General features: G+C 48.1%; 2 protein-coding genes and 2 long non-coding RNA genes across 7 annotated transcripts; 3 read left to right on the plus strand and 1 right to left on the minus strand.

Annotated features, from left to right (window-relative positions):
• Nucleotides 1-324: 324 nt before the first annotated feature.
• CHST1 (carbohydrate sulfotransferase 1) lies at nucleotides 325-16,757 on the minus strand. 4 transcript variants are annotated; one of them, XM_004050991.5, is made up of 4 exons: nucleotides 16,635-16,757; nucleotides 3,970-4,055; nucleotides 3,442-3,539; nucleotides 325-2,414 (listed from the first exon to the last, which is right to left on the minus strand). In XM_004050991.5, exon 4 carries the CDS (start codon nucleotides 2,370-2,372, stop codon nucleotides 1,137-1,139), a length of 1,236 nt encoding a protein of 411 aa, XP_004051039.1. In that variant the 5' UTR covers nucleotides 2,373-2,414; nucleotides 3,442-3,539; nucleotides 3,970-4,055; nucleotides 16,635-16,757; the 3' UTR covers nucleotides 325-1,136. The 4 variants fall into 4 exon arrangements, with proteins under 4 accessions (XP_004051039.1, XP_018893100.1, XP_018893099.1 ...); XM_019037555.4 differs by having other exon boundaries at nucleotides 3,970-4,061; nucleotides 16,635-16,724; XM_019037554.4 differs by having other exon boundaries at nucleotides 3,970-4,116; nucleotides 16,635-16,711.
• Nucleotides 16,758-73,917: 57,160 nt separating this feature from the next.
• On the plus strand, nucleotides 73,918-76,150 carry LOC101137161 (uncharacterized). The gene is made up of 3 exons (XR_175776.4): nucleotides 73,918-74,051; nucleotides 74,914-75,166; nucleotides 75,759-76,150. It is a non-coding gene; the product is annotated as an uncharacterized lncRNA (long non-coding RNA).
• Nucleotides 76,151-83,912: 7,762 nt separating this feature from the next.
• LOC129525287 (uncharacterized) lies at nucleotides 83,913-94,423 on the plus strand. The gene is made up of 3 exons (XR_008669462.2): nucleotides 83,913-86,428; nucleotides 89,273-89,405; nucleotides 93,910-94,423. It is a non-coding gene; the product is annotated as an uncharacterized lncRNA (long non-coding RNA).
• Nucleotides 94,424-121,382: 26,959 nt separating this feature from the next.
• On the plus strand, nucleotides 121,383-122,324 carry LOC101137509 (uncharacterized). Its single transcript, XM_004050992.5, has 2 exons — nucleotides 121,383-121,665; nucleotides 121,944-122,324. Exons 1-2 carry the CDS (start codon nucleotides 121,536-121,538, stop codon nucleotides 122,174-122,176), a joined length of 363 nt encoding a protein of 120 aa, XP_004051040.5. The 5' UTR covers nucleotides 121,383-121,535; the 3' UTR covers nucleotides 122,177-122,324.
• Nucleotides 122,325-143,594: the final 21,270 nt, after the last annotated feature.

Here is a 143,594-nt window from a genome sequence, read left to right on the forward strand (position 1 = left end):
TGTGGCAGTGTGCACCTGTAGTCCCAGCCACTCGGGAGGCTGAGGCAGGAGAACTGCTTGAACCTGGGAGGCAGAGGTTGCAGTGAGCAGAGATGGCACCATTGCACTCCAGCCTGGGTGACAGAGCGAGACTCCACCTCAAAACAAAACAAAAAAAAAACCTAAACTAAACTCAGTGTTGAGGGTGACAAGAGTTCTGAAAGGCAGACTTGTCATTTAATTCCCACCTCCACCTCTCTCTCGCTGTCCTCCCCAAAGCTAGGAACACCCAGACCCTGCTGAGGCCCTCTCGTACCCATTCAGAATGTCCTACAATCACACAGAGACTATTGCACTCTTTTATTTACAGAAAACACAGATAAAGCATTTCAATTTCAATGTTCATTTAGCAAACTGATCCACTCTTTTTTTTTCTTTTTGGCACAAAGAAATATCACAGATGGACCCCGAGATCAATCAGAAGCTCATAAGATTCATCAGTCATCACTGGTCCAGGGGCGGCCACGAGACTCAGACAGACAGACAGCATCACCACAGACTGGAAACAGAAACAGGTCCACGTTCACCTCACAGTAAAAACCTGCCTCACCGACAGGCAAGGGCGGGCAGGAGGGGGCAGTTTCGCTGCTCTAAGGGGGAAAATGGGCGTCAGGGGCAGGAGGCAGGGATGGGGAAAGGATGGACACCATTCATAAATTAGAGACAAGTGGTCCTCTTGTTTGTATCCTCTTACCTTGAATAGTAAGACAGTGCAAAAACTAGATACCCGACCACTCACCCATTCAAAAGCTTGAGAAGTCGCCTCGCGGGTGCCCGTGTGCGTGTGTGGATGTGTAAATGTGGTGCTTGTAAACATTGTCACCGTCCACACAGAGACCCAACATCCGTGTGTCTGAATGGGGTGGGGTGGGGGCGGGACCCCACTTCACGCGCCCTCTGCCCCAGTGATTCCCGTCCAAGACGTAGTGCAAATTTCAGAGACAAAAAAGGGGCAGAAGGGAGTGGGGTGAGCTGGGGGCAGGAAGGACACGAAGATGAGGTGGGAGAGGGAGGGGGAAATAAGGCAACAGTTAAAAACGGTCCATTTTATCAAAACCGACACCGTGCGCCTCCCGCCCCCACCCGCGCCGCCCGGGTCACGAGAAGGGGCGGAAGTCCCGCTCCTCCACCAGGCTGACCGAGGGGTTCTTCAGCTCCTCCTCGGAGGCGGCGATCTTGTAGCCCAGCTGGGCCAGCACCTGCTGGCAGGCGTTCTGGGCAAAGGCCACGATGTCGTAGGAGAGGCGGAAGCGCCACTTCTCAGCCGTGGCCGCCGAGTTTCGCACGGTGCCGTATTTGTGCTTGCCCAGGGTGGGGTCGCCCCGCGTGTTGTTCTGGATCCAGCGGGCCACGTGGCTGTCCAGCGGGATGCCCAGGAACCCGTAGATCTCCTCGGTCTTCTTCATAGGGTTCCGGGCCAGGTCCTCGTAGCGCACCAACATGTACTTGCCCTTGAGCCACGGGGGCCGCATGAGGCCGGTGGACACGGAGTTGGAGAAGTCCTCGCACACCGTGGTCAGCTGCGTCACGTCCAGGTTGTAGGGTTTCCTCCCGGTGCCGTACCAGAGCCGCCAGAGCCGGTACGTGTCGCGGAAGGTCTCGCTGCGCGAAGCCAGAATGCCGCGGGGGTCTCGGACCAGCTGGATGACCTTGAGGTTTAATCGCGGGTCTTCCACCAGGGCGCGCAGGTCGTTCACCTCGGGCACGCGCACCGTCTTGATGGCCACGTGGCTGCGCTCGCGGCACGCCTCGGCCGCTACGGTCAGGTTGAGTAGCCCGCACTTGCGCACACAGTCCCCCTCCTCCAGGACCAGGTCGGCTGGCCCCGGAGGGTCGCACACAGGCCGGGAGCAGAGGACCCGGCTGGCCCCGCGGCGGAAGATCCTGTCGGTGGTGTGGTTGACCGGCGGCGGCTTGATGTAGTTCTCCAGGAAGTAGAGGTCGCAGTCGTAGAGGCTCCGCAGGAGGTCGCGGCTGGCGCCCAGCATGACCCGCCGGTCGGCCGGGCTCTTGCCCTGGGTGAAGCGGGGGATGAGCGTGTTCTGGACGTGGTAGAGGGGCTCAAACAGGTAGAAGACGTCCAGGTGCTGGTTGAAGAGCTGGCCCACGAAGGAGGAGCCGCTGCGCGTGGTGGCCAGGATGAGGATGTGGGTCTTGCGGGAGAGGTTGTAGGCGAAGGTGGGGCTCTCCTCGCACAGTCGCTCGGCCAGCCCGGCCTCTGCCAGCCCGGGGCAGGTGTGAAAGGACTTGGCGGTGAAGGTGCGGATGGCCGTGTACTGGATGGCAATGGAGGCCAGGGCAAGGAGGAGGACGGCCTTCCAGGAACATTGCATGGCTGGGCACCTTCATGGGGCTGCTTCTCCACGGGGCGAGGTCTGTGGGCAAAGGCGGCCAGCGGTCAGGTGCCTCCACGGCGGGGGCACTGGCTTGTCCCTTGGAAGAGCCGGTCTCCAGGGGGCCCAGGGAAAGGCCCGGCTCCTGTCCAGTGCTCACCACACACCCTGAAGACCTAAGCAGCTTCTACACTAGACTACCGTTCTCTGGGGGACTCCTGGGAGCTTTGGGGAGCTGAACAAACATTCCTTGCACCCCAGGATTTAACCTGCGGACAGCTGCGGAAGCCTCTTATCCTGAGCTCTGAGTTCCTTAGAGGGGCCTCACGGGGCAAGAGCCTGACTCCCCCTACTCCCACACTGAGGAAATGACCAGGGCCTGCCTCAAACACTGCCCCTCCTCACTGCCAGCATCTCCCACCCCCACGAGCTGGCGCCCAGTTCTCCAAGTGGTCCTCTTTCCTCTGTCCTCTGCCCATCCCTAGGGGAAAGAAGAGTCCCTGTCAGATGCCTCCATCTGACCCCAATCCCCTGAGCATGAAGGACCCCTGCAGACAATGGTCGGTGAGCTGCCAGCACGGCCAGGCAAGATGGACAACTGTGTCAAGCCCCTTGCAACTCATGGATGCAGGTGACCACTTACTCCAGATGTAGACTTCTGGGGCTCGTGGAGTCTCTAAGAGTCTCTGGAGCAGAGACAGATGTCCAGGGTCTGCTGAGAGGCAACCCTTCCCAGCACCCAGGGTCTGTTCCTGGTCTCTAGGGACAAGGGTCCAGACCATGGAGGTGACATAATCCCCACTGACACAGAGTGAACTGGCCTGCAAAGAAGATCTTAGGGAGTCAGGGGCCTCCACTCTTGCCTTCTGTGTCCCCTCTGCCCACAGAAGGGGGACTGGGGAGGGACCATGGAGAAGCAGAAAGAGCGAATGGGGCTGCTGAGAGTCCGGGACCAGGAGCCCACCTGAGCATCCTGCAGGCACCCTCTCTGGAGGCTGGCTCAGCTACCAGACCTGAGTGGGGGCTGGGGCTGCTCCTGGGGAGAACATAGGAGGGCTCAACCACTTACCAAAGAGGGACTGCTCCAAGCTGGGGAGTCCACAGCCACCAGCGTCTCCAGGCCCAGCTGGCAGTCCCAGCCAGTGCGGCAGCCCTGTGGCCAGCAGACTGCAAAAGACAGGGAGGGGAAGGGCTCACAAGGTGGAGCTGGGGTCTCAGTGCCCCCTCCCCACTCCTTCCCTTCTGTGTCCTGTGCCTCACAGTCTGCCCCGAGGGCCAGGCAATAAGGGCTCTGCCTGCTCTCCAGATCCATCCCTGACTCAGCGCCCCAACCAACCCAGTGCCATCTCTGATCCCCTGAGTGTGGCCCTCTGAGTCCTGGACTGTATCCCACTCCTGTCACCTTCCTCGCCCACCCCACCACATTCTTCTAATAAACCGCAGTCCCTCTGCTCACACCAGAACCCAGCAGGCAGGGAGACTGGCAGGGTTCTGCAATTTAAATCCATGAAATAATCCTAACCCTTTAAAATTCAACTTGTGCAGCAATTCCCCAGGAAGTGGGTTAGCAGAAGTCAGCAAGGGCAGGGGGGCTTACCCCAGACTCCAGGTCGAAAGGGCACCTCCGGGAATGCAGCTGGGGAGAGAGTCTTCTTCCAACCACACCAAAGTGACACCAGCTACCTGAAACTCAAAGTGAAAGTGGACCAGGGAGCATTCCTGACCTTGATGCATCTCACAGAGTCTGAATTAAAACACCAAGATCGCCACATTATCTCAGTTAACATTTTTGCGCCAAGCCCCTTCCCTGCATCAGCTCGTGTCCTTCTAGCAAGAACCAGATGTGGAAGCCAATATCTGCCCACTTCACAGGCGAGAAAGCCAAGGCACAGAGGTAGAGGAACCGGCCTGAGCTCACAGGCCTGCTTTAACCCCCATCTGGTAGGTTCCCCAGAGTCCAGCTCTTTCCCTCTAAGGAGATTTGGCTTCCTGTTCCTCCAGCTTAAACATATTTGGCCTGCAAACATGCATGCCATTACTGGCCCCAGCCCATTTGTGAATCAGCATGACGGGGACTGGGCAGGCAGATGCTTCTGAGACTTAGAGCATGTTCCTCCCCTTTGCTGTCTGGTCCTGTGGATCTGTTGGTTCACAGCTGATAGGGTGAACTCACCTGCTTTGTGAAGATTCTTCCCACACCCCACTATTTGACATGACTCCTTTGGGAGCGGGTGAGTGGATCCTCTTTTCCCAAACCTGCAGTTCTGCCTGGCTCAGCTCACCCAACTTCTAGCACTGTGTTATTCCCTATAAGCACTCTCGGAGGTCAGGGTCCTCACTCCCACTGTTCAGATGGAGAAATCAAGTCGTGTTTTAAATATGAAATGTCACTTCTTTAGGAATCAGTACCAGATCACCAAGTAGCAGTCAAGAGGGAAAGGGGCAGTTTAGAGTCTTAGGAACTTCTCAACGTGGTCAGAGAAAAACCACAACCCCAACCACACTGCATCCCACCCCGACCTCATCCCATAGTGGCAGAGGATGCTGGCCTCCATCATGGGGCTGGGCCAGGTATCCAGGGAGAAAGGCCCCTCTACTTTAAACCTGACTCCCCTGCAAGTGCAGGCCTGCTCTGCCCCAGTGCCCCATGGTGAATGTGAATGGCTTTCAAGAAACAGACAGGGAATGTCATCAATAATAATGCCAGGTCATATTTTTAAGTTATTTAGGAGTCTGTTCTTTGGCTGCAGCATCATTTCATTTGGATACGCTTCCTTTGTATTTATTCACAGACATCTATCAGAACTCCTGTATGTGCCAGGCACTGTTCTAGATGCTATGGGTCAAATAATACCAAGGAAGGCAAGCACTTGCTGGGCATTCACAATGTTCCTCCCAGGCACATGCTTCTTTCACAGCCATCAGCTCATCGCACCCTCATGCCAGCTCTATGAAGTTGATACTGTCACAACCCCGTTTTACAGATAAGGAAGCTGAGGCCCCTCAAGGTTAGATAACTTCCCCAAGCTCACACCCATAATAAGGAGCCAGGATTCCAGCCCAGGCAACGTGCTAGGAAGTCCACGTTCAAATCCTTTTCCCTAATTCCACTCATATTACGCCCTCCTTGGTCCTCATCAAGACAGGAAACAGAATCCTTAAGGAGTCTTCACCTAATTCTGGGGTTCCAGTTCCAAAAGCAGAACTCACCCTAGGGTTTTATTTAAAGAGGAACATCTTGCCATCTTGCTGGGGAGGGGGTCATTTAAGTTTCTTCCCCCAACTCTTCATCCACCCAGAGAAACTTAAGGCCAGGACTGGAAGCTGCTGCTTTGCTAATAAATCAGAAGTCACCGAAGCAGCTGGATGTTATAAATCCCTAAGACGGCGAGACTCGGCCTCACAAGGTGCGGCCTGGACACCGAGGAGGGGCATGTGTTTGAAGGCCCAGCCACAGGCCATTCCCTTGTACCCCCGGGGAGGGCAAAGCCAGGGAATAGGAACGGGAAGATGGGGGAAGTCCAGCCCTCCTGGAAATGCCCCCGCTCTCCCAGCCTGGCAGAGCTGGCCTGGGGCTGGCCAAGTGTCCTTGGTATGCTAAAGGCATCTGCCCTGGAAACCAGAGGCCCTGGGGCCAGGTCCTGTTGTTCCCAAGGAAGCCTTAGCCACTACAAAAGACTCCTCAATGCCCTCATCCTCCAAGCCAGACTGTGGCCCCCAGAGCCCATCCCTAGGCTTCTAGCAACCTCTGGCCTGGCCTCCCTCTACCTCTGCTTAGTAAAAATCCAAGCAAACCTTGGACACAGGAGACCACGATCTATCATTTCTGTTAGAAAGCAGGCAAGTTGGTGAGCTTTCACTCCCAGGAGAAAGCTCAGATTTCATTATCAGCGAACTTGAGATGAGGGCACAGACTGGGAGCAGTGAACAGCTCTATATTGGAAAACTGTAATTCACAGTAAGAGCTCACCCCCTGAACCATGCCTACCTGGATCTGTCACTCAGCAGGTGTGTGGGCCTGGGTGATTCGCCAGCTGTCCCTGAGCCTCAGTTTCCCCATCCATAAAGTGGGCATAGCTACAGTAGTGCTGGTAAGAATTGAAGGTCTTAAAGCATTTAGTCAATGCCAGGCATATAGACCCAACCCAGCCTCTGACACCAGCCCTGCTGATCCCAGCTCAGCCACTTACTGGCTGAGAGATCTTGGCTAGCTTTCTTCACCCCTCTGGGCCTCTATGTTCGCACATGCAAAAATGGGGATAATTATAACAAGGCTGTTGTGAGGACTAATTAGTGAGTACAGTGCCTGGCGCAGCGTAAGCACTCACTAAATGTCAATTAATATCATCATCGCTAAATGTCTGGTTTGCTTTTTGTCTCAGGAAAGGGCCTAGAACAAATCATCCTGCAGCCCACGGGGTCTGGCTCTGCCCACCGCCCCTTCTTCCTGCAGCTCCTCTCCCGGCCTGGGAACTTCTTCCTGCTGAGCCACTGCAGTGGCTTTCCTGCTGCCCTCTAGTGACCACATCCTGCGGTGCAGCCTCGTAGTCCCGTCGTCGCTGCTGTATTCAGAATTCTGGGGCTGTTGGCTACAACCTGATGTGAGGATGCAGCCAGCGGGAGGTGATGTTGCAAGATGCAGTGAGGTGTGAGGATGGCACGCCCACGCGGGCTGCGGCCTCTGCTCCGTGCACCCCTACCCTAGCCGCACCGGGAGAGCCCAGCAGCAACAGGCTGCCTCGCCTTCTCCCAGGGCCTCTCCAGCTCATCTCATGGTGCTCTGGCAGGGAAGGAGCACAGACCTGAATGTCACAGGCAGGACTGGCCCACAGGGCCTCTGGATGGGTGACCTTGGACTCACCCCCTGGCCTCTCTGTGCCTCGGTTACACCATAGATCCAGTGATGACTGAAGGGCCTCCCAGTTCTAACCCTGGTGTTCTCTATAATCCCAGGAAGGCCCCAGACTTCATTCTCAGGGACAGTTGGGGCCACCCACACAGCAGACAGGGGGACCCTCCATTGGGAGTGGGAAAAACCCAGTCATCTTCCAGGAAGATTCTAGGGCTGGGCATTTCTGTCCCCCACCTCGGCCTGATCTGTGGCAGCGCCAGGGAGTGGGGGCCCTAGAACCTAGGGGTGCTGCCTTCTGCCAAGTTAGCCCCCACCTCTTGCTGTACAGAAATCCCATGAAACCCAGGGCTGAGGCCTTGTTTCACCTTTTCTGGGCCACAGACCCTTCGAACCACAATCCCTCCCCTTAGAAATGCCATTAGTGCCCACAATTTTACACACACAATTGAGAAGTTTCCCGAACCTCTGAAAGCCCACGCTTGGGCACCCCATCCTTTCCTAGAAGCTTAACCCCTTCATTATTAACATGTCCAGGGAATTGTCTTTCCAACCGACTATATCAGAGAAGCCTCCTCAGACATGAACATACTGATAGAAACAGTCACCCAGCATATATAAGTTTCAAAAGCTAGAGCCAGAAAACATGTGTGTAATAGTACACCACCTTTTCAGATTTGTTTAAGGAGGTGGACATGTATATTTGTATATATGCATAAACAATCACTGAAAGAGCTTGCTCTGAGCTAGTAATGGGAGATGTCCCAGAGGGAGGGGGCCTCAAGGAGACTAGGGTGGGAGGAGACACCGTTTACACTGAGCTTTTTGATTCAGTTTGAGTTTATTAATTTTGGGGGACACAGTGAAGCCACTCCATGTAGGAAGTAGAGGGGTGATTGATGACAGGGTGCGGTACTGAAAATCAGCCCTGGCATCTCATTGTGCCTCCCACCCTCCCTCCCCCCCACCGGGCACTGCCAGCCAGCTCTCCCCACCCTCATTTCCAAGGCACTGCTTTTCCGCCAGAAATGGGCTTTGTCTGCTCAGGTGGGCCACTAAGGACAGTAGGCAGCTGGGGACTGCTGAGATACAGGGACGGAGCTGAAATAAAGCTGGATTTCAGAGGGGCCTGTGGCTATGGGAGCAGCTGAGCCCTGGGATGGGGAAATGACTCTTCTCCCAGACATTTCTCCCTAAAAAACTACCGTGAAGCCCTGGGGGATGAAGAAGCAGCACAGTGAGGGCAGGGCAAGAACCTGAACATCGTCTTTCCGGACAAACTCAGGAGCCATGATGAATGGGGTCCCAAGGCTCTGGGGTCCCAAGAACTGGAGCAAGGGACAAGGGAATGGGATAGGGAGGGAGGAGCTGGCAAACAGGCCTCTAGGATGGAGACTGCAGAGGGGAAATGCTTACTCCCTGGCTCTGACATAGCCAGCACTAATCCCCCATGAATGTTTGTTTAGTTAAGGCTAAAATGCATAAAACAGCAAGGTGTTTTTCTTCCTAAGGAAAATGAGGTGATGAAAATGAGGCAAGGCAAGGGGAAAACAAGGGTATAAGAGTCTGAAACAACCAGAGGCCAAGTCAGTGTACAAGAGTCACACCATGTGTGGGCTACTGAGCTAGGTCAGAGCTTCCTGGAAGCCAATAGGAAAAGGGAAATATTTCATTTACTTGTTTCACAGGACCCATGGAATAAAGATTAAATCATCCACTCAAGAGATGTCCAGCTATTCCTGACACTGAATCCAGTGCAAGATTTCTCCCAAGGGAGCTCTTACAGAGCTCTGTGCGTGTGCCACCATGAACCCGTCCTCAAGACTTTGTACCTAAGAAATCCAAAGACGAGTTTCATGGGACAGTGTCCTAGAGCATCCTTCCATGTGGGCAGTATGCCAACACACAATCCAACCAGTGCAACCTTCCAGGGGGGTGAGCTGCTGGGGTCCAGACTCGGCCTCTGTGGTCTAGGTCAGCCCAGGGGACCCCTTCTCTTTGGGGTCATGCCCACCTCAACTTGAAATACTGTGAGATCTATGGACCCTCTCTCCAGAACCTGGACCACCACAAACATGGTACTTGCGAACAATCCCTAGAATCCCTGGGCCCCACAGGCAGAACCACTACATTTTCTGAGTACCTCCAGTAGGGACAAGCTCTCACAGTCGTGGTTTCCAAGACAAGCACCTGGAGAGCAATTGGTCTACCGATTTTTCACCATCAGCAGGGCTGCCCAGCTGCCTCTTATGAGCTCTGGTGTCTCCAGGGCAGAGCACTCCAATGTCCACATGATACCCATGGATGTCTCAAGCCTCCTGGAGAAGGTACCCACAAGCATTCAGGGAGGCAGTCAGAGGGGTAGTTAGGCACCCCAGCTGTGGGGCCACAAAGGCCTGGATTTGAATCCAACTGCTGTTGCCTTATAGCTATGAGGCCTTGCGTGAGGCTCTTAACCTCTATAGGCCTCACTTGTCCTTATGTAGGAAATGGGAGAAACAATCACAGAATCTTTCTAATATTTGGGCAGTGAGACAGAAGGCCGATGGATGCCCACAGCTTAACACAGTGCTAGGCACAGAGCAAATGCTTATTAAGAGCCATGACCATGATTTTTATGGACTACTAAATGCACAAAGGGGCACCATTGGCCTGGAAATGTTTTTAAAAGTTAAAACAGATGCCACAGCCTGCTCCACTGAAGCGCCAGCAGCCTGCGTGGTTGGAGACCCTGACTGTTGTGGCTGCAGAGACCTTGTCTGGGGTAAGGAAGGCACCTCACATCCTGCCGTGGAGGGTGGGGTGGGAGGGGGGTGGTCCCAGGCCCGACCTGAGGGGAAAGTCTTCCCCAGCAGTGGGGAGAGTGACTGACCTCCTGGCCACAACACAAGGCCCCAGTGTGCCCAGCTCCTCTGGGGGAGGGATGAGTCAGAAGGTCCCGGTTCCCTGTCTCAGGCCAGTCCTGGTACAGCCTGGCCTGCGGTAGGCGGGACTCTACAGCCCCGACACTGGGCGGAAAAGCCCCGGTTTCCTGTCCCCCGCCCCACCGAGAAGCCACAGCCAGAGTTGGAATAGTACCGAGGCCCCACCCCCTGGACACCGGGGCTCCGGCCCATCCTCCCAGCTTCAAGGATGGGAAACATCAACAGGAGCTGGAACTCAGGCAGCTGCTGCTGGCCAGGCTGGGAGAGGGGCCCGCCTGTCTCTGGATCCAGGAGTCTCCAGCCTGGGCCACCTGCACATTAAGCCGGGCTGGCCCCGTGGGGACGAGGACTGCGGGTGGAGAATGAATAGGATCCAGAGCCTTGAGACTGTCACATGGGATGGAGGAGGCTGCCGACGTGGATACTCAGAGATGGTCACAGACCTGGCTTCTATCAGGGGATGCATCCCACAGGCCAGGGGCCACTGCCACCTTTCACAGACGAGGAGCAGCGAGGCTCAGCAAGTGTGGGAACTTGTTCAAGCACGCACAGCTAGTCTGTGGTGGCGCTAGGATTCAGACTCGGCTCTAAAGAATCCCAAGCCCTGGCCCTAATCACAGAGCTAAAACCCCCAGGCCACACCCAAGAGCATCACCCAGCTAGAGGGAGGGAGAGGGAGCACCGGGGCCAAGGTTGCCACCAGGGTCCCAGGACACATTGGTGCCGATCTCGATCACAGCATTCACCCCCGACCCAGATATTGGTGCATCTGATACCTACTGGCCATCCCCCAGGGTCAGGTCCCTGGGGCATCCACTGGTGGGGCTTGAGGGCTGCCAATGCTGCCCTTCCTGGTTGGTTCCCCTGGCATACCAATAGGTGTGTACCATCTCACCGCTTCCCAGAGGGTTTTCCCTCCCCAGATGAACGACAAGAATGAAAATGATCCCAAGTGGGTGTGGACATGGGACTGCAGCACCTGATGGACAGAAGTCCAAACACACTGTGCTCCCCACGCAGTGACTCCGGGTCTGGGCTAGCCAAACAGTGAGAACTTTGAGTGGTTTTATGACCAGGGAGCCCAGGAATGCCCAAATCCTATGCCACCAAAAAGACACCAAAGAATGTCTTTATTACCATCTGGCCTGAAACAGTGTGGAATGGGGCATCGGGTTTGGGCTCTCTGCCCAATTGAGGCTTCCCTGCTCTAAGCCCAAAGCTTATCACCAGCCCACAGCTGGTCCCAAGGATGCCCCTGGGCCAGGATGCCAGTGAGGCTCACCCTGTCACCCCTCTTCTGCTGGGTGAAGAGCATTAGGAGGGGCCACAGCTCCATCCACTGGGCATATGGCCAACCAGATGAGTGTCTCTGCCTGCCATCAACAGGGACCTCCATTGTAGAACACAATGGCGGCTGCTCATATACAGTGGCGGCCTAGCACCATGGTATGACCCTTTCACGCCTCACCTCATTGAATCCTCTCCACATGCCTAGGGGTAAGAACTACAGCTGAATCAATTTCACAGGTGAGGGACTGAGGCTCAGAGAGGTTAAGAGATTTGTTCATGCAACTCAGAAGTGGCAGGAAGAGAACGAACGGATTTCAGGCTGTGGGGGTTGTATGTGAGGTTCATATGCGAGTGAGGTCCTCACCTCTCCAAAGCTTTCCCTACAGGCTTCCCTTCCATCCCCACTCTGACCTCCTAAAATGTCCAAATCACTCCATTCAGCTTTGTTGACCCTTTTTGTGTGTCTTAAATGGCTAGGAGCAGCATAACAGCATAAACAGAGGGTGAAACCCAGACCTTGATTCCTGGGCAGCCTTAACACTTTCTGATTCTCAGGTACTCAGGTGAAGGGAGGTCACACTCCTCCCCCAGGGCAGGAGAGGGGCTTAAATGGCATCTGGCATATAAAGCTGTTAGCACAGTGACTGGCACACAGTAATCTCTCAGTCAATGGTACCTTCAGAATGTCTGCAGCAGGCTCATCTGTCTGTTTCACCTGCCCTGCAGAATCCTTGAAGGACAGCACCAGCTCCCCCCATCTCCTCCCCTAGCTCTATCCTATCCCTCCTCCCCAAGTGCCCAGCTTGGGGCCCCCCACACACTGCAGGGACTCAGTGAGTCCTAAAAAACTCACTGACACTGGCAGAAACTTGGGAGAAAAGAAGCCACGCCTTCTTCCCCATCCCTGAGAAGGAGACAGCATTCCTGACAATTCCCAGCCCACCGCCTTCCAGCTCTAATCAAGGAGCAAACACAAAGAGGGAATCTCTAAACATTTAGAAAACGCGGGAACTCTGTGCCCCCATGCGGCACCATGGGGATTTATAAAGAACAAATCATGCCTGACAAACTTGATAGCTTTCTTGATAGAATTACAAGACGGGTAGATGAAGGAAACGCAGGCAGGGTAATATATCTTGATTTTTAGCAAAGCATTTGATACAGCGCCTCGAGTAATCTTACAAAATTAATTCAAACAGACTTGGCCCTAAGCACTTGTCATGGGGCATAATAGCAGGAGGGGGCAGGTCCCAAGGGCCCCGGGTGGAGAAGGCAAGCCCAGAGGAAGGGGCTGGAGGGCCGCAAGTCTGGGAGTGGGGGCAGGGCTGCCAAGCCTCAGCATTGGGTCAGATCTTATCTAACATCTTCATTAATGATCCTGAGAGAGGGAGTAAACAGTCCGTTAATGAAATTTGCAGAGGATATTAAATTGGAAGGTGTTGTGAACACCAATGAGGACAGCAAAACAGTCCAGAGAGATCTGCCGGGGGTAGAACCTTGGCAGGAACCGGAAAGCTGGCAAGAGGTGTCCATGGGGGTGCCGGCAGCAGCTGGGGCTGCTTGGAGAGCCAGCGAGAAGGGAAGGGCATCCCCAGGGCTGGTGTGTAGCTGAGAGAGGCTACAACTAGCTTGGGCTCTGGCCATACAAGCAAACCCCAGAAATCTGTTTTCCCATCTGTGAAATAGAAGGGTCGGCAGCTAAAGAGCAGGCTTTGCAGCTCTGACAGCGGGTTGTGATGGGCATGGGATGTCTTTAAGGAGCCTGGAGCTGAAGCCCATCTTACAGGTGGGGAGGAGGGAGCCCTGCCAAGGAGCAGGGAACCTGAGGGCCATGGAGGGGAGGGCTGCAGTGAGAGAGAAGGGCCGGTAAGGGAGACCGGCTAAGGCATCAGTGGCACTCAGAATCTCCCCTAGCTGCACTCCTCAATGCTGCTGAGGCAGGCACTGGGGCGGGGAGCCCCTCACCCTGCCCCAGCAGGCAGGACAATAACAGATCAGCAGCTGCTCAGGCTGGAGCCCCAAGCCTGTCCAGACTCTCAGGGCATGCTGGGAACAATTGAGCGCTAGAGGTTCTAACTTGGGGTTAGGAGAGTGTGCAGGATCTGTTACCTTTCTGAAGAGCTCCCTGTCCCTCTCTGGCTGATCAAGAGGGAGATAGATGCTTCTGCAGCCAGATGAACCAGCCTCCCTAGGATCAGGGACAGTGGCCTGCCCCACCCCAACGCCTTCACTCTGTCACAGAGGGCCACCATCTCTGCCTGGACCTCTTCTGCTCCTCTCCATCTGCCTGAACCCCTAGGGGCTCCAGGGCTGACCCCTCCCCTTAGCGGGAAGGCTGAGGCAGGAAGCTGCCTGTCCATCTGGATTTACTCCCACAAGGCTCCTAGACAGGTAGGGTCTGAACAAAACCCAGGGCTGCCTAGCACTGTGCCAGGCCCTCAGGAACCTGAAACAAATGCTCCGTAGAAAAAAATGGCTGGCTGCTTCCCAGCGGGGGGTGTGCCGGGGCCGCTGGGGAGAGGCTGTTTCAAAGCAGGAGGCCAGCCCAGCAAGATGTCAGGACCACCTGCTGGGACCTAGGGTAAGGATCTAGGTGAGCATGCTTGGGGAGTTTCTTCCAATGTCCTGACTTAATTCCTAGGAATGATGCTTTGGAACACTTACTATGGCACCATTCTAAGTGTGTCTCATATATTACTGCATTTGACCTTCACAACAATGCTATCAGGTCGGTGTTATTTTCTCCATTTACAGAGGGGAAAACTGAGGCAGGGAGAGGTAGCCATGAGCCCGGGCACCTAGCCAGAAGGTCCGTGGGAGAAGCAGCAGCCTGCCAAGAGTCACAGCAGCAGCTGAGCGGCATCCAATGGCAGGACCCCAATGGGTGGGGAGAGACAGCCCCTCCGACAGGGAGGCCAGAGACTTGCCCACCCCTCACAGTCCCCACCGAAGGGAGTTGGTCCAAGTCCCGCCACACTTGTGGAGACTGGTTTTACTATATGTTTCCCTTCTCCCCCACCACAGCCGCTACACCGAGTCCTCTGAACAAGTCTGTTTCCACGGAAACCATACAGTGACTCAGGGCTTCGGGACCTTCTCTGAACCAGATTATGAATATCAAATGCTCCCTCCCCGCACCAATGCAGAGTGGAGTTGGGAAAGTAAAGAGAGATCCACAGCGGGCAAGGGAGGGAGACAGAGGGGTAGGCAAGGGGAATCCAGTAGGGCATGAACCTGGCCCCCAGGGAGGGCCTGGCACTTGGGCCCCTCCTGCAGACTCAATGGAACACAGAGGTACTCCTCCTCCGATGCGGCCTGACACACACCCCTCTATCAGTGCCATCAGCACCACCCTTGCCCAGGAGCTAGGGCCCTGTTGGCAAGGGTTGGGGGGAGAGTGGTCAGGGGGATACATCCCTCTCCCAGCAGGGGCCTATGCCTCACAGAGATGGCTCAGGGGCCAGGACAGAGGGAAGCTTGACTTTAGATGTTGGGGAGGAAACCCCTGGCCAAAAGCTTTGCAACTACTCAGCAAAGAGGGAGATTTGGATTTTAGGGAAAATGCGTTTCTGCTTTGAGATGGGGAAGCCGGGTGTTGAGTGAAGGGGGCTGGGTTGGCACCTGGCCATGATTTTGAAGACCCAGCAGAGTTTGGGGGATGATTAGCAGAGACTTGCTCTCCCTGGTGCCCCTCCCCTCCCCACCCCATCACTGTGAAGCATCCTGGCCTAGGGCTGCTCACCGCCAGGATGAGGGACTGGCAACAGGAAAATCAAAGGTGCCATGCCAGGCTCCTGGCCTCCTGCAGGGGTTCAAGGCTCAAGGGCAAATCCACCCATTCCTTTCCCCAGCAGCTCCCTAAAGACCCGGTAGGGAGGGGAATAGAATAGGTTGGAAGCCTGATACCTCCCTGGTGAATGTGATGTGTGAGTCATGACGGTGAAAGCACTTTGAAAAAGAAACAGGGTCATCATGATGCCTGGAAGTGTCCCCACTGCTGAGGACAGGAGCCTGGGAACTGCCTGCCCAGGTAAGGTCTCTGCCTGAGACAGCAGGCCCCACCGCAAGGGGCTGAGGAACCTCTGGAGGTAGACACCTGGCCCACTCGTTCCCACCTGCTTGCCTCTGACGTCCCTGTGCTGGTCAAAGCAGCTTCCTCCCAGCCAAGGTGCCTGACTCCTGCGCCCAAGCCTGCCCCCAGCTCCTCCCACCCCTCCAGAAGATGCTGGACTGAATTTCTGTCCTTGACTGGACAGCCACCTCCCCTGCCCCAGCCTCCAGCTCCCTGTCAATGGCCCAAGCCCGTCTTCGGGCACCTGGACCCTAGGAGTGGCCCTTCCTAGGGAGTCCGCTGCCGAAGAGCAGTTTTAAGTCCACCAAGAGGAAGCCGGCCCCAGAGCTGAGGAAGGCAGTCCTGTGAAAGGGCAGGCCCGGGGTGGGGGAGGGGGCACACCTGAAATCAGGCCAAGGTGCCACTCCAGGACGACCCCCGGGTCTTACCTTCCTCAGGCAGCCTGGCCTTTTAACGCCCAGCATCCCAGCTAGGGTTACTCTGGGCTGTTACCGCGAAAGCCAGCACTGGGTCCCTGGAGCCTGGGAGGGGCTGATCCCCGGGTCCTACCCAGAGAAGAGTGGGAGGGTTGTTCCGGCTTTCAGTGGTGGGCTCTGCACCATCCGGCGGCTCCGGCCCCAGAGGGGCCCAGCTCATCGCAGCGGTCTGGGTGCGGAGGCCGGGCCAGGGCTGGGAGCAGGAAGCAGGGAGCGGCGCCCCCGCCTCCGGGTGCAGCTGGGTTTGGAAAGTTGGTGCGGGCGCGGGGACCTCAGGGTCTCAAGGCGCCTCCGCAGACCCGAGCCAGGCGGGTCGTGGGACGGTGAGCCAGGAGCAGCCCCCGAGTGCGCTCCGCAGCGGAGGGGAGCCAAGCGCCTCGGGGGCCACCGCGCGTCTCAAGTTTGCTGCCCTCCTCGAATGGGGGCAGGAAGGCCTGAGGTGATCGCGGCGCTCACCGGCCACCAGCCCCGGCAGCCCCTTCCTGCGCCCAACACGCCGCCGTTCCTCGCCGCCGCCACCCCTCCGCTCACCGCCGGTAGCTGCTGTCCCCGAGCGGAGGGGCGTCTCCCACCGCGCCCGCGCCCCTCCCGGCTGCTGCGGCGGAGTGTCCGCTCCCTCCCGCCCCGGAGCCCGCGGGGCCCGGCCAATACCTGCTCGGGGGCGCGCCGGGAGCAGCTGCAGCACCCAGCGCCGGCTCCATCCTCGGGTCTGGAGTCAGGGTCGCCGGGGGCCCGCGGGTGGCGGCGGCGGCAGCAGCCGCGGCGGCATCCTCCGCCTCCCGCGCCCTCCTCCTCGGCCTCCCTCCTCCCTCCTCTTCCTCCGACTCCGCGCGCGCCTCACGGGCCCCTCTTCATGGCCCGGGGGCGCGAGCCCGGGGCGGCTCGAGCAGCTGAGTGCGTTCTCTCCGGCCGGACGCGGGACCCGGGGCCGGGGCTCAGGGACCCGAGCGATGCCGGGACAGGGGCCGGGACCCGGAGCGCCGCAGCCCCGGGCGCCGGAGGAGAGCAGCAGCCGCAGGCACCAGAGCCTCTCGGAGCGCCCGCCCGCGTCGCCGAGGCAAGAGCAGCGGCGGCAGCGGCGGCTACAGCGCCGAGCGAGCGGCAGGCGCTGCGGTCCCGGCTCCACCCCCGAGCCGCCCGCCCCTTCTCCTCCCCACCCCTTCGGCGCGCGCCTTCCCGCCCCCCGCGCCGCCCCAGCCGCGAGCGCCCTGGACACCCACTCCGCAGCCAGGTTCCGGAGCCCGCCCCCACCCACCCGCCGGGGGCAGCCACGCCCACCACCCGGACTTCGGGCGGCCGGCGGGCAAGGGCACCGGCTGTCTCTGGCACCTCTCCGCGTAGCCTCCCTTCCCCTTACCCCCGAGGGCGCTGCTGGCCGGGCCGCCAAAGCCTTTCGCCCCCCCAGCGCCCCTCGCCGCGGAAGTCCTGCTGGAGTCCCAGCCTGGCCCCTGGCCCAGCTGTCCTTTACCTCTTCCCCAGCCAGCGGCACAGAGGGACTTCAGAACCCAGAACTGAAGCCAACCATCTCTGTGTGCAATACCCTGACACACACCCCTAGCCCTTCCTCCTTCCCCGCCCCTCTGCTTCTCAAGTGTGGGGATGAATCATTTGTCCCCGCTGCAGTTGTCCCTCTTGGGCAGGGTCAGGGTGTGTCTTAATGGGACCTTAGAGTGAGTTTGCTGGCTGACCGTCTTCCAGGCCGCTCCTCCACACTGCCCACCTTCTTCCTACCAGACTGCCCCTGGCTTTCTAGGTGGCAATCTGGAGCCACCACTGCTTTTATGGGTGTGGGATGGGGACAGAGCTGGCCAGCCGAGCACCTTGGTCCTTTATCCTCTGCACAAATATTGACTGAGCATCTTCCACAGGCCTGGCCTTCATGGGCACCAGGGACTGGTTGATGGACCTCTCAGAGTGGAGTGGAGTGGAGGAGAAGCAGGGTGCATGAGCAGAGCAATATCATGTGATCAGTGGCCCCTGGGCTTGAGAGGACGGCCAGGAGTCCCAGCTCTGCCACCACATCTGACATGACTGAGGCTTCCCACCCCAGTGGCCTGTTTCCTCATCTGGAGACTAAGAAGGTACTTCGTCTGGCTGAACCTCTGATGCTCCTCAGTTCTGACCAAATGGTTATTTCTGAAGCAGAGGAACAGTCAGCCTTCATCTCCACCCAGAATCTCTGATTCCCGACTATAGCTCTCCATCACTCCTGGACTGGGGCGCAGAGAGCAGTGGATGGCTTGAAAACTCCAGGCATTCTGGGAAAGCCTCGTCCCCGATGTATGGGCAAGCAGCTGCTGCCTCCATCCCACACAGTGAAGCACAGCAGAATGGTTAGCACAGCAGTTTCCTGGGTCAGAGGAACCTGCTGTGTGTTTGCTGGGTGACTTTGCGTGAGTGATCAGCCTCTCTGCGGCTCAGTTTCCTCATCCAGAAGACAGAGGTACTGATCCTCACCCTGTAGGGGTGCTGTGAACACTGGATGGTAATGTGTATAGAGCACTCAGCAGTGTCTGGCAAGGGGGTGAGTACTTAATAATTGCACATTGTTGCGTTCAGGGTAGCCAGGAACAAACATTCACTCACTCGCCAAGAGGAGAACATGACAGCTGCACTTCCCTGGAGGACTGGGCTCTTGGGTCATCAAGAAAGTCTCCCTCTCTCCACCCAGAGCAGATGGTATGAAGGCCCTTGCCCCAAGGGTCCCACTAGACCAAATGGTCATTTATCTTGGTCACAATTGCAAACTCATAACTATAAACTCCTCTCCCCCATCTCCACCCCCATCAAGCTGGAGGGGCTAACAGCACCTTCCAGTGCGCATTCCTGTAGCCACAGCACCTGGGATGGCAGAGTCAGTCCTCAGTCCTGACTCCAAGGCTACCAAGTCTGTTTCTCCACCTGCCTTCGCCCTCCCCACCCCCGCCCAGGGAGTGGCAGCGTACTGAGATGCCTAATAAGAGTGGTGCTGACCTTCCAAAAGCTAAGACTTTATGTTTCCAAATCGTGACTGTCCCTCTATAAAAAACCAAGCTCTAATAGCCTTGGGCTGAGCCATCAGAACCTTCCTTTTCACCCAGGGCTAATCTCTCCCCAAGTTTTCAGGCTGACGAGAATAGTCAGGGTTTAGAGAAAGCTTTCTCTATCTTGCACTACCAGATCCAGCGCCTCATTTTTCAAATTCTGGTGTATTTTGGGTAGAGAGGAGGGAAAAGTACATCTGGCTGACATGAAAAGATTGGTGTGGTTGTAATGTAAAGACAGAGTAGAATTTGGGAAATTTTTGAAGAACATTTAAACTCTAAAAATAGACAAAAGACCCGCTCTCAGAAACACTAGGATTCTGTCTCCAGTTTCCTGGAACCCCCCACTTGACAAACATGGGTGTTTTAGGAGCGCCTATGGTGTGGATTGCACTGTGACAGGTGCCGTGGGAAACAGAAGCAAAGGGCTTGTGCTCAAGGAGTTTGGATCCTACACAATGAAGCAGCAAAGAAAAGTCACTACAAATACAATCAAATACAAAAAAATTTAGCCTTGGAAGTCAGAGGGAGGTGGACCCTTGGAGGGCCATTCAGGGAGGGCTTCCTGGAGGAGGAGAGAGTTGAACTGAGGCTTAAGAGATGGTTGGAATGTAAAAAGGCAGAAGAGCAGGAGAGCCTGTGAAAGGAAACAGCAGCTGGGTGGGCTCATTTATGGGACAGGAGGGAGATTAATATTAGTGGCTAATGTTTGAGGTCTCAAGATGGGCCAGGCACTGTGCTGTTGGCTTTGTGTGAATTATTTTATTTAACTCTCAAAATAACCCCTTGAAGTAACCAATGTCATTCCCGTTTTACAGATGAGGAAACTGAGAGCCAAAAAGGTTAAGCAACTTTCCCAAATTTACAGAGCTGGTGAGCAACAGCGCGCCACAGCAGTCTGGCTTCCACGTACCTGGGCACTCTGCTCTGCCACTCTGGCCAGGCTGACTCTAGTGGGGACACCCGCAGGGAGGAGCTGGAGGTCAGGCAGTCTAGGGAGGCCAATGGCAGGTGGCAGGGCCCTCAGAAGCCCTCAGACAGAGGCGTTTCCTGAAATGCAGCCCTCTGGCCTTCCTAGGGAACTCTAAAATGAGATATTCCCTCTTCTCTCGTCCGCATGCAGGTCCCTGAGTTACTTGGAAATTTGTTAAGGGATTTGGGGGCTCAAGATTCTGGCTTTTTAATATCTTTCAACTGTCCATGTGGCGACGATCTGTGCCACCCACCTTGTTATTTCAGTCTGTTCTGGGAGATGGATGGCCCAGGCTCTGATTTAAGATCTGCCACGGCAATCCTCAATTTCCCATGTCTCACGGGGGACAGTGACAAGGCAGCAAGCACACGGAAGACGGCTTAGCTGTGCCCAGACTCCAGGCCCAAGAGCCCACAGCACCTGCAGAAAAAGTTCCAACCAGAAAAACCTGGGCAAAAATAGACAGGCCCAGCAGACCTTTCCCGCAGGTGATGTGGAAACCCATTCATAATAGAGCCGGAGGGGCCCCAGAGGTGAGCTGAACCAACTCCCGTATCTCACAGCTGGGCAAACTGAGGCCCAGAGAAGTTGCGTGACTTACCCAAGGCCATGCAGAAGTGAATTGAGCCTCCAACTGCGTCTCCTTTTTCAGGAAAAGCCCTCTTACTTGCCTCCTATCCCCCACTTCTGCCCTGTTCTGGATGAATTCCTCTTCTGGATGAATCAACCTCTTTGTTGTTGAAATAAAACAAAAAGGTGGGAGCCTTACTTCTGCCAGCCACTGTGCATATGATCCCATTTCCTCCTCTTACCATCCCCATGGGTCAATGGGTCCGAGGTTGCCAGGCTTTGCCAGCTCATGGATTCGGAACACCGCATCTCACTGAAACCCCTTTCCTGCCCCACCAGGTCCTCCAGCCAAAGCCCCTTGAAAAGCTACTTCACCTAGAAGGGTTTCTGTAAATCCCTCAAAGGGACATTAAGTTACTCCCAGACCAACCTGTCACCTGCATTCACCTCTAGCATGTTCTCCGTTCCTGCTCTAAGAAACTGCCAGAGGCAAAGCAGCTACTTGAAGGAGTGCCTCATCCTAGTCTCACCAGGCTTCCCTCATTATGTCCCTTGTTGGGGAGCTAATGTTCAGGCCAAGGGACAAGCCCTGATGCTCCCATAGCTCCAGGCTGAGGCCACCAGAAGCAGGGAGAATGGCATCTTCCCCAACACAGAGGCCCTTGGGCTCCAGGGCCCCCAGAAGCATTGCCACAGTGTCCCAAGGCCTCTCTGCAAACAGCCTATCTGGCTTTGGCTGCAACTTCTAACCCCAGCCTCAAATCCAGGCTGAGAGGCCAGGGAGAAGGGCACCCTTCCCTGTTTATTCTTGGAGCCACAGAAAGTGCTCCTCCTTTCCCAGTTACAGGACCAAATCCCCCAGATAAATTAGAGGATGCCAGCAAATCCTGGCGAGGGAAAACAGAAACTAAGGGCTTGGAAGTAGCCACGCCAGGATTTGAACCCCTATCTTGTGACCCCGTCCCCTGCACAATACACCTGCTGCCCAAACTGCCCCAGCCACCCCAGGGTTCTTGGCCCTCCTGGGACTGGTAGGTGGGAAGGCAGGGAGTGGTCTGTGCTGGGGGAGATTTGATCCTCAGCTCATCAAAGGAGGCTCCACACTCTGGGAGTTTCGTCTTCCTTCCTCTGGCCTCATGGGTCCAGTCCAGAGCTTGCCAAGGTGAGTCTCTTCCAAGACCAAAGGTCTTGGGAGGAAGAAAAGATCGGAGGAAGCCAGATGTCCCTTCCTTCTGAGGAAGGAGCCTGCTCCATCTAGCCTTTGAGGAAGGGATCCAGCACAGACGCTGACCTTCCTTAACCTACTCTGCTGGCCATTGCCATACTCTCCCCTGTGGCCCGAGAGCCACAGTGAGTGCTCTCATCACCCAGTGCTTCCCCCGGTTCCCCACTAGAGCCTTCCTGCAGTGGAAGTGCAGTGCTGGCCATAGGCCCATGTTCATCTTAGGAAGGTCCCCACCTCCCACTGCCCACCCCAACACACCTGGCACCAGGCTACATCCTGAGACACCCAGCCACAGGGCCATGAGGAGACAGACTGACCAAAAGCAAACAAGGCCAAAGACAGTCCCCCGACCCTGAATCTGATCTAAAAATATGACACAGTGAATATCTCACAGGGCCTGGGGTTGGGGAGGTGATGGGAGTTGGGGGCGGACTGCAGAACAGGATCGTGGGCTGCAATTAAAATTCCCATCCCGGGTAATTCCCGGGCCTCCGTGGGGCTGTTTCCATGGCAAGGGAGGCTGGCCCAGGGAAGGCAGGCTCCGTGCAGGGCTGAGCTCCCTCCTCTGCCCCTGCCCACAAAAGCCTCAGCCATGGGCCAGGCAGTTCCAAGCCAGATCTGTGATCCAGCTCAGAATGTGGCAAGGTGCAGGCAGAGGCCCAGGAGACAGCCCCTGCTCCCAAACACTGTGGGCAGGTGCCCAAACTGGCAGGGAAGGAAAGGAGGGACAGTGTCTGTGCCCAGGGAGCCACTCCGTGACATGTCCTGAAACAATATGAAGCCTCTAGGGCCCTGGCCCTCGAGCAGCCAGGTAGCAGGAAGGAAAAGTCAGGAAGCAACCTTCCACCCTCAGGAAGCGTGCTCCTTGTCTGATAAACCCTTCCCATCACCAGGGTCCTTCGGTACCCCCACTGGCCTCCAGGCAAGGCTCCCCCTATCCTGCCTCCCGCCCACTCACCTCTCACACATCGTCACCCCTAGTCCTTACTCCCTCTTGCCCACACGGGCTCACCACCTGCTGGACCCCAAGGCAGCCCTTTCTGCAGCCCTGGCTACTGCCAAGAAGGCTGGGGGCCCTTCTGGCGTGTTCCCTGCTGGCAGGTGGGGATGAGCAGGCCAGAGTGGGTACACAACTCCACAGGCAGACATCGGAGGTGGTAAGGTCAGGAGAGAGACGCCAGGGCTGTCCCTGAGGCCTCACCTCTGAGGAATCCTGCAGAAGCTCAGTGGGCTGGACAGATAATGTGTAATACCAGTACACAGAACTCCCGCATCTGGAGAGTCTGGCCTGCAGAGGCCACCACAGGTCCTGCCTCCTGGGGGGTGGTTCTGGAGCCTGGGTTCCCTGGGAGGGGAGGCCTGCTTCTAGGTGGTTCCCCTGCAGGCTGCTTCCACGGGGCCCTCAGGCTGCCCATACTCATTCATCCCAGGAGGGGAGAGAAGGGGAGACAAGTGAATCTGATTTCACTTCCTTTCTCTCACCTAGTCCCCATTCCTGATCTGCCCCCAGCCTCTCTGCTCCAAGTGCACCATCTGCAGGCGGTCCCAGCCCCTGGCATTCAGGAGCCAGTGGACAGCTTGGAGAATGGGAGGTGTCCTCAGGCACCCTGCCCAGCCCCAGCCTCGACTGGTGCTCTTTCCCTCCTCCCTCTGCGGGAGGAGGGGGAGTGGGTGTCCCCACCAGGTGTGGTCAGCCCTTGGTCAGGAGCCCATGGGCACCTCCCACTAGACAGCCCAGCCCTGGTCAATGCCACACCGGTGGCTCTGGGAACTCAGCCCAGGAACAATGGGGCCATTCACTCAGCCTGGGCTTCACACAATGACCCTCTTGGTCTATCTCCGTGGCTAGACGGTGTGTGAGAGTGAGTGTGTGTGTGTGTGTGTGTGTGTGTGTGTGTGTGTGTGTGTAAGAGACAGAGGGGAACTGGAGGTAACTAGAGAGCCCAAACAGAGGCAGGAGAAAGAGTAGCAACCAGGGATTTCATGATATTCATGCCGGTATCTATCCTATGTGCCAGGCACTGTACTGGGTACTTGCATTATCTTCACAACAGCCCTGTGAGTCAGTCCCAATAGAAGCCCCATTTTCAAGCTAAGGAAAGCGAGGTAGGGTCATAGAAGTCAGAATAATAGGAACATCTTGGCGGTGGTATCCTCTAGTTTTATTTGGGTGGTGGTCCCATGGGTGCATACTTATGCAAACATTCATTGTGCTGTCCACTGAAGAGTTGTCCATTTTGTTGTCTGTAAATTGCATTTCAGTAAAAAATAAAATAAAAATGATGTTGCATCAATTGAATTAAATATTACCCAGCCCTGATTAAAGAATGAGGAAGCTCTTTGTATGCTAATATGCATCTCCAAGATACACTATTTAATGAAAAAGAGCAATGTGCAAAACATTGTTTTGCAGGTAGTATGCAAACACATATTTTATGTTTGTTATTTAGTTATTTATTTATTTATTTATTTTGAGACAGGGTCTCTCTCTGTCACCCAGGCTGGAATGCAGTCATGAGATCATGGCTCACTGAAGCCTCAACATCCCGGGCTCAAGTTATTCACGTTATTCCTCCCATTCCTCCCATTTCAGCCTCCCGAATAGCTGAGCTTTTTTGTTTGTTTGTTTTTCTTTTTTGTTTTTGGTGAGATGTGGTTTCGCCATGTTGCCCAGGCTGGTCTCAAACTCTTGAGCTCAAGCAATCCTCCTACCTCAGCTGCCCAAAATGCTGTGATTACAGGCATGAACCACCATGCCCAGCCCTGCAAATGCATATTTTAAAATACCATCTATACAAATCTGCTTGTGCATGTAGATTATCTCCAGACAGACACAGAGAAACGATGCTTCCTCTGGAAGAGCAGCCACGTGGCTGAGACAGAGGCAGGAGGAAGACTTTCCACGATATACCCTTTTTCTTAACCCATGGGAGTGTATTACTTATTCAAAAATTAAGTGAAATTAAAACAAACAATAAAACAGTGCCTGAGTTGCTGATTCCAAGGCCATTATATCAATTGCTTCAATGCACTTAATTCCAAAGCAAATGGCCTCTCCACTCCTCCCACTTCTTTCCAGCCCGTCTCCCTTCCTCAAACCCAACAAAACTGCACCTGGTTGTGGCTGTCCAGCTGGGGAAAGTTCATGGCTGGTCTCCACCATGGACCCTCCAGAACCCACTGCTGTCTGAGAGCCAGGCAGCTGGGCCAGAGCCAGAGCCCTCAAGAAGCTGCTAACCTCGAGAGCCAAGTGCCCCACTGGCTCCTGAATGCAATGAGTGCCACAGGGTGGCTGACAACTCACTGGGACCTTCCAGCTCAGGGTGACTCCCCAGGTCCCCATGCAGCCCAGTGGTCTCCACCTTACTGTCACTGCCTCCCAGGCTCCCTCCATGGGTCAGCAGGCAAACCCAGCCCAGGCCTGGTCATGAGGAAGATCCCAGGTCCAGAGGCATACCGAAAGTCAACTGTCAGGCAATGAGTGCAGCGAGAGGCAGCCTACTAGAGGAATCCAAGGCTTTAGCTGACCACAGCTGAGCCTGTGGCTTCTCAAAAAGAGCCAGCTTGGTTTACAGTCCTGGGTTCAAATCCCAGTTCTGCCATTTCCTGGCCACCAGACCTCAGACAAGTAACTTCGTCTCATTGTGCCTCCATTTTCTCATCTACAAAATGAAAACAGTGACACCCACCTGTTGGGATTATTGTACCAGGGAATGAGATGCTGATGACCCTAAGTCCTGAGCCTGTAGCAGAGTAGGTGAATCTGAAAGAGAAACACTCACCACCACTGAGAACCATGATCTAAGCAGAGCTTTAGAGCCGTTTACAAAGTGCTGCTTGGGCGCAGCCTTCCAGAAGGAGGTGATCGAGAGGAAGGCCCTGCCCCAGCTGGGGCCCCAGGTCCCTCCTGGGCTCCTCCCTGACTGTGGGTTGTCAAGAAGGGTGTTGACAGGCCAAGGGGGGCCCAGGATGTTGAAGGATTTGGGAATTCGATTGCGGGTCTTAGGGCTGAGAGGCTGTAAAGCTCATGGGGCCAAGGGGCCATCTCCAGGTATCCAAGAGTTACCATGAAAATAATAATAATAATAATAACGGGAGTTTGGGAGGGCCAGGGTTCAGTGCAGCATATCACCGTCACCTACCTGGCTTTCCTTATCACACCAGATTCCCTGGGGTGAAACTGAGTTGCTTTGAGCAAATCACTGAACCTCTGAGCCGTATCTGTGCAGATCCCATGGACATCCACGCCTGCACTCTCTGTGGACTCTCTGTGGACTCTGGTGGTGGCAGCAGTACCTGCCTCCCTCGCTCCCTGGGGTGGTGTCTCATTGCCCTCTGCAGCCCCCACTCGGCCAACATGAAGGGTCACCTCTGTGTCTGGGTCTTATGGTGGATGTGGGAGAGGTGACGATACACAAGCAGCTGCCCCTGCGGTGAAGGAGCTCCCAGGCCAGTGCAGTGGGGGTGGGCAGGGGTGGGGCAGACAGGCCAGAAAGTAAGGAACCAGGCCACACGACAAATGCCAGAACCAAGGAAGAATCAAATACCCTGGGACCTAGAGGAAGGGATTTGTTCTACTCATAAAGGGAATCCCCTGCAGACCCCAAGTCCCCTGGCACTGGTCCACTTTGAGTGTCACATCAACTGCTCCTGTCAGCCACAGGGCAGCCAGGGAGGAGGCAGGGAGGTGAGATAGACAGTAACATCTCTGTTCTGCAGGTGAGCACACCGAGGCTCAGAGAAGACAGCTGGCTCAGAGCTAGAATGGAAGCCCAGAGTCCCAATGCCTGGGACCGGCTGCTCTTCAGCAGTCCTTTGGCCACTTAATATGTCCCCACCCCACAGGACACCTTTCCAGGTCACTGGCTGCACCTGGCCAGGCCCAGCTCCTTTTGTGTAGGTAAGAAACTCTTCACCACCCAGGGTCCTTCCATGGCAGGTGCAAACTATAAACAGGCCCTTCTCTGGGATGACTAGAGTCTCCGCATACCCTAAAATAGCCCTGTCCCTCACCCCTACCCATGCCCCCACTCAAATCTGAACCAGAAATGCTGCCTCCAAAAGGCCCCTGTAATGATTCATCCATCCAACAAGCACCACTGAGTGCCCCACCTCTGCCAGGTTCTCACTGGACCTAAGCATCCTGCAGAGCCTGCGAAGAAAATGAGGACTCTGGAAGGTTGGGGACACCAACCAGCCCATCTCCTAGGCATTCCAGAAAAGTCTTCCCTGGGGGCAAGTTATCTCTGCCTATCTCCAAAATCATTCAACTATTATTACTCAACTATTTTCCAAGCGGTCCCAGAACACATCTGTCCTACGGGGTCTCTTCACATTAATGATAAACTCTTTTTCACCCTCTAACAGAAAGACATCTTCTTAAAGGGCAAAGCCTTCCAATCGCAGCCTGAAGAGTCCTGGGCCAGGCTGTGGAAACAGCAAAGAGGCACATTCCAGGGTGGCTGGGTGCCTCACTGGCTTCCTGCCCCACTTCTCTGGCAATAGTGGTAAGGACAGTCAAAGAGCGGGGACTGCTGGCCAGCAAGTGAGGGTGGAGGGAGGGATGGAGAGCCCCTGGCCTGGGGTCTAGCTCCTGGGGCAGAGGGAGAATGTCAGGGGCCTAAGACCCAAAGGAAGAGTATTTAAATAAGAGAGATCTTTGTGTTGCAGATACCTTCTTCAACCCACTGAACAGGTGGGGACCTAAGTCAATGACCCAATAACAGAGAAAATGCTGCCCCCTACCCCCGCCTCCACTGCCCAAGTTTAGGAGAGCAGGCATGGCTGACATTCCCTCTAATCCAGGGATATGTTGGGGGTAGGAAGGTGTGATGGTTAATATTGAGTGTCAACTTGATTGGATTGAAGGATGCAAAGTATTGTTCCTGGGTGTGTCTGTGAGGGTGTTGCCAAACACCCTTTAACATTTGAGTCACTGGGAGAGGCAGACCCACCCTCAATCTGGGTGGGCACAATCTAATCAGCTGCCAGCGAGTCCAGAATAAGAGCAGACAGAACAACATGGAAAGACTAGACTGGCTAAGTCTTCCGGCCTCCATCTTTCTCCTGTGCTGAATGCTTCCTGCCCTCAAACATTAGACTCCAAGCTCTTCAGCTCTTGGACTCTTGGACTTACACCAGTGATTTGCCAGGGCCTCTCAGGCCTTCGGCCACAGACTGAAGGCTGCACCATCGGCTTCCCTACTTTTGAGGGTTTGGGACTTGGACTGGCTTCCTTGCTCCTCAGCTTGCAGATGGCCTATTGTGGGACTTCACCCTGTGGTTGTGTAAGTCAACTCTCCTAATAAACTCCTCTTGATATTTGCATCTGTCCTATTAGTTCTGTCCCTCTAGAGAACCCTAATACAGAAGGGTTTCAGTTAGACCACAAGAGCAACCTTCTGACTGTGACCTGGAAAAAGGCACCCAGGGCCTTCTGAAGGAGGAGCAGCTTTTACCCAAGGCCCCTGGGACTGCTCCATGGATTTCCAAGTCAATCTGGTTGGAGGCAGAGGGCCGCCCTAGCTCACCTTTAGAGTCCCTCCCCTTGGGGAGAAGAGCCCCTAACAAGGAAGTGGGAAGCAACTGGCTCTTCTCACCCCCGCTCTGGGCCTGGTTTAAATGAGGTGGTATGGGGGAGGTAATAGCACATACTTCACAGGAGCAAGGGACATAAATGTGTAAATAAATCCTCTAACAAAGTAACACGCACATGGCAGATACTAAATAAACACTAGCTATTATTTTATTTTATTTATGTTTTATTTATTTTTTAATTTTTTTTAGATGGAGTTTTGCTCTGTTGCCCAGGCTGGAGTGCAATGGCACCATCTCGGCTCACTGCAACCTCCGCCTCCCAGGTTCAAGCGATTCTCCTTCCTCTGCCTCCTGAGTAGCTGGGATTACAGGTGTGCACCACCACACCCGGCTAACTTTTGTATTTTTAGTAGAGACAGGGTTTCACCATGTGGCCAGGCTGGTCTCGAACTTCTGACTTCAAACGATCCACCCATCTCGGCCTCCCAAAGTGCTGGGATTACAGGCGTGAGCCACCTCGCCTGGCCACTAGCTATTATTTTATTATTATGGTTTCAAGACCACCTGTGAAGGGTCCGTCTGCCAGCTCCTGCCCATGTTCCCACAATTATTGACTCCCTCTGCCAACCAATGATACCTCTGCTCAAACTCGAAAAAAAAAAAAAAAAAAAAAAACAGAAAAATCCTGGGTTCCTGCAAGGGCACTCCAGGTCTTGTTTGTAGATGTGCAAAGCCTTTGGAGCCAGAGGTGGAGAGTGGAGGACAATGGCGGAGAGAGGAGACTTTGGCCCCCAGGGAGAGCTGCAGGCAGCAGACGAGGGATAGGGTTGGCCTCAGCAGGAGTGAGCAGACAGACGGGGTGCTCAGACAGGCTGGAAAGAGATTAGAGGGCTCATTAAAGCCAGGGGTGGACACAAAAGCATCCTACAGCCCCACAAGTACAGGCCCTTGTTTCGAATGTGTCTTACAAAAAGGAATAAATGAAAATAAGTGAACTCTGACAAGTGGGAAAATGTTAAGGGCATGCAGAGGGAATTGTCAGCACCTCCGCATGGTGCCAGAGAACAGGACCCGCTCCAAGCTGGAGGGAACTTCCCAGAGCCTTTCAGCTAATGCCAGCTCTCACCACTCCCTCAACAACCCCCTGGCCCCTTCACTCTAGGCCCCCTTCCTGCAGGGAGGAGGGGGAGCTCTCGGGGCACACGCCTTTGAGGCAGGGCACGGTGATCTCCTTTCTGATCTGCCCCCATCCCCACGCCCTGGGACAGCACAGTGACCTCAGTGGCTGCTGATGGGTCAACAATTTCCCAGAAGACCAAACTCAGGCAAAGTGCCATTTAACATGCTAAGCAGCCCTAGAGTCTGCACAAACCCTTTGTAAGCCCCACCCTCCACCTGCCGTTTTGACACTGACTCAATGCCTGTGGCTTCCAGAGGTGGCCCTGGCACCATTCCTTCTGCTAGGCTAATGCTGACACCACCACAGGACTCCCCCTTGGTCATTGCTGTGGGGCTGTTGGGCCACCGCTTTTCTCAAGATGGCCTGGGCTACCCTGCCTGATGTCACCCCAGGTACCACAGTCTGGGCTGTTGCCATCCATTTTAGAGGAGCCACTGAAGCCTGCTCTCCCCATCTCAAGCTCCTCTGTTAGCAGCTACTCAGCTTTGGCGTCTCATTCCAGTTGTGCCTTTCCAGCTTTGCCTCCAGTGAAAGTGGAATCCATCCCCTCGCTTTTTACACCCCGCCCACCTCCGTTTTGTGTCTTTATATGTTTATACACCTGCCTCTCCCACTAGACTGAGAGCTCCTTGAAATCAGAGTTCTAGTTCACTCATCTCTTAAGCCCGGGGCCTAGTTCAGGCCGGACTCCTCATAGTAGGTGGTCACTAAGCAGCCACCAAGCGAATCGCAGAGGTGACCATGCAGTGCAAGGTCAATGTGACCCAGCAAGAAAATTCTTCCAATGGACCCTGAAGCCGGGCACCAGGAACTTGAGCTCTGGCCTCATCCCACCAACCCTCCCATGCATGATGGGAAGGCAAACGCCAGCCTTTGTCCTTTGTATAGAGGACCTCAACCTGAGCCTTGGATGGGGAGAGACTCTCCCTGTCCTAGGGACAAAACCTTGTACACAGGGCTGCAAAAAAAGCCTGTCTGGTTACTCACCATGCCGCCCGCCAGCCCCTTCTCTTCAGGGACAGAGAAAAGGTGCAGATCCAAATGCCAACGTGAGTGGCCCTACCCCACTGAGGCCCCAACTTACAGTGAGTCTACTGCCTCGCCTTTACCCCCAAGGGCTGCCTGCAGAGGGGGCTGGCTGCCCTGTGCTGACCTCGAGCCACACCCTTTGCACAGAAACAGACTCTAGCAGGAGGCGGCGGGGAGGGAGGGAGGACAGGGCCCAGACAGCGAGACTTGGCTGTGAGGCAGGAAGAAGGCTCAAGAAAAACCCCACTGGGCCTGCAGGTCCGCAGACTGCCTCCTTGAGAAGAGCCTCAGGTATGGCTCTGAGAGTCCCACGAGTGACAAATTGAGAAGGTGTCCAGGTAGAAAACTGTTAATTAAAAATATATAATAATATAAAAATATGTAATAATAACAAGAGCTGTAAATTTGGAAAAGGAGAAGGTGACTTTATTTCTTGTAAAGGATTACAACTGCAAGGTGGCCATCCCACGGGCTCAGAAGCACAGCCTCCAGCCAAGACCAGAGACAGGTATTTCAAAGAAGGAGAGGTTGGGGTAGGAGCTTTATGCTGAAAGGGTTGGCTGAACATAAACATTCATCAGTTTACAGGAAGAGAAAGAGCTGTGAGTATTCATGAAGGTGGCCCTGACACATGTATATTGAACAAACATGTATATTACAAATGACCTCTGTTTACATTGGGGTGGAGATTTAATATGGAAGTGTATTACCATTAGGCCCTATAGGTCAAAGGGGCTTTTCAGGACACAAAGGTGCATGAATGCACAATCTCTGTAAACTGACCAGAGTCGGTCCATGGTCGGTGGCCAACTTATCAGGAGAACGCTAGCAAAATCAGCCTCTTGTCCAATCAAAGCTGTAGCTATGGCTGGTGGAACAGGGGCTCAGGCAGTCAACATCTGTGAACTGTGATGAGCTGTAATTGTCGTAATATTGCTTATCTTGAGGCCAGTGCTTGTTTAGCTGCTAGAGAAAAAAACCTCGTGGCCATTAGAACATAGTTTATTCTTTAAGTATAGATAGTGTGTGACTTACCCTTGCCTGGGGTCCTGTTTATAATTTGGTATCTTATTTCCAAAATGATTCTGTCAGTCTTACGATCTCTATTTTCACATTAATGCTTGTCAATTGTTGTGTCTAAAGTTTGAAAAGGAGGGGGATACAACCAGATGTATCTGACCTCCTGTCCTGTCATGGTGAGGAACAAAGTTGTAAGGTTTTTCTAGGGACCCCCTTGGCCAAGGCAGGGGTCCATTCAATCAGTGGGGGAGCTTAGGATTTTACTTTTAGTTTACAAAGCAGACACTGGTTTTTTCACTGGATCACTCATTCACTCAACACACAGGAAGCACTCAGCAAAGAGTCCCAATCCCTCCTCCATGGAGGCCATTGTCCAAGGGGGCAGGGAAGCATACGAATCACTGATTATGTGGCAGGCACCATGCTAGAGGTAATGTAATCATTTCTTGCTTTGGAAGGACAGAAACAGGGAGGGAATCTTATTATGCTTTTAAGCAGAGATGCACAGAAGCTTGAGGTTGACTCAGGTCAGAGGCCAATGTGCCTGAGACCCAGGTTTTCTAGTAACTGACATCAAGTGGGAGGAAGATTTTGTAACCACGATGGAAAGAAGTTCTCTTTTACCAAGCACCTATTATGGGCTAAGTGCCATCATTTCATTTGCATTGACACCCTGGAAGGTGAGTTCCTCCACTCTCAGGTGGGGGAATTGACAAGTTGCATGCATTTTATTAAAGTTTATAAAGTATTTTTGGATCTATGACTGCATTTCACCCTCACTAGATCCCTATGAGGAAGGCACTGGTCTCCCTTATTTGGAGGATTCATAAACTGGGGCTCAGAGAGACAAAACATGACTTCCCCAAGGCCAAACTGTCTGACCTCACATCTAGAACACTTCGCTGCCCCCTTACACATTGTAATGAATGGCCAGGCCGAGGGTTTAGAAGACAGGCTACGGGGCTGTGAAGGCACTAGGCTGGGAGGAAACAGACCATCATAAGTCATCAGGGGAAAGGAAACTCCTGCCCTTGGCTTCAAAAAGCCAACTGTGGGCCACCAGGGAAGGGCCCAGGCAGACGTTGCCTTAAGAAGCCTTCGGTGCCCTGGTTGACTTTAAGGGCTGACAGGTCAATGAGGGGTTACAGCAGAGGGCTCTTTGGCCTTTAGAAGGCACATAAAGAGTGCGTGGAAAAAGATGGGCAACCCATCCTGTCCTCCACTCTAAGGACAGATGGCATTGTCAGTACTGGGGGCACTTCTGAGGGCTACACTGTGAGAGGGCACAAAGTGAGCATTGCCCCCTTCATCCAATAGGTGCCTGGAAGGCCCTACTCTGAGTAAGGTACCATCGCCATCAACCCTGAACTGAGCCTCGAAGAACCCAACACGATAGATGGGCCCCACCCCAGGTGGAGGGTGCAGACAGTACACTCGAAAGGAAAGGAGGTGATGGGAAGGCCTGGCTTCTCACAGAACCTCAGCCAGGTTCCTTCAAGATAGAAGTGAAAGACAAAAATCCAGGCAGTCAGAAGAATGGTAGTGGTATGAGGGGACATCCCCTGAAACATGAATAATGGCTCCAAAGAGAATGATGGCGGACACTGGGAGGGTGTGCAGGAGCAAGGGGGCCATGGGGGTGCTGGGATCCATGGGTGGAACCAGAGACCCCAAACAGACACCTAGGGCCAGTTGACTTGACCTGGGCCTCTCCTCCATGTATGTACAAGCTCCACTTCCTCCTCCATGCTCCAGCATCGCTTGGTCTTGTGTTGCTTAGCCTACTAAGCTTGTCCAGGTCACTCTGCCCGACCTCACCATGAGCCCTCCCTACTCTTGTCCCTTCTGCTTAAGGAGCCAGAGAAAACAACTACAGATTCTTGTGCCCTGGGGTGTAAGGGAAACTGTGGATGCCCAGGGGAGAGAAGGGGAGAAGCCTGGGGGTGGCAGGAAGGTGGGTGTTAGTAGCCCCCACTTCAACATAAGAGGGCAAAAATCCAGACTAACACAGAAAACAAACTAGATCAATGTTTCCCACTGAGATCAATGTTTCCTGCTGAGATCAATATTTCCCACTGTGTGTTCCACAGAACAAGTCACCAGGAATAAAGGGTTCTGTGGTCCAATAAGTTTGGGAAAAGCAGAGGTAAGCAGATTTCCAAGCAGACTTCCCAGGGCCTTTAATGTGCTAATACACATGGCGAATCTCCAAGAGGGAGGCAGAGCATGCGGCGCAGCCCAGCCTTATGTGACCAAGGAACCCTTTCATCACAGTGGATTTCTCAGGACCAAAGTGCTAGGGAACATGCTTTGGAAAACAGAGAACTAGACCAAGGTGATCCAGATTCCAAACTGAGTTTTTAGTCTCATGTGGGATTCGGTGATCGAGTGGGGTAGACAGGGCTAAGACTTAGTTCTTCTGCTCTCTCAGGAGGCACTTTGTCTCTCTGGGCCTCCATGTCCTCATCTCAATAATGAAACCTGCGCTGCCCAACTGCCGTCTCCCAGGATTCTTTTGAGGATCAAAGCAAATACGTAGACCCCTTTTAAACTACAGCTCTGTAAACCAAGGGGCATAAAAGGCAACCTCCCCTTGAAAAGACAACGTATACCACAACATGATTTGATGTACAAAAGCTCTCTTTACAAATAACTTTTAAAAGAACTTATCCATTGTATAAAGCAAGATCCACCTATGAAAGATAAAGATGAAGCAATGGCAAAAAAGCAAAGGCATTGGCAGAGAAAGCCCTATGATGTGTGGAGCATAGTGACAGAAAGAAGATGCTGATGGTGCCCAGGGCCCTGGGTCTGAGTCTGGTCTGCCCTGGACCTGCTGTGTGGCATCAGCCAAGTCTCTCCTTTTCTTCCGTGCATGAGGGGGTTGGGCAAGATGACCCCCAAGGCCCACCCAGCCCTAAAGTCAGAACTGAAGGCCCCCACACTGCTTTGGGCAGCCCATCCCCCCAGGGGATCTGTCCAGGTGAATATCTGAAAGGTGTCAAAGGGAAAGGACAAAACTGCTCCAGGAGAAGATCCATGGGGCTAGCCAAAGTAGCCAAATCTGTCCACAGGCATGAATTTGGCTATGAAACTAGAGATGAGCCAAAAATCAGAAACGAGGTCCACGCAGAAAGAGAATTGAAAAGCTTCCTTCCCCACAAGAGTTTCTGCCCCATCTACTTAGGCCTCAGCCCCTTCCTACAGGATGCAGAGGTGACCAAGGGTAAAGAGGGAGAGGCCAGGTTTCAGCCTGGGTTGCTATAGGATCTCTTTGAGGGAAACAGGTCCTCAAAGTACAGGATGTCATAAAGTCTAGTTTGATGGATGAGCGAGCAAGCAGCCCCCTCTCAAGAGTCCCACGGATTAGAGGGACATCCTGCACCTGCTTCCGCTGAGGGCTTCCCTCTGACACCATGCATGTCACTTTCGCTATTTTTCACAAGAGTAAGAAAGTTCATTGTAGACTTGGTGCAATCTACAATTACTGCTTGGGATGCTGAGGGACAGTCATAAAGAGTGCTATATCCTTTCTGTACAACAAAAGAGCAGTCTGGACTTGAGTACTTGAGCCCTGTGCTGTGTGTGTGTGTGTGCGTGTGTGTGTGTGTGTGTGTGTGTGTGTACATGTGCACATTCATGTTCAGCAGAGATATTGCTTCCCAGCCCTAGGCTTATGTGAGGAGGGTAAGCATGTGGCAATGAGGTCAGGAGACAACCTGAGATCGTCTGGCACTTAGTGATTCTGTCTGGGGACATAGCAGGTGGTGACAGAATCTATCACTCTGCAAGTGTACAGACTCTGTGTGACAACAACGTATGCAACAGGGTCTCCAGGGTGTGGAGAAGCTCTTGCCTTATGGGTGAGCATGAACAAGGAACAGAGAGTCAGGTTGTGATGCAGTGGGTGCGTCTCTCCCCACAGGAGCATATGGGGGCTGTTGGATTGGAGATGTATGTGTTTGTACACACATGCACATTTGAGTGTGTTGGTGGCAGCAGCCTAGAATTCTGGCCCCATCTCTGAACCAACTCACTCTAGGACCTTGGCCATGTTGCTTTCCCCCTTTAGGATCTTGGCCTCCTCAGCTATAAACAGGAGGGGCAGACCACATTGTTCAGGTTCTGCAGTCTGATCTCCTGAAGTGTGTGTGGGTTGGGGGGTGGAAGAAAAAGAGGAGGGAATACAGCCCCAACAGGGCAGAGCCTTCTCCCCCTACCCCTTGCCACAGCAGCCTCTCCTGGCAGCAGGGCCCCAGCCTTCCCAGTGGAGGGCAGAGGAAGAGAAAAATCTCTCCCAAGGGAAGGTAAATTTCATTGACTGCCCATGAAATGCTCAGGATACACAAGCCAAGAAGCCCTCACCTGCTCAGCCCCAGCAAAGGGGGCTGAGTTTGGGGATAGAAGCACTTGGAATGGGGGTTGGAATTTCAGAGCCACGAGCCTGGCCTGAGGCTGGCATCATCTCCCCAGAACCACATCCCACTCCCAGCAGCTCCGGACTAGTTTCCAAGCTACAGGGGTGAGAGGCGGAAAGCGTTAACCCCTTGCCAGCCAGAAAAGCTGCCCTGGCTCATCACAGTCAGTATCCTGCACCTCCCGCTAACTTGAACTGCCTGATTCAGAGACTGGGGGATGCTCCAAACAAAAAGGGAAGGAAAAGCTAAACTACAGCACCCTGAGCTCCCCTCCAGCCAGCCCTAGTTAAAGGTCATAATGAAGGGACACTTTCCCCAATGGACCTCCTTCTTCGACCACCTTTTCCTTTTCCTTTTTTTGTCAGGAAGACTTTAATTGAGTCTCCTTGGGGAAAAGCGGCTTCTTCTAATTCAGCTCTTAATTAACCCAGCACACCCCAAAGAGGCTGCAGAACTACTCGTAAATTAAATATGAAAAGCATTATTTATCTAGGCACAGCCTTCCAAGGGCTCTGATTCTGACATTTATAGTAAATAATGAAGATGGATTTGGAGGGAGAGAAGTCGGAGAGGAGAGAGACTATTGCCTGGGGAGAGAATGGAGCCCGCGGGCCTGGTGAGTGTCTTCCAGGGTTGGGGGAATGTAGTCCTCTCAGGCCAAGGGACTGCTTGCCTGGATCTTTGGAAGGTGGGGGAGGATCAGTACAGGTTCAGGGATCTTGCAGGGTTATTGGCCGAGGCCCTCTCCCACTAGCCCGAGACCCCTCTCCCTGCCCCATGCCTCATTCCCCTGCCTAACCATTCTCCTCCTTGCTCCCACCCTGTCTCCAGCCCACCCCTAATGGAAGAAAAGGAAGATGGGGGGAGGGGGGAGCAAGAAACACAGGTGAGAGAACTGTAATGATTCTTTTTATAACATCAATTGCTCAGGAAAAGGCAGCACTATGACTCTCCTTCCTTTTCAGGACCTTCACTGCATCTCTAGGAGCTCCCACCCCATGTAGTTGCATGTTCCCAACTCAGTCCAGGTATAGGAGTTCAACTTCCCATTCTTAGAAAACCACAGGAAGGAGGGTTCTAGTTTGGGATTTGCTCTCTCTGGAGTCCTCAGCCTCATTTTTCCTATAGACGAGTCTGTGTTCATGTCTTCCTATGCCTTTTTCCTTCGGCCTCTTTGGCCTCTAGAGAAAGGAGTGACATGTGCCTTGGCTCTCCTAGGAAACCAGCGCCAGTTTAAAAGGTTACTATCCGTCCAGGCCTTGTCCAGCTGATCATTTCAAGGGCACTCACTGAGTTCCTCCGCCACCCACTCTAAATTAGGTGCAACACTAAACTCCACGAGGAGCACTAGACATAGGCTCAGCCCCCACAGAGCTTCCAATGCAGTCAAGGAGGACCTATGAGAAAGAAAAAGCATGTCAAGATGCCCCACATTTCCCAGGAAGTGTGTCTCTTTCATAGCAATGAGTCAACAATCCCAACTTTGTTCCACTACAGGCATGTAGGGAACAGGGCGTTAACAGAGACAGAAGTTTTAGCAAGGTACAGCTAAAGCCCTTGCTGCCTGGAAGCGGGACCCTGGACTCAGTAACAGTACAGACATCTGAGACTATTGTGTCATCGCCTCTGCTAGGCTCCACTTAAGCAGCTTCTGTGCCACCTGAAAGCCTGGAGGTTGGGTGTTCTGGTGTTTTGATATCTAGACAAAGACAGCCTTCGACACCCAAAAGCCCTTACCAGGCACTGTCAACAACTAACACAGCAGAAAAACACCAAGGTGCTGAGCCTTGGGTTCGGGCTTCCCACTGCAGACAGACATCACCTAACTACCAGACATTCCATTCCACTGGAAAACTTCAAACACGATTTTTACAAATTCTCAACAACAAAACAAAAAAGCTGGCTGCAGACAAGGACAGCTTCTGCTTAGCTAAGACAACAGACAAGCCGCCAACTACGGAACTGGACAATCTCTACCCAAAACTACGCAATGAGATTAATTTTGATGCTTCAGCACCCTTTTTCTCTTTGCCACCAATCCTATCTATTGTTGTACTTTGACACTCTCTATCATCTAACTAGAGGATTTCTTACCCTACCTCCCTCATCTTGATCCTGTTATTTTTGACCTCCTGAGGTCTTCTGCCCCTGAAGAAAAAATAATTCTCCAATGTGTTTGTCTCAGCCCATAGCCACTGCTCTGTGTTTGACTGACAGCAAACATTTAATAACTGTTCTTTTAAATATTTTAGACAGGAGCTTTCCTTCTAAAAGTCCTCTGTTTCCCTCCTATAATTAATCCCAAACTTAAATTTTTTTAAAAAATTGGACTTTGGCCCCATGTCAAGAATATACTTCTGTTTAGGTTATTTACAACCCTATCAGTAAAACTTAGCCCATCAGAAATGGAAACTCATATTGGAAATAGTCTTGCTGTAATGTCAATTTCTTCCCTTCTGACTGCTTCGCCGAAAGTGTTTAACTCCACTCAGGAAAGCTTCCCACCATGAAGGGATAATAAAAACTGGATCCCTCATGTTGCAATAAATGACATTCCCAATATAGTCATATAGTCTGTGCCCCACTGGGGATCTACTTCTTTTGTGGCCATCAGGCTTATACCCACCTACCATATACTAACTTTTCCTGTTTTCAGGACAATTTTTAGAGACTTTCAGATATTTAAAATTACCACCCCTCTAGTAGATCATGTTCCCTGAAAAGAATGTCCAGAAACTTTCAAAAAGAGGTGAGCAGAGGCTACCTGAGAACTGTCAAAGGGGACAACCAACTCTTTCTTTGTGCACAGTGTACAAACTGCAATTCCCACAGTAGGGATCCTTCAGCCAGAAGAGATGGTCCAAAACTTCTCCCTGTCCCTACTAAGACAACATCGATTATGCAACTTCTGGCTCTGGAAGCCAAACCAACCAGTTTAAATGTATATGCATAAGCCACAGTTGTCAGGGGTGATCATATGGTCCTTAATTTGGTCTTAGTTAGCTGAGGGGAATTTACACAACAGCAAACCTTTCTTGCTGCAGCCATGTAGACACTACAGACTCAAGTAGAACAGTCTGTAAGTAGGCTAAAAGAAAAAGCCACCTGGATCTCTAGAAAAGGATCAGCTGGATTTGGGACACATTTTCATTGTCTGGAGTTGATAATCCAGGCTCCTATCTTCAGGGCCTATTATAAGAACCAATAGCAATCTTTGTTTCTGGTCACTGCCTGTGTTGCAGCTGGCTGGTGTCTTCTATTCAGAGTCTTTAACGCTACTGTGCAGCTTTTGTCACATCAGAAGATTAAAAAACTCACCCTGCCACAAAAGGAGCAGGAGAGACTAACTCATCCAACGACAGACTTCAGTCTCTGAACAACCTCCTAATCAGCAAAATGCTGGCAATGGTGAAGACCCGAATATCACAGATTCATGTTTTGCAGCTTGGCTTTGCCCTTGGCCAAAAGGGATCACTGGGGAAGAGAAAAGCAGCCCCTGCCAGGGACTGACTTGGCACTCTCAGTTAGTCCTTAGTGTTCTCCAAGTCACAAAAATGACCAGACATCCTCTGATCCTGGCTAATACAAGTGACTGCAACTTCTTTACCAATTATGGCCTTCGCCTCGCTCCATTCCTCCTGCCTTCCGGATAAAACATATTAAGACACATTTCTTCCCTTTTCCCAACAGCATGCAATTCACAGCAAAGGCCTGCTTCCTTGAGTCCTTGAGTCCCAAAATCACCTAACCAAACTCAAATCCTATAAGAGGTCCTTTCTAACACCCTTTTGCCAACACTCTCCATGTTCCTCGTGAGGTGCGTTTACCCTTTGTTGCAATGGCCAATAAACCAACTTTGTTCAGCTCAAGTGTGTTTCTGGTGGCCTTTAGCTGGAGGGCTAAATGCAATGACAGATACAGAAGCAACTTGACAAAAGGCAGACGCCGGAGTGTGCTATGAGATGTGGCTCTGTTCAAGTGGGAAATTATATTAATATAGAGAGGAATTATTAGGCTAGCACTGAAAGTGAAAAAGGTATCTTGCAAGCATTTCTGGATATGACCACGTTTAGGGCTGGAGGAAAGTGTTTTCTGCCTTTTTGCCAGACAGGAAAACAACTATTTTGATCAACAAGATAACCAGGGACCCGAATATGAGAAAGAGAAAGACATTAAGAGTGCTGATGTTGTTGACTCACCAGAGTGAGAGTGCCTGGGGCAGCGGGCAGGGGTTTGTGCAGAAGACAATGGCTGGGATCCCATGGGGAAGGGCTTGAGGGTAGATAAATAATGTGTTCCGCCTGGGAGCTCAGGGATGGCTGGCACCCCAAGCAACACTGCCTGCTGCCCTCCTGCAGGTCTGACCAGTCTCCTGGTGGTACCTGCTAGCTGGCACGCCTTACAAATGACTGTGGCAGCCAGCCTGCCAGAAGGGAAATACTCCCCCATCCCATGCTCCAACCCCCTACCCCACCTCACTCCCAGGGGTGGCAGGAGACTAAGAGTGAGGCAGGAGGGCTACCCACTCACTAAGCAGGAAACAGTTACCACCAAAACCATGCAGGAGCACAGAGAGGAGAGTCCATTTAAAAAGAAAGAAACCCATGATGACGACAAAAAAAATAGTTAAGACACTTGAGAGTATAATGCCCTCCACAGCATCAAAAGAACATATTCAGATGAATTAGACAAAAATCTCCCCTCTTGGCAAAGAGATAAACACCACAATTGGGCAAATACAGGAGGATACACGGGGACTTCCCCAGCCAGACTCATTTCCTGAGCCCTCCCTATCTAACGTGTCTTCTGAGTCTTCGTGTTCACCCTATCAAACACCATACCAATCTCAGACTGAAGGGCCTTTGCATTTCGTTATAAAACGACCATGAAGCAGAAGTAGCTCTTGTTTCAAAAATGTCTTGTTTGACAAATGAGAAAACTGAAGGCTAGCAATATAACCCAGCTGATGATGACTGGAGTGTCCAATCCAGGTTCTTTAACCCCAAATCTATTATCTGCTTCTTTTTCCCACCAATGTCAACTCAAACACAGCTTCTGAAATCTGCATGGTCTAGACTGGGACCAGCTTCCCTTCTCTTTGACATGTTCTAGCATGGTGGGAACACCTGGGGTAAAACAGGTTAAAGCAGAAGTAAGCAGTCTACAGCGTGTCCAAGGCCTTTGCTATTAAGAAACATGTCAGATGCTGAACACGCATCTAGAGTATTATAGTCCAGGGCCTGATTACCTCTTTTCCTTTCCTATAACATGCATTATGGATACATAATTACGGTAGTCAAGAAACTAAACCATTGGGTGGGCCAGCACCCTTCTCCAGGGATTCTAAGAGTTATGTTTGCACATGCCTTATACCTTGTGAGGTATTTGGAATCCTCACTATAAAAAGTAAAATAGAGGTTTCTCTTCAAAGACTTTCCTCCTCATCTAATTAGGAATAAATAGTAACTTCTTTTAGAAACAAAATTTATTCAAAGACCTGGCTAATGTTCTTAAATATCTGCTAGCCATAATAAAAAAAATCAATATAATTTATGTTCTTAGCTCCCACAGTTTAGCCTAAATATTTGCTCTGACACACTTATACTAATCCAAACAAATATTAGATCATAGCCTGTTTCTCTTCCTTATTTAAAGATGCTTTTACCCTTCTGGACATTCTACAAGTTACTTCCTCCTTCTTTTGTTCTCCTCTGTCTTTGCCTCTTTTAAAAAGTTCTAAGTTACTAACCAATCAAAACAAATATAAAATATAAAGTCCTGTTCCAGCCAATAAAAACCAGACACAGCAGTAAGGTGGACACGTCAGGTTATAAATGACCCTGTCTCCTTTGTTCAGTATACTCTCATGACAAAACTACTGACAAATATACCATTTCCACAAAAAATAAAAATGGCCTTACTAAAAAATTAAATGTATTTTCAAGTACTATTTCTTTACAACACCGAAAAACAAGTATTTCTAACATCACAAACCACACACTAGCCTGGATTTGTTTTTGCATCCCAAGCACTATTTCAGGTACCTTCAATTGCCATTGGTCACCTAGCTTTCAGAATTTATTTTCCAAAGCTAAGTCTGCCATGACAGGTGCTAAGGTATCCCTTTGAAATTCTTGGCTTTTCTAGCTTGGGGCAGTTAGACAGCCATCATGTTTCAATTCCTAGACTGCTTTTCAGGAAGTTTCTAACAGATCTCAGTTTGCATTTCTAGGTGGTCATTTTACAAGTTCAGACTCATATTTTTCATTGCTATTCCTTATACAGAGCTAAAATGCTATGGGGGCTTTCTAGAAAAGTGACCTTTTAAAATGGAGTCTGGATCTCATTCTTAGCAGAAGCATCAAGGGGACACCTTCATAGCATTGCAAGGTTAGTGACTTAGGTCAGCATCAAACTCCCCACTTCCCATGCCCAGGCCTAACTTGGACTCACTCCCACCTATGGGACCCTTACTCTTTTTCAGGAACTGGAAAGGAGGTACCCCTCAGATACAGGGCCACAGGCAGATAGATTTAACCTCTAGATTCATCCTATGCCTCATGAGGCTGAGGCATGTCCCTCCACTGGGCCTCAGTTTTCCCTAAATGTGTAACAGAATGGGGTTTGGGCCACATGATCTCTAGGTCCTCTTCCGGCTCTGTGCTTCTATGACTTGGATTAAGAGAGGCAGATGAACAGCTCAATAGAAGAAGACAGCGCAATTTTTAAAAATCAGATTGACTTTTGCCATTCAGGTCCATTACCCCCTCCCTTTCCTATAGCTGCCAGCTGTTCAAACCCCCTAAACCCTAACCTCTTTAGGCAAACCAAATCTTGCCTAGATGGCTGCAGGGTCCTCTAAGACACCTAAACCCTGTGAACCTTGACCAACCCTACCCCACCCTGCCACCTAATTGAAAGAGCCTCAGGAGCTCCACTGCCTTCAGAACCTAATTTCTCAGGACAAAGACGTGCCCTTGAGGATGTGGCCTCTCCTCACCTTGTTGGGTGCCAGATACCAGCCTCCAAATATTCGCAATTCTCTTTTTGATCCCTCTCTCTCTCTCTCTCTCTCTCTCTATTGTCCTAACCCATGTTCCAGGTAAGAAAAAATTCTTCTCTATCCTAATGAGGGTGTTGCAGACACTCCACCTGTGACCCAGCCCCATCCCACAACTTGTCCTCCTATCTCCTCAGCTTGCTTCCCTACCAAGGCTCCAAGCTAGACCCAGTTCATGAAGGCAGAGAGGGTAGGTATCAGGCCGAAGTTGGTGGGCTCTTGCTCAAGGTTGGTGTGTCAGAACTAAAATCTGCAAGTACATTTTTCCTTTTCTTTTTCTTCTTCAGACCCCTGATCAGGAGGTGAGATTCCTTACACTTGGCCATATAACAGGATGAAATCCTGCCATTTATGGTAACATAGATGATCCTGGAGGTCATTATGCTAAGTGATACAAGCAAGGCACAGAAAGACAAATACCGCATGATCTCATTCCTATGTGGAATCTAAAAAACTTGACTTCATAGAAATGGGGAGTAGAATGATGGTTACCAGAGTAACCCTTAGGGGAAGTGGGAGAGAGGTATACGAAGAGAGATTGATCAACAAAGTATAAAGTTACAGTTAGGAAAAATAAGTTCTGGTGTTCTATTACACAGTATGGTGACTATAGCTAACAATAATGCATTGTATATTTCATGATAACTAGAAGAGAGGATTTTGAATATTCTCATCACAAATAAATTATAAATGTTTACAGTGATGGATATGCTAATTACCCAATTTGATCATTATACTATGTATACATGCATTGAAACATCACACTGTACCCTATAAGCATGTACAATTATTATATGTCAATCATAAATAAAACTTTTTAAAAAGAAGAAGTTAAGATTCCTAGAGGAAACTTCACCTCACCCTTTCTACCCCTACCCAAGCCAGTAGCCAGAGCACCTCACAACCAAGTTCCCAAAACCCATCTCCAGAATGACATGTGGGGCCTTATCCTCTTCAGGAAGAACAAAATGAGCCCAGGCTTCCCCCTTAGGACCGCTATAATGTGTTCAAATGTTTTCCGTCGAAGAAACTAAGCTGCACAGAGGTCGAGACTTGCCAAGGTTATACTGCTAGTTAGCAGCCAAGACCAGACTTCAAACCCAAATCATCTGACTGTGAGGGTTCTTTCTTGGCATCCAACCCAAATTAGAGGAAGAGCTTATTTCTCTGGTTGCTGTGGGGTGTACCCCACACTCAGGCTCCTGCCGGGATTGCCACAACTGTCCCTGCCGAGTCTGGCTGCCTCCAGGGATCTAAAACCAGGGACTTTGTTACCTTTTGTCCCTTGCTGTCCTCATAAGGTACTGATTGACTGATGGAGGCATGACTGGAAGACTGGCAGAAGCAGAAAGCAAAACTATGTCGCCCCCTGCCATGCGCCTGTACCTCTGTCTAGACTTCACAGAGGAAGGAGGAAGTCATCAACCCAGGCTACTCACCACTGCCTCTCACCCTTCCTCCCTCACATATATTCCATTCAAAGACTGTGGATTTCCCCTAGGTAGACTTGAGAATTTTCTAGAGTTCCCAGTAAGCTGCTGAGGATGAATTGGGGGTTGGTGGAAAGGTCAGAGACAGACCTGAACAGCTCTCTTCCTAAGAGGCACAGGCAATCACTGGGCCTCGCCCGCCCCGGGTTGCCTGTTCTCTTCACCACCAATAAACTAGAGGGACCACGATCTCACAGAGTCTGTGAATAAAGTCATTCAGCAAAGGTCTGGTGGGCAGTCATCCTATACCAAGTATCAAGAAGATGCAGAGAAGTCTAATGCCTCCTGAACCCGCCCATCTCCTGTTTTGGCTATTGTCTGTTCACCCCAGTGCATGGGTATTGACAATCATTTCTTAAAGGAGTCTTCCTTCATCCAGTACTGTCCATGCTTTACAATATAAAACCCAAATCACCCCTCACACCTGATCCATCTTCACACAAGACCAAGGTCCCCAGGCACTTGAGATCACGCCACATGCCTGGAGTGACTTCTCTTGAGCAGGTTTGGAGTATGCTCTTACTGCTAACTAGCTTTGTGATTTGGGGCAAGTCTTTGACCTCACGGGCCCAAGGTTTGCTTATCTGAGGCTCCTAGAAAAGAAAGTCCAAACTCCTCAGCATGGCTGGCCAGGCCTTCCCCAAGCCAGCACCACCATCCGCTCCAGCCTGTTCTCTACTCAAAGGCCACAGCTTTTGCCTGTTTGTGTCTGACAGCACTTATTTCACTCCGAGTTACATCCAAGGGATCCGTTGCTAGGCCATCTCCCAGCTTATGTGTAAGCTCCTTGCGGGCAGAGCTCCTCTGAAGCACCTATAGAGCCCTGCACTGGGCATGAGCTGGGCTCACTCAGCAGGGCCCACTCAGCAAGTGCTAGGTCGTCAACGACCTGTGGAATAAATAGCCAGCCCTCCCAAGCAGCTGCCTGCCTCCCTCCTCAAAAAAGTCTGTTGACTCCACAGATGCCAGAATCAGGCTTCTCAAATGTGCTGCATGGATAACCGGCAGCTGAAATACCTAGTGAGCTTGTTAAAGATTCAGGTTCCTCAGCTCCACCCCACACCTATGAAATAAGAATCTCTGGGGTGTGCTGACTCCAAGAGCCTCCCCAGGTCTGGCCCAGAGCTCCAGTGGACTCAAGCTAGGCCCTTCTGCAGGAAGGGGATAGACAATGTCCCATAAGCAGCCCAGGGTATAGATGGCAGGGGATTGAGGCAGGGGACAGGACTGAGATTCTGCATCTGCTAACCATCGTTGCAAGTCCCTGATACTTGCCTTTCTCTAACCAAGTTATGACAGCAAAGGCACCACCTTCCTGCCCATCACCAGCAGCTAGCAGTTCTCTTATTGCTGCCTTCCTTCCCCTTCCCATCAACCCAACAGGGCTGGAACTGACTCTCATCTTCAGTCAGCCTCTCCCTCCACCTAAGGCCTCATAGCTCTTCTTCCACTGAATTTAAACAGCTTCTTCTTCCCCAAGGCAAAGAAAAAAAGGGATTCTTTTCCTCCTACTCTTTCCACTGCCCACCAGCCTACTAGGGTGTTTTCTAAAACCAATGTGAGAAGCGTTTTCAGTCACACACTTTATATCCCACCTAACTAAACCTCTGCTGGCTGTCCAGACAGAATTTCCTCCCATCCCCTGGGGCTTCAGACCCACAGGGCCCTCACAGACCTCTCAAGTCAAGTGTCAGTAGTGTGCTGGGCACCATCACAGGACTGGAAATACAAGTGCCCAGGTGAGGACCAGCTCCAGGTGGACCACGTGGCTCTGGGGAACTCTTGCACCCCTCTGTTGGGAATAACGTTCAAAATCCTAAGGAAATTGAACACTCAAACAAAGGATGCTTAGCAAAGCAATTTTGCTTCTGCGCAGAGGGTGCTTCTCCTTGGCCAGTCTCCATGAGAGCACACCTGAACAAAGGGGCACAAGAGCCTTTAATCCTGATGCAAGTCCTGCCCCTGTACCCTTTCCCCGTTGGCCAGGGTCAGGTCGCAAAATCTGAACTAATCCCGGTTGGCTAAACATTTCAACTTTTTTTTTTTTTTAGATAAGGTGGGCACATAAGGGAGAGAGGGGAAAGGGGAAGGGGTGTCTGCAATGAGCTAGAGAGCTGGTCTTCTTTCCAAATAAGGAAAGGAATGTCAGCTGGTACTGATAATGCCTGGTACTGTGGTGTGTCTGGGCATGTAACAAAGGCAGAAAGGAAGAAAAAAAGAGAAAAAGGAAAAAGGGGTCGGGGGTACTATGAATTAAAGACTAAAGGATTGATCAGGCTATTTGAAGAAAAAAACCTCATCATATCCCACACCTCAGTCTCTGAAGAAGAAAGAATTTGAACCAGGTGAGCCCAGGGAAAATTTGGATTTCCTTTTGAAGAGGGATCTAATGCTAGAGTACTGGAATTCTCTAAGTTATTACTCCAGGACTAAGGGCTGCAGGGTGAGAAGACCAGAAGGAAAGAGCTCCAGCCACGAGGGCAGAGCCCCAAAGCCCGGAGAAGTTGCCCTGATGGTGGTGGTCAGGACTCAACTTCACATTTTAGCGGATGCTACCCTGGGAGAAGCCAGGGGGCATTTTCCAGGAGAAGCAAGTACTGGGCCCGAGTGAGGCAATCAGAGCAAATGCTCACATCACAGCGACTCTGAGGCAGGCAACGTCTAGCACCCGAACTCATTTAATCTGCAACACATCCCATAAGGAAGGTGTGATGATTATCCCATCTAATAATGAGGATGAGGAAACGGGCACAGGAAAGGCAAATAATTTGCCTAAGGCCACAGAACTAGCAGGTGGCAGAGACAGAATTCGAACACAGGCCAAGTCGGTGAGTCCACACTCTCCACCACAATCTGTTCTCCTGTCACTCAAGGAAGACATACCCTGTCTGACAGTGTGCTTCAGCCCATCCTGCCTACCTCACAGGGGAGCGGAGCCATGCAACACTATTTTCGTGTAAGCTACCACCAGAAGCATAAAGTCTTTGAGGTCTCAAGTCAAATGGCCTACATTTGACAAGAGACCACACATAGATTTGTACATTTCAAGAATGGGTACCTAAGGCCTAGCCCTGGGCAACATGGCCAGGTTGGGAAAAAAGATCTTTGGTGTCCTCTTCTTTCTTCACTCCATCTTTCTTCCTGGCACCCTGTTCATCTCTTCACGACAACCCCACCACCACCACCACTGCTGCCTTCTGTGCTGGGTGTAGAGAAGAACTGGACTTCAGTTTGAGTCCTATTCATTCTCCCAGCCTCTCTGAGCCTCCATTTCCTCACATCTGGCTGGCGTCTGGGCCTAGGAGCAACATCATCTAGTGGCTGGTGTCTGAGCTTAGGAAAGCCACCGAAGCTCAACTGCCACTGTGGCAGACACTGTCAGGCCCCCGCCTGCCAGCGTGTGAAATGGGGCTGTGCTGGGCTACCCGGGGGATTCAGGGCAATGCGTGGGAAGTGCTTGGGAGAGAGTCTAGCACCAAAGTCAGCACATTACCTCCATGTTCAGAAGTCGATTCAGTGCTCTTGGGAGCATGGCCTCATTTCACACCGTGGATGAAGCCACCTCCCCCGAGGAGATTCAGAGCTGAATGTCACACGGGGCCCAGCCTGGGAAAGCACTTCATGAGCAGCTCTCAGGTGGCCCGGGACCAACTGCCAGCTGCCTGGGGAATTTCTCACTAAGGCTGACATCCATTTTCCACATTTCTGTCATCTTCCTTCCTCACCCTTAGGATTCCAGATCACCTGCAGATCCCTGTAGGAAGGCAAAATGCCTCCTCGAAGCAACTGCAAACCACACCCTGGGACAAAGTATCCAGAAAGCCACAGGGCCTCCTCCCCTCTGACACCACTTCTCCATCCCTGCCCATGCTGCTCAGAAGGCCAATTCTCATATCTCTTCAACTCAAAACCTTGCCCTGCCTTCAAAGCCCCACTGGAATTATGCTATTTTCAAGTGAAGAATTTCCCCGGGCTGAAGTGAACTGCCTGCTTCCTGAGCTCTCATGCCCCTGTCCTAGGATTCTGTGTTCCCGCCAGCCTCTAAGTGAGACAATGTGCTTCTTGAAGAGACCCCATGTCATGCTCTTTTCCTGAACCTGCTCATCACCAGCCTGGGTCCTGGATATGTGGTAGTCATACCATCCATGCTTGATAAACAATATGGAACAGGAGAATAAACACAGTGGTGTGCTCTGGTCCAACACAAAAGTTAGCAAACAGCAAAGGTTGATTTCCCTGAAGAACCTGGATTGGGGTGCTTCTCTACACCATGGGCTCCTGGGCCCATGTAGAATCTTCCCAACAATGCTGTGTCCTTCTCTCCCCTTTAGATCTGGACCTCAACCTGTTTCTAAAAATGTGGCTCTCCCTGCCTAGTAGACAACTGGCCTCTGCTGATTTTTAGTCTGCTTTGAGGCCAGTGTGAGGCTTTGCTTTCTCAGCAGCTGCTTCTTGGGAGAACTGGGAAAGAGGCTCCCATGGCAGCCTAGGATGGAGTATGAAGATTGTGCCCTTGGCTGTGATCCATCTTCTCAGCTTGAGCTGAGAGGTTTTGCCCAGGCAGGGCCTAAAGCGGATGGGTCACAGGGCATATTAACAAATCCACGTTTAACAGAAAGTGGCCAAGAGAAGGCACCTCATGCAAAAGTCGAAGAGGCGGTCTCCTTGCTGGAGTGGCCTTTGGTTTTGTTGCATTGTTTTTTGGGGGGGCGGGGAGGCAAGGAATAGAAAAATCTCTCAAAAGTGTCTCCCTGGCTACTTGTGAAAGGAAGGATAGGCCCCAGGAAAGCACTGGACACTTCAGAAAAGAATGAAGGGTGAGGACTTTTTGCAGTTTTGTCCAGAGCTAGCGTTGCAGGTGGGTCCCTGGATTAGGCTCCACCCCTTATGTACAAACAACTGGAAAATGTAATCATCTGAAACATAGACAAAGTGTTATGCACAAAGAGGCTGAGTCTAGTTTGTAATGATAAAAAACTGACCAAAATGTCTGGTAAAAGTTGAATAGTCAAATGAATAAGGACAGCTCCTTGGGATAGATTTTTATTAATATATTAAATGTCTTGAAGAATTTTCATGACACAGAGAAATGCATATGCCATAAAGAGAAAAAACTTGCTGCAATACTATACCTACAGTATATGCAGGCTGCACCAAACCACGAAAAATAAACAGTGGTCAAACTCACTGTGATAAGAAGGCAGGCCCAGGGGACCCCTAGAAATTGAAAGGGAAGAATGGTGGAGGCCACATCAAAGCACAGTGACATTCTGAGATTCTTCTCTTATGTATTTATTTCTGTGTATACATTTCCAAGTTTTCTATAATGAACTCATATTTCTTTCATAATCTAAGATCATATAAAAGGAAACAAAGAAGAAAAGTAGGGAGGAGTGACTGTTAGAAGACAGGGAAGAAAAAGGGAGGCAGGCAGGGTACCTGCGATGAGGAAGGGTGAGACCTTCTTTGTCCCACTGAGCCCTGGAGGGACTAGATTGGTGTCACCTCAGAACCCTGCCACTGGGAAGCAGGGTCTGTGCCAAACCATGGCAGGGCAAGGAAACGGTGGTCCAGGCTCCATTCAAAGGCTGGAGCAGAAGTGAAGAGAGAGGACAAAGGGAGGAGACTTTGGCACCCCACTTCAACAGTCTTTGTGCTGGCACCTACTCCGCTTGGCCACATGCCAGGACAGCTTAGCAGCATGTGTCCCTGAGGAGCAGCCTGGGCTCTTCATGCACACACACACACACGGACACGCATGCATGCACACACACACGTGAATCTCCCAGCCCAGTCACCCCATCTCTAGTTCCTCCCCTTCAGGCTGCAAAAGGGAAGGATGCCTGGCACCTAAGGCAGTTTGCCCCAGTCCGGAAAGCTCCCACCTGCCCCTCTCCCTCCCTCCACTTCCCACAGCTTGCCACCCCCAGGGCCTTGGGTCTGGCTTCTTTCTGCTTCTACCCTCTGCCCAGCTCCTCTGGGGTGGCTTGCAGGTGCCCCACCTTCTCCAGCTCACTTCTCCAGGTCCCTGCCGGCCATGCCTGAGACTTCACCTGGTAGATCTGCCTCTCAGTGCTACTGCTGCCCATTCTAGCCTCCACCACTCTCCCCTCTCAATTCCTAGGGCCCTATGGGGCTGGCTCCTTATTACACAGTCCAGTGTGTGTCTTTGCAAAGTAAGGACTGAAGAGCTAGAGTGTGCAGACATTGCCCTTATCGCCAGCCTCTTCTGAGAAAAACCACAACATGTTAGAACTGGAAGAGACTTCAACAGCTATTGAGGTCAGCCCCCTTTGCCTGCACCTGCCCCCAGTTCTGCTTCCAAAGATCCAGAATCAAACACAGCAACCCCAGGTCTTCTCCCAAATGCCCTCCAGCTCCCACAGGATCCATGGTCCTGCAGAAATGCACAGGGGGGATGGGTGAGACCATCACTCTGCACAGGTGTGTCATAAGGAGTGCCACAGAAGGTTCAAAGATGCCCCAGAGCCCAGGATGAGACTCAAGTAGCCAGTGTAGCCCATAAGACACCTCCGCACACACACAACCCAGGACCTCTCCCCATCCCTGAGACACCAGGGCCAACCAGAGGGTCTTTTCCTCTCCCATGACTCCCCTTTGAAGCCCGTCGTCCTTCCCAAAGGAATAAGAGAGCTTAACTCAGACTCTCTTCACTGGCTGAACAGGATATTGGACCACACATGCTCCACTGAGGGTCCTAGAAAATCCTCAAATTCAGAACACAAATGGTACAACTGCCAGAAAGATATTGCCTGCCCCTTACATGCTTTTGCTCAGAAGACCACCTAGAGTCCCAGCCCAGGAGTAGTCCCAAGAGATGAGAGATGTTCCAGAGGGGACAAGGACACATAGTGTCTTTCCACCACCGCCTCTTCCATTCCTCTCTCCCCATAAGGACATGTGGCTCCTCTCAGCCATCCCTGTGTTTCATTCTCATTAGGCCCCAGAGGAGGGATGTCATTGCTCCTTAGTTCAACCGGAACAATAGGATAATGAGGAGACACTTTCATATTTCCCAATCTGACTTCACATGGCTGTTGCAGAACTTTTCCTTAGTTCAGCTAAAGACGGGGTTCTTTGTCCCACAGCCATGAAAATTTAGGTTTGCAGACAATTTGAGTGATCAGTAAGACAGGGTTTTATTGGGTGAAAAGGAAGAAAAGGGGGAAACAAGGACTCTCACCAGGACAGAGTCCCTGCTACACGGCTTCCCACCTGGCCTTTTCAAATCTCAGTTTCCGTACAGGAAGAGGAGAGGCCAGTCTCCTCCCTGCTGCAAACGTCATGAACTTCCTGAAACTTCACCTCAGTGGGCAGGCTGGTTGAAGTTCTCCAGGGACCCCCTCCCACCTGGCTGTCTCAGCTGCAAGGAGGGACTGCATTGGGGATTGCTGAGAGATAAAAGTTTAACTCAGGTCCTGCCATCCCTCTTGGCCACCCAGCCAGCCAGGAGTTTAAGATTAATGACTGAGAAGAACAGGCTTATGGAACTCCAGTGGGTTGGCTGGAATTTGAAATGTCTATCCTAGAAAACAAGGAGTTTAAAGGAGCTCCAGGCTTAGAGGCAAGGAAAATTAACTAGGAGGATAAAGAAGTGGGAGATTGGCAAGACAGAAGCTAGGGATGGGCAGCTCCCTGGACAGGGCAGCCAGGCAGGGTGTCGAATCTGGTGGCAGAATATCCAGCCCATCCCAGGGCTCAGAAAGTTCCAGCTTCTTCTCTCCTCATCCAGGGAGGCAGCAGAATGGAAAACTAGAAATGCTTTAGAGCAGGACAGACTGAGGCTCCAATCCTCATTCCATTGCTTCTGAGCTATGTGATCTTGAGCATATTACTTAAGGTCTCCGAGCCTCAGAGTTTTGCCACCTATAAATGGGAGTCACTGATACCTCAAAAGTGTTTTGTAAGAGCTAAATGGGATAAATGAAAGCCCTGAAACAATTCCTGGCCTGTAACAAATGTTGGATCAAAGTAGGCAGTTCTCCTTTAAATCACATGAAATATCAGATCTTCTCAGGCCTCAGAGCTATTTAGCCAGCTGCTCCCCTTTAATGGGAACAAAGGTCTCCTGAAGGACACACCGGTTATATGAGGACAGCCCACTTATTCACTCATTCATTCATTCATTCAACAATTGTTCATTGAGTGTTTCCTTATATGTCACGCCATAGGAATGTAACTGGACAAAATGAGGTACCTGCTCTCATCCTTAATGCAGACAATAAATGGGAGAATATGCAAAATACCAAGCAGTGATAAATGCTATAAAAACATAAAGCAAGCATGGGGAGAGAGAATAATTGTTTCACACAGAACGATTGGGAAAGGCATCTCCAGAGAGGTGTCATTTACGGATACCTGCAGAAGTGAACAGCCAGCTGTGTGGGGTTATCTGGGGGAAAGCATTCCATGGGGGGACAGGGAGTGCAAAGTCCCACAGTGATAGCAAGCCCCAGTGAGAGATGCAGACACCAACTACTGATGGGTTTAGCTCATAAGAAGGAGCACCCCTACCCATCAGGAAGAATCATGAAAGGCTCATAGAGACCAAGGTGTTGAAATTGACCTTCAAGAATGGGTAGTATTTTAATAGGCTTAGAAGAGGGACAGAAAGAATCCCAAAGAGAGCACTGCAGCCCTCATGTTTTTGGGATCTAGCTCACTCTCCCCCAAAGAAGGGCTTGCGAAAGTCACACCACCAATTAGTGAAGTCAGAACATGCATCTGTCCTCCTGAAGCCCAGTCAAAAGCTTTCTAACTGGATGAGTCCTTATTATTCAAAATATATGTAAGTCAGCTCCCTGGAGAGACTGCAAGCTATCTGGGGTCAGAAGCCCATTCCTTGCCAACCTCATTACTCCCAGAACCTACCATGACACAAGACACAGTAGGAGGCTATGACCAGTTCTTGTTTTGACTTGAACTCGCACGTCCCCCACAGGGCCAAACACCCTTACTTTCCTCTAACCACACCCGTGCGTTCGGCACAATGCCTTTCTTAGCACGTTCTGGGTCCATTGATCCAGAGAACAATCTGCCTGACTGGATTTACTGACACTTAGCACCCCAGAGGGGCGTAAGGTGACTGCCCAGGAATTCTGACCAAGCCTTGCTCATCTTCGTCGGAGTCTCTGAGCATCGCAGCTGCCAGGCAGCCAAGCATTGTGTCGCAACTCTGCAGAAGTGCCACAGACACAGTGATTAATACCCTATCTCCTAGCAAGTAATTATAATTAATGCAGAATATCAAATCAGGAAATCAGGCATTATTAGGAGGAATTAGCTATTTATTTTCATTTTACGCTCTGCTCTCCCCCACCTCACCTCCCACATCTCCACCCCCACCTCCTATTTCCAGGTCTGAGCTGGAGAAGAAGAGCGCAGCTAAAACTTTCTTCATTCCATACGTGTGTAGCAAGCACCTATGTTCCAGGTCCTGAATGGGGCTTTAAAAAGACAAAGAGCAGCACAGTTCAGTTCCTATTCTCAGGGAGCTTATAATCTAGTGGAAAGCACGCTTCTCAGGTAATTAATGGCAGGGATGGGAGTAAACAGAAACTGCAGTGGCGGCTCAGGAGAAAGAGCACTTGACTCTGCCTGAGAGGGCCCAGGAGGGCTTCTAGAGGAGGTAGCATTTGAGCTGGGCCTGGAACGATGGGCAGCAGTTTTCCAGGTGGGCAAGCAGGGGAAAGGGCATTCCAGGCAGAAGCCCTAAGATACAAGAGAAAGTGACTGAAGAGCAAACGATCCAAAAAGGGGAATGAGGAGTGAGAAGGCTGGGCAGGGAAATGGGGCCAAAGTGGGAGGGGCTGTTAGCCCACCAGTGCCTGGGAAGCCAAGAAAGAGCTGAAGGAAGCCCCAGTCAGATTCTGGGCCAGGCTCAGGAGGTGAGTTCCAGAAGCAAATGTCTGGGGATCAGGAGAGACGAAGCAAAGTCTAAGAGCATGGGGGTGCAGCTGGTCGTGCAAAGAGACTCAGGCTGGAAGTGGAAAGGGGTCTAGCACTGGTTTCTCCTACTACATTCCTTTCAAGAGAGGCTCAGGAGCACCCTCCAGGCATCTGGCCATGTTTAGCAGTCCTTGCTGATATTTAGCTGGGAACAAAAAGAAACACTGAGTCAGAAATAGGGAGGGTAATTAATCAGACTGTAAGCTCCAGGAAAGCAGGGGCGGCAGCGCAGCCTATGCTCAAAGGGCATTTGATGATTAGGTAACTGCTTGAATCAACAACTTCTGACAGCAATGTGGAGAACGCATGGCAGCAGATGGAGGCTGAGGTCTAAGGAAGCTACAGCAACATTTCCAGAGGCAGGTGGGGCAAAGGTACAAAGACCCAGGTAGAGATCCTCTGGGTAGGGAGAGGATGCCTGGAATGGATTTGGGAAAGAATCTGGAAAAAGGACCAGAAGAGAAGCCCCGTGACACTATCAAAAAGGGCCCCCAAATGTCCTGATTCCTCACCTCTGCTGCTTTGTCTCAGGAAAGCGTAAAAAGGAGAGTGGATCCCCCAAGGGCCAAGACAATTGCCTTCTGGGGAAGACACAGTTGGAATTCTCTAATCCTAATCACAGTAAATTAAAGAAAGATGAGAGGAGTAATCCAGCAGACTAGCTTCAGGCAACTGGACTCAGATGAAGAAGAGTGTCTTGAGAACAAGGAAGTGTGTGGGAAATCTGGAAGGTAGCAATAAGGCCTAAGGACTAGGCATTTCAGGATGGATGGCTCCGAGGCCTGGAGACATAATATCTAGGGTATGTCCTCCAAGGAGTTTTTGCAGCGGGGTTCTGATGCTTTGGAAGCCAGAGTAGATCAGGCCTGCCCTATCTGACCAGTTTCTCTGGATCCAAAAAGCCTCTTCCCAGCTTGAAGGGCCGGATAAATAAGAACCCCATCAGATGACTGCTGTCACCCCTTTAAGACTGGACACACAAGACCTGAATATAAGGACCTTTGACACTAAGACCCCGTGGAATTCTCAACCCAGAATATCTAGCTAGGGAGGCAGCTTTCAACACAGGTCTTTGGGATCAGGGTTATGGCCTCTCATAAATCAGTCTTCCTCTAGCTTCAAAAGCAACTTAGGCCTGTACATTTGAACGCAGCTTAACTGTCTTATAGCTCCATTACTGAGTGTCTAAAGCTTTATCTTACAGATATCTAGCTCTAACCTTGACAGAAAAGCATTCTCTCCATTTTTCAAATGAAGAATCAGGCTCGGAGAAGTGAAATGACTTTGCTCAGTGTCACGTGGTGGCACTCAGTGTCCAAACCCAGCTCTGGCTGACTCCACGGTCAGATACAGGGTGTCTTTGAGTGGTCCTGTCTACCTTAGTTTAGGTATAAGTAGCAACTGTAGCCCAAATTCTATTCTGGGTGAAAATTATAAAGTCCATTTTGAATTGGCTATGGTTTTGCCCCACCAAAAAGATAATCAGCTTTTCTCTAGTAGCTACCGTTATCAAAACATTGTCCTAGTCTTTTGATATGCATTGTTTGATCTTAGATCCCTCCATCCCAGCTGCCTGTGTCCAGCTTTAGAGTTCAGCTCGTTTCAGACCCAGGTCCCACCTCCTCTTTCTTCTCCCACCCCTGACTGGGTTCCTGAAAGTCTGTTTTCTCAAATCTACCCTGTTCCTTCAACCAATCTTGAGAACCACCTGCCCACCCCATCCCACGCCATCTGCCACTCCTGACTATACAACTGGCCACAAAAAAAAAAAAGGAAGTCCATCTTATCTCCCATAGCTTCTGCTCCAGGCCCCAGTCAAGCTACATAACACACCCCAGCAGAACCCTGATTCTCCTCTTACACTGGAATTCCCACAAGAGATCCTGTCTACAATTCTCTCTTGCAACATAACTCTCACCCTAGCAATAGAGAGAAAGACTGTCACCCAATAGCAAGAATCAGACTGAAATAAGAAATGCACATCATCACCTTTAAACTCAAAAGAAATATAGAGGGTCACCAAAAGAGGGAAGACAAGAGAGGAAACTGGTCTAGAAGTCTCCCCAAGTCCCCATCATTAGGGCCCCCATTGCCAGAGGGAGGCGAGCCAGCTGATTAAAAAGCAACCTCTCCTATAGAGAGCTGGCCCCCAACTGATAACCCCAAGCAAGTCAGCCCCTTGGATGATGAATAACTTGGCTTGGCCACCCAGTAGAGGCACTGCACCCAATATGCTGTAGTAGAAATTGGGGCAGCTCGTTCAGGTTAGCTGAGCCTTAAATTCCTCATCTGTACACTCAAAATAATAATCTCAGCCCTGCCTACAGGAGAGGGTTATTTTGAAAATCCAGTGAGATCTTAGATGCAAAGGTGCTTTGGCTATTGGGAGAGGAAAATGGAAAGGAGGAAAGGAACTTATATATGTAAGTCAAAAGGGCTCAAGCAAGACCATGTGGTGTCCCTCCAATCTGCCAGGTAGTATTCATTCTGAAAACACACACAGTACTTGCTGTGCTTTAAGGCAGAAGTGCCAGTGTGGGGCAATGGGGCTTCAAATTGCATGCTTAGACATTGGTGAGGTTATGTGCACACAGAGCTAGCCCACCCCTCACTACTAGATGAATAGGTAGCAGGACTTGAAAGAATATGAGTACTAAAGACAAAGACTTAGAGTCCAAGCTATGTCACTGACTTACCTGAGCCTCTGTTTCCTCATCTGGAAAATGGGAAGAAGATATCTCACTTATAGGGTTTTTGCAAATTTGTAAAGATTATGTTAAATAATTTATGCCATGTGCCTGGCACAAATGGTAGTTGTTCCTATAACAGTGATGATAACAACAATTTCCCCTTTGCTGCTGTCTCATCCCTAAAGGTAAGGAGGCAACACTGAATGGCTATTGATGAGAAATCCACAACCCACCTTAAACAATAGGCAGCTACTGGGCCCTCAATAAGCTCACTAAGCATGAAATTGAGCAAGAATACTTATGTGTCTACTTGAATGCTAATGAGGCTCTAACTAGGAAAGACAGGATGTCTGTGGAGTTCCCACGCTGGTGATGGGGCTGGCAGGTTAGAAAATGAGGTAGAGGGAGGAAGGGCAGTAGGGAAGCTATTATCCAGGTCCCAAAAGCCAATAGCTTCTGCCTGGTGGTGTCCCTGCAGGCAAGTTCTATGAGCCTGTTGAACACTCCTTTCCAGCCAAACATTAAACACTCAACAAACTCAGATGTGGCATTTCTAAGACTGGAAGCATCACACTCATGGATTTCCAGGTTTGGAAGGGTGGCCCCGGTAATCCCTAAGAAATGGTCACCATGACCTGGAAGGAGGTCCACCCCAGTGGGACAGCTAGGAAATGACAGCAATAGCTTCAGCAGAGAACTAGCTTTAGATCACTCCGGAAGGGGGTCTCCAGGTGAAACTTTACAATGAAAAGAAGTAAAGAAGAAAGGGAAGAGGGGAAGGACTGGGATAGACTGACTGAACAGTTTTAGTGGATGGAACATCAGAGAGAAAACAGAGATAGTAAAAGGGAAAAGCAACAGGTGTCAGAACAGAAGGGAAAATGTGTTCCTGCTTGTGTACGGAAAGGCAAACAGGAAAGGAAAGAAAATAGTGTTTCTTAAGCCCCAGCTTTATGCTGGACAGCATGCCGGGATGGTGATAGACATTATCCTATCTATCCTCCAAACATCCTGGCTAGAGCAGTAAATTATTACCACCATCTCAGAGATGAAGACAATGGGACTTTGGGCCACTGAGTAACGTGCTCTGTTAACTTTTCTTTTTTAATTCTCCACTCACTTTTAAACAAAACAACAATGAAAATGTTGATGTTTAGATACCGACACCTGACGAAGAAAAAATTCCATGGCTACATGATCCGTTGTGGTGGTTTGTCCCTGTTGTTTCAGTTCCTGATTTCCTACTTCAGCCCTTTCCTTTTATCTGTGAACTTTCTGATTCTTGTTTGTAAAAAAGACATACTCTTATTAAAACACTTAAATGCAAACGCAAATGTCACATAACCCTTATTTTTAACACTGCATTAAGCACATGTTTGTAAAAGAATAAATGCCTAGGTTACAAAATTCAAGACCTTTCTCAAGAATCCTAAACTTTTCATCAGCTCACCCTGAATTTTGGTTTGGCATTAGAGCCTTGTGCCATTGAATTGACCTTGACCTTAACCTTGCTTAAGGTACCCATCAACTCCTTCTCACTTAGTGGCAATTATTCTCTTTCTCTCTCTCTCTCTCTCTCTCTCGCTCTCGCTCTCTCTCTCTCTTTTTCTCTCTATCTTTCTCCCACCAACTGTTTAGATTCCCCTGCTGGGCCTGTTTAAGTCAATCAGAAGGAAAGCCTTAATTTGCCTTTAAATCTGTATTTTCAGAGCTCCTGCATTCTTTCCCTTCACAAAGCAAAACAGAGCAGCAAGGGTGCAGAGCCATCTGTATCCAACCCCTCCCGCCATGAGGGTTTATCTGCCAGTTTGCCTCTGTTTGGCTCTCTAGAGACAATCCCTCTCCTGGCTCAGTCTTTGCCTGTATAACCAGCGCTACACCAGGTAGGGCCTCTCTACCCCCAGTCAATCTCCACACCCAAATGTTATCCCTGATGTATGACTGAGATCCACCTTGTTCATAACATTTTCCCGGATCTCCTAAGACCTCCACTCCAAATCTGAAGAACCTCTTCTTCCCCTGAATTACTTTGCCATTTCCAGAATCTTTTAGAACTTTTGACTTGCAGTAAGTACAGTTGTTACTTTTCTTTCCTTTCTTCCAGACTGTAAGCCCCTTGAGGGCAGGACCTATGTCTAATCTGAAGGAAGTTCAGCTTCTCTCTCTAGGATCAATCTTAAAAGGACAAGGCTTACATCTTTTGCAGATTTCTCGTATTCAAAGCTGAGCATTCCCCTAAGAAGGACACTTCCCTGGAAGCAAATCCCATAAGGACGAGGACCTTTGTGTCTTATTCACAGATATCCCCAATGTGTGGGCACTCAGTTAATACATATTTAACAAATACTGTCTATAGGCTAGGATTTCCTAGGATTGTTTGTGATTTTTGCATTACTGCTTATCACCTAGGATCTTGCATCCCCCTTGACTAGGATCAGATTTCTGGCATTAAGTCTTTTTTACTGACTAGAACGTTCAGCCCCTTTTCATCTGCTATTTGACTTTTTAAAGTTAGAACTAGAGGCAACATTATTTGAATGCAATACCTGTCTACTTCCATGACAGCCTATTGCCCAGTGATGCCATCAGACATATGAAATTAACAGATTTCTTTATAATTATTTTACTAAAGGTTCTATATCCTTTATGTGACATTATATGAAAACATTACTTAACACATAAAGAATAGTTGATAAATGCTTGCTTTCCTTCCTTCCTCATACAGAACATACAAAACAAGATTTAAATAACATTTGTAGTGGAGATTTAGGTTCTTTCCAATTGGTGCAAAGGCGGGATGTATGAGTGCAGAGAGATGCCTATGAATGCAGGATACATGTAAGGACACACGTGAGTCTAGGTGTAAAGGACAATCCGAGAAGGCTTTTAAGCAAGGAACCCAATGGAATTCGATTTGCATTTTTAAAAGACCCCTCCGCTATAGTATAGAGCAAGAGCAAAAGCAGTTAGGAGGCATCCAATGTCTAGGCTCACGATGATGGTGGCCTTGCTTACGGGTAGTAACGGTAGTGCTAACGAACACATAGACAAGTCTAGAATGTATTTTGCAGGTAGCACTAACAGGACTTGATGACAAATTGGATGTGGAGATGTAAAGACAGTAGATAAATCAAGGGTGATCCCAATTTGAGGGCTGTGAACAAATGTAGGTCCTATTATTAGAGTGGGGGAGACTGCTGCAGAAACAATTTGGGAGTTGAACTAGAAAAGGAAATCAAGGATTCTGTTGTAGGCAGGACACAAGCAGTTAAAAGCTCAATCTGGCTCTCATGGGAGTGGAGAGCCATTAGCATATAATCTAAAATCATGAATCTGGCTGAGATTAGAGGAGTATGGAAAAGCAATTGCCCCAGGACCTAGCCTAGTCCAGCAGAGGCCACTGAAAAGTGACTCATGAGACGGAAAGAAAACCAGAGGAGGGTAGTGTCAACGAAGCCAAGGAGGGGAAGGCATCCTCACATATTTAATGAACATCCAACTCTCCACACTATCAACACTGAGGGCACCCGGTTAGGCACTGGGATTACAGAAACGAACAAGGCACAGCCCTTACCTTCAAAGAATTCACAGTCTAGAGGAATAAGGGGTAACACTTAGGAAATGGGAAATTTAAGTGGAGTTTCTTGGCAGTACAGATTCTGATTCAACTACAGCAACACCAGAAAAAAACAAAACATGAACCAATTGAAAAGGAAAGTTAAAGCTACAAGATAATAGTTGCAATCCTTCTGCTTTATGTATAGATCAGCAGATTTTTAGATGTATTAAACACAGGCTGTGTCACAACCTACAGGTTGCTGAACTTGTATCCTATTCACAACCTCTAAGAGGCTTCAAGTCTAGCAAGGAAGCCTTGCAACAGAGGGACTATCAGCCACCCAGTGGCATTTCGTGTCCCCAGCAAATCAGCTTGAATTGTGAGAGTAGAGAGAGAACGGGATCACACGGCAAGTCACACTTGATCTTACCATTATCCCTCAACACAAGTGCACGAGTTAAATCCTGTTAGAATAATGACAGGAACAGCCCAAAGACAACGTGTCATCTCAAAGAAGCAATACCTGGAGGTTCACTGAAATTGGATCGAGGCAACTGCCACTGAATTTTCTTAACAATAGCCATGGGGTGGCAGGAGTTTGGGCAATAGATTTTCTGTCCCAATTCCCTGCCCCTGAGCTATAGCAGAAGCCACATCAGTCATCGCAACAAGAGGAAGACTAACGTTCTAAAGAAACAACCAAACTCTCTACACAAACACTGCCTCTGGCGCAGAGGCGTACATTAAAAGCTTATAATAGATTCTGTACACATTTAGAGCTAGAGCTTTCTGAGGTTCTCTCAATCTAAAAGTAGCATCTCGCCAAGGTAGAAGTGAGGTAATCATTTGAACAACAAGCATGGGAGGTGGGAGGCTGGTAAGTGGCATTTTCCCTACTGTAGCCATTTTGGATGTGTTAACCAGAAGGACAAAGCCACAAGCCATCAGGGACCAGGGAAGAGGAGATGGACAGAGGAAATGCATATCAAGGGTGCAGAGAAGAAGAGGGGAAGGTACAGGGACAAGCTGTTGCATTAGGAACATACTTGTACCAGGAGAATTTGTTTTTAGATATTAATTTTGTGTTGTGACTTTTTATATTTCTCTCTCTCCCTCCAGTTTCAACCAGGTAACCTTAGGCTTTTAAATCCTTGCTTCAGCTTTCTGACACTGTCGTGGCAGAAAACTGAAGCTATCTAAAATCCATTTAGTTGATCATTCCAGCTGTGTAGGGGGAGGAGGAAGGTGCCTACGAGAAGCAGACAAGTGAGAAAGGAGATTTCCCAAGTCTAGGAAGGGGAAAAGGGCCAATGTCCTCTCAAGCAAATAGGTACCAGGCCCTGCTCTCTGGCAAGACACTAGGAAAGTGGCAAAAGTTACGAAAGGAACAAGAGATCTCATTCCCTTTCCTGCCCAACCATGAAATGAAGAAATGCCACTGGTCCTAATCCAGGCAGACTTGTGACTGATGAGCTAGAAAAACCTTCTCAATGCCTTGGCCAACTAAGACATTGGAACCAGGCAGCAGTAAGGAGCTGCCAGGGTGACCAAAGTTGAAGCTCAAAAGTAAACACACTGGCGTAGCCTACTACCACATGACCTAAGCAACAATTTAGGGGCATCATGAATAGAAAAAGTTTTGGGTTTTACAACCAGCCTTGACCTTTATTAAAAGCCTCATGGACTTCATAGACTGTCTGCCTATGGTAGAGCAAGCTAGCAAATTAACTGTGCCAGGACTGGAGAGAAGCAAGTGGGAGGGGAGGACCTACCCCTTCATATCCCTTCCTGAGAATCTTGGAGGAAAAAGGAATAAAGGACACTGGTGAACAATAGATTTCTCTTTTTTTCTCACCCCTCCAGATAGTTTTCCCAATCCCTATCCTACAACATGACAGTCATTCCTCTCTCATCTAAACTCTGGTTGGTTGCTGTAGGCTGAAATTCCCTGAACAGCTACCCTTTGATAGAGTCTTTACATTCCAAGATTTGCAGGACATGTATTGCACATTTGATTTTATCACTTCCTCAGTCAGACTCCAAGGAATAGATGCATACCCACCAAGTTCCCAAGAAACAGATTTTAAAGCTCAACTGCTACTTAATGCCTTTGCAATAATCAATTTGCCAGCCCAAGTTATCTATGTGGGACTTGCTCTTCTTGGCCATACAACACAATAGAGACCAGAATAGAACAGACCTTGGGAAACACAGAATCAGAAAAGAGAAAATATTGTCTTACCCAAAGGATACTGTATATATATAAGGGCAGGACTAGAGGAGGATAACACCAAGGCAGGCAGGCAGGCAGATAGATAGATCGATAGATGATAGATAGATAGATAGATAGATAGATAGATAGATAGATAGATAGATAGATAGATAGATAGATCTTGATGTTATCTGCCTCTAGTCTAGAATAACTAACAGGATAGAACTATCCCATCATAGTGTCACTGACAACGAAGTCATGCTACACTAAGAAAATTTTCTATTTTGATAGGGTGACCAAGAGTAAGAACAGGAGGAAAGAATGGCATATCATACACCTTGACCAGTAAAGTACTTGACAAAGTGTCATAATGTCCACATCAACCAGACAGAAAATGTGCACAGGATGATAGGATGACTAGGTAAACCCATCACTGCATGACCAACTAGAGTCACACTCTGCTTGGCTCCACCCCATTCAATGTTTTTTTAAATAATGAAAACAAAGACATAAAAGTAGTGTCCCTCAATATGTATCAATACTACAAAATAGAGAGGTATAGCTAGTACTGCCTGAGTGAATTAAGACTCAGAACTGTCTCAAGAGATAGATATTGTTTTAAAAAAAATGAAATTTACTAAGAAGGTTCGTAAATCTTGCACTTAAAAGAAATCAATATCATTAAGTATAAAATGAAGAGCCTCATCTAGCAACAGTATGAGTTTTAAGAAAAATGGAAAAAATAACAGGGATTCAGGTTTTTCTTACTATGACCTCCTCAGTCTGCATCAACTCAACTACAGTCCCCAGGTAAGGATTTAACAGTATCCTCTGTGCTTAGCTGAGTACCACTGTGGTACTATATTTCAGGGGGACAAAATGACTTAGAGCAAGTCCACAGAAGAGTGAGCAAAATTATGAAAGGACTTGAAAACATATTTTATGAAGAATGGTTGGGGATGGGGAAATGATTGAAGTAGCCAAGAAGGCTCACAATAGTTCATGGGGATATTTGCTTGCTTCCTTCTTATATTTATGCACAGGAGAGATTTTGCAATTTAACAGACTACTAAAGGCTGAACTAGAACCCATGGGTGCTAGTTATAAGACAGACGGATTTCAGATCAATAAAAATGACTTTTTAAATTAATCACAACCACCCTACAGTAAAATAAGCTACCCTATGAAGTAGAGAGCTCTCAGTTACATGTGGAGCCCATCTGTTATGACCTGCTCCCTCCCGGGAAGTAGGCCTGTCCCCATCCACAGCTCAGAGACCAAGCGACCAGCTTTCTCACAGAACTTGAAGAACCATTCAGGGCAGCTAGATCAAGTCGTGGCTGGGGATTCTGGTGACCCAGGAACCTGGGCTCTAGCATATGGGCCCTTGGCATTCTTCCCATTGAACAAGTCATTTCCTCAAACACCAGTTTCAATAGGTGAAGCCACTGTTTTGTTCTTTGGTCCTCAAGAGCAAGCTGATATCTTGCTTTTCATTCTGTTCACTATTTCACTATTTCTTAAACTGGAGTCTTATCTCTCTCTGAGCCCCAGTCTCTACAGGTAGGTCTCTGGAACTACCCCGAAGGGGTAAGGCTGTCAAGCCCCCAAGGCATCAAACAGTTGTCAGCCTGGATCATTGCCTACTGCCTGCTGCCAGGAGCCCTGACGCCAGGCCTGCCTATCAATTTTAGGGCAACTGACAAAACTCCCTGCCCTCAGCCCTCACTATATATCAGGCACTAAGGATAAAAAAAAACGAACAGTACTTGCCCCCAAAGAGCTAGCTCCCAGTCTAGCAGAGAAGTCTTCATATTTGCAACTGATCACACAACTAATACTTTATATAAATAAGAAATCGGAATGTAAAGAACCACTGAGGTGTGGCATAGGGAGGGTTCTCAGGATAGACTTCAGAGGACATGGCACTTGAGCTAGGTTTTGAAGGATGACCAAAGACTTAAGAACTTTCTGAGGAAGAAGTATGCACAGGTTCGAAGGCAACACAGACCCTCACTTTTACTCTCCCTCCCACCTCCTTTTGCCCTGTTCCTTTTTCCCCCATCCATTGCACTGCCACTCCTAGTAGTGGTTATTTGGGAGAGATTCTGTTTCTTTCCTTTGGATTTCCAAATTCATACTTCTCCCACTCCACCCTGCACCTTTATGGTCCCTTGTTCCACAACAGGAACAGATTTTGTGTCTTTACCCACATGGAAATTCAACAAATAATTTAGTTCAATTCAGTAAGTGCCGATTTATTGAGCTCTTCCTATATGCTAGACATGTGGGACATAGAGATGAAAGAGCCTGTTCCCTGCCCTCAGGGAGCTCAAGGAAACAAGGGAAGAAGCTGTCTTCTACCTGGATCTGACTCAAATTCTCTCCACTTTCTCTCTTTTCCCACACAGACCCAAGTCCCATGAGTAATTAACAAGATGAGTAATAGATCTTCACCCAGAAGGTACATCTTGCAAGCTTGGAAAGTTTAGCAAAAGTGGCTTGGTATAGTTTCCTTTTTTTTTCTTTTTACACCTTTGAAAGGCTCTGAAGACATGGCAAACATAACTTTGAAATCAGCAGAATCTTTTCGAGGGGCAGCTGGTATAGGAGGAGTGACTTGGTGGACTTGTCACCTGGGCTGATGTAGTCTTTTTCTGGGTTTCTGCCTTTCAGTGATTACCTGATTTTCTTTTTCTGTGTCTCTCCTTCAGCTCATCTGATTCTTTATCCTCCTTCTCCTCCCACCCCCATTCAAGATGGAAACGAATCTTGGAAAGTTATGAAAGATGTAGGTAAAGGGGGAGAGGGTATCTTCCACCTGCCAACCACAAGAACAGACTTCAGAGGCAAAGTGAGGATCACCCTGGCCATGTGATACTTCCATCTGGAGACCCTGCTTCTGAGTCGATGTCTTTCAGAAGAGGCTTTCCTCATTCATCAGAAACCCACCATTTACCATCTTTACAGGGATGACCCAGGCTTTTCTATGTCACCTGATCTGCCACAGTATCCTCACCCATGATCTCACTTAACTAACCCAAGGGCCTCCCATGTTCTGATAAGCTCACCTTAGATTCTGGCCTGCCACAGAAAAGTATTAGCCCTTCATCCTCCCAGCCACTCTCTGGCATATTTATTATTGTTCACTGATAAAATTATTGGCTACAAACTCAAGTCAAATGAGAAGATTCACTCCCCCAAAAGCTCTTTTCTCTTGACAAAAAGCCACCTCAGCCTTTTGCTTCCACCCTGCATTTGTTTCGCTAAACTCCACATTCTGCTAACATCAATCATGTGAAGAGAGGGCTAAAGAGAAGAGAACAGAGCTGGGATGGCAAAGACATCAGGAAGGTGCGAGAAAAGGAGGGATGGCTGTGCCTCCCTTCTCTCAGAGATGAAAAAGAGGCAGCCACCCTCTACCTGGGCACTGGCCCAGGCAACTCTCTTGTAATGATGCCACCCAGTGCTCCAGATACCACACTGGGACATTTCTATCTGATTAAGGCGCAGTGGAGAAACCTCATATAAGGAATGAGTTTCACTTTGGCTGGGCATGGAGGCTCACGAGTTGTGTAATCCCAACACTTTGGGACGCTGAAGAGGTACCATCACGCAAAACCAAGAGTTCAAGACAAGCCTGGCCAACATGGCGAAACCCCATCTCTACTAAAAAGACAAAAATTAGCCAGGCATGGTGGCGTGCACCTGTAGTCCCAGCTACTTGGGAGGCTGAGGCAGAAGAATTGCTTGAACCCGGGAGGCAGAGGTTGCAGTGAGCCAAGATCGCACCACTGCACTCCAGCCTAGGCAACAGAGAGAGACTCTGTCTGAAAAAGAAAAAAAAAAAAAAAAAGAATGAGTTTTAAGGGAGTAGGAGAAACCTCACTCTCTCTCCTACTCCCACCTCTCATTCCCTGTTTTCTCCCCTCCAGTCCCAGACTCCCCAACTGCTAGAGTGATTAGGGACCCTTCAGGGAGGCCTACTCTTCCTTTTCTTCTCATTTTTTGACTCCTAACCCTACCCCTTCCCACACTCTAGCCCGCTGCCTTTCACAGCTCTCTTTTCTGGATCACCCAAAAAAAAATTGCAGATATTCTCTTTGTTCTGTTACACCCCAAGAAAGAGGAAAAGAAGACATCTGGCAGGGCCGTCCCTCCTGTGGCCCACTGCCCCTCCCACCTTCCCCCAGCAAACCAGGAAACCGGAAGGAAGGAATACCAGCCAAGTTCCAGCCTGCTTCTGTGAAAGTGCACACCTCTTCCAGCTGAGAGGATTTATGTGAAATGCATAGTGTAAATAAACAGTTTTTCCTGAGGCCTGCAGGGTTCTAAAAACACTATGACCATGCTCTGTGAATTGGCTGAACTATTTTCAATGGAATACAAGAGCAACTTAAAAGGCTTAGTTGCCTCCCTTCTCCAGGCTGTCTATCCACCTTTATCTACTTGAACTTTTTTCCATGCCTCCCCTGCTTCCTGCAGACATGCTCTCCTCTTCTCCCCCAATGCAGGCTCTCCAGAGGAAGTGGAACTGACATTAGGGATTCAGAAGCATTTTACCAACCCCTTAGCCTCAGGTAGCCACATAAAGCCACACAGGAGGCGTGGAAAGAAGATGGTCCCTAGTACTTCCTACCATTGCATTGTTCTAGCTGCCCACATGCTTCTCTACCTACATTCACAGGAAGACCAGACACATCACCCTGTGGGCCCTAGTTCATGCATGCTTCCCATACTTCCCTGACAAACTCAAGAGGCCTATCAGGTCTCTTGCAGCAGCCAAATATAGGCACCTTAGACTCCAGCCTGCCGAAGGCCCCGGCCCCTGTGACCTTGCACCTGGCCCACTCCCTGACCTGCCTCCTTAATGTGTTATCTTGTCTGTTGAAGCTGCTGTTTCTCCTCAGTGGTCCCATTTACAATTCCAGACTGGAAGATTTCTTCTTCTATTGTTCCTCAATGAAGCAGTCTTTTTCCTCACTGCCTTCCCTTGCTGGTCAATTAACCTCATCTAACCCAATATCAGAGAGGAGCCAGCTGGTGGGGGGAAGAGCTTGGCCCCCTGGAGAACTACAGAAAGTAAGAGGATGTGGTGCAAAAGTGCCCTTTCCTCCAGCACCCCACGGGATCAGACACAGACACGAGTCCTCTTCCTCGCTCGTCCTCCCTAAAAAGGTACGCATACCCAGGAACATAATGTATTTCTTTAGTAAATTACCCCCATGCCACCACCATGACTCCGATTCCTTCAACGACTCAAGTGACCTGACAAGAAACTGCCTTGGCCTCTGAGGTGTGCACCACAGGGCTGTTATAATGGGACCTCTGGCGGGGCCTTCTAAGGGGGCCATGGTTCCCCCAAGACTCCGGCCTCCAGCCAAGACACAGACAGTTTACTTCAAGAGCTGCATCATTCCCCAGCCTTCTTCTTTTGCTCCTATCCCCTAAGACCCAGTTCTCAGTGTCACCCTGAAGCCTTCCTCAGGCTCACTGACCCCCACCAGGCACCCCATCACAGAGTATCTTAGCCATCCTGGGGTCACTCAGACTTCAGGCTCTGCCACCCACATCCCTCACCTATTGCCCTGGAAGGCCCCCTGAGGCCAAGGCCATACGTCCATAAGCCTGCCAACATCCAAGGAGATGCCTGCTGAGACCACTAGACTCCAGAGCTGGCTAAGGCAGCCCCACCCTCCCCACTCTCCTCCCACCGGCCTGCCTACCATTTTAGCATTTGCATGAATTCACTCTTTTATTTGTATATCATATTAACATACCTAACATATACTTCTAGATTAAATATTCAATGTGTTCACATTTTCTCTGAGGTTTAGTTTATATTATTAGGCTCCAGCCTTGTCTTCTCTGTGAAGAAATGACCCTTATTTTCCTTTGAGAAAAATTCCTTTCAACAGTAATGTGTTTTTAGTATTAATTTTGTAAAACTGTAAAGACTGGATTCTGTAACCATTGGGAGGACAGGGAAGACAGGGGAGGGGACATCTTAGGAGTTTTCAAAACGGGAACAGAGATGAAACGTGAGCCTCGAACAGCATTTTACTTCTCTTGCTAATGACCTGACATCTCTGTGCACAGCCTAACTCCTTATGCCACCCCTAAAATGGCTCCTACACAGGTTAAAACTAGAGAATAACAAGGTTTTGCACCCCAACTAGTCAACCAAGAGAAGAGATCTGGGCTAGAGTGCAGGACCACAAAAACAGAGGAACGGGACAGGAGGTGAGATGGAGAAAGCTCTGCCCCACCTATGGTGACCAAAGAGTGGAGGAGGCGACCACAGGGCTCTGCAAAGTATCCATTTCCACAAGACCAAGATGAGAACGGGTCGGGGAATCCAATAGAGCCAAATGGCTAACGGCAAGGTTTACGATCATGGCAGGTTGCCAGCCAGTCAAAAGCCCTGTTGGCTCTAATGTTTTCACATCATCTTATTTTATTTTCTTTTAACCTTTGTTTCCCTGTAAAAAGTTCGTTTTGAAAAATTCCAGTCTTGTCCTAGGCTGCCATGGTGCAAAGGGCTATGCTCCTCCCATGGCAATAATGCTGGCAGACAACTTTGCAGACTCTTCCCTCCTGCCTGTTACATGCATCTCATCAGAGGGGGCTTTGGAGGAAAAACAGAGGGCTGGGCTTAGGGAAGGGCAATAGTATAGGATGGGGAGTTTCTGCTTCCTTTGAATCTTATAACACATTAGAAGGTATTCCTCCCATCCCTAAATAGGAAAACAATTCACCCGAAACCTCACTCCTGAATCTTAAAAGCATCAAGTTCCAAATATGCCACAAGCAGAAGAAATAATTCAGGGTACTCACATGGGGATCAGGAGTCTCATCTCATTTCTGGGCCTAGAGGCAGCCTTAACCATTACATAACACAACTACCCAAGGAGCAAAGTGACACAGAGACACCTCTTCAACCTCACCCTCAGGCATTCCCATTTTATTTTCATCACCTTTTCCATCCAGGCCTGTCCACCTTCATCCACGCTCTTTTCCCCTCTCTCAACCAGGCTACTGCAGCAGATTTGGAGAGAGTAAGGACTCACAACTCCTTCCTGCCTCCTTCTACTCATCATTTTCTCCCCTCCCCTCCTTTCCCTGTATACGCCCATGTGGAAGGGAAAGGGGGCAGCTGGCAGTGTTTACCTCTCAGGAGTGCCCTCACATTGTCTAGGAATTAGCGCAAACCCCTTGTCTCTGAATCACTTAAACTCTTCATAAGCTGAGGGATCTATTTTTTAGCAAGTAGGGACACCAAAGGCAAGTTGGGCAAGTTTAGCTCAGAAAGTATGATGGTTGGGCTCTAAATCCTTGATGGAGGGCATAAAGATCCCCTGAAAATGAGCATAATCATTTATGAAGAAAAGCAACAGAAGAGATGTAGAGGCGGCATCACTGTTCAGTGAATCTGTCTTTCTGTCTCTGCATATATCACACCTTGGTTCAGTTTCTCCCCATCCCTGTCTCTCTTCTTCTTTCCTACTCTCCTGCTCCCCACTCCTCACTTTACTGCAAGACATATGACAGGTGACAGGCCCAGGAGGCTGGGAAGGACGGGAAGTTTAATCTCACAGAAAGTCCAGCTACAGAACACTACCCGGGAGGAGCAGAGGGAGGTAGAGGACTCATGCGCCCACCTGCTCTCCTGCCACCGGCTGGGTTTCTCTGCCTGCCTGCCTGCCTTCTCCCCCACCTCCTCAAAGCCTCCTGGTGACCGTCAGACCCTGTCACCACTTCCCACTGGCAGAGGGAAGAACTTGGAGAAAAAGTCCATGAAATCAGGGGATAACTAGCTCCCAGTGTGCCGGTTACTGCCTCCTCTTGGACATTTCCCGTATTTGGAGTCACCAAGACAAGGCCACCACACAGGAGAGTCATCTACCCCGTCCAAGCTGAAAACCCATGTTCTGTTGCATACAAGCTTCCCATGCATGGAGATGGTTTAGTGGAAGTCAGTACCGTAAATGACAAAGGCCATTTTCTGAAGCCCCAAACCCCGGATCCACTTTAATCACCCTTGGTGTTTTATTAGAATCATCTCAGGGGGAAGTAGGAGCAAAAAGAGACATCCTTAGATGACCTGAAGAGTCAGCTAAATGGCCTGCCATCTCTCATGATTCTCCATCACACTCGTTTGCCTCTCTTGCCGTCATCTGCTTATTTCCTCTTCTCCATCTCTGACTCTGCCCATGACCCTCTCAGGCCTGTTTGATTTCCTTCTGGTGGGAGGGGAGAGTACCTTTCCAGACTAGCAACAATTAGCTTCAGGGCCCTGCTCAGTACCTGTGCCCTCCTTACCCAGGCCCTACTTTCCTCCCAGCCCCTTGCCTACAACCTTAGTCAGATTATCAGAAACACTTCTAGTTATTGACTATGAGTAAAACATCCACAATCATCAGAAACTAGCCCTCATTGAAGGCCAGTTTATCCTCACTCCCCACTACCATGCTCCATCAGGTTTTCTCCACGGCAAGGCCAACAGCCTCTATCATGATGCTAATTATCTCCACCTTAGCACCTCAACTGTGATGCCACTGTCCATGCCACATCCTAGCATGCTAACAAGGAGACTTACTCCACTCCTGTCCAATGACTTGTTCAGCCCTTGATCCATGGAGATAAGAAATGAGAGCACCTTCTAGAAACCAACTTCCAAGCTTTGGCTTCCACAAGCACCCCACTGCCTAGCTCATCTGCCCCACCCAGATCTGAACACCATGAGCAAGATCATCAGGAGTTTCCTGGGAGCCTTAACAAAATTCTGAACAGTTTCCATAAAGTGGGTAGAAGTGAGTAAGCAAGGCTTTCTGGAACCATAGAAGAATATATAAATTTTCTTTGTAAATTAGGAGAACCATATTCAGTGGAAATAGAAATAGAAAAGACTTTGAAGATTTGGCAGGTAAGTTAACTAGGTCATTCCAGGGATGTCTCTCGTAACCCTCTCAGTCCAGCCTCAGCCTCTGCTGTCACTAATCTCTCCATCTTGTCTCTGCCTTCTTCTCTGTGTCTCTCCTCTCTCTGGCCTACCTTATCTTCCCCTCTCCCTACTTGCTTTTCCACCAGACATTATAGAAGAGAGTTCCTTAGGTAGTAGGCTAGTCCAGATGGCTTTGCATTTCAACTTTTGCTCAAAGAGAGCTTGCTGGTTCCCCTACAGATACATATTTAAGTGGAATTTGGGGACTCAAAAGCACTCTTTGCTCTTCCTTCAACATCACCTTCTCTTAGCTACCTCAGAGTTGCCCAGTCTGCACCCCTCCCAACAAATGCCAATCATTCAATGACTTGCTAAAAAGAGAGCACACATTAGTGAGGGTAGGAAGGCCAAGGGAAATGGAGTATTGACATCAGGAGTTTCATTTTTTCTGTTCAGAACCTTGACGCACTGTACTATGCACTCTCTATTTAGGAGCCTCAGTTGATACACACCCTGCTTGCCAAATAGAAAATTTAGAAGAGTCTTTTCCTCTCTTCCCTCAGAAATTTGTGGTGCCTGAGTAGGTTGACATTTGTGACAATGATTGTTGGGAATTTCCAATGGAGTCTTGAATCTCACCACCATTCCCTTTTCTCAGGAGAGACAACTAGGGGGGCTCCTCCCCATGACCCCACCCCAGCAATCATGACAACTGTTATGTATATCATACATGGTTCACCCAGGGCCTAACCATGCCACAACCCATACTACTTCTCACCTGTTCCCCTCTCTTTCACCTCACTTCTAACAGGCTCTATTGAAGACACTTGGAAGGGCAGCCTCTCCCCATGCCTACTTCCCATCCTTTGGGTTTCCAGCTGCAGAACATACCAGCACCCTCTCTCTTTAGTTCAATTCTTCCCTCTCATTCCCCCAATGGAGGAGTGGTTTCTGCAGCTCTCATAATCACGGGGGGAGAGAAGCGGACAAGTAGAATGGACTATTTTCCTGGCACTCTTTTACTTCTCCACTCACTTCCTCCAACTGCCTTTGAACTACTAGACTTGAACAACCCCTCCCCTACCCTTCCAAAGGGAGCAATAATAATAGCTAGCACTTACTGAGTGACAACTATGTACCAAGCATGGTTTGCTCAGCTTTTCTGAGACTCCAGCTCTCAGTCCCTGTGGCACTCTCTCTTTCCTTTGTCAAACTTTCCATGTCTCAACTCCCTGCCTCATCTGTCTTTATCTCCAACTCCATCTTCTAACCAGTTATGGGGTGATCCACTGTCATTCTTCCAGAGGCCCCATCTTATGTGACTAGACCCTTCAAGGATGGGCCACTCCATCTCTATGCCCGGACCATCACTAGCTACTCTCAGGAATTGTCTCATGGTCCAGGCTACGCTTTTCACCATCCAAGCCAGCTCTTACCACAACCACTGCCTCATCACCCCACTGCCAGTTAGCCCCCGATTCCTGGACCTTAAAAGCCCCCAGAAGTGACCCCATCCTTTCCCCCAGGTCCCAGAACCTATCCAGACCCCAAGAATGGCCACGGCATTTCACACAGGTTACAAAAGCTGCAATAAGCATTTTTGACTCCAGCCTTCTGCTGCGTGACTCCTCTGTCCCCATTCCCGGCCACCTTTCCCCTCCCTCCTGCCCACTCACTTGCCCACCAACTGTTTAGCAAAGCAAAACCCCCTTTATAAAATGATTCATTCAATATGACACTCTCATTTCTCCTGAAGGGTTCGTTTGTACTTTTAGAGCCCCAAACGCATTCCTTCTTTGGAAACTTCTTTACACCCTTTACTGAGAAGACGCTGGATTTTGAGTGTGAAAAATGGCTGAATCTACTTTGGAAAAAAATAAAACCGTTACCCCAGGATCTCGCAAAGCGAGAATTGACTGGTAACTGCCGTCACGCTTCCAAGGCTCATCATTCACTGGGCTACTGACTTGTCAATCACTTCTGCTAGGCCAATGAGCAGCACCCCCTGACACAAACGGAGGTTGGAGGACAGGCCAATCGCTCCCGGCTATTTGAGCCAATGGAGAAGTTCCTGATGCCCACACCTGCTGGTCTCACCGCCAGGGCCTGGGCATCACAGGCAGGGGGAATGGGGAGGGGACGGTAGCGTCAGCCTACACCCACACGCAGGTTAGAGCCTTGGACGGGGAAGCGGAAAAGGCTTAGCAGCTACTAATGGGTTCTATTAATAGTAGTAGTGTTAGGTAGGCTGCACTGGCTGTATTCTGCCCCCATGCCTATCATTCCCTCACTCTGTGACCCTGGGCGAGTCTCTTCCTCATCCTGGTGCTCAGTTGCCTTTTCATAAGGAGAGGGTTGATTCCCCATGATCTGTTGACTCCTTTGCTTTTGGATATTTTGGAAGACGCCCTGCGTCACAGGCTAGTTAATTGTGAACGTCAGGGAAAGGACCAGAGTAGAGAAGCACTTCCAGGATCCAGAGCCAGGAGGATGCTCAAAAGGAAGGGAGGAGAGATGCCCTTCGGCCAAAGGGAGAGCTTGGAGGGTGAGGGGAAGTGGTTGCTTACCAGAAGGGCCTCTGAGTGTGAACTCAAAAGATAGAGGATGGCCGAGCGTGGAGGCTCATGCCTGTAATTTCAGCACTTTGGGAGGCCGAGGCGGGCAGATCACTTGAGGACAGGAGTTCGAGACCAGCCTGGCTAATATGACGAGACCCCATCTCTACTAAAAATACAAAAATTAGTCAGGCGTCATAGCAGGCACCTGTAATCCCAGCTACTTGGCTACTTGGGAGGCTGAGGCATGAGAATCATTTGAACCTGGGAGGTGGAGCTGCAGTGAGCCGAGATTGCACCACTGCACTCCAGCCTAGGCGACACAGTGAGACCCTGTCTTAAAAAAATAATAATAATAGAGGAAGCATTTTGGTCCACTGTCCACTCACACAGGGTTAGGCGGAGAGGAAAAAGCTGCTGAGACTGAAGAATGCCCTTTAACCCCACTTACTGGTTGTTTTGATTCTTTCCTGTAGTTTCCTGATAAAAGGTCCTTTGGAAACTTTGATTCTCTTCTCACCAAGTTGAACGGAGATGTGTTCCCATAGTAAGAGTAAGGCCCCTGCATTTGCTGCCCTCCGTTTTCCCAACTAACACCATGGCCTCCACCCTGTACCCCATTCATACGCCTCAGAAGCTGACAATGACTGTTGGGCTTTTCCAATGAATACCAGAACACCATTTCCTGCAGCCTGAAAAGAAGACAGTATAATTATTTGGCAGCAAGAGGTGAGCATGGGTAAGGAGGGCGGAACTCTTTCACTCATACCCACCCCTCCTCCTCTCTCCTTTCCTTTTCCCCATATTCTTTCTCCCCAGCCCTTCCCTCCTCCCACCTCCTGACTCTAGCCCAGGCCACCGAAATTTTTTCCACTTTTCACACCCTCCTGAGAATTTCCGGGGGCCTGAAAGAAGACCTGTTCCCTAGCACTAGTTCATCGTCTGCTCCACTGAGAAATAACCAGCTACCAGAAAGTTTGAGACACTGATTTGCAGAAAGAGGGCACCAAATCAGTTTAGAGTCAGGGTCTGTAGTCAGTAGAGTTGGCAAACGCCATTTCCCTGACCCACTGGGTATCTGAATACTTGTCATTGGCCCTTGAGAGCTCATCAACTGTGGATGTGCAATAAGCTTGTCCAGGACCAAAAGTGTCTCTTGCTGCTTAAATAGCCACCAAAAAGATTCCACTTGTCAAAGCACCTGCCTCCCTGCACTGACTTCTTTTACCTTCTGTCTCCTTTTTCTCACTTTCACACTGTTCTCCTCTTTTTCTCTTTTCCTGTGCCCTTCTCTCTCTCTGGTTTGATTTCTTTTTTCCAGGCCAAGCAGGAAACTAGAGATATGGTGATGGTGGTGGTCCCAAGGAGGAGCTTTAACCTGAGCACCACCCACAGAAGGCAGACCACCCTCCCGGCCGCAGTGCAAATGAATGTTGGCCCCCACCCAGGTCCTCAAGTGCTTTCCCAGTCACGCCCCAGCTGCCCAGTTTTTTTCTCCAGGCCTACTACAGATGGGTTACCCTGACTCCACCCCCAACACCCTCCAATGATTAGAACCACTGACTCCTCTCTCCCATACCTGCCTCCATGGCAGGCGCCTGCAGAAACCAAACATAGTCACCTTAGACTCTGGCATACTGAGACCAGGGCTTCATCCTGGCCCCCTTGCCTCCCTGGCAATTTATCATTTAATAAAAATATTGTTAAAAAATATTCATGAGTCTAAAATATGTGTATTGTTTCAGAATGTAGCATCAAATTACATCCCAGCTACCCAGGAGGCTGAGGCAGGAGACTCGCTTGAACCCAGGAGGCAGAGGTTGCAGTGAGCTGAGATTGCGCCACTGCACTCCAGCCTGGGCGACAAGAGTGAAACTCCATCTTAAAATAAAAATAAAAAAAAAAATTGGTTTCCCTGGGCACAGGACATTGCACCGGATTGGGGAGCATTTCCCCTACTCTGTTAGGACATTATGTAACAAAGACTGAGGGTTCTTGTGTTATTTATAATAAGAGGCCAAAAATAGTTACATTTGAGTTGGTTCATGTAGTGAACTATTGTGTAGCTGTTAAAAGGCATTTGAAGACTTTTTCATGACAGAAGGAAAAAGGCATATTCCAAAACTGTATGTACAGTATGTTCATAATTTTATAAAGTATCTATGTGCATAGGAACTTTGCAGAAAGACACCAAAATCTCCAGAAGTTGGAATTCTGGCTGATTTTTATTTTATCATTTTTTTTTTATTTTCCACAGTGAACATTATTATCATGAGAATAAAAGAAATCCCATATTATAAAAGTTGTTGGGTCTTCCCTGCTGGAAATGAAGAAGGAATCACAGCTGCTCTGGTGAGGGAGCTGTTAGGTCCAGTGCTCTCTGACACTTGACTGCTTAGGCCAGCGGAGGTGGAAGGCCCAAATGGGAGCCAGATCCTATAATCCTGCCAACCATCAGGAGGAGACAGATTTAGATGTGGTGGAGGACAAGGCAGTCTGTTCCTCCCTCACCGCCTCCCACTCACTTTTCCTTTCTCTTGCACCTTCTTTGTGCTGTAGTGACAAGCACTCTGCTCCTAAGGGCAGAAGACCTGGATCCACATCTTGACCCTCACACCCCCTAGCTAGGTGGCTGGATGAATTTTTCAGTCCTACCAAACCTCACCCCGTTTACCTATAAGACACAGAGCAGAAGCCTCAAATTGATCATTAGCAGCTCAATCGTACCTAAGGGACTTTGCAATTTTTTTTTAACACACCCACATCTTCTTAACAGCAATTCTTTTCCCTCTTTCTAGAATGTCATGTGGTTAGTTCCTACTTGTCATTTGGGTCTCAGAGTGGCACCTCCTCAAAGAGTTCCTCACTCCCCTCAGTCCCTCTCCATACATTTTTTATTTTTGCTGAGTACTGATCCCTAACTAAGATTATCTTATATATTTGCTAGCTTGCTTCTTGTCTCCTGAAAATTAAATTCTTTGGGAGCAGGAATCTTGCCTGCCTTGAGGGCCACTGTATCTCCATTACCTAAAACACTGTCTGTCACCAATTAAATGAGTCAAGTACTGTGCAATACATTTTCACCATGTTTTCTTATTTAATCTTCCCAAGAACCCCGTGTGGTTTATGTATGAGAGAAAGGTTAAGAACAGAGAGGTGAAGTACAATGAGTAAGTGGCAGAGCCAGAATTAGCACTAATTCTGGAACACTTTCCACTTTGCTACCCCTCCCTCCCATGCAGCCAGCATGAAGCCTGTTTTGGAGAGAGGGCTGGGACGGTTCAAGGGCAGGGAACATGAAGAGCCAAATTTCTGAGTCTGGAAAGTTCAAAATAGGAAAAAGACAGAATTGGGTTATGGTCATGGGAAATAGGGGGAGCAAAGGTTGGAAAGAGCTGGAGAAGCTTACTTGGAGTTTAGGATCTTGAGACCATTTTATAAGTATCTGAGTGACACATCCTCCCTTTCATTTATTCCATAAGGAGACATTGAACACTTCCTGTGGGTTTTAAGTGGTTCAGAACTTCCCTGGAAGGGGTAGCCCCTGTCCTTAAGTAAGCACCTACTGTGTGCTCCATGTGGCTCAGGACACATCTAGGCTGGGAGATCGTTGTCCTTGTCCTGCCGGTGCCCGGGGTACTGCCTCGAGCCAACTGGGTGTCTGCTTAGTAGGGGTTACCTGCCCTGAGCAGAGACAGATGGGAGATTTCAGTCATCATTAAGGTTTATTGACCAGCAAGGCTGGAATTTCCCAGAGAGAGGAATTAATCTCTCTGCTGACTGAGAGCAGACATCCTGCTGGGAGTAGTTACATAAATTCTGTTGCACAAATTAATTAGGATTGTGATTCATTTGTTTAATGAGGAAGAATCTGATGATGGCAAGAGCCAAGCCAGCCTGGCCTTTCAGAGCCCAGCCAATCCCAGGTGACACTGTGGCAGGTGGGAGGATCCGGTGGCTGGAGCAGGGCTCTGCCATGGGCAGAAGAACCTAGCCAATCAGTAAAAGGAACAAACTGAGGCAGGCAAAGACAGCCAATCAGAATTCAGTGCTAGTTTAGAAGGGGATCCGAGGCTTTGGAGTCTCCTGAAGCTCATGTCTGTGTGGCCTCTCAGGTTGCCAAGCATGGAAGGATCTCTCAGCTTCATCCAGAGTCTTACACCCTCCTCTTTTTCCAAGCTGTGGAGAAAAATTTCTGACCTGAGATCACCTCAGCAGCACTCCCAGGACCCATCCAGCCATTTCCCCCATCCCCAAAATTTGCACGAGGAAGGGTTATTTCAATAAAGCAAAAACCTGTTGCCTGAAGCATATAAAAAGATTCTTCTCTTTCTCCTACCTCTACTTACAAAGTGACCCCTCCCTTCTACTCAGAATGCCCCTACTGCCTGTTCAAGGTAAGCCCCAAATCCCACCAGCATCACCTTCATTCTACCTGTGAGGCCCCTGCTGGCCTGGGTCTCAGCTTCCTTAAGACCTGGGTCTCAGCTGCGGTAATACCGGTGAGAGACAGGATGGTTGCTGCATGAGGGTAGCCACAGTGGGGAGGGAGAGATGCAGAAACTCCACACAACTCCGGGGGTCATGATTCATATTGTATGTGATGGTGCCCTTTGGGATAGAACAGAAAAGGTGCTTCCTGAAGGTGTGTTTCCTGGTGGCCCTGAAGAAAAGGGGCCAGAGTCAGCAAATGTTTGGAAAGGCAGAAGGATTTGGTGATGGACTACATGTTGGGGAAGAAGTAAGGAGAATAATGCAAATACTGGGACTTATGAATTCACACCAACATCTACAGAAACCCCCAGGGAGCCTTGTTTTCTTTCAAGGCTCACCCACCTCTTACTGTGACAGACCAGACTGGTGTGACCTGGATAAATCATGAGTTGGGCACAACAGGTCCTGTGATAAAGCAAGAGTATTGTCAAGGGTGGGTGCTGGGCTGCCCCAAGGGCTTCATCTTCTCTGCATACCAGGCCGAGAAGCTTCACCTGGAGCCTGGTCAGTTGTACCTCAGTTAGAGAATGTGTAGCCACAAAGGGCCACTGGTCTGGGAACCAAAAGTACAAAATGGAGTGAGCTAGGACAGATCTTGTCAGCTCTCTGGGCCTTACTTGCCTCGTCCTTGAAAGGTGCCTATTGTCTGCCCTGAGGAGAATAGAGCTTCTGCTCTTGCTCCCTATAGACTGTCACCCGTCAGCTGCTAGAGAGATCTTTTGTAAATTTAAGTCAGACCTTGTTATTTCCTATATTTTAAATCCCTCTAAAGCCTTTTCAACACATTCAGAATTTCTTAAAAAAACAAAAAAGAGAAACTAATCCTTGGCAAAGGAGGCCCATGTGATCTAGCCCCTGCCTGCCTTTCAGTCACCCTCCTCTGCAGCTCCCGTCCCTCACCCCACACTGCCCATGCCAGCGCTCCTTCTGATCCTTGAATCCAAGCCCATTCACATCATAAGGCATTTGCACTGACTGGTCTCTGTCCCTGGGGCATCTTTCCCCAGCTCTTTACATGGGTGGAAACTCAATTCTGCTTGAATGTCACCTTCTTGGACAGACTTTCCCCAACTAATCTAAAGTAGCCCAGGCTCCATCCATTACCCTGTCTAATTTTTCATTGTAACATTTTTTACTACCCTTCTTTTATTGGTTTGTTGTCTACCTTCCTCACCTGGAATTTAAGGTCCACGAGCCCGAGGGCTTTCCCCATGGCATCAGTCAGGATCCAGCCAGGAGAACAGGAACTGCACTACATATTTCAGAGGTGTCATTTAATAAAAGAAGTTACTTTCAGTAAAACATATTAGAGGGAGAGGAAAAACCTAAACACGAACACTGAAGTAAGACAGAGGTAATAACCACAAGAAGTAGTGTGTGTTGTCAGAATCTATGTACTGGGGCTGGGCACAGTGGCTCACACCTGTAATCCCAGCACTTTAGGAGGCTGAGGCGGGAGGATTGTTTGAGGTCAGGAGTTCAAGACCAGCCTAACCAACATGGTAAAAACCCATCTCTACTAAAAATACAAAAATTAGCCGAGTGTGGTGGTGGGTGCCTGTAATCCCAGCTACTCGGGAGGCTGAGGCAGGAGACTCACTTTAACCCAGAGGCAGAGGTTGCAGTGAGCCAAGATTGTGCCACTGCACTCCAGCCTGGGCAACAGAGACTCCATCTCAAAAACAAACAAACAAGCAAAAAAGAATCTATGTGCTGTGAGGAAGAACCCACAGAGGTAGGAGCCAGTCCTCCAAGGGGGCACTACCCAGCTGCCACTCACCTCTAAGGTGGCATAGGGAGGCTGGTTCTGGGAGCATTGAAAGGAGCTAGAAACTAGAGCCAGCTTCTACCACGAGGAAGAAGGGCCATTGCTGGGGCAACCCTGGCAAGCATAGAGGAAGCATAAAGGAAAGATCAGTTTCCTGCTTCCTCTGCCTGCCTTCCAGTGTCCAACTAGTATCACTGCCAATGAAAACCGGAAGTCCCATGCCAAAGGATATACCAGCCCCAGCATCACAAAGAGAGCATTAAAAGGTGGGATTTGAGCCAGGCGCGGTGGCTCACACATGTAATCCCAGCACTTTGGGAGGCCAAGGCAGGCAGATCACTTGAGATCAGGAGTTCAAGACCAGCCTGGCCAACATGATGAAATTTCATGGGCTCATGGACCTTAAATCCCAGGTAGGGAGGATAGACAACAAACCAATAAAAAGAGAGTAGTAAAAATCTACTAAAAACACAAAAATTAGTCGGGCGTGGTGGTGGACACCTGCAATCTCAGCTACTTGGGAGGCTGAGGCAGGAGAATCACTTGAATCCAGGATGTGGAGGTTGCAGTGAGCTGAGACTGTGCCACTGCTCTCCAGCCTGGGCAACAGAGTGAGACTTCATCTCAAAAAAAAAAAAAAAAAAAAAAAGGTGGGATTTGGAGCAGAGATACGACAGCAGAATGACTAGTACACCTGTCTTGCACAGTTCCTTAGCCCCATGCTGGAAGAGTGCTTGGCCTCTAGTAGACAATCAAATATTTGTTGAATGGATGGATGAAAAATGAATCATGCACCATATACAGTGTTAGTAGCTAGGGGTGCAGATATGAGACACACTCTAACCTCAAGTGGCTCACACTCTAGTAAGAGAAACAGACATTGTTTAGGGTTCAGGATAAGTGTAACAAGAGAAGCACCTGCAATGTACTTTGGAAGCACAGAAGAGAGACTCGTCATGGCCAAGGACAAAGAGAAATTAGTGAGACACACAGGGAAGCTGATGGTCAGAGGCGTGAGGTTGCAAAGCACGTTAGGGCTGGGAACAGTTCATACAAAGTCAGAGCTTGGAGAGAGTATGACTCAAGTAGTTCATGACAGCTGGAGCATCCATAGGACATCAGGGAGAGCTGAGCCTGGAAAGCTCAAGTCCAGCTCATGAAGGCTTCATATGTCATGCTCAAGGTCAAGGAGCATCGGCCAGGGTTTCACCTCAAGGCAAAGGAGTACTGGCCAGGATTTATGAGCAGGACAGCACATGATCAGAGAGTAACATGATCAGATCTGAGGAGTATCAGTTTTCAGGGAGAAGAATGAAGACTGGAGCCCAGTTAGAAAGTTTTTAGAATAGGCCGGGCCCAGTGGCTCACACCCATAATCCCAGCACTTTGAGAGGCCAAGGCGGGCGGATCACGAGGTTAGGAGATCAAGACCATCCTGACTAACACAGTGAAACCCCGTCTCTACTAAAAATACAAAAAAATTAGCCGGGCATGGTGGTGGGTGCCTGTAGTCCCAGCTACTTGGGAGGCTGAGACAGGAGAATGGCATGAACCCGGGAGGCGGAGCTCGCAGTGAGCCGAGATCGCGCCACTGCACTCCAGCCTGGGTGACAAAGTGAGATTCTGTCTCAAAAAAAAAAAAAAGAAAGAAAGTTGTTAGAATAGTCCTGGATAAAAAGGATGCTGCCTTAGTCCATTCCTGCTGCTATAACAATGCTATAAACAATGCTATAAACAAATGCTGCTATAAACAAATGCTGCTATAAACAAAATACTTTAGACCAGATAATTTGTAAATTATAGAAATGTATTTCTCACAGTTCTGGAGGTCAAGGTGCCGGTAGATTTGGTGTCTGGTGAGGGCTTGCTCTCTCCTTCCAAGATGACACCTTGTTCCTGTACCCTCCAGAGGGGATGCACGCTATGTCTTCATATGGCAGAAGGATGAGAAGGGCCAGGCAGCTCTCTGAAGCCTCTTTTTTTGAGACAGAGTTTTGCTTGTGTTGCCGAGGCTGGAGTGCAATGGCACAATCTAGGCTCACTGCAACCTCCGCGTCCTAGGTTCAAGTGATTCTCCTGCCTCAACCTCCTGAGTAGCTAGGATTACAGGTGCCTGCCACCATGCCCAGCTAATTTTTGTATTTTGAGTAGAGACGGGGTTTCACCATGTTGGCCAGCTGGTCTTGAACTCTTGACCTCATGTGATCCACCCACCTCAGCCTCCCAAAGTGCTGAGATTACAGGCGTGAGCCACCATGCCCAGCCTCTGAAGCCTCTTTTACAAGAGCATTAATCCCATTCCCAAGGGAAGAACCCTCATGACTTAATCAGTTCCCAAAAGGTCCCACCTGTTAATACCACCACAATGGGGATTAAGTTTCAACATGAATTTGGAGGGACACAAACATTCAAGCTTTAACAGATAGGTATTCATCTAACTGTATACTTTCATGGATGTAGTTTGCTATTTGTAATTTATACCTCAATAAAGTCGGATTAAAACAAGAAATAAATGATGGGAATTTGAGCAAAGGCTGTGAAGGTTGAGGACCAAAGGAGGGGAAGAAAGAACTACTGAGGAGCTGGAATCACTCAGCCTGTAAACTGTCACGGGATAACCCAGGCTCCGGTGCCTGAGAGTCAGCCAGGTCGTTGCATCGTCCCCTCACGAACGTGTAAGACTTCAGAGTTGGAAAGGGCCTTCAGAGAATACATCAGTGTCCCAACAGGAAACAGAACTCTGCTCAAATAGTTCAACTGAAGAGACCTTACTGAGGAGGTACTATTTACAGAAGGCTGGATTAAAGAAACCAAGAAGAATATTGAGAAACCCAGAGACTGCAAACTGCTGTGTATTTGTGTGTTGCCACATTGCTATAAATACCTGAGACTGGGTTATTTATAAAGAAAAGAGGCCCTGGGTGTGGTGGCTCATGCCTGTAATCCCAGCACTTTGAGAGGCGGAGGCAGGCAGATCACTTGAGGTCAGGAGTTCAAGACCAGCCTAGCCAACATGGTGAAACCCTGTCTCTACTAAAAACACAAAAATTAGCCAGGCATGGTGGGGAGTGCCTGTAATCCCAGCTCCTCAGGAGGCTGAGGTGGGAGAATCACTTGAACCCGGGAAGTGGAGGTTGCAGCGAGCCGAGATCATGCCACTGCACTCCAGCCTGGGCCACAGAGCGAGACTGTGTCTCAAAAAAAAAGAAAAGAGGTTTCATTGGCTCACAGTTCTGCAGGCTGTACAGGAAGCATGGCAGCATCTGCTTTTGGGGAGACCTCAGGGAACTTATAATCATGGCAGAAGGCAAAGCCAGAGCAAGCGTTCACATGGTCAGAGCAGGAGGAAGAGAGAGAGGGTGGAGGTGCTACACACTTTTAAACAACCAGATCTCACGAGAACCCTATCATGAGAACAGCACTAGGGGAATGGTGCTTAAGCATTAAAACTGCCCCCATGGTCCAATTACCTCCCACCAGGCCCCACCTCCAACAATGGGGATTACAATTCCACATGAGATTTGGGCAGGGACACAGATCCAAACCATATCATGCTGGAAACCACCCATGGGCCTAAAGAAGGTTACTGGAGCCTATTGAGGCCTGGAGCAGTGGGAAGGACCGCTGGGCAGAAGCTATAGCCAGGCAGAATGGCACTGGCCCAACCCTGCATCAAAGCAGAGAGGTAGCAGAGAAGAAATACTCCACCCTCTCTTCTCCCACTTTCCAGCCTCCTGCCTGTGTCTCCCAGTGGTCAAATCATACTGGAGCCAATAGACACAGGAACCCATTGATTCATTCCACAGGGATCAGCCTTCTGAGGCACAGAGCAATGCTAAGAAGGAGAGACAATGAATTGAAGAGGACAAGTGGAGAACAACAGCATCATGTACTGCAATTTCCACCGTGTTGTTTTTCCCCAGAAGAAGCCTCAGAGAGTGGAGGCAACCTGCCAAAGGCCATGTAGCAAGTTAGGACAGGGCCCTTAGCTCCTCTTCCTTGGGGCCCAGGCTCCTTGCACACTGGGCCTGCACCGAAGGCAGCCAGGTGGGATGCCCCATTGTCTTGGAGCTGCAGCTGCAGGTCCCAATTAGCCAGAGGAAGGCAGCTGAGCAAGGGCAGCAGTGGGCAGGGCCAGGAAAGATGAACATCCAAGGGCTGGCCACCCACCCTCAACGTCAGGAAGGTAATAGACACTTGCTTCCTTGTCTCATGATTTGCTACCTGCCCCCCTGGTCCCCATTTCCTCTCTTGAGTCCTCCCTAGACCTGGGGACAGGAACCCAGACCTAGGATTGGCAGGAACAAAGGGAGGAGACTCTGCTTCCCTGGTAGCCAGCGCTGCTCATCGATTCCCTAGAGCTGCTCACTGATCCAGCACAAGATGGTTTAATTGAAGTCACTACAATAAATGGTGCAGAAAAGCAACACCCTTTGTCTGCCAGGAGCCTCAGAGAAATGTGAGAGGGAGCTGGGAAAACCAGCAGCAGCAACTGCCGTTACACGATGATGCAAAGAGGGTGAGACTGAGGCGTCACAAAGTCCTGGGTTCGAAGCCTGACTGGTCACTTACAAGTTATGTGACCTTAGTCAAGTCCCTTTATCTTCCCGAGCTTCTAGGCCCTAGTCTAGGAAAATGGGAATATTGTAACCTGTCCTCCCAGACCCTGCATGACCCTGGGCCCTGCCTGCACCTCCAGCTCCATCTCCCACCACCTCTCACCTCTCCTGTCACTCTGTGGTTACCCACATGGGTTGCTGTTCCCTGCCAGTCCTCATATTTCACTCACATGGATCTCTCCCCTGAAATGCCCTTCTCATTCCTTCCTTGAGTAATTCCTACTCACCTTTCAAGATTCAGATCGAGAGTCACCTCCTCCAGCAAGACTCTCTATGCCCAGCCTTTCTTCCCCTGAGTGCCTCTAGCACACCCTGACTGTTGACATCCATTTGGCATTTGACACTCCCTCTCATGCACAGCAGTCTTTCTCTCTCCCTATGGCTTATCTTCTCATGGAGATAAACATGGGAGCTATATCTTCTCTTTCTCATCTTCACATGCCTAATATATGCCTAACATCACAGTCGTGTTGGGGTTGGGGGTACTGAGGTGCAGAGATTCAGAGCCCAGAGGTGGGCACAGCCAGGATGCAGCCGGCACTGGTAGATGATAACTCCCATGTAGCCACGAAGCTCCCTTCCCAGATAGTTAGGATGGTACCTCCACCATACATTCTTGTCTTCAGCATGGAACACAGCCTCCTCTGTGCCCAGGACCAGCTGGCTCTCTGCTCAGCTCCATAAACTACTATCTGATTCAGTATCAGAGGACAGAGGATCCAAGTTGTGAAATCATAAAATGTCAGCATCAAACCTTCTAATGTAGCAAAAGTGATGTCTCAGTACCTCCAGTCTACGTCATAAGAAGCCTTATCATTTCCACTTGTGTCTCTTGGGATGCTCTCTCTCAGCATCCAGGTGCCCTACCATGAGAAGTCCAAGCCATGTGGAGAAGCCACGTCTAGGGACTCCAGTTAACACTCTCAGCTGAGTCCCCAGCTGACAGTCAGCATCAACTGCCAGCCACCTCTGTCTAAAAGTGGGCCATCTTGGGCATCCAGCCCAGTCAAGCCTTCAGATGAGTCCAGTCCCAGCCACTATCTCACACAACCACACAAGAGACATCAAGAACTCCCAGTGGAGTCCAGTCAGCCCGTGGAACTGTAAGAGGTAATAAATTATTGTTTTACAGTACTAAAAAAATGTTTTAAAGAAATGTAATAGCAATGTCATCTTACTTATGAGAAGCAGAAGCTCAGAAATGCCATGTAACTTATCCAAGGTCATAAAATAAGTTAGAGGCAGAGTACAGTGCAGCTAACTGTTGTCACCCATGGTCAGCACCAGAGATGATAAAGGGAAGTGAGCTATCTGGGGTGGGGGTGGAGGGAGAGAGAAGGAAGCTAAATTGTGTAGGAAACATCCGAAGTTAATTCTGTTTAAGAAGAAACTATTTCAAATGTATATGTATTTTTTTAATTTTAAAAAAGTGTCTTATGACTTTTCAGAGTTTACAGAGTTAATGGTTCTATATTTCAGCCTTGAGTTCATTTTGTTTTTTCTTCCCCCTTGAGATAATTAGCCATAAGCGTACCTGAGTACATTTTTCATGTCAAGAAGACAATGGCTTCAAAGGAAGGGAAAGGGCAGCCCTACAGGAGGCCCAGAAAAGAAGGCCAGGTGACAAAAGCAAAGCCTCCCAGGGAAACATTCACATTTCCTGAATGATCTGTCATCAAAAATGCATGTGCACGCAGAAGGGCAACCAACAGAGTCAGGGCAAACGCAGCCAGGCTGGCCCCTGCACCCAACTTTGCCCGGAGGACTTTGAAACACACCCATACCCAGGACAAAAGCAACCCTCCTTCCCGAAATCACTGCCATCTATCTGGCAAAACCACAAGTCCAAAGGAAAATCTTGGATTTGGCTTTTTTTTCAGGCTCCTAAATTTAAGCAACATTAATTTTTTAAAGGCCTGTCCTGCTCTCTATACTGCAATGGAAGATTCAGGGAAGCAGCATTTCATGGTAAGATTAGAACGAGGCCATTCTGTTCTTAATCCTTACCTTGGAGTTGATGTGAAAAGGTGTTGGCTTCACACTTGGATAGTCCTGGGACTGGGCCCAGTATTCCCTTGTTGTTTGTTCTGGAGCATTGCTGTGAGAAGCCATCATTTTTTGCTTATGTCCCTGGGGCTTTATTTACTTCACCTTGTGTTTAATCTTCCCAGCAACTCTATGAGGGGAGTATATTACCTCATTTCAAGGGTAAGGAGATTAGTCTCAAAAAGAAACACACACTCCAAATAACAGATGGGATTCAAACCTTGGCCTGCCCAATTCCAGAGATCTGCTCTAATATGGTTTTGCTGTGTCCCTACCCAAATCTCATCTTGAATTCCCACTTGTTGTGGGAGTGACACAGTGGGAGGTAACTGAATCATGAGGACAGGTCTTTCCCAGGCGGTTCTGATGATAGTGAATAAGTATCACGAGATCTGATAGTTTTTAAAAGGGGAGTTTCCCTGCACAAGCCCTTCTTCTCTTGTCTGCTGCCATGTGAGATGTGACTTTCACCTTCCACCACAATTGTGAGGCTTCCCCAGCCATGTGGAACTGTAAGTCCATTAAACCTCTTTCTTTTGTAAATTGCTCAGTCTCGCATATGTCTTTATCAGCAGTGTGAAAACGGACTAACAAATACTCTTCCCTGTATACCACTTCTATCAGTTACATACCGCCATAATAATTCTGTGAAATAAATAATCGCAAAATCTAGGTGGTATAGAATAGTAAGGCTTTATTGCTCACAGGTCTGGGATGGTTGGCTAGGTGCTTGTGCTGATCATGGCTGGGCTCACTAACATGCTTAGGGCTTGGTTGCCATCGACTGACCTAGGCTGGCCTCAACTGGGACAGCTGGGATGACTCAGCTCTGCTCCAAGTGTCTCTAATCCTAGCCCAAGCACGTTCTCATGGCAATGGCACAGGTACGAGAGAGAAGGCAAACATGATTAGTTGCACAAGTATTTTTCAAGTTTTTGCTTACATCACATTTGCTGTTGTTATCCTATTGGCCAGAGCAAGTTATATTGCTGAGCCCAGAATCAGAAAAGGACATTGCAGATGAATGGCAAAAGGTGTGGGTACAGGGAAGGGTAGGGATTTAGAACCAGTTTTGCAACCTACCACATGATCTTGGGTAAGTTACAGTCCCCTCTCAGAGCCTCTGCTCCTGCATTTTTTAATAGGATGGTATCTACTTTGTAGGGCAGCTGAGATCATTAAATAAGACAAGCTCTGTGAAACACTAGCAAATTGAGAACTACCCTTCCTACTGATGTATTTCAAGTGTACAAGCCTGGGGGTGTTTGTACACATTAACAGAGATACATGAAAACCTCCATGTCTATTTCCAGAGTCCACAGAATTCTACCCAAGTCTCAGAGGTGAGATGGTCCAATCACTGAGATGATAAACAAGAATTGTAGAAAGAGAATAAATCAAGGAAGAAAACAATAAGTAAATGATGTAATTAAAGTTACTGTTGAATAACCTATGAAGGAGAGAATGAGTCAGTGGCAAGTTGAAGCGATGAATCAGGCACAATGTCATGTTTCTAGAATTCTTGTCTATTTCAAGAAAGCCTGACGTCCCAGTTAAAAGAGCACCTTGAGCCTGTAGCAACAACATCTGGAAGGAAACACTCTTGTAATTTTAATTCCTCCTGGGTGCCACCACTAACAACAGGAGCAGCACCCGGGTAGCACAGTTAGGCCCTCCGTAAAATCTCTCGTGGGAGGAGCTGAAAACTACAGCATTACCTCAAACGTATTCAAGGGGATTTTATTTTTTATTTTTATTTTTGCTGGATTTAAAACATTGTTTTTATGGGTAAAATGTAACTGAAAATATGACCATCATAACAGACTTACACCAAAAAACAAGTATTCAAACCACAGGTCTTATGTCAATTCACATCTGTCTTTTTTATTATTTTTTATCTTTTTACAGGCAGGATCTCGCTGCGTTGCTCAGACTGGTCTCGAACTCCTGGGCTTAAGGGATTCTCCTGCCTCAATCACAGCCTCCCAAGTAGCTGAGATTACAAGTGCTCACCACCGTGCCAGCCAGTCCAGTTTTTGAGGTAAAAACAAGTGCACTCAAAAAGAAAAACACTGACAAATGTGTTAGAGTGGAGCATATTCCAAATAAGAATCACAAGCCTAGAAGAGGGGTTTCTGGAGAGTTAAGAGACTTACAGGCTAAAGATGACAGGCCTCGAAGTGAGCCTGACCCACTGTGTACAGAGGCTGGATTTGGTCAGGCAGTTTCTTGGGACTCAAAAGAAGTAGAATCAAACCAGAAACAAAAGAACAAAATTTCCAGAAATGCTGGGGTCTTGGGTATGCAGACTGATCAGGATTGAGTGCTGTTGCCCAGTTCTGGGTCTTCTTTTTCTCCCCCAGCTTTATCGAGATGTAATTGACAACAATTATATATATTTAAGGTGTACAATGTGATTTTTGATATGTGTATATATTGCAAAACGTTCACCACACTCAAGCTGATTATCTAACATATCCATCACCTCACATAGTTCCTTATTTTTTTTTTTTCCTTTAAGACAGGGTCTCACTGTGTCGTCCAGGCTGGAATGCAATGACGTGATCTCAGCTCACTGCAACCTCCACCTTCTGGGCTAAAGGAATCCTCTTGCCTCAGCCTCCCGAGTAGCTGGGACTACAGGGACATACCACCACATCTGGCTAATTTTTTGTATTTTCAGTAGGGGCAGGGTTTTGCTGTATTGCCTAGGCTGGTCTCAAACTCCTGGGTTCAAGTGATCTGCCCACCTGGGCCTCCCAAAGTCTATTTTTTTTTTTTTTTTTTTTTTTTTGGTGAGAACAATTAAGATCTACTCTCAGCAAATTTCAAATACACAATACACTATTGTTAATTGTAGTCACCATTAGATCTCCAGAACTTATTCTGCATATCTGGAACTTTGTACCGTTAGACCAACCTGTTCCCATATCCCCCATCCTCCAGCCCCTGGCAACCACCATTCTATTCTCTGCTCCTAAGCATCTGACTTTTTTTATATTCCACATATTAGTGAGATGTGTGCAGTATTCGTTCAAGGAGATTTTAAATTATTTTTGCAAAGGAATTTCCTGTGCAATATGCTATTTGATTGCCAAAACAAGACTGTGAATTCAGTGCAGGACAATGTGAATCACTCTACTCTATAGATGAGAACTGAGGCTCATACAGTCCTCTCGTTAGCAGCAAGATAAAGGTCAAAAGGCAAGCCTCTTAGGCTCTGTTATCTGAACTAACAGAGAACTGTATTCCAACTATTGGTAACTTCATTCAGATAATTTTACCCTCTGTAAGAAATAACACTGAACACTTATTGAGCACTTACCTTATAAGCATAGCAGCTCATGTAATCCTCGCCACAAACTGAGAAGTCAATCTATGTGGGTTCCTTCCATTTCACAGATAAGGGGAAATTGGAGCTCAGAGATTTAAGCCACCTGCCACAGGTCACATGGCCCATAAAAGGTGAACCAGTATTCACACTCAGGTCTGCGTGACCCCACACACCAAGCTCAACACTGCCGTTATGGATAAATTTGCCCCCTACCCACACACACATATATGTTTTGCCCAGTTACTCAGAAAACACATTTTCTCACCTGTATTTTGCACTTCACTTTGCCTGCCCAGCCGCTGCCTTTAACTGACACAACTCAAGGCATAGGGGCAAGCAATATTAGCTCAGGAAACCTGAGCTGTGACCCTGAGCTGCTGACAGAATGTCTGATATTTATAGCAACTTAGAGTCAAGCACCAGGAAAAGTGTGTTCTGGACTATTGCAGATGTCCTCAGGGAGAAAGAAAATATCTCTATGAAAAATCGTGTGGGATGCTTAACTGATGGAACATCAAACATGAAAAGACAGTTCAATGGGTTTGCATCGGTTAAAAAATAATAGTAAAAGCATGACCCAGTCAACCTCTGTGGATAACATTCTTCAAACGTTTAGGATATAGCCACAGGAGAAGACCCATCACTAGTTGAATTTATAAATTGCCACCCTGTACTTTAACTATCTTACTTATGCGTTTTGTTATTGATTTAGATCTGTCCCATTCCACGAAGGATTTAAGGCTAAAGATTTAAGTTGTGAAGATGATAATGGATTGACTCTATGAATGGCCACATTTTTTTATGCCTCCCTTTTCCCTTGTCCTTGAGCAGTGTCCTCCGACACTGACTCTGTGCTTGGCCCTGTGACTTGCTTTGGCCAATGGTACAGCAGCAAACTTGATGCAAACACAACTTGAAAAAGAAGAGAACAGCCAAGTCATCCCAGCCAAGGCCACCCTGGACCAGCCAGCCTCTTGGCAAGCTGCCAGTGACCACAGAGTCCAATCAACAATGGCCAGTCCTGGCCCAGGTCAGCAGACCCATGAGAAAGAACTTGCTATCATTTAAAGCCATGGGTTTGGGGGTGGTTTGTTGCACAGCAATAACTAACTAATACAGAAACTTACATTCTACAAAAATGCTATTAATCAACAAGCATATTAAGATGCAATCTCGGCCTGGTGCAGTGGCTCACACCTGTAAACCCAGTACTTTGGGAGTCCGAGGCGGGTGGATCACCTGATGTCAGGAGTTCGAGACCAGCCTGGCCAACATGGCAAAACCCGGTCTCTACTACAAATACAAAAATTAGCTGCACATGGTGGTGGCCGCCTGTAATCCCAGCTACTCGGGAGGCTGGGGTAGGAGAATTGCTGGAACCCAAGAGGCGGAGGTTACAGTGAGTCGAGATCACGCCATTGCACTCCAGCCTGGGTGACAAGAGTGAAACTCCATCTAAGGAAAAAAAAAAAAGATGCGATCTCCACCACTAGAAACTTTGTATTTACTTGTGGCAAGACAGAAAAAGGAAAAATACCAGCGAGATCTAATTAAACTATGTCAAAATTGTTTATATCTTATTCCCTCTACCAGGCCAAGCTCATACGCCAGTTTCCTCATGGAACCTTTCACTCCTCCATCTCTTCGCCAAGTTGAAATGTTAACTTCTGCTTCTCTGGGACACTTCGGACCTTTGTTTAAAGCTCTCCCATCTGCTTTTTGCGCTATGTTTAGGGTTATGGCTGGATGGGAATAGGTCTGTCTCTTGCCACTACTGGTAAAATTGGTTCTTGCTTAGCATGATGTGGGCTCCCCACATCTGGCACAGTGACTTGCGCAGGTATGAGCAATCTTGATCAATGTTTGTTGAATGAATAGGCAAATAACTATTGTAAGAGTTTAGCATGAGGGAAAACTCCAACAGAAGTGTGGTAGTCAAGAAGGGTTGAATTAAGGAAGGAGGAGTTAATGTCCTCAACAGGGGCCTCCCATTAAGAACTCATAGAATTCATGGACAGAAGAATTTAGATGAGGAAAATTTTACATCTTCAGATTCACTGATCTCTGAAACTTCACATTTTCTTCCATTATAAATGTAGGCTACAAACCACAGAAGTAGATGTAACAGATACTTTGCTATCACATGTAATGTTGCAGATATTGGAGAGAGGAACAAAATATAATTTATGTTCATCACTACTGTGCTTTGAAATTATAGTGGCTTTTTGGCCAGGCATGGTGGCTCATGCCTGTAATCCCAGCACTTTTGGAGGCAGAGGCAGGTGGATCACTTGAGCCCAGGAGTTTGAGACCAGCCTGGGCAAGACCTCATCTCTACAAAAAATATAAAATTTAGCCAGATATGGTGGCATATGCTTGTGGTCCCAGGTACTCGGGAGGCTGAGGTAGGAGTATCTCTTGAGCCCAAGAGTTCAAGGCTGCAGTTAGGCAAGATTGTGCCACTGGACTCCAGCCTGGGTGACAGAGAGAGACCCTGAAAAAAAAAAAAAGAGGAAAGGAGGAAAGAAAGAAAGAAAGAAAGAAAGAAAGAAAGAAAGAAAGAAAGAAAGAAAGAAAGAGAGAAAGAAAGAAAGAGAGAAAGAGAAAAAGAGAGAGAGAAAGAGAGAGAGAGGGAGGGAGGGAGGAAGGAAGGAAGGAAGGAAGGGAAAAGGAAGGAAGGAAGGAGGGAAGGAAAAGAGAAAAGAAATTGTGTTTTTTTTATGTTAATAAAGGACAGTATTCTTATATCATAAATTTGGTTTTTTGAATACTTTAGTAACTGTTTTCAGTTTCTTTTATAATCCTGTGTATTTTATATCTTTCAAATCATTTTTTGGAAGACAGGCCTAATAGGCTTTATCAGACCATTAAATGGTGCCCATGGCATAAAAGTGGTTAAGATCTCCCTGCCTTGGAGAATAGGTAGATTGTTACTACAGCGATGGGAGAGAAGTATATATCCCAAATAGATGACTAGAACAGCATAAACCAAGATACAGGTGGGGAAGAGTATGAGATGCATGGCGGGATGGAATGTGCCTCCCCTCCCCATCCTTGAGGAGAAAGTCTCCTTGGCAAGATTAAGTAAAAAGACAGCGACTTTATTAGCATAATAATGCATCAAGGAGCAAGAGAATAGTTGATTTGTTTTAGACATGCTCTAAGAATCTGGAGAATTTAAATTCTTAAGGCTCTAACGTCTCCTCTGCAGGGTGGAGCCAAGACTCTGAGGAGAGGGCTGAACTGTGAACCTAGAAGTACCATCTCCCCCTGCACACACCTTTGGTCAAGTTGACCCCAAGAAGAAGGACAAGTCCTCTGCACGGCGATGAGGCCATACACACAGTCTGTGGCCCGGCTTTGGGAGACTGATGGGACAAAGGATGTTTTGCACGATCCTTGGTCTCTGAGCAAATATATACATGGGTTAACACAAAGGCTCTCTTTTTGAAAAATGTGACTGTGAAAGTGTGCCCTCCCAGATATTCCAGGCATAACACAGGAGTGACTGCATGTTTGGGGACAGTGCAGAGGCCACTCTGATTAGATCAGAGGATGTGGACTGGTTCATGATGTAAAAGCTGAAGGGAGGCCGGGCACAGTGGCTCACGCCTGTAATCCTAGCACTTTGGGAGGCCAAGGTGGGTGGATCACAAGGTCAGGAGATCGAGACCATCCTGGCTAACAAGGTGAAACCCCATCTCTACTAAAAATACAAAAATTAGCCAGGCGTGGTGGCAGGCGCCTGTAGTCCCAGCTACTGGGGAGGCTGAGGCAGGAGAATGACGTGAACCTGGGAGGCAGAGCTTGCAGTGAGCTGAGATCGCGCCACTGCACTCCAGCCTGGGCAACAGAGCGAGACGCTGTCTCAAAAAAAAAAAAAAAAATGCTGAAGGGAGGGTGGTAATGAAGGGAAGAGGACTCCAGGGTTTCAAGTGCCATGGATTAAGGGAGGGAGTAAAGGTGGGGGGCCAGGACAGATGGTTGGATCTGTCTTAGAGGTGAGGTACCTTCAAGGTGTCTCAGGGAAAATGGCCAGTAGTCCATCAGGACTCAAGAGTAAGACTCCAGGGAGACACTGGCATGAAATGGGAAGAGAGCTAAGAAAATAATCCACATAGAGGTGATCATTAAAGGCGTAAAGAATAAAGCAATAACGTAAAAAAAAAAAAAAAAAAAAAAAAAAAGCAAGGACTGAACCTTAGGGAACAAGTAAGTAGGCTTCTTTTGTGTCCCAAAGCCAGAGAATGAGAACATTTCAAGAAGAGGGGTTAAATTCAGCCTGAAGAAGGAAGTTGCACAAAATCTCTGGATGTGGCTACCGGGAAGGCCTTGGTGAATTCTGAGCGAGCCGTTCCCACGGAGGGAGCAGTGGATGGAGGCCAGCTGAGGACTGCCGGGTTAGAGGGTGGGTGGAGCAGCCAAGGGAGACAGGAGAGGGTGGGAGCCAATGAAATGGAGAGAGGGAAGCTAGGAGATTTGCAGGCCAACAGCATCACATTAAGTTTCTTTTTAACAAGACGATCCAGTTTTTCATTAGAGAAAGAAGGAAACTGCAAATCAGGGGTATTTAAAGGTCGTGTGAAAATCACGAAAACCTCAAGTTGAATCTGTTCCCACCTAAATAACTTTTGTTTAGAAACCAAGCAAAGCCACTGAAACCATCTCAGCACAAATCCCAAAATGGAATTATTCGGATGTCTCTGAAATGGTGTAGGTGCCATGAGCCACTGTGCTAATATGCAGTGTGTCCACACAGAGCCCAGGGTCCAGCGGTGTCAGAGACAAAGGCCAGAGCTTCCCAGAAGGTTCCACAGAGACAGGAATTCAGGAAGTGGGGTCAAGGGAAGAGCTGCTGTCACTGAATATCCTGCAGCTTAAGAAAATGATCCTGTTTAACCAGCACCTACTATGGGCTAGGCACTTCACCGACATTTTTCTCATCCTGAACAAGACTACAAAGTATTTTTTCTGTTACTATCCCCACAGTGGAGATAAGGAAACACAGGTTCAGGGTAACTTGCCTCAAACCCACAGTTCGTAAGTGGCAGAGATAACCTTGGAGCCCAGGTATATCTGCCTCTAATCCCACCGTGTTCCCATCCGGCCTGGAACCTCACCCAAACACACTGGACCCTCAAAAATAAAAAAATGAATAAATAAATAAGTAAGTGTCATTATCACCTGTAACGCGAGTAAAAGACAAGTGCCCCTTGATGTTAGTGTAGCATAACTTTCCCAGTTTGACCTCTTCAAAAGTTGGGTTTTGTTGTTTTTTAAATTATCCTGAACTTGACAAACTTTATTTAAAAAAAAAATTCACTCACTTAGTCTTTGAGTAAATGAAGAATAGGGCCATGTGTCAGTGCTGGGGACACAAGCCCTGTGCTCAAGTTGTCACAGAGAGAGAAGGCTCAGGACAGCAGGGTGGTGGGGGGCATCTTCCTTCATAGAGGAGAGAATATGAGCCAAACCTATTTGTCTAAATTTGTTTTTATTTTCATCAAAGTATTACCTATAAATCTGAAAAACCAAATAGTGCCCCAAAAGGCTTACAATTGAAAATGGAAGTCTCCTGTTTCCTATCCTTTCACCTTGTTTCCCCAAAGCTGTCTCTGCTGTTATTTCTATCCCCATTTCTAAATAATACATGTATTCTTTAAGCCAGGTGCGGTGGCTCATGCCTGTAATGCCAGCACTTTGGGCAGCCAAGGCTGGTGAGATCACTTGAGGCCAGGAGTTCAAGACCAGACTGGGCAACATGTTGAAACCCCATCTCTACTAAAAATACAAAAATTAGCCAGATGCAGTGGCACATGCCTGTAGTCCCAGCTACTGGAGAGGCAAAGGCAGGAGGATTTCTTGAGCCCAGGAGGTGGAGGTGTCAGTGAGCTGAGATCAAGCGACTGCACCCCAGCCTAGGTGACAGAGTGAAACCCCGTCTCTAAATAAATAAATAAATACATATATAAAACTAAATAGCATGTGTATTCTTCAATCTCTTGGCTCGTCATCTCAGCCTCGGTGTGTTTAGAGAAACTTTTCTTCCATTCCCTCTTTTCCTCCCCTTATGCTCCCAAAATAATATCTCAAACTTTTAAAATCCACATTCCACATTTTCACTTTTATAAATACACAAATATTATTTTATTCCTGGGCCAAGTAGCACACTATGATCTTATTTCCTTTCCTTTTTGTTCTTCCTGTTAACAATCACCTCATTTTTCATCAACTTAGTTCGGTTTGTTGTTGTTGTTGTTGATGAAAACAATTGATGAAATCTTTCCATGCCTCAATATAATTTTCCACATCACCAAACCTGTCAGATCATTTGTTAGGCCGAGTTTTCTTCCTGAGGACAAACTCCCCCAGCCACTAGAGCCTTCTGACTTCTGCTGATCTAGGCAGCTTGCTCTCTGGTCCAAGGCATAGCTGTCTCCTTGTGTCCCTGGAGCCATGACCCAAGGAATTCCCTTCTCTCTTCCCTCCTGTGTTGCAGCCCTTGTTTCTGGATCTAACTTCTTTCTTGGAGCCCTGATTTATTTAAGTTAAACACATCCTTCAGCAGTTCCCTAAGAAAGGTACATAGGAGGCAAGTTATTTGAAGACACAGTATGTCTAGAAAGCTCTTTATTTCTCCCATCATGTTTAACTGACAGTCTGGGTTGGTGTGGAATACTAGTTAGAAAAACATTTTCAGTCAGATCTGTTTTTTGCTTATTTTGAGACAACATTTTCAGTCAGATCTGTTTTTTGCTTATTTTGAGACAAAGTCTCACTGTCTCCCAGGCTGGAGTGCAGTGGTGTGATCTTGGCCTCCCGGGTTCAAGAAATTCTCCTGCCTTAGCCTCCGAAGCAGCTGGGACTACAGGCCTGTGCCACCACAGCCGGCTAATTGTTGTATTTTTAGTAGAGATGGGGTTTCACTATGTTGGTCAGGCTGGTCCCCAATGCCTGACCTCAAGTGATCCACCCACCTCAGCCTCCCGAAGTGCTGGGATTACAGGCATAAGCCACCGCTCATGAGCCAGTCTTAGTCAGAATTTGGAAAGGCATTGCTTCCTTGTCTTCAAACTTCCAGTGTCACTGTTGAGCAGCTTGATGCCATCACTCCAGAGGCTTCCTGTGCGGAGCTGGGACTAGGACGAAGTGAGTGAAGCACCCATCTGAGACGCAAATATGCAAGGGAGTGCCAAAAAATTCACCCATTGAAATGTCAATTTCAAATAAAGACAAGATCCAAACCTACGCTTATTCAGCTTGACCTCACTCACCTCGCCCAAATCCCAGTCCTGTCGGACCATGTCTTTACTTAAAATTTTGCTGTTTGTTTATCATGGGTTGCTTTCTTTTTCTTTTCTTTTTTTTTTTTTTTTTTTTTTTTTTTGAGACAGAGTCTTGCTCTGTCACCCAGGCTGGAATGCAGTGGTGCGATCTTGGCTCACTGCAACCTCCAACTCCCAGGTTCAAGCAATTCTCCTGCCTCAGCCTCCTAAGTAGCTGGGATTACAGGTGTGCACCACCATGCCCAGCTAATTTTTGTATTTTTAGTAGAGATGGGGTTTCTCCATGTTGGCTGGGTTGGTCTTGAACTCCTGACCTCAAGTGATCTGCCTGCCTTAGCCTCCCAAAGTGCTGGGATTACAGGCGTGAGCCACTGTGCCCGGCCTCTTTTTTAAATAGTGCATTAATTTTTTTATCTTGATCACTGAGTTTTTTGGTGCCCCCTTAAATTCCACCCACAAGGCAAGTGCCTCACTTGTCTCGTCTAAGTCCCAGCCAGCTGTCTCCAGAAACCTCACAGAGCTACCTTGATCTCTGCATCTGAAAGGTTGTAACGATGAGCCTGGATGTGGATATTTTTTTCACTGACTGGGTTGGATACTCAGTGGATCTTACCATCTAGGACACATGTCCTTTAATTCTGGGAAATTTTCTTGTATTATTTCCTTGACAATTTCATTCCTTCCTCTCTCCATTTCTGGGACCCCTATTAGCTGAATGTTGGACCTCCTAGATTGATTCCTTAATTATATATAAATTTTTTCAGAGTCAGGTCTTGCTCTGTCGCCCAGACTGGGGTACAGTGGTACGATCAGGGCTCAACAGCAGTCTCAAACTCCTGGGCTCGGCCGGGCATGGTGGCTCACACCTGTAATCCCAGCACAACAGAAGAAAAAAAACCTCCTGGGCTCAAGTGATCCTCCTATCTCAGCCTCCCCTAGTGGCTGGGACTACAGGTGCACCATATGCAACTAATTTGTTTATTTTCTGTAGAAATGTGGTTCTACTATGTTGCCCAGGCTGGTCCCAAACTCCTGGCCTCAAGCAATCCTCCCACCTCAGCCTCCTGAAGCACTGGGATTATAAGCATGAGTCACCACGCCCAGCATGATCCCTAATTGCTTACACTTTCTCTCCTGCCTCTTCTTTGCTTCATGTCTTTGTCTCTCTTTGTTATATGTACAGAGGAAGTTCTTCAACTTTATCTTCCAACTCGTAATAATTTTTAAAATTTTTACCATCAGGATTTTTACTTTTAAGGATTCTTTCTTTTTCTCTATTTCTTTTTTATTTCACTCTGTTACTTTTTAATGGGTGCAATATATTCTTGTATCTCTCTAAGGATATCAGTTATGGTTTCTTCAACCTTATATTCTGCTCCCTGCATAGTCTCCATTTCCTCTTGGTTCATATGTTCCTCAGAATACTGAGAGAAAGTGTCCCTCAAGTGTCCGTGATCTTTGGGTGTGTGTTGGTATTTAATGGTTCCCCACTGCAGGGCCGGTTGGAGGTATGAAGTGCCTGAGTGTGGCACGTTAATTGGACACTCAGTTGCTCCCACCAGCTTATCTGCTACAGACCCCTGAGCATAAGCATCTGTCAGTCATTTCTTTGGGCTTGTTTAATTCCTCCAGGGAAAACACACTTCAATCTTTGCATGGGGTTAGTGCAGGGTGCAGGCATAAGCCTGATTCTGGTACCCTGGAGGTGGGTGGGGAAGGAGGCTGGGAGCCTTTATTAGGACACCTCACCCCTTCTCTTCACACTTGGCATCTCTGAGACCAGGACCTCTGGTCTCTCGTGGGAGTAAGGAGGACAGTCACCTGGCTGCATAGGATGGAGTGGGACTTGGAAGTCTACTGCTCCTTACACAGACTTTCAAACTACCCCCTACCCCTATTCTCAGGTCCTGCCCCACTTCCTGTGATACCTGGTGCCTCTGATCCTGGACCCTTTCTGGGTCTCTGTAGAGAAAATCAGCTCATTTCTATAGTGCCTTCCCCACTCGTAAGTACAGAGGTTTGATGTTTCTCCTCTCTGCTGAGCGCTTTATGCTCCTCCAGCAGCTTCCCCCTCCATGTATTGAGATTCAAGAGTAGGGAGGTCTCCATGTTCCACCAAAGACGGAGTTCAGGTGTCTATTCCTGTTCTCCTGTGGTTTCTGTACAGTTTTCAGGAGGGGAAAGGAGTGGAAACCTTTCTTCTACTGTCTTAGAAAGTCTTGGGCAAAATCTGAAATGGGAGATAGGAGTTGACCAGGCAGATCAGGCAGCGAAGGGTATTCCTGCCAGAGGCAGCTATCTTCACAGGCAAAGAGGAATAAAGAGAGCCTCCTGGAGTTCTGCATGGCTGCAAGCAGGGAGAAGCTAGAGCCTAGGCTAAGGAAGTGGATCCGGAAGGGCCTTCAATGGGCCAAGAAGTGTGTCCTTGATCCTGGAGCAAACGAGGAGTGGGAGGAGAGGAGCCCCTTGGCCACGTCTGCCCTGGGGCAGCAGCATGGCAGAGGTGCCAGGGGAGCAGAGAGTGGGGGGCATGCGGGGGAACAGACACGCTGGGAGGAGAGAGTCCCCTAGGGGATGTGAATGTGGGAACAGGAGGAGGAGTACTCTGAAAGCTGTCTCAGAGCTGGAACCAGTAGGACTTGTGACTAACAGGAACGGGGCATGAGGGCAGAGGGAGAAGTCTAGTTTGAATCAAGTTTCTGGTTTGGGCAACAGACTAGGTGGCAAGGCTGTTGACAGAGATGAGGAAACACCGCGGGAGAAGGCAGTGTGGGGAAAACTCTATTTGCATCTGTATTACATTCCTCCAAATTCCATCTCTGAGAAGTCCACGCTGGCATTATATAGTCGCAGTCAATATCCACATAACATTGTGGTCCTGCTTTTTTCCCTTAGCAGTACGTTTCCAGGTGTCACCAGAATCCTCAACGTCTTCCTTTGATTTGGCCACAGAATATTCCATTGTGTTAATAAACATGCCGGTTTCACCTTCTTATCCCCATATTCTGGGCATTCTGAAGAGGACTGTGATGGACACCAAGTTGTTCTCAGTAGGGCCCGTGAGTGGCTCCACAGCCCAGGTCTCCTGCCTCCTCCAAGGCTGAGGACCCCCTGAGGGCAGCTCAGGGGTGCCGTTGCATCTGCTCTGCCATCTACAACAGGAAATGTTGAGGAAGAATGCTTGAGACCTCACAGTCCCTGTACCTCACTGATCCCCAAAACCACCCCTGAACCTCAGAGGAACTTGCTTCCCCCTCTGGTCCCCAGGCAACACTGATTCTCCCAAGCTAGGCTGGAGCAGGGAACCTCACTCTTCCTCCACCTGAGCCCTCTCCCCTTCCCAGTGGCCATGCTGTTTTCTGCCGCCACCCTCCCCAGTAATGGCCTCGCTCACATCTCCTCTCAAGAGGGTCCCAAGGTACATGGGTCAAGTGAAATCAGGGTTGCCCCAGACCTAAGAACAGTGGTGCCCCCAGAGGGAAGCTGGAGCCCTGTGGCAGAGGTGGAGGAAGAGGAGAGGACCAATCAGTTGTTATGGCAACCAGGGCTCCCAAGATGGAGGGAAGGGAAAAGGCGGCCCTGCTCAAGAGTTGCCATGGCAACCCAGAGCCTCCAGGCCAGCTTTGAAAACAAAAACCACACACACCCCACTTAACAAAGAAAGTACCCAGGACTCCTCGGTATGCTCCGCAATCCAGAGCGCCAAACGGAACAGGTCAAGGTCTGGTCTCACAGTTGACTTTGTAGACTTTTTTTAGGGGCAGAAGGGCTGCTTTTTTACCGAGAAAATAGAGAGCCAGGGCTTGATAACCCGTAGGGTCACTCAGCAAGCATTTACTGAGCCTACTACATGCCAGGGCCACAGCGACAAATTAAGATCCAGACCCACTTTCAAGGGAGGAGAACAGATATTTCCACATCAGTACGAGACTTGCTGGAAGTCTTCCCTGACGACAGTTTGGCAGTGTTCATTGAAAATTTTAAGTGGATGTTCTCTGTGACCCAGCAATCCCATTTCTAAGACGCCGCCTGCAGAAATATTTGAATCTGAAGGTGATCTTTGCAGCATTATTTACAGCAGTAGATAATGGAAAACAACCTAAATGTCCCGTAATGGAGGCCAGTTACATCAATTTTGGTACATGCATACACGTTGAATATGCAAAGGCGTACGGGCGGAAGAACACATAAGGAACCATTAGCAGCCATTACCCAGGAGTCGCAGGACTGACCAATAGGGTTAGAGAAGGGGGGCGTTTCACTTTACTTCTCAACCATTTGGAGATGTTGCAAGAGTGCGCTTCCCCCCACCCTCCCCCCCCCAACAGAGACGGGCTCTTGCTTTGTCACCCAAACTGGAGTGCAGTGGCACATCACGGCTCACTGCAGCCTTGACCTTCCAGGCTCAAGTAATCAGCCCCTCAGCCTCCTGAGTTCACCCTCCTGAGTAGCTGGGACTATAGGTGTGTGCCACCTGCCCAGTTAATTTTTTGTATTTGTTTAGTTTTTTTGTTTTTTGGGGTTTTTTTTCTTTTTTTGAAATGAAGTATTACTCTGTCATCCAAGCTGGGGTGCAGTGGCACTATCTCGGCTCACTGCAACCCCCACCTTTCGGGTTCAAGCAATTCTTGTGCCTCAGCCTCCTGAGTAGCTGGGATTACAGGTACCCGCCACCACGCCTGGCTAATTTTTGTATTTTTTAGTAGAGACAGGGTATCGCCATGTTGGCCAGGCTGGTCTTGAACTCCCAACCTCAGGTGATCCACCCGCCTCGGCCTCCCAAAGTGTTTTTGTATTTTTTGTAGAGACGGATTATCGCTATGTTGCCAGGGCTAGTCTTGAACTCCTAGCTTCAAGCGATCCTCCGCCTTGGCCTCCCGAAGTGCTGAGATTACAGGAGTGAGCTACCGCGCCTGGTTTACTTTTATAACTTAAGGAAAATGCTAAATGTTTGGGATGATTGGTCATATAATGGGATTTATAGTGATGAAAATCAAGTACGTTAACTGGTTATGATACGATGCAAAAAAAAAAAAAAAAAAAACAGCACAGGCCAGGCGCGGTGGCTCATACCTGTAATCCCGGCACTTTGGAAGGTCAAGGCGGGTGAATCACTTGAGGTCAGGAGTTCGAGGCCAGCCTGGCCAACATGGTGAAAACCCGTCTCTACTAAAAATACAAAAATTAGCTGGGCATGGTGGCCAGTGCCTGTAATCCCAGCTACTCGGGAGGCTGAGGCAGGAGAATCTCTCACACTCAGGAGATGGAGGTTGCAGTGAGCCTTGATTGTGCCACTGTACTCCAGCCTAGATGACAGAACAAGACTGTGTCTCAAAAAAAAAAAAAAAAAAAAAAAAAAAGCACAGAGGCACTTACAATAGGAGCATCAAGGGAGAAGAGAAGCAAGATGGGTGGGAAGAAGTTAGGTCTTGCAGGTTGCAGAAAATGTCATCATCAGGAGAAGGAGGAAAGGCATTTTAGCTGAAGAAATGGCAAAAGCAAAGGCTAGGAAGAGTAAAACTTCCAGTACTCTAGAAAATCCCAAGTGGTCTCTGTGGCAGAGGTGAAGAGATGTGACACAGACCTTACCCAGGAGCAGCAGGAAGCCATCCCAAGTTTGAAAGTAGGGAAAGGACATGAGGAGAGCAGAACCTACAAAGATTTCTCCAGGCAGACGTGAAGGAGAAGTACTAGGGTCCGGGAGACACCTTAGGAAGCTACTGTAATCACACAGGGGTGACACGAGGAGGACCCCACAGGAGGGTGGACGGAAGGGAGAGGGAATTACAAGAAGTATTTCATATGTAAATGGCAGGAGTTTATGATGTTTCTCAATCCATAGACTTACTTTCTAGAGCTAGATGAGGTTCCTCAGCTTACAGATGGGGAAACCAAGGCACAGCTAGGGGAAGTGAGGGTTTCCAGGACAATAGGTTTATGACTTGAAGTTTTCTCTGGGCCTCCTGGAAGAGGAGGCTCAATCCTTCCAAGATCTGACCTTTTTTAACTCTTAATTCAGACAATTCCCAACTGAGGGGGATGGGCAAAGATGAGGCTGTGGCCCAAGAAACCCCTGCAGGAAGAAAAGAGGGAGGAAGAGGACGACCCCCTTTGGTATCTGGATGCTGAGAGTCCCACTCTGAGATCCCAGCCTCCTTAAAGAGAGCACTCTTGGTCCCAGACTCGAGCATGGCTGGCCTGCAGGGAGCTTGGGGCAGTGCTCAGGCCCTGGGAGGGGTGTCTGGTGGTGGGCACGGTGCCACCACGAGCTGGTCCAGGAAGTGCCTCTGTCACGTGCGTGCCTCCCCAGTGTCCTGTCCCACACCTGGCACCATGGCAGCACTGGGACAAGCACAGCGCTGGACTCAGGAGTCAAGAGCCCTGGAATCTACTGCCTTTCTGTCCTGCCACTCAGCAAGCTGGCTTTGAGCTTGCCACTAGCACTCCCATGCAATAAGACCCATGAAGGCATGAACTCACACTGAGGAATGCTATGCTAAACACGGCCCTCTTCCAGGAGAGGAAAATGGAAAAGCCCCAGGGGGGGAGTATTATCACAAAACTGTCAGCGTGTCTACATTTATCAGATTAGTTAAAAGAAGAGACAGGGCTGATCGTAATCATTCCCGAAATATGTGCAACTATTCAGCTTGCAACTACTCCCACACACAGGCCTCTCATTTGACTTTCAAAAATTAAAACAAAAACACTCAGGACAGGTGCTGCTATTCCATTTTACAGGAAGCAGGTTCTGAGAGATTCAGACTCAATCCATATGTATTAAGTGTCCATCTCACGCCAGCGCCTGGACAGAGGTACCAGCAGCTGCTAGAATACAGTTAGATCCATTCGCACTGGTCCAAAAAGATACTCCATGAGAACAGGGTTACATGTCAAACAAGCTTAGGAAATACTCCAGACTCTATCCCTCTCTCTTCTGATGAATCACTGTGCCTATTAAATTACTCAAGGCCCTGCCTGGGAAGTCCTGCTTAGCTCTGTTCAACATCTCTCCCAAGTACATGGCCATGGAACCGCCTTTTACACACAACTTCTTAACAGCCTGCAGAACTTGGGTTTTGTGGAACACATTTTTGCAAATGCTGACCTGAGCAGTAGAAACAGAGCACTGAAGATGGGATTTCAGACAATCAAATGAAGAATACATCCTGGGGCAGCGTCTTGCCTCCGTCCATCAACTCACAGCAGAAGCATCTGCCTTTTCCTGGGCTTTGGAATACAGCGAGCTGATGGGGCCAAGTTCTGTGGGACTGTTAGTTGTGGTCTCGGCTGGCAAGTCAAGGACCAAGCCTCGGCTGCATCAGAGCTTGTCTGTGGCTCTGGGACCCGTCATTTTCAGGTGGGCGCAGGGTCAGGCATCTGGAACAGCCAAGACACAGATGTTCCAGCCACTCTTGGATCCCCGCCTGGGCTCCTGCCTTCCCTAATTCCAATATTTGGCTGCCGCTCTCGCCTAATTCATATTCCAATGTCAACACTGCATAATCTCCCCCAAACACTGACAGCCTTGGAGTGGGAAAGGGGAAGGGACAGCTGATGAGCAGGGGCAGGAGAGACCCAGGCAGAGCCAGAGGCAGAGGCAGAGGCGGAGGGAGCGTGGGGGGAGGAGGTGGGCAGAAAACAGGAAGTCCCCCAAAGCCCTTAGCAGGCAGCACTCCCCCAGACTCTCAGCTGAGAGAAGAGGACCTCCAAGGAGTCCCAGAGGCACCCAGCCACCACCCCGGGCAGTCAGTGCCACAAGACAGAGAAGGGAAACAGAGCCCCCGCAGTGGTCAGGCTGGGCTGCCTGGGAGGGGAGGTCTTGTATGCTGTGCAGTAAAGAGAGCAAGACCGCCAGTCAGGACCCTTGGTCTAGCTCCAGCTCTGCCCCTAACTAGCTGTGTGACCTTAGGCAAGTCCCTCAACCTCTCTGGGCTTTATTTCATGTATTAAATGAAGAGTTACCCATCTCTGAGACCCACCAGCTCTAACATTTGGGAGGAGGCTGTAGAGCATCGGGAGAAACAGCCCAAGTCAGAGTGTGAAGCTGGCTCTGTCCTGGCTGTTCTACCTCATGGGACTCCAGCATCCTCATCTGTAAACTGGGAGTAATAATAGCGGCTACACAGCCAGAGCTTATTGGGATTAAATGAAACAGAGCATGTAAAGCACAGATTTCCCAGCTGGGCTGTGAAGGGTAGGAGCGGCTGGAACCAGTCTGAAGACCCCAGACTCACACTCACCGAGCACTTTCTCTCCCCGGCCCTGGCCATGCCTCGCTCCCCGCATCTTCACAGGAGCTCTGTGAGGGGGAGACTGTTACTAACCTGTATTACAGAAGAGGGAACTGAGGCTTGGTAACTGGCTCACGGTCACCCAGCTGGAGGATGACCAAGGTCTGTCTCATGGCAGGGCCAGGGCTGGTTCAGGATCCCACACTGTCTTTCCAAGCTTCCGGACTAGCTAAGGAGTGGGCCTGGCTGGGAGAGGGAGCCGGTCCAGGGATGCAGAGCTGCTGAGTGCCCCTTGCTGCTGGCGACCGCCTGCGCCTTCACACAGTCTCCGCGCTCCATAGGCTCCTGTGTCCATCCTGACTGGCCTCCTCCCCCATGAGCACCCCAGATCCCAGCCCCACCCCACCTACCCCCACCATGTCTGCCCTCACCACTCTTTCCTCCCACCCTCCCCCACACCCATTCCGAGGCAACTGTTCTCCCTGGTTCTCACTGCAAACACTCAGGAATTCAGTGACCTCCACCCAAATTTTCCCCCAGGGCCACATCCAGGCCAAAGTCCCAAGGAGGGCTGCTGATAAATATGTGTGAGATTTGCATGTGATTTGCATACAGTTCTAAGGCCCTGGAAGGCAGCTTTTAAGAGAAGCATTATCCAGGCTACTTTACCCTCCTCCTTATCTATTTCTTCACATACCTTTGAGCCCAGCCCCCACACACACCCACCTCCTCTTGTCCCCACCCTACTCCACCCCTCCCTGCACTGGTCCCCCTTTCCTATTTCTCAATGTGTAACTAAGTAGGAAGAGCAAAAGTTTTAACAATAACAATTGCTGTTTATTGAGCAACTATCTGCCAGGCATGGCCCCTCACAACAGCCACCAAAGGAACTACTATTTCAGGGTGTCTGAGTGGACCCAGTACCCGTCTTCCCAGCCCCTGTTCAGAACCAAGTGAGATGAATTTCAGACTTGACCATTGGTGAAGGTGATTTCGGAGAATACATCTTAGGTCTGCGGTTTCCTAATACTGAACCCCAGAGTTAGACAAAACGACTCACTCCCAGACTGCTGGACTTCGCCCCCAGAATCCAGCCTCCCCTCACAGAGACAGAGCTGGCCCCTGTAAAACTTGAGGTAGAGAAGAGCGTGGAGAGGAGGCTTGTCTCCGCAGGTGGGCAGAGCTCCAAAGAGAAGAGAAGGAAGGGGCTGCGCCGCACAGGCAGCGACTTGGTCCCAGGTGCACCAGTTAGGCCAGTCACGCCCTCCTCCCTGGGGAATACTGGGCTGGGCCCAGGCCAACCTTGTTAACAGATGACCCCTCTACAAGGACGGAAATATCAGGAGTGGATGGGAAGTGCTCCCCCTGTTTTACAGAGGTGAAAGCTGAGGTTACTTAACAGAGAGTTTACCTAACTTGCCCAGGGCCACTCAGTAGGGAATGGTGGGTGGGCACTGGAACCCAGAGCCTATGGTCTTTCACACCACCACGATTATGTCTCAGAGAAAAGCCCACAGTCCAGGGGAAGGGAACAGAGAAAGCGTGGGAAGAGGATGGAGGGAGGATGGAGGAGTGTGCAAACGTGGGTCAAGTGCAGCTGGGGGAAACCTACGGTCTCAGAGCCAGAGCACGGAGGCCTCTGGACACCATGGAGTCCAGGGACCCACTCTCACACGCCCACAGGGTAAAGCAGCCTGTAAGTGAGTGGGTGGCAGGGAAGACAATAGGGAGTGGTAAGGACTGTGGTGAACGGAACAGGGGCAGGCCCAGACCAACTCCAGCCTCTCCTGGTCATGCAGCAACACAGACCCAGAGTCACCAGATCTTCTGACTCTTCAAGAGATGCCAGAAATCATATTATGACTTGAAATCTCCCTATTTGTATATGTTGGCTCAATGCTTTAATAAAAGAACAAACTCTATTCAGGCAAGCAAAATGTCACTGCTTTTTGGCTTCAGCCCACTGGCACAACCAGCAACCTCAAAAAATGCAATCCCATCACCTCCCAAATGTGCTCACTGGAGTGTGAGCCGCTGAGCTCCAGGACTGGCTGCATCTTTGTCTCCTGCCATCTCCCCAGGCTGGCGTCCTATGTGCTCAGTCTCAGGGAACATCCATGGAAGCCTCTCCCAGAGCCAGCAGGTGGAGATCCAGGTCTCCTGACTCCTGGTTCAGTGCTCCTGCCACAAACTCACAGCTCCTCTCACTGCTTTCAAGGAAGTGCTTGTTAAAAAATACAGTTTCCTAGGCCAGGCACAATGGCTCACACCTGTAATCTCAGCACTTTAGGAGGCTGAGGCGAGTAGATCACTTGAGCTCAGGAGTTCAAGACCAGCCTGGGCAACATGGTGAAATCCTGTCTCTACAAAAATTAGCTGGCATGGTGGCATGTGCCTGTAGTCCCAGCTACTTAGGAGGCTGAGGTGGAAGGATGGCTTGAGCCCAGGAGGAGGAGGTTGCAGTGAGCCGAGATCGAGCCACTGCACTCCAGCCTGGGCAACAGAGCAAAATGCTGTCTAAATTTAAAAAAAAAAAAATTTAAAAATGGGATTTCCTGCACCGCACTTCAGACCTAGAGTCAGAATCTTTGCAAGTGAAGGTTGGAAAACTGCATTTTTAACAAGCCATCCCAGGACATTCTTAAACATGCTAATGTGTGGAAATCATTGCAGGGAAGCTGATGACAAAGATGAAAAATGCATTGGCATAGGTCAGAATGCCAGCTCTGCCATGTCACCACCGGAAGTCACTCTGAGCCTGTTTTCCCACCTGTTAAACAGACACAGCATCGGCCGGGCGCAGTGGCTCACACCTGTAATCCCAGCACTTTGGGAGGCCGAGGCGGGTGGATCACGAGGTCAGGAGATGGAGACCATCCTGACTAACACAGTGAAACCCCGTCTCTACTAAAAATACAAAAAAATTAGCCGGGCCTGGTGACGGGGGCCTGTAGTCCCAGCTACTCAGGAGGCTGAGGCAGGAGAATGGCATGAGCCCAGGAGGCAGAGCTTGTAGTGAGCTGAGGTTGCACCCCTGCCCTCCAGCCTGGGTGACAGAGTGAGACTCCGTCTCAAAAAAAAAATAATAATAATTAATAAACAGATAAATAATAACAAGACACAGCATCATCTGCCTCACAAGCCTGCCTTGAGGAGAAAATGAGGGCAGGTACACAAGAGTACTTTGTAAACTCTTAAGCAGTGATTTTTCAAACTACAATTCCCAGGCAATAAATGGGTCACAAGCTCAATTTAGTGGGATTTGACTGGCATTGTTTCCAGTGAGATAGAACGGAATAGAAAACAGGAAGAGTATATATCATTTCATGAAACTTATACACGTATGGGAATGCTAGGTAACAACACATGTTTTCTTCCTGTGAGTAGTGGTCAAAAACTTGTATTTAAAAATGCACTGCTGGCCAGGCACGGTGGCTCACACCTGTAATCCCAGCACTTTGGGAGACCGAGGTGAGTGGATCACTTGAGGTCAGGAGTTCAAGACCAGCCTGGCCAGCATGGTGAAACCCTATCTCTATTAAAAATACAAAAATTAGGCTGGGCATGGTGGCTCACACCTGTAATCCCAGCACTTTGGGAGGCTGAGGTGGCCAGATCACCTGAGGTCAGGAGTTCGAGACCAGCCTGACCAACATGGAGAAACCCCCATCTCTACTAAAAATACAAAATTAACCAGGCATGGTGGGGCATGCCTGAAATCCCAGCTACTCAGGAGGCTGAGGCAGGACAATCGTTTGAACCCAGGAGGTGGAGGTTGCGGTGAGCCGAGATCATGCCATTGCACTCCAGCCTGGGCAACAAGAGTGAAACTCCATCTCAAAAAAAAAAAGAAATAGAAAAAAAATTAGCCAGGCCTGGTGATGCTCGACTGTGGTCCCAGCTACTCAGGAGGTTGAAGCATGAGAATCACTTGAACTCAGGAGGCAGAGGTTGCAGTGAGCCAAGATTGCGCCACTGCACTCCAGCCTGGGTGATAGAGTGAGACCCTATATCAAAAAAAAAAAAAAAAAAAGTACACCACTCTAAACATAGGTGTAAATCTTCCTGACCTCGGATCAGGCAATGATTTCTTAGAAATTACACCCAAGCAAAAGCAACAAAAGAAAAAATAATCAATTGAACTTCACCAAAATTAAAAACTTTTGTGCATCAAAGAACATTATTAACCATTTTCCTGTTTAGGACAAAAGCTCAGCTCACTGCCAATGCTCACTTAAATTTACATAAACATGCTCTTTGAGGCTGAAGCAAACCTGACTGATTTTCAATGTGAAAATAAAGTGTAAAAACTGGTCTTGGAGTTATTTCTAAACAGAACTAACATCAGAATCATCTGAATCATCAGAATAGTCTATATCAGAAAAATTGGATTCATCAAATGAATCTTCAGTCAACAACTGTCCGAGAATGAGGTTAACATCACATGTAAGAAAGCTACGTTTTCTAGGATTTGACATTTTCAGCGATTGAGAATGACTATAATTTATAAATGGAAATACCACTGCTAAAACCAGCCTGCTATAAATAGAATGATGTCTTTTGTTTCCAATGTCAATTATACTAGAGCAATGCAAAAATAATAATAAAAGCAAGATCGTGGCCAGGCGCAGTGGCTCACGCCTGTAATTCCAGCACTTTGGGAGGCTGAGGCGGGCGGATCACAAGGTCAGGAGATCGAGACCACCCTGACTAACACGGTGAAACCCCGTCTCTACTAAAAATACAAAAAAAATTAGCTGGCTGTGGTGGCGGGCACCTGTAGTCCCAGCTACTCGGGAGGCTGACACAGGAGAATGGCGTGAACCCGGGAGGTGGAGCTTGCAGTAAGCCAAGATTGCGACACTGCACTCCAACCTGGGCGACAGAGCAAGACTCCGTCTAAAAAAATGAATAAATAAATAAATAACAGCAAGATCGTTCATGGCAAATTATCTCGGGGTAAACCTGCAGCCACAAGTGCCACTGGCGAGTATTCTCAAGGCAAACATCACAAAAGTGAAAGAGCAATCCACAAAATGGGAGAACATATTTGCGAGTCATATATCTTACCAAGGCCTAGTATTTAGAATATATAAAGAACTCTTTCAATTCTACAATTTTAAAACTCAATTTTAGGCTGGGCGTGGTGGTTCATGCCTGTAATCCCAACATTTTGGGAGGCCGAGGAGGGTGGATCACCTGAGGTCAGGAGTCCGAGACCAGCCTGACCAATATGATGAAACCCCATCTCTACTAAAAATACAAAAATTAGCTGGGCGTGGTGGTGTGCGCCTGTAATCCCAGCTACTCAGGAGGCTGAGGCAGGAGAATTGCTTGAACCCAGGAGGCAGAGGTTGCAGTGAGCCAAGATCGCGCCACTGAACTCCAGGCTGGGCGACAGAGCGAGACTCCATCCAAAAAATAAATTTTAAAAAACCTCAAATTTAAAAATGGGCAAAAGACTCAAATAGATGTTTCTCCAAAGAAGATATTCAAATGGCCGGCAAGCACAGGAAGAGATGTTCAACATCATTAGTCACCAGGGAAATGCAAATCAAAACCACCATGAGATATCACTTCACACCCACTAGTCTGGCTATACAGATGCTCCTCAGGCCCGCTGAGCAAGGTGGCTCATGCCTGTAATACCAACACTTTGGAAGGCCAAGGCAGGAGGATCACTTGAGGCCAGGAGTTTGAGACCACCCTGGGCAATATATCGAGACCTCATTTCTACAAAAAATAAAAAATAAATAAAAATAAAAATTAGCCAGGCATAATGGTGCACGCCTGTAGTCCCAGCTACTCAGGAGGCTGAAGCAGGAGGATCACTTGAGCTCAGGAGTTTGAGATTACAGCAAGCTATGACTACACCAGTGCACTCCGGCCTGGGCAATAGAGCTGGACCCTGGCTCTTAAAAAAAGAAAAGAAAAGATGCTTCTTAACTTACAATAGAGTTGCATCCCAATAAACCCATCATAAGTGGAAAATGCACTTAATACATTTTAAAATAATTTAATAAGTCAAAAATGCATTTAATACACCTAACCCACCAAACATCATAGCTTAGCCTAGTCTACCTAAAATGTGCTCAGAACGCTTACATTAACCTACAGTTGGGCGAAATCATCTCACGCAAAGCCTATTCTCTAATAAAGTGTTGAATAGCCCATGTAATTTATTGACTAGTATACTGAAAGTGAAAAACGAAATGATGGCACGGGTTCTGGAAGTATGTTTCTACTGCATAGCTATTGCTTTTGCATCATCGCGAAGTCGTTAAGTCAAATCACTGTAAGTCGGGGACTGTCTGTAATCAAAAAGACAAACAATGACAAGTGTTTGAGAGGATTTGTATAAGGATTTTGTCAAAATCCTTATACATCGCTGGTGGGAACGTAAAATGGTACAGCCATTTTGTCAATTCTTCCAAAAGTGAAACATAAAGTTACCATATGACCCAGTCACCCCATTCCTAGGTACCTACTCCTGATACATTAAAAAATACCTTCATGCAGAAGCTCATACACCAAGGTTCACAGCAGCCTTACTCATAATAGCCAAAAGATGTAAACAACTCAAATGTCCACCAACTGATGTATGGATAAACAAAATGTGATCTAGCATATGATATGGTTTGGAGGTCTGTCCCCTCCAAATCTCATGTTGAAATGTGACCGCCAATGTTAGAGGTGGCTGGGCGTGGTGGCTCACGCCTGTAATCCCAGCACTTTGGGAGGCCAAGGCTGGCGGATCACCTGAGGTCAGGAGTTCAAGATCAGCCTAGCCAATATGGTGAAACCCGATCTCTACTAAAAATACAAAAATTAGCCAGGCATGGTGGCAGGTGCCTGTAGTCCCAGGTACTGAGGAGGCTAAGGCAGGAGAATCACTTGTAACTGGGAGGCGGAGGTGGCAATGATCCAAGATCACACAACTGCACTCCAGCCTGGGTGACAAGAGCGAGACTTCATCTCAAAAATGTATATATATAATGTTGGAGGTGAAATCTGGTGGGAGGTGTTTGAATCATGGGGGCGAGTCCCTCATAAATGGCCCAGTGCCATTCCCGTGGTAATAAGTGAGTTTTCTCTTTGGTAGTTCACGTGAGACCTGGTTGTTTAAAGAGCATGGCACCTCTCGCTTCTCTCTCCATCCAGCTCTGGCCATGAGATACAGTGGCCCCCGCTTTGCCTTTGGTCATGATTGAAAGCTCTCTGAGGCTTCCCCAGACACTGAGCAGATATGATGCCATGCTTGTACAGCCTGCAGAACTGTGAGCCAAACAAACCTCTTTTCTTTATAAATTGCCCAGCCTCACATATTTATTTATTTTAGTAATGCAGGAACAAACTAAGAGACACATACAATGTGATATTATTCAGCCATTAAAAGGAAGGAAGTGCTGATACACACTACAACATGGATGAACCTTGAAAACATTATGCTAAACCAAAGAATCCAGTCACCAAAGGCCACATATCACAGGATCCCATTTATGTGAAATGTCCAGAGTAGGCAAATCCATAGAGGCAGAAAACAGATCGCTGGTTGCCTGGGCTAGAGGCAGTGGGTAATGGGCAGTGATTACTAATGGGCATGGGGGTTCTTTTGGGGGCAATCAAAACGTTCTGACAGTAAATAATGGTGATAGTTACACAACAATGTAAATATACCAAAAGCCACTGAATAGGACACTGTAAAAGAGTGAATTCTACGTGAATTATGTCTTGAAAAAATACACTGTTCTAAAGTATTGTACATGTGGAATTTATTTGTGCTAAAGAAGATGAGGCAGAGGCCAGGCACAGTGGCTCATGCCTACAATCCCAGCACTTCAGGAGGCTGAGGCAGGTGGATCACTTGAGGTCAGGAGTTCAAGACCAGCCTGGCTAACATGGCAAAAACCCATCCCTACTTAAAAATGCAAAAATTAGCCTGGCATGGTGAAGTATGCCTGTAGTCCCAGCTACTCAGGAGGCTGAGGCAGGAGAATTGCTAGAACCCAGGAGGTGGAGGTTGTAGTGAGCTGAGATCGTGCCACTGCACTCCAGCCTGGGCAACAGAGTGAGACTCCATCTCAAAAAAAAAAAAAGAAAGAAGAAGATGATGAGGCAGGGAATAAAATAAGTGAGAAGGAGGGTGCTGAGCTTGTAAAGCAGCTGTAGAGTTGCAGGGGGCTTTGCTTCCCCTGAGTCTGCCCTTGCACAGCCTGACCAAAGGCAAGCCATATGAATGAACGGATGGATGGACAAATGAGGTCCATACACCGAGGGTGGTAGTGTTACCAAGTGCAGTCTCATAGAGGGGCAATTTGGCAATATTGATGAAAAACTAAAAATGCTCATACCTCTTGCCTCAGACTTTCTATTTGGGGGACTATAGCCTTCAAAATGACTCTCAGAAGCAAGTAGCAATAAATACAAGCACATTCATTGCAACATTGTTTGTAGTTGAGGGGAAATTGATAAATATTACCCAGCAACTGAGAAATGATTAAGTAATAATCAGGATATAGTCGGACAGTGGACAACTTGGCAAATCTAAGATCTGAGAGTTAGTATTAAGTGGAAGAAAAGTTATGCAAACAGCATGGATGGGGAAGAAAGGATAACTTTTTCAGGACAGAAGAATTCCAACTAATAAACTGGATAGCCTCAAAGTATCTCCACCCAAAGTATCTCCAGATGCTTATTAATTGCAAAGAGAATAGTCAGTTGAGTCCGTTGACAGTGGAGAAACCCAGAAGATGTCACCTTAACCAAGTGATCCAGGTTAACATCACCAGTAACATCACCAGACATATGGCCACCACGCAACCCCTGAGAAAGACACATTACTTCTACGGCTGCTCGTAACTAAAATGTGTAATCTCAGTCTAATTATGAAAAAGCAACAGACAACCCAAATAGAGGACTATCCTACAAAATAAGTGACAAATACTCTTCCAAAGTGTCAAGGTCATGAGAGACAGAGAAGGGCTAAGGAGCTGTCCCAGCCTGTGGGAGACTAAGGAGGCCTGTCAACTAAATGCAGTGTGAATCCTGGGCTGCATCCTGGAGCCAAAACAAAGCTATTAATAGAAAAACTGGGGAAATCTGAATGAAAGTCTGTAGGTTAGTTAGTAGTAGTGTGTCAATGTCAATTTCTTGGTTATGATCACTCTATTATGGTTATGCAAGACGGTAACATTAGGGAAAGCTAAGTGAAGGATATTAAAGGAACTCCGTACTATTTTTGCAATTTTTTAGTAAGTCTGAAATTATTCCAAAATAAGAAACATTTTGAACAGAATGGCTTTTATCATCTTAATTTAATCTGGTGAGCATTAGCTAGTTATCTTCAGTACCGGGTTGAATCACGTTCCCCCAAAATGTTCATCTGGAATTTCAGCATGTGACCTGGTTTGGAAATGGGTTCTTTGCAGATGTCATTAGTTAAATTAAGATGGAGTCATATTGGATTAGGGTGGCCACTAAATCCAACAACAGGTATTTTTGTAAGAAGGCCATTTGGGCTGGCCACAGTGGCTTGGTGGGGCATGGTGGCTCACGCCTGTAATCCCAGCATTCTGGGAGTCCGAGGCAGGCAATCACTTGAGCCTAGGAGTTCAAGACCAGCCTGGGAAACATGGCAAAACCCCATCTCTACAAAAAATACAAAAAAAAAAAAAGAAATGAGTTGTTTGTGTTGGCATGTGTCATACACCATGTGACAACAGAAGGAGAGATTGGAGTGATGTGGCTACAAGCCAAGGAACACCAAGTGCTTCTGGCAACCACTGTAAGCTGGGCGAGGTATGGAGCCGATTCTCCCCCAGAAGCTCCAGAAGGAACCAACCTTGCCCCACCTTGTCTGAATTCTAGCCTCAAAAAATGTGAGAGAATAGGCTGGGCACAGTGGCTCATGCCTGTAATCCCAGCATTTTGGGAGGCTGAAGCAGGAAGATCTCTTGAGGTCAGGAGTTCGAGACCAGCCTGGGCAACATGGTGAAACCCTGTCTCTACTGAAAATACAAAAATTAGCCGGGCATGGTGGTGGGAGCCTGTAATCCCAGCTACTCAGGAGGCTAAGGCAGGAGAATCGCTTGAACCCGGGAGGCGGAGGTTGCAGTGAGCTGAGATCAATCTACTGCACTCCAGTCTGGGCTACAGAGCAAGATGTCATCTAACAAAAAAAAAAAGTGAGAGAATAAATGTATGTTGTTTTAAGCCCCCACGTTTGTGATGCTGTGTTACAGCAGCAACAGGGAACTCCTGCGTCTTCCCAGCCAGCATCCCCGACACCTCTCCTCAGGCCAAGCCCTATTTCTCTTGAGGCTCTGTGCTGTTCAGTGACGCTAACCTGCCCCCCAGCCAGCCAGCCTTGGCCCATCAGCACATTCTGTCTCCAGCCTCTGAGATTGGTGCAGGGACAGTATGTGACCTGACCTGAGGCCATGAGACCTGAGACATTTGCTGCCAGTTCCTGAGAAAGAAGCTTCCTCGCTTCCAGAACAAACACTCTCTCTCCTGTTAGACCCGAACGAGGACGCCATCGTGCTCCAATGAGGGTCTGAGAATACATGGATAAGCAGACTGTTTCTCCCACTATACATTCACAGTGGGCTTCTTACACCAGATGGGTGTTTGGGGAGGCGTTCCCACATAGTAAACAAGCAATCAATTACGCAGCAGACACCAGTTCGGTGTCCTCTAATTCAGTTCACTTCCCCACCTGGAGATAGCGTCAGATTCCACAGGCTAAGGACTCAGTCCCCAAGATGCTCCCCTTCTCCCGATGCCAATCACAAGTCCCAGAGTATTTCAGCTGTGCTTCTGACCAACTGACTATAATTGAGGTTCCCACAATCCCCTCATTGGTTGGATTAATTTGCTACAGCAGCTCACAGAACTCAGGGAAACACGTTGACTCACTTATTATAAAGGATACCACAGAGGACACAGATGGGCAATGCATAGGGCAAGGTATGGGGGAGCAGAGCGCCATCCTCCAGGAGCCCTGTGTGTCCAGCTGTCCAGAAGCTCTCCAGACCCTATCCTTCAGGGTTTTTATGGAGGCTTCATTACACAGGCGTGATTGATTAAGCCACCGGCCATTGGTGATCAACGTAACTTCCAGCCCCTCTCCCCTCTAAGAGAGAATGGGAGTGGGGCTGAAAGCCCCAGTCCTCTAATCCTGCCTTGATCTTTCTGGAGTAGCCCCCATCCTCAAGCTACCTAGGGGCTGCCAGCCAACTGTCAACTCATTAGCATACAAAAAGACACTTACCACTTTGGAGATTCCATAGATTTTAGGAGTAACATGCCAGGAAATGTGGACAACAACTCAATATGTATTTTACGATATCACAAAGGGGAGCCAGCCTCCAGATGAAACCAGCAAAATGGGACCCAGAGTGGAGAGACAAGGACACTGGTCCAGGGGCTACTGATTCAAGCCTCACCTGAAACCCACATCACCTCCAGACTTCTGAGCTATGTAAGCCGCTAATTCCGTCTTGAGTTTAAGCCAGTGAAGTTTCAGCTCTCTACTCCCTGAGACTGAAAGAGTTGACTAACTCCTGTGAGGCTGGATCCATGAAAACAAAGGCTGTCATCATGATCAGGGCTCTCATCCTATCTCAGCTCCATTTCCCTCTGGGTTGGTTTTGCCCTTAGGCAGGCCCTGCTTTCCTAGTGACAAGATAACACCTAAAATCCAAATTCAGCTTAGCAATCCCCCTGGAAAGAAAGTATGTCTTTTATACCAGTCAGGTGTCTGCTGCACCAATGCCATGCAAAAAGCACTCTGAAAATCTCAGTTGCTTATAACATCCATTCCTTTCATACTCATGGGTCTGCAGGTTAGTTGGGGGTTGTTAATATCGGAGTTAGGCTGGACTCCAGTCTCTGGTTAGGTTCAATTTGCCCCACAGTCTCCATCCTGGACTCCAGATGAAGGCGCCATGGTCGCCTGGGTGTACCTTCCTTTCTCATGGTGGGCAGGAGCTCTAGAGGGGCAAGCGGAAACACAAGATACTTCTTTAAGGCCTAGCTTGGAACCCACACATCATCACTTCTACCGACATTCCATTGACCAAAGCAAGTCAGTGGCTGAGCTCACCATGGATGGTGTGGGGAAGAATACTCACCCACAGTGAACCATGCAAGGGAGGGAGGGAAGGAAGAAGCCTCAGCAAAACTCCATCAAACACGTCTTCCTCAACAGTGCCTCAAAGATCTTGGAATTGACTCATTGGCCTGGCCTGGGGTCAATGCCTGAGGGAGGTAGGAGTAAGGGTACAGCTAGGGGTCTCCCATATGGGAAGAAGGGTTATTTCCCAAATGGAAGTCAAGGTGTTGCTGCCACAAGAAGGGGCAATGGATCCCACATAGGCAATGAATAAATAATTATATAAACCAGCACTCAGCAAACGGCAAAGTGCAAATAAATCACCTGAGATGCTATTACAATGCAGATTCTGAGAGCCAGGCATGGTGGCTCCGACTGTAGTCCCAGCTACTAGGGAGGCTGAGGCTGGAGGATCTCTCAAGCCCAGGAGTTCGAGGCTGCAGCAAGCCACAATCGCACCACTGCACTCCAGCCTGGAAGACAGAGCAAAATCTCATCTCTTTAAAGAAAAAAAATTCATTTAATAAAAAATAATGCAGCTTCTGATTCAGTAGGTCCAGGGTGGGGCCTGAGATGCTGCATTTCTTTTCTTTTTTTTTTTTTTTTTTTGAGACGGAGTCTTGCTCTGTCACGCAGGCTGGAGTACAGTGGCGTGATCTCGGCTCAGTGCAACCTCCGCCTCCCGGGTTCAAGCAATTCTCCTACCTCAGCCTCCTGAGTAGCTGGGATTACAGGCACGCACCACCATGCCCAGCTAATTTTTAGAGACGGGGTTTCACCATGTTGGTCAGGCTGGTCTCAAACTCCTGATCTCATGATCCACACGCCTTGGCCTCCCAAAGTGCTGGGATTACAAGCGTGAGCCACCGAGCCCAGCTGAGATGCTGCACATCTAAACAGTCCCAGATGATGCTAGCAAGGACCAGTAGCAATGAGCAAGACTGAAATTGGGAGAGTCTCTCAGCCTTCTGATGCCACATTCTCACTTACAAAATGATAATTCCACCTGCCACACAGACTTTTCTCAGCCAGGAAGATGGTGCCCTCGGGGGGATAAGGTGATGCGACATTTGTGCTGTCACTCACCTCCTGCCTGCCGCCTGCACCTCGAAGCCTCCCTCAGCCCCCAGGAAAGGACTCACAGCCCAGCCAGCAAGGAGACAGGAGGAAGATATCACAAAGTGAGTGCAGCTTCTGTTAACTGCCTTAAACTGCTCCCTGCAATAATGTTGGTGTAATCCATAAGATTCAATTATGGTTATCAGACAATTAGGCACACCACAGCGAGGTTATTGCATAATTAACGCTCAGTCCCCATCTCAGCCTCTGAGAGTGACACAGGTTACAAGATTCACCTGCCCCGCATCTGGGAGAGGAGCAGGGGCACCCAGGATGGGGAATGACCTCCCTGTGGGCTCAGAGGAGGATGTTCTTAGGACCCCAGAGGCATGGCAAAGGGACAGTGTGTGGCTGAAAGAGCTTGAGTCAGTGTGTGCCCAGGGCCCTCATGCCTGCCATTGTGTTTAGGACTTGGGCTTTAGCCTCCGGAGCGAGATTCAAATCCTGCCTCAACTACTGATTGGCTATATGGCATTAAGCAGTCACCTCACATTTTTAAAGCCTCCATCTCCTTGTCTTTTAAAGAAGGGAATTGATGATGTCATGAAAACTGGATGAGAGAGTTTGCATATTGGTTAGATGGTTCCTGCAATACTATTTTCATTATTTCCCTCTCTGAGCCTCAGTGTCTTCATCTGTAAAATGGGAATAATTAGCCTCAACTTGCCTAGGCTTGAAAGATCAGCTGGTAGTTTGAGACCTGCCTGGGCAATATAGCAAGACCCTGTTCACCACAAAAAGGAAAAAAAAAAAGGACGAAAGATCAGTCTATGAGTCAAGTAAGACACACATGTGAACGGGATGTGTGGAGTGCTTTGCTAACGCGCCATTGTCTTAGTTACTATGTGCCTGGTTTTCTGCTCAACCCTCCAGGGTACGACTTCGTACAAGTCCCCAGGCCTCAACAGGACAGTGGGTGATCAGCCCACCTGAGAAGTGAAACTCATGATTTGGGTGAGTAGACTAGAGGAAAATCACTTCTTTCTTTCTTTCTTTTTAGACGGAGTCTCGCTGTGTCACCCAGGGATCTCGGCTCACTGCAACCTCTGCCTCACCGGTTCCAGTGATTCTCCTGCCTCAGCCTCCCGAGTAGCTGTGATTACAGGCACACGCCACCACACCTGGCTAATTTGTTATTATTAGTAGAAACGGGGTTTCACCATGTTAGCCAGGCTGGTCTTGAACTCTTGACCTCAGGCGATCCACCTGCCTCAGCCTCCCAAACTGCTGGGATTACAGGCATGAGCCACCATGCCCGGCCTGAGAATCATTTCTTGAGCTGTGATCTGTAACATTCAAATGAGCCTCAACGGACACAAAACAGAAAAATCATCAAAAAATGTCGGTGAAAAGTTCAGGTGGGAGAACTCAGGTGATGGTGCAGACAGAAGCAAGTAGGGGAGAAAGCTGGCTTCAGGGAGAGTGGTTAGGCCTTTGTGAGAAAGACTGGGGACTTCTCATATCATCCTCTGTGTCCCAGTTCCCAAAACACACACGCACATGGGCACATGCATGCAGGCACACAAAAACAAGCACACACACCAGACGAAAAAATACAGATGCAGGTACACACACATGGACATGGACATGTGTGTGCCTGTGCCCATATAAACAAACATTAGTGCACACACACACTCACACACACACAGGCCCAGGCAGTATGTGCTCACACACAACCATACACACAGATACGCACAGAGGTACATTCACACACAGACCAACACACACAGGCACACAGATGCATGCACGCATGCACGCATGCACGTGCGCGCGCACACACACACACACACGTGCACCCACCCTCAGTGATACCTTCCAATCCACTGGCCTCTCCGAAATTGGCACAGACCATTTTCCCACGACCCTTTCTCGCTGAGCGTGTGATTCCAAAACTGTCCACAGGAAGGTGCTCGGGAGCCAGAATTCAGGCGTTCCCGGCCCGCGGACGCTTAGAGAGGGGAGCTTCGGAGTTATGGGGGGACCCACCTTTCCATTTAATAGCTGAGAAAGCCATGGGAGGGGACTTGCTGGGCTCACAGCCAGTGATCCCTGCCCTGTTTCCTTATGGGGACTGCGGTCAGAAATGGGGAGTGGGGCAGAACCTGTCACTGTCACGGTCCTGTTTAGAGAGGAAGGTCGGAGAAACCAGTGCCGTGGAAGGCTCTCGAGCGTTGACAGGCGCTGTCCCCACCTCACCGGCTCTATGACCCTGGGTAAGTTACCTGGCTTCTCTGTTCCTCAGTTTTCTCGTCTTCCCTGACCCAGGCTTCCCCGCCTCCTCTAGGGGCCCCTTCCCCTCTCCATGAACACCTTCAGATCTCGGGCTGTTTTCCCCACTCAAGTGGCATCTCAGCTATCCCCTCCCGGGTTAGGCCTCCCTGGCCCCTATTTAACGGTGTCCCCACCCCCATCACTATCTTGTTTGTACCAACACTTGCTGCCTGACAATGCACACTTGTTCATTTGTTCACGTTTATTTTGTCTTCTCCAGGAGAATGGGAACTTCGTAAGAGCAGGGACGTGAGGGTGAACTGCTCACCCGGGCACCGCTGGCGACCGGAACCCAGCTCCCTCCGGGCTCCGGGAGAGGCGGCCTCAGCTGTGTGCGGGTGCTGCCCTCCAGCGGCGCTGGGTCCCCATGGCACCTGGCTTTCTCCTGCTCCCCAGGGGCCTTTTCTTCTCCCACCCACCCGTCACCAGCCGCCAGGGCAAGTCTCTGTGTGACTCTAGGGTGAAGGTGGAGGGACCTTGCCCCCGAGGATTCATCCCACGAGGATTCATCCCACCTGGATTCCGATGAGTGAGGGACCCTCTCTGGCACCTGGTGTTTGAATGGCCAGCCTCACAGTTAATAAAGACAAGTTTGGTATCAGCTGTGGGATCCGTCCAGAAAAAGACACCTTTGGGGCAGAAATATAATGGTGCCTGTCTCGACATAGTCTAATAAGGAAAGAAACACAAGCCAGTCCAACGGTCCCATTTTACAGATGAGGTCACTGCATCCCCACCTAGGACAGGAGGGTACAACTGCCTGGCCTAAGATAACCCTAGAATATGGTCACTCATTCTTCCACCCACTGAGAACCTCAGGGCAGTCGTGTTTTATGCAAAGCATGTGGTCCTGAACACCTTGCATAATTCAAAGCGTGCATAATTTCTGACTAATTTTGCCAGAGAAATGAATGCACAGTAGAAAGGATGGGTTGCATAAATTACTCCAATTGTGGCATATTCTTGCCTTAATGCTGCTTTTTATTTCCCTGGCATTATCGCTAATATTTCATAACGCACTCTCTGCTAAATTAACAGTGCAGCATTTCCTGCCGGTGGTTTGGCCTTCTTCATAACGTTTTATCACATCTCACTTCCTTTCCAATGTTATCGATTTTCAGGTGCGTTTTTCAGCACCACCACTTAAAGAACACTTGGATGACATTGTTACAGGATATGGGTAAAATATTTAAAGTTATAATAACTGTGAACATTGAGAAAATGGCACACTAGTCACCAGAATCTCCTGCAGAAATTAGAAATTCAGAGGCATGTAAACAACAGTGCATGCATATAGAAAGCAGGTATCTCTATTTAATAACCAAAGCAACGTCGCCATGTGGCAGGTTTACAGTCCTCAGTTAACAGCTCACTTAGTTCCTCCGACTCAAGGAAACTGCAATTCTTGACAGTTTTTTTTTTAACTGAGGGGCTTGGCATTATTTCCAGCTTAGTGCATAAACACGTATTAGCATTTTTATGTTGCACCTTGCCAAAGTCACAGTTTAGACTCCCATAAACAGTGACTTCACCCTAAATGGTCTTCCTTGCTCTGTCCTTAACCCCAGAATGGTGGAAATGTATGACTCCACCAGTCATCTCAGATACGGATTTCAGAAATCTCAGCCACCCACCTCATATTTACACAGGGACCTTTTTGGAGGCAGCATCATCTGAGGCCACTCTTGCCCAATTTGGCTGGCCCCACCTCCTCCCCAACGTCATCTTCTCTTGCAGTCTAGAGAGGGGGGCTACTCCCCCAATATAGGATCCATATTTAGATCCATGTTGGAGGGTGGGTAGAAAGGGGAGGTAGGATGAGGGAAAATTGAGTCTCAGTTTCACACATTTGTAAGATCGTCAGACTTTCCACATTGCCAAGAAACTCGTCAGCACAACCGCTGTGAATTGGCTTCCTGGCCTTCGTCTGCCCAGAATTGCTTCCAGAATGGCTCCTTCAGCTTGGCCTGAGCCTGGCCCCAGAAAGAGTGCCAGGGGCCCTAGGAAGGAGGAAAAGTGGGGCATTCAGGGCAGGCTCTGAACCCACTTGGATTCCAGTCCTGATTCCATTTGCATGTGACCTTGAGCAAGTCTCTATGCAAGGCACTTCACCTTTCTGGGCCTCAGTTTCCACCTCTGTCAAACAGGGATAATAATACCATCTACTTCCCAGAATTGGTGCCAGAATGAAAAGCAGTCCCTGCTGTGATAGTGTCTAGAACAGAGTAAGTGCCCAATAAATATTCCTTTGCTCTTGTTGCAGTTAGAAAAGCGACTGGATGAGGCGTACATTTACTGGAACCCTGGGATGTATAAGGGCCAGTGTCCGGGTGAGGCGATCCTGCCCCTCGGGGAATTTATGGTCCAACTTTGGAGAGTGAACCTGCCCTCCCACTAATTCAAGAATTCACCAGCCAGGAGAACTGCATGTGGAATTGCCCTGTCCAGCCCTGACTTTGTGCAAGTGTCCATCAAGTCTCCTTCTGCCTCTGGGCTGCCTCTGAGACTTGAGGGGGAGTAAACAGGAGCCTAGGGGTCTCTCCACCCTCCAGGTGCCCCATCAGGCCGGCACCTCCCCACCAGCCCACCCCTCCCCTTGCAGCAGCAAATCTGCAAATGTGCCTTGCAAGCACGTCCACTGGGCCAGAAGCCACACTCATCCTCCCCACCCCTTCAGAGGACAGGAGAGGTGCCTGGCCCAAAGGCGGTGGTTGGAGCCTGGGCTTCCTGCCTGGGGTGGGGTGGAGAGGGATCTGCCTTCTCTTCTGGGCCCCTGCCCCCCAGGTTTTTCTTCCTCGATACTCACGTTCGTTTCCCTGGACAATCCCTTGCTCTATGAGGGCCTCAGCTTTCCCCTCTGAAAAATGGGCAGCCTGGACTTCTCCAGCTCCTCCAGCTAAGACATTCATCTCCCTATCTCCACACCAGCCTCGCTGCCAACACCCCGGTCCCTCTCTCTCTCCTCTGCTGCTGTGGGGGCCTGTCCCTGGGGTCACTGAGGCTACTGCTGGCTGGGCTCCCAAGCACCAGAGAAGGACTCCACAGAACAATAGCAGAAGGAAGGGGGCCATTCTTCAGGAGGAGAGAATGAAATGGCCTAGCTCAGCCATGCCTGCCCTAGGTCCAAAGCTCCCAGCTCCATTCCTGCCCCTTCTGCCATGTTCCCATGTTTCTACATATGCATGTCTCCCACCAGACAAGGTGGTCCTGAGGGCAGGAGACACCCAGGCTATCCTCGCTGTATGCCTAGCACCTGAGTGCTGGGACCTGTTTCCTGGTCGGACAGAATGGGCGCCCACCCAGCAGGTGCAAGGATGGTAATGTTTTCCCGGCCTGTAGCCTGAATTCCAAGTGTCCACTCAGGGCCAAACCATGCAGTCAGAAAAGGATTCTCACTGGGCAAGTGGCTCAGGCCTATAATCCCAACACTTTGAGAGGCCAAGGCAGGTGGATCACTTGAGGCCAGGAGTTCGAGACCAGCCTGGCCAACATGGCAAAACCCCCTCTCTACTAAAAATACAAAAATTAGCCGGGCATGGTGGCAGGCACTTGTAGTCCCAGCTACTCTGGAGGCTGAGGCAGGAGAATCGCTTGAACCCGGGAGGTGTAAGTTGCAGTGACCTGAGATCGCGCCACTGCGCTCCAGCTTGGGTGACAGAGCAAGAATCTCTCTCAAAAAACAAAGCAAAAAGAAAGGACTTTCACAGTGAATAACCTAAGTCTACAAAAATAAAAGAAAGGACTCTACCTCAGGCCCACACTTCCCTCCCCTCTCTGCCTCCCTTCCCCTCTCCCCCAAGCCCCTCTTCTGCTTGCCTCCAGCCTCCCACCTAGAGACTCAGTCATTTCTGGCTCTTTCTGACTCTGCTTTAGAATGAGAAAAAATATGGGGAAGCAGGGGCTTTTGATCATAAGGACAGGGGAAAGGAGATGGGATCCTTATCATGGCCTAGCTTCCGGCAAGATGTCTAAAACTCACATAGAATTGTCTCCTAGGGGAAATCACCCACCTGCATAATTTTCATATCCAATAATACTACAAGAGTGTCTATGTCCTTCCTACCTTGAGTTACATTTCTAAAAATCTTTATCATGTGAGTCACGAAAGGTGCCAGCTGCCAATAAGTGTGCATGGGGAGAGGACAGATAGCTGGGAGTAGAGATTTATGTTGCCTGATAATACTAAAGAATTGCTATACTCAGTTTCATCAAACCCAGGTCCTAATGTCAGCCTGAAATTCTTCCTCCTCCAGGAAGCCCTTCTGGACTGGGAGGGAAAGTCTATGATACAAGAAACAGTGTCTGATGTTTCCCAGATCCACCTTTTTTTCTCCTGTACCACACCTACCACCTAGACAGCCCTTTCTCCATAGGTGTCCAAATGCCCCGAGTCTGTCAGTGCCAGGCTTGCATGCCATTATTTCCCAGATGAAAGTGACTACCCCCTGTTAGGACCCAAGCACTTCCTACCCTGGCCTGTGATCACAGGTGCTAGGAGAATTGCTCAGCAATGGGAGGGAGGGCACGTAGTAGGTCCCAGCCCTGACTTTGCCCAAATATCTGTCAAGCCACTTTCGGCCTCTGGGTCTCCTCCCTGAGGGATGGATGTGAGCTTAGAGGCCATTTAGGCTAACCCCTCCCCAGCCTGGGTGCCGTCTCCCCATATCCCTGACTTATTCATGGATGCCGAGGAATTGGTATGTTTGTTGAGTGACTAAATGAATAAATTCAGAACTTGGGGATTCCAAGATCTAACGCTCCCTCGAAGTTAAGCCTCTTAGCCTCCTTAACCCTGCAACTATCCTTCCTTTTCCTTATACCAGTCCAGTAACCAAATCACCTTCTAAACCACCAGCCGGCCAGCCATACCCCCAATATGACCCAGGTGAAATGACCAAAAAGGTTGACAGTACATCCAGTCACTGGGTTTTTTTAAAATTGTAATTAGTAATTATTATGCACTATGGAGGTAATAATAATAATAGCAGCAAACATTTATTTTATTTTATTTTATTTTATTTTAATTTATTTTATTTTTTGAGACAGAGTCTTACTCTGTCGCCCAGGCTGGAGTGCAGTGGCCCACCTGGTACTGGGCTTGAGGCTTTGATGTGAACAACTTCATTTAATCCTCACAGTAATCCATAAGGGAGTTCCATCATTAGCCCCTACCTTTCAGACCTGGAAATGAGGCGTAAAGAGGTTAAACTTGCCCCATGTAGCAAGCTGGTAACAGAATTTGGGGACTTTATAAAATCATTCTTTATCCATTGTGTACAATATTTTTCCATTTTTGTAGTCCTCTTTCAGACTTTGACTTTTTTTTTTGTAATTTCATGTCCTAATCTACTTTCAGTTCATTACCCCTGCCCTGTTTGTTTGGCAATGTTTCTGTGAACTGTCAATCTTGTCTTCCTCTCTAAGAGACTAGAAATATTCATGGAATTTGTGAAAACATAGCCAAATAGGTAAAGTGGACATGGATGACTGAAAATGAATTTTTTTAAATGAAACAACCTAGAAAGAAGACAAAATTGCTTTCAAAATGCATGCAAAAATTGCAAAATCTCCCCAGGGTGCAACGACCTTATCAAGACAGGGACTAATGGCTGTAAACATTCATTTCCAACCGAATTTCTTTCAGTTGATTCACTTGGAACCCAGAAAAACTTTAAAATTTGTAATAACTTCATCAGATGAATGCATAATTGCTGGGAAATTATTTAGCAATTAAAAGCCCAGAAGTCTGAAGGTGGGGTTGGCGTATAGAGCTAAAATGCACTTTAGAAGCTATCCTCATTGTACATAAAAATTAATAATACTTGGTAAAACAGGGGCCAGAAATACTGTTTCAACCAACTTTTTTTGGCGTCAGTTTTATTGAAGCATAACTAGATACAATAAAATGCAAAGATTTGTAAGTGTAGCGTTATAACAACCGTATAATCAAGATACTGATTGACTGCTTTTGTTTGTTTTAGAGACAAAGTTTCACTCTGTTGCGCAGGCTGGAGTGCACGGGTGTGATCATAGCTCACTGTAACCTTGCACTCCTGGGATCAAGCGATCCTCCTGCTTCAGCCTCCCAGTATCTAGGACTACAGGCGTGTGCCACCACGCTGGACTCATTTTTCTAACTTGTACAGAGAGGGTCTCGCTATGTTGCCCACACTGGTCTTGAACTCCCGGCCTCAAGCGATCTTCTTACCTCAGCCTCCCAAAGTGCTGGGATTACAGGCATAAGCCACCACACCTGGCCTGACTGATACTGACAATGACAAGATATTAAACATTTCCATCACCCCAGGAAGTTTTCTTGTGCCTCTTTGTAATCAATCCACCCCATCACCAGTCAACCAATGATCAGTGCTCTATAACCAGAGCTTATATTTGTCTGTTCTAGAATTTCATATAAATGGATTCATACAGTATGTACTCCTTTGTGTCTATCTTCCTTCACTCAGTAAAATGTCTTTGAGGATCATACATTGTATTTATTTATTTATTTTGAGACAGAGTCTCGCTCTGTCACCCAGGCTGGAGTGCAGTGGCACGATCTCAGCTCACTGCAACCTCTGCCTCCCCGGCTCAAGCGATTCTCATGCCTCAGCCTCCCAAGTAGCTGGGACTACAGGTACACACCACCACACCTGGGTAATTTTTGTACTTTTTGTAGAGACTGGGTTTTCACCATGTTGGCCATGCTGGTCTAGAACTGTCCTCAAGTGATCTGCCCACCTCAGCCTTTCAAAGTGCTGGGATTACAAGTGTGAGCCACCGCGCCCTGCCGAGATTCATACATTTTGTTGTTACAATCAAGCAGTTCTTTCATTTCCCTGAGTAGTATTCTACCCATTTTATCAAGTAGTGTTCCACTGTATGCAAATATCACAGTGTGTTTATCCATTCACCTGTTGATGGACATTTGGATTTTCTCTGATTTTTTGGTATTAGGAATAAAACTGCTATGAAGATTTTTGCATAGGTTTTAAGGTGAACATAACTTTTCATTTCTCTTGAGTAAATACCTAACAATGAGAGTGCAGGGTCATATGGAAAATGTGTCACCATATAAAAAACTGCCAGCTGGGCGCAGTGGCTCATGCCTGTAATCCTAGCACTTTGGGAAGCCGAGGCAGGCAGATCACGAGGTCAGGAAATCGAGACTATCCTGGCTAACACGGTGAAACCCCGTCTCTACTAAAAACACAAAAATTAGCCGGGCGTGGTGGCAGGCGCCTGTAGTCCCAGCTACTGGGGAGGCTGAGGTAGGAGAATCGCTTGAACCTGGGAGGCGGAGCTTGCAGTGAGCCGAGATCGCACCACTGCACTCCAGCCTGGGCAACAGAGTGAGACTCCATCTCAGAAAAAAAAAAAAAAAACTGCCAAGCTGTTTTCCAAAGTGACTTTACCATTTCACCATCACCCCGCAGTATGTGAGGATTCCAGCTGCTCCTCATTCTGACAAACAAATGACAGCTTTTAATGTCTTTTTTAATTCTAAGAGGTAAGAAATTGTATCTCTTTGTTCAACCACGTTGCTTTCTTTTTTTAGACAGAGTCTCACTCTGTCACCCAGGCTGGAGTGCAGTGGCCCAATCTCGGCTCACCGCAACCTCCGTCTCCCAGGTTCAAGTGATTCTCCTGCCTCAGCCTTCCGAGTAGCTAGGACTATAGGCACACGCCACCACGCCCAGTTAATTTTTTTCTATTTTTAGTAGAGACGGGGTTTCACTATGTTGGCCAGAATGATCTTGATCTCTCGACCTCGCGATCCGCCCACCTCGGCCTCCCAAAGTGCTGGGATTACAGGTGTGAGCCACTGCGCCCAGCCAACCACATTGCTTTTTATGCAACAATCTGCTGGCTTCTCAACACCAAATGTGTATGCCCTACCTATTTGCATTCATGCACAAAAATGTGTCTATGTGCATACACACAAACACACACATACACCTGGGCCCCTCCTGCTGCTCCCCGTGTGGTGAAGAACACCCTCAATGAGGATGAACTTTGGCCTCTGCACAGGAACTGGCTGACCCTGAGCAGTTCACTTCAGACCTGCTTTTCCAACAATCAAATGTGGACAATAATCCAGCCCACTAAGATCAAAACACCAAAAGCATAATCTACAAAAGAAATTGATCATTTGGACTTCATTAAAATTAAAAACTTCAGCTGGGCACAGTGGCTCATGCCTATAATCCCAGCACTTTGGAAGGCCAAGGCGAGAGCATCACTTGAGCCCAGGAGTTAGAGAGCAGCCTGGACAACATGGCAAAACCCTGTCTCTACAAAAAAAAAAAAAAAAATACAAAAATTAGCCAGGTGTGGTGGCATGCACCTGAGTCCCAGGTACTAGAGAGGCTGAGGTGCGAGGATCACCTGAGCCCAGGAGGTTGAGGCTGCAGTGAGCCTGGACTGGACCAATGCACACCCATCTGGGTGACAGAGTGAACGCTTGTCTCAAAAAAAAAAATTAAAAACTTCTGCTCTGCAAAAGAGACTGTTATGAGAATTAAAAAAAAGCAAGCCACGGACTAGGAGAAAATATTTTCAAAACACATGTCTGATAAAGGACTGTTATCCAAACTATACAAATAACTCTTAAAACTCACTATTAAGAAAATATATGAACTAAAAGTGGGCAAAACATCTGAACAGACACTCCACCAAAGAAGATACACAGATAGGAAAGAAGCAAACGAAAAGATGCTCAACATCACATGTCATTAGGGAATTGTCAATTAAAACAGCAGTTAGATAACCACTACACACCTATTTGAATGGCTACACCCAAAAAACCAACAGTAACCAATGCTATTGAGGATGTGGAGCAACAGAAATTCTCATACACGCCTGTGGCAATGCAAAGTGTCACAGCCACTTTGGAAGACAGTTTGGCAGCTTCTTCCAAAGCCAAATATAGTCATACCATACGATTCAGCAATCGCATTCAGTTATTTACCCAAATGAGTTGAAAACATATCCACAGAAAAACTTGCACACAAGTGTTTATAGCAGCTTTATTCGTAACTGACAAAACCTGGAAGTAAGTAACCAAGATGTTCTTCAAAAGGCGAACAGGGCCAGGCACGGTGGCTCACGCCTGTAATCCCTGCACTTTGGGAGGCTGAGGCAGGCAGATCACCTGAGATAGGGAATTTGAGACCAGCCTGGCCAATATGATGAAACCCCATCTCTACTAAAAATACAAAAGTTACCTGGGCATGGTGGTAGACGCCTGTAATCCCAGCTACTCGGGAGACTGAGGTGAGAGAATCACTTGAACTTGGGAGGCGGAGCTTGCAGTGAGCTGAGATCGTGCCACTGCACTCCAGCCTGGGCAATAGAGCAAGACTCCGTCTCAAAAAAAAAAAAAAAATAGGTAAATGGATAAAGTGTAGGATATCCATACAGTGGAATATCATTCAGTGCTATGGGCTGACTTGCGTCCCCACTCTCTGCCAACAAATTCGTATGTTGAAGCCCTAACATCCCCTGCCATTTTGACTGTATTGTAGTTAGGGTCTTTATGGAGGTGAAGATATGACAATTATAAATGTATATCCACCATGCAACAGAACCCCAAAATATATGAAGCAAAATTAACAGAACTTATGGAAAAACAGTCAATTGTATTATTATAATACAATACAATTTAGGGAGAATTGACATCTTAACAATTTAAAGTCTTTTGATCCATTTTGATCCATGAACATCACATATCTTTTGATTTATTTAAGTCTTTGTTTCTTCGGTGTTTGGTAGTTTTTTGTTTGTTTGTTTGTTTATTTTTGAGATGGAGTCTTGCTCTGTTGCCCAGGCTGGAGTGCGGTGGCGTGACCTCAGCTCACTGCAACCTCTGCCTCCCGGGTTCAAGCGATTCCCCTGCCTCAGCCTCCCAAGTAGCTGGGACTACAGGCGCCCGCCACCACACCCAGCTAATTTTTTGTATTTTTAGTAGAGATGGGGTTTCACCGTGTTAACCAGGATGGTCTCAATCTCCTGACCTTGTGATCCGCCCGTCTCAGCCTCCCAAAGTGCTGGGATTATAGGCTTGAACCACCGCACCCGGACAATGTTTGGTAGTTTTTAGCATACAAATCTTGCACGTATTTCAGGTTTTCCTTGATATCGTAAATGGTCCTTTTTTTCTTTTTTTTTGACACAGAGTCGCTCAGGCTGGAGTATAGTGGTGTGATCTCGGCTCACTGACACCTCCACCTCCCGGGTTCAAGTGATTCTCCTGCCTCAGCCTCCGGAGTAGCTAGGATTACAGGCATGCGCCACCACACCTGGCTAATTTTTATATTTCTAGTAGAGATGGAGGTTTCACCATGTTGGCCAGGCTTGTCTTGAACTCCTGACTTCAAGTGATCCCCCCACCTTAGCCTCCCAAAGTGCTGGGATTACAGACATGAGCCACCATGCCTGGCCATAAATGGTATTTTTTTTTTTAAATCTCAATTTTCGCTTGTTTATTTCCATCTATAGAATTGATTTTTCTATATATACAATTGATTTTTGTGTATTGATCTTGTATTCTGCAACCTTGTTTAACTCACTTATAAGCTCTAATAGCTTTTTTTTACCTCTAATAGCTTTTTAAAACAACTTTATTAAGGTATAAATCACATACCATACCATTTATCCATTTGAAGTGTCAATGGTTTTTACTATATTCATAGAGTTGTATAAGCATCACCACAACCATTTTAGGATAATTTAGTCACTCCAGCAAGAAACCTTCCTATCTTTTGCAGTCACTTTGCATTTCCCATAGCCCCCTAGGTCCTACGCAAACACTAATCTAGCTTCTGCCTCTATAGATTTACCTATCTGGGATTTTATAAGTGAATTCATACAATATGGTCTTTGGTGACTGGTGTCACTTACTTAATGTAATATTTTCTTTTTTTTTTTTTTTTTTGAGATGGAGCCTGCCCTGTCAACCAGGCTGGAGTTCAATGCCGCAATCTCAGCTCACTGCAATCTCTGCCTCCCAGGTTCAAGCGATTCTCCGGCCTCAGCCTCCGGAGTAGCTGGGGTTACAGGCACGTGCCACCACGCCTGGCTAATTTTTCTATCTTTAGTACAGATGGGGTTTCACCATGTTGGCCAGGCTGGTCTTGAACTCTTGACCTCATGATCCACCCGCCTCAGCCTCCCAAAGTGCTGGGATTACAGGCGTGAGCCACTGCGCCCAGCCTAATGTAATATTTTCAAAGTTCATCCATGTTGTAGCATGTTATCAGTACTTTATTCCTTTTTATGAATGAATGACCTTCCATTGTATGGACATATGACATTTCATTTATCTGTTGATCAGCTGATGGACATTTGGGTTGTTTATACCTTTTGACTATTATGAAGAATGCTGCTATGAACATCTGCATTCAAGTTTTTAGGTGGACATTTGCTTTAATTTCTCTGAGGCTTATACATAGGAGCAGAATTATTAGGTCATATGGTAACTCTGTGTTTACTCCTTTGAGGAACTGCCAGACTGCTTCTAAAACAGCTTCATCATTTTACATTCCCACCAGCAATTTATGAAAGCTGCAATTCCTCCATGTCCTGGCCAACCTTGTTATTGTCTGTTTTTTTATTATTTTTATTATTTTATTATTATAGCCACCCTAGTGGATGTAAGGGCTACTTATTGTGGTTTTGATTTTTGTTTCCCTAATGACTAATGATTTCTAGCATCTTTTCCTGTGCCTGTTGGCATTTTGCATATCTTCTTTGGAGAAATATCTACTCAAGTCATTTGATCATTTTAAAATTGTGTTATTCCCCATCAAAAAGTGGGCAAAGGATATGAACAGACACTTCTCAAAAGAAGACATTTATGTGGCCAACAAACATATGAAAAAAACTCATCATCACTGGTCGTTAGAGAAATGCAAATCAAAACCACAATGAGATACCATATCATGCCAGTTAGAATGGCGATTATTAAAAAGTCAGGAAACAATAGATGCTGGCGAGGCTGTGGAGAAATAGGAACGCTTTTACACTCTTGGTGGGAATGTAAATTAGTTCAACCACTGTAGAAAATAGTGTGGTGATTCCTCAAGGATCTAGAACCAGAAATACCATTTGACCCAGCAATCCCATTGCTGGGTATATACCCAAAGGATTATAAATCATTCTGCTATGAAGACACATGCACACATATGTTTACTGCAGCACTGTTTACAATAGCAAAGACTTTAAACCAACCCAAATGCCCATCAATGATAGACTGGATAAAGAAAATGTGGCAAATATACACCATGGAATACTATGCAGCCATTAAAAAAGAATACATTCATGCTGGGCACGGTGGCTCATGCCTGTAATCTCAGCTACTCAGGAAGGCTGAGGCAGGAGAATCACTTGAACCTGGGAAGCGGAGGTTGCGGTGAGCCGAGACCGTGCCATTGCACTCCAGCCTGGGCAACAAGAGCGAAACTCCATCTCAAAAAAAAAAAAAAGAATGAGTTCATGACCTTTGCAGGGACATAGATGAAGCTGGAAGCCATCATTCTCAGCAAACTAACACAGGAACAGAAGACCAAACACCACATGTTCTCACTCACAAGTGGGAGTTGAACAACGAGAACACATGGACACAGGGAGGGAACATAACACACTGGGGCCTGTCAGGGGGTCGGGGGCAAGGGGAGGGAGAGCATTAGGACAAGTACCTAATACATGCAGGGCTTAAAACCTAGATGCCGGGTTGATGGGTGCAGCAAACCACCATGGCGCATGTATACTTACGTAACAAATCTGCACGTTCTGCACATGTATCCCAGAACTTAAAGTAAAATTTAAAAAAATAAAAATAAAATAAAATTGGGTTGTTGGTCTTATTTGTTGTTGAATTGTAAGAGTTCTTTATATATTCTGGATAGTAGACCCTTATCGAATATGATTTACAATTTTTTTCCCATTCTGCAGATTATCCTTTCACTTTCTTAATAGTGTCTTTTGATGAACAAAATTTTTCTAATTAATGAAGTCTAAAATAGGTATATATTTTTCTTTCACTGCTTGTGCTTTCATGTCATACCCCAAAATCCATTGCCAAATCAAAGGTTTACCTTAGGTTTTGCTGGAAATGTTTATACTTTTTTTTTTTTTTTGAGACAGAGTCTTGCTCTGTCGCCCAGGCTGGAGTGCAGTGGCATGATCTCAGCTCACTGCAACCTCAGCCTCCCAGGTTCTAAGGGATTCTCCTGCCTCAGCCTCCCAAGTAGCTGGGATTACAAGCACACACCACCATGAACAGCTAATTTTGTATTTTTAGTAGAGATGGGGTTTCACCATGTTGGCCAGGCCGGTCTCGAACTCCTGACCTCAGGTGATCCACCAGCCTCAGCCTCCCAAAGTACTGGGATTACAGGCATGAGCCACCGTGCCCAGCCAAATTTTTACAGTTTTAACTCATTTGCAGGTCTTTGACACTTTTTTTTTTTTTGGTCTTTGATATATTTTGATTTAATTTTTATAGTTGGTGTGAGATAAGGTTCCAACTTCATTCTTTTGAATGTAGATATCCATTTGTCCAAGCATCATTTGTTGAAGAAACTATTCTTTCATCATTGAATAGTCTTGGCACTCCTTTTGAAAATCAAATAACTACTGACATCTACATTGATGATGTTTTTCAGGACTCTCTGTTCTATTCTATTGATCTGTATGTCTATCCTTACATACTGTTTTAGTCACTGTAGCCTTATAAGAAGTTTTGAAATTGGGAAGTGTGAGTCCTCCAAATTTGTTCTTTTTCAAGGTTGTTTTGGCTATTCTGGGTCCCTTGAAGTTACATATGAACTTTAGAATCAATTTTTTCATTTCCACAAAAAGGCTTTTGGGATTTTGATAAGGATTGCCTTGAATCTGTAGGTTGCTTTGGGGTATACTGCCATTCTTGTACAGGATTTCTTTCAAGGTATTTAGATCTTCTTTAATTTTGTTCAGTAATGTTTTGTAGTTTTCAGTGTACAAATCATGTACCTCCTTAGTTAAATTTATTCCTAAGTGTTTTATTCTTTTTGATGGTATTGTAAATGGAATTGTTTTCTTCACTTCCTTTCTGTGTTGTTCATTACTCCTGTATAGAAATGCCACTAGTTTTTGTGTGTTGATTTTGTATCCTGTCATTTTTCTAAATTTGATAGTTGGCTCTGATAGAGGATTTGTTAGAATTTCTTATATATAAATCATGTCACCTGTGAATAAATATAATTTTACTTCTTCCTTTCTAATTTGGACGTTTCATTTCTTTTTGTTGCTTAATTGCTCTGGCTAGAACTTCCAGTACAATGTTGAATAGCAGTAGCAAAAGTAGGCATCCTTATCTTATTCCTGATCTTAGGGGAAAGATTTCACACTTTCACCATTGGGTATAATGTTAGCTATGAGTTTTTCATAAATGTCCTTTATCATGGTGAGGAAGTTCTTTTCCATTCCTAGTTTCTGAGACTTTTAATCTCGAAAGGTGTTGGATTTTGTTAAATATTTTTTCTGCATCAATTTGAAATGCTCTTATGGGGATTTTTCTTCATCCCATTAAGGCAGTATACTACACTGATTAATTTTTATGTTGAACCAACATTGCATTCCTGGGATGACTCCTACTTGGTAATGATATATAATCCTCTTAACATGTTGATGGATTTGGTTTGCTAGTATGTTGTTGAAGATTTTTGCATCTACATTCATAAGGGATATTCGTCTGTGGTTTTCTTTTCTTGTGATGTCTTTATCTGTCTTTGATATCAAAGTAATGCTGAATTCCTAGAATGGGGTAAGAAATGGTCTCCCTTTCCATTTTTTGAATGAGTTTGATAAAGATCAGTGTTAATTCTTTGTCAGATGTTTGGTAAAATTCACCAGTGAAGCCATCTGGTTGTGAGCGTGTTTTTATTGGGAGGTTTTTGATTACTTATTCATTCTCTTTATTTACTAATGGGCTATTCAGATTTCTATTTCCTCTTGAGTCAGTTTTGGTCGTTTGTGTTTCTAGGAATTTGTCTATTTCACCTAGACTATCTAATTTGTTAACTTTCAATTGTTCATAGTATTCTCTTACAATTTCTTTTTTTTTCTGTAAACTCTTTTGTAATATCCCCACTTTCATTTCTGATGTTAGGAATTTGAATCTTCTCCCTTTTCTCTTTGTCAGTCTAGCTAATGGTTTGCCAAGTTTGATGATATTTTAAGGCCAATAACCAACTTTTGGTTTCCTTGATTTTCTCTACTGTTTTTCTATTCTCTACTTTTTCCACTATAATCTTTATTATTTTCTTCCTTCTGCTAACTTTGGGTTTAGATTGTATTCTTTTTCTAGTAGCTTAAGGCAGCAGTCCCCTACCCTTATAGCACCAGGGACCAGTTTTGTGGAAGACAATTTTTCCACAGACCGTTGGGGAGAGGATGGTTTCAGGATGATTCAAGCACAATACATTTATTGTGCACTTTGTTCCTATTATTATTACATTGTAATATATAATGAAATCATTATACAACTCACTATAACAAAGAATCAGTGGGAGTCCTGAGCTTGTTTTCCTGCAACTAGACAGTCCCACCTGGGAGTGATAGGAGACAATAACAGATCATCAGGCATTAGAGTCTCATAAGAAGCACACAACCTAGATTTCTTGAATGCACAGTTCACAATAGGGTTTGTGTTCCTATGAGAATCCAATACCACCACTGATGTGACAGGAGGCAGAGCTCAGGTGGTAATGCAAGCAATGGGGAACAGTTGTAAATACAGATGAAGCTTCACCCTCTGCTCACCTCCTGCTGTGTGGCCCAGTTCCTAACAGGCCACAGACCAGTACCAGTCTGTGGCCCAGGGATTGGGGACACTGACATACATTTTAAAGTTAGGTTATTTATTTGAGATCTTTCTTCTTTTTTAAAGTAGTCATTTATAACTATGACTTTCCCTCTGAGCACTGCTTTTGCTGCATCCTATAAGTTGTGATATGTTGTTATTTTATTTTCATTCATCTCAAAGTGTTTTCTTATTTCACCTGTAATTTCTTCTCTGGCCCACTGGTTATTTAAGAATATATTGCTTAGGCCAGGTGTGGCGACTCATGCCTGTAATCCTAGCACTTTGAGAGGCCGAGGTGGGTGGATCACGAGGTCAGGAGTTCGAGACCAGCCTGGCCAACATGGCGAAACCCTGTCTCTACTAAAAATACAAAAATTAGCCGGGCATGGTGGCATGCTCCTGTAATCCCAGCTACTCAGGAGGCTGAGGCAGGAGAATTGCTTGAACCTGGGAGGCAGAGGTTGCTGTGAGCTGAGATCACGCCACTCCACTCCAGCCTGGGCAACAGAGTGAGACTCCATTTCAAAAAAAAAGAAGAAGAAGAATATATTGCTTAATTTCCACATATTTGTGAATTTTCCAGGTTTTTTTCTGTTGTTGCTTTCTAGTTTTATTTCATGTTAATTGGAAAAGACACTTTGTACAATTTCAATCTTTTAAATTTTATTGAGACTTGTTTTGTGGCCTAACATAGGGTCTATCCTGGAAAATGTTCCATGTGCACTTGAGTAGACTATGTATTCTGTGGTTGCTGGATGGAATGTTCTTTTTCTTCATAATTTTTTTAAAAAGAAAAAAATCACAATGGGTAGTACAAATTTGGGATCTAAAGCCACTGTTTTCTTGTTGGGGGAGGAGGGCATTTTGGTGTTGGGGTTTTTTTTGTTGGTTTTGTTTGTTTGTTTGTTTGTTTTTTGAGACAGAGTATGGTTCCATTGCCCAGGCTGCAGACCAGTAGCACAATCTCGGCTCACTGCAACCTCCACTTCCTGAGTTCAAGCAATTCTCTTGCCTCAGCCTCCCGAATAGCTGGGATTACAGGCATGCAACACCATGCTGGGCTAATTGTTGTATTTTTAGTAGAGACCGGATTTTGCCACGCTGTCCAGGCTGGTCTCGAACTCCTGGCCTCAAGCAATCTGCCCACCTCAGCCTCCCAAAGTGCTGAGATTACAACTGCGAGCCACTGCGCCAGGACTTGGAGTGTTCTATATAAGTCAGTTATGTCTAGTTTATATACAGTGTTGTTCTAGTTACTCTATTCATTATTGAAAGTGGGATATTGCAGTCTCCAGCAATTATTGTAGGACCGATGTACAAACTGAATGTTTGTTTCTTCCCAAGATTTGTATGTTGAAGTCCTAACACCTATTATGGCTGTATTAGGAGATAGGACCTCTAAGGAAGTAATTAAGGTTAAGTGACGTCATAAAGGTGGAGCCCTGATCCAGCGGGATCAATGTACTTATAAGAAGAGAAACCCAACAGCAATCTCTCTCTCTCTCTCTGTCTTTCTCTCTCTCTCTGCACATGCACAAAGAAGTGGTCGTGTAAGTACACAGTGAGATGGCAACTGCCTACAAGCCAAGAGAAAAAGCCTTAGAATGAAACCAACTTTGGACTGGGCACAGTGGCTCACGCCTGTAATCCTAGCACTTTGGGAGGCCAAGGCGGGCAGATCACCTGAGGTCAGGAGTTTGAGACCAGCCTGGCCAACATGGTGAACATGTCTCTACTAAAAATACAAAAAACAGTGGGGCATGGTGGCATGTGCCTGTAATCCCAGCTACTCAGGAGGCTGAGGCAGGAGAATCGCTTAAACCTGGGAGGCAGAGGTTGCAGTGAGCCAGAATCGCGCCACTGCACTACAGCCTGGGCGACAGAGCAAGACTCCATCTCAAAAAAAAAAAAAAAGAATGAAACTTACTTTGAGGGCACCTTGATCTTGGACTTCCCAGCCTCTAGAACTTTGAGAAATGAATGTATGTTGTTTAAGCCACCCGGTCTGTGGTATTTTGTTATAACAGTCCATCAACTGGTGACTGGAAAACATACTGTGGTACATGATAAAAGGAACCAATGACTGATACATGCAACAACATGGATGAACCTTAAAAGCACCATGTTAAGTGAAAGAAGTCAGACACAAAAGGCTATATACTATATGATTCCATTTGTAAGACATTATGGAAAAGCCAAAACTAGGTAGGGAAATTAGTTTCCTGATGACCAGAGGGAACTTTTTAGGGTGATAGAACTATTACTTATCTTGATTTTATGGTGATTACCCAAGTATAGACATTTGTTAAAACTCATAAAACTGCACACCCTAAGAATGATAAATTTTCCTGTATGTAACACATAACTCAATAAACCTAACTTTAAAGAAATTTGAAATTATGTGCAGGAATGCTACTTTCAGCAAGGCACGGTGGCTCACGACCGTAATCCCAGCACTTTGGGAGGCTGAAGCAGGAGGATCACTTGAGATCAGGAATTCGAGACCAGCCTGGGCAACATGATGAAACCCCGTCACTACTAAACATACAAAAAGTAGCTGGGTGTGGTGGTGTGTGCCTGTAATCTCAGCTACTCAGGAGGCTGAGGCAGGAGAATCGCTTGAACCCAGGAGGTGGAGGTTGCAGTGAGCCGAGATAGCACCACTGCACTCCAGCCTGGGAGACAGAGCAAGACTCTGTCTCAAAAAAAATGAATGCTACCTTCTCTGTACCTTAAAAGGTTCCATTGCTCTCAAAATCACACACTGCACATTTGTCATACTAAGTAGTCTCTCATTTTCAACTGAAGTTAGTGAAAAAAACAAGATTTTTTTTTTTTTTTTGATATAGAGTCTCACTCTGTCACCCAGGCTGGAGTGCAGTGGCACGATCTCAGCTCACTGCAACCTCCGTCTCCTGGGTTCAAGCAATTCTCCTGCCTCAGCCTCCCAAGTAGCTGGAATTAAAGGGGACTGCCACGATGCCCGGCTAGTTTTCGCAGTTTTAGTAGAGATGGCCAGGGTGGTCTCGAACTCCTGACCTCAGGCGATCTGCCCGCCTGGCCTCTCAAAGTGCTGGGATTACAGACGTGAGCCACCGTGCCTGGCCCAAAACAAGATCTTTGTACTTGTAAAAAAAAAAAAAAAGGGAGATACTTCTTTATTTTTAACCACTTTCTTTTTTCTTTCATATTTTTAATATTCTTTATCATATTTGAATGAATTTGGATGGAAGTTAATCTATCATGGATCTTGCACTTAATATCAGAATTTTTCTTCCTTATAAAATTTTGAAGTAGCAAAACAGACATTTTACTCTTAATTGATCCCACAAGTTATGACTAATTCTCAAGTAGACATTTTCTTAAGAGATTAATGGTCTAAGTCAAATTAAATAACTACAAGTTAAATATAGTTCTTAAAAATTCTTTGATTTAATGTTTAAACTGCTATTCTGCCAAACAATTCTATAAAGATTGGAATTATAAAAGATAATTGAATCTCTATTTTTCTGCCTAGGTATTCTTATTTAAATTTGTATAAACATTTGTTGGCCCCCAAAGAATAAAATGTTCTTCCTAAAGTTATCTAGCTAACACACTCTTTTATTATTAATATGAACTATCAGTTTATTTTCTATTTATTTAAATATTTGAAACTTAACAATTACGTTTGCAAATAAAGTTCACATCTTTCAATTATCATTAATTATTGTACTATTTTATCCTGGAATAATATATGTGTATTCACCAACTGAGAGAAATAATTTCAACATATAAAGCATGAAAGGAGATTTTTCAGTTCAAGTGACTTTTAAAATATTTACCTATGTCTGAAAATGAATGTCCAGATATTAATGATAAATCCAAATGACCTGCCTTGTTTGTATTCCTGATGTAATTACACTGGTTAAATATTATGTTCCTTTCTCAATCACAAGATCATTGATTTGCAAAATTTCAGAGATGTCAGAATGACACCAAAATAAGCATTCAACTATTTACCTTCCAAAGGCCAAAACCCAGGTGAAATAGAAGAATTTGGCTGAGTTGGAAGGCTGAAACCAAACTTCAATGCCTACTGACTCACAAAGGTTCTCATCTAGATTAGGAGTGATCAGGCAACTGGCTCCCAAGCCAGGGACAGCTCCACAGTCCAGCTCTTCATTGACTCAATCAACAAATGTTCATTGAACACCTACTATGTGCCAAGCTTGGTGCTAGGCACAAAGAATCCAGCAGTAAAAAAAACAGAGTCTGGTTGGAGACAGAGAAGTAAACAATTAGTAGACTATAGTGTATCAGATAGATTTCAATGCATTAATAGTCCCAACTATTGTCCTACCTGTATTCAATACAGGTAGATATGCCGTCCTGTAACTTTGTACCCTCCTCACACTCTGACTCTGCTCTGCCTAGGGGTGTGCTTTGGCCAGTAGAATAAATAAGGCAGAAGTGATGTTGTACCAATTCTGAGCATAAGTTTCAAGAGGCCCTGCCACTGTTGCTCTCTCTCAGATCTCTGATCACCATAAGAATAAGCCGGCCGGGTGCAGTGGCTCATGCCTGTAATCCCAGCACTTTGGGACGCCAAGGCAGGCAGATCACCTGAGGTCAGGAGTTTGAGACCAGCCTGGCCAACATGGTGAAACCCCATCTCTACTAAAAATACATATATATAGAGAGAGATATCTATATATATATATATAAATTAGCCAGGCATGGTGGCACATGCCTGTAGTCCCAGCTACTCAGGAGGCTGAGACAGGAGAATCACTTGAACCCAGGAGGCGGAGGTTGCAGTGAGCCAAGATCGCGCCACTGCATTCTAGCATGGGCAACAGAGCGAGACTCCATCTCAAAAAATAATAATAATAAAGAACAATCCCAGGCTAGCCTCTTGAAGGATGAGAGACCCCACGAAGGGGAGCCCAGTTATCCCAACTGAGACGATCCTAAACCAATCTATAGTCAGCTGACCACCAAACATGTAAGCGCAGCCAAGATCAGCAGAACTGCCCAATTCACCCATAGATTCATGAGCTAAATTTTGAAAAGCCTTGTTACACAGCAATAGCTAACTGGTAGAGTGTTAGTGCAATGATAAAGAATGTGCCCAGTGCCAAGAGGATTCTTAGGAACAGTTGAAAACCCAGCACAGGGAAAAAAAACACAAGGAAAAATAATAATAGGTAACTAAATGACAGACACTATGCTAAGTAATATATTATCACCATTCTCTATTTTAAGATACAGCATTCGGCTGAGAGCGGTGGCTCACACCTGTAACCCCAGCACTTTGGGAGGCTGAGATTGGCAGATAACCTGAGGTGAGGAGTTTGAGACCAGCCTGAACAACATGGTGAAACCCCGTCTCTATTAAAAACATAAAAATTAGCCGAACATGGTGGCAGGCACCTGTAATCCCAGCTGCTCAGGAGGCTGAGGCAGGAGAATTGCTTCAAGCCGGGAGGCGGAGGCTGCAGTGAGCTGAGATTGCGTCAGTGCACTCCAGCCTGGGCAAAAAAGCAAGACTCCCTCTCAAAAAACAAAAAAAAAGAACATACAGCTTCCAAGTTCAAGACCAGCCTGGCCAAGAAGGAAAAACCCCGTCTCTAATGAAAATGCAAAATTTAGTAGCGCGTGGTGGCATATGCCTGTAATCCCACCTACTAAGGAGGCTGAGGCACAAGAATCACTTAAACCCGGGAGGCAGAGGTTGCAGTGTGCCAAGATCATGCCATTGCACTCCAGCCTGGGTGACAGAGGGAAACTCTGCCTACAAATACAGCTTTCAGGCCGGGTGCAGTAGGCGTGTAATCCTTTGAGAGGCCCAGGTGGGCAGATCCCTTAAGCCCAGGAGTTGAAGAGAAGCTTGGGCAACAGAGTGAAACCTCGTCTCTACAAAAAAAAATTTTTTTTTAATTAGCCACATACCTGTAGTCCCAGATACTTGGGAGGCTGAGGTGAGAGGATCTCTTGAGCGCGGGAGGTGGAGGCTGCAGTGAGCCATGATCGCATCACTGTACT

This window comes from Gorilla gorilla, chromosome 9, assembly GCF_029281585.2.
Source record: "Gorilla gorilla gorilla isolate KB3781 chromosome 9, NHGRI_mGorGor1-v2.1_pri, whole genome shotgun sequence".
In the NCBI taxonomy this organism is placed as follows: Eukaryota; Metazoa; Chordata; class Mammalia; order Primates; family Hominidae; genus Gorilla; species Gorilla gorilla.

Excerpts from the sequence above, each read along its gene's own strand:
- CHST1 (XM_004050991.5), bottom strand. The coding sequence starts at position 2,372 with ATGCAATGTTCCTGGAAGGCCGTCCTCCTCCTTGCCCTGGCCTCCATT.
- LOC101137509 (XM_004050992.5), top strand. The coding sequence starts at position 121,536 with ATGGGGAGTGGGGCAGAACCTGTCACTGTCACGGTCCTGTTTAGAGAG. Across the intron at positions 121,666-121,943 it reads CACCGGCTCTATGACCCTGG|GAGAATGGGAACTTCGTAAG; the intron begins GTAAGTTACCTG and ends TGTCTTCTCCAG.